The 144,179-nt window shown below is 32.8% G+C and overlaps 5 protein-coding genes and 1 pseudogene across 7 annotated transcripts; 2 read left to right on the top strand and 4 right to left on the bottom strand.

Annotated features, from left to right (window-relative positions):
* The first annotated feature begins 16,226 nt into the window (after positions 1–16,226).
* LOC143057347 (uncharacterized) lies at positions 16,227–19,387 on the top strand (annotated as a pseudogene).
* Positions 19,388–43,195: 23,808 nt separating this feature from the next.
* Positions 43,196–61,368, bottom strand: LOC143057875 (cathepsin L-like). The gene is made up of 11 exons (XM_076231328.1): positions 61,245–61,368; positions 54,173–54,217; positions 53,058–53,171; positions 50,971–51,078; positions 50,611–50,696; positions 49,736–49,763; positions 49,229–49,333; positions 48,131–48,197; positions 46,075–46,296; positions 45,223–45,355; positions 43,196–43,993 (listed from the first exon to the last, which is right to left on the bottom strand). The coding sequence occupies exons 1-11, from the start codon at positions 61,298–61,300 to the stop codon at positions 43,818–43,820; spliced, it is 1,140 nt and encodes a 379-aa protein (XP_076087443.1). The 5' UTR covers positions 61,301–61,368; the 3' UTR covers positions 43,196–43,817.
* Positions 61,369–62,147: 779 nt separating this feature from the next.
* Positions 62,148–73,065, bottom strand: LOC143056000 (cysteine proteinase 1-like). The gene is made up of 11 exons (XM_076229069.1): positions 72,939–73,065; positions 70,240–70,281; positions 69,117–69,230; positions 67,905–68,012; positions 67,134–67,219; positions 66,540–66,567; positions 65,594–65,698; positions 64,386–64,452; positions 63,793–64,017; positions 62,991–63,123; positions 62,148–62,464 (listed from the first exon to the last, which is right to left on the bottom strand). Exons 1-11 carry the CDS (start codon positions 72,989–72,991, stop codon positions 62,280–62,282), a joined length of 1,146 nt encoding a protein of 381 aa, XP_076085184.1. The 5' UTR covers positions 72,992–73,065; the 3' UTR covers positions 62,148–62,279.
* A 7,910-nt stretch (positions 73,066–80,975) lies between these two features.
* Positions 80,976–106,821, top strand: LOC143057138 (methyltransferase-like protein 27). Of its 2 annotated transcripts, none has more exons than XM_076230379.1 (8): positions 80,976–81,008; positions 96,416–96,502; positions 97,126–97,185; positions 98,580–98,644; positions 99,113–99,232; positions 100,126–100,261; positions 104,049–104,141; positions 106,483–106,821. In XM_076230379.1, the coding sequence occupies exons 2-8, from the start codon at positions 96,499–96,501 to the stop codon at positions 106,668–106,670; spliced, it is 666 nt and encodes a 221-aa protein (XP_076086494.1). In that variant the 5' UTR covers positions 80,976–81,008; positions 96,416–96,498; the 3' UTR covers positions 106,671–106,821. The 2 variants fall into 2 exon arrangements, with proteins under 2 accessions (XP_076086494.1, XP_076086495.1); XM_076230380.1 differs by lacking the exon at positions 80,976–81,008 and adding an exon at positions 91,392–91,460.
* A 1,050-nt stretch (positions 106,822–107,871) lies between these two features.
* On the bottom strand, positions 107,872–123,165 carry LOC143055911 (matrilin-3-like). 2 transcript variants are annotated; one of them, XM_076228962.1, is made up of 8 exons: positions 122,688–123,165; positions 121,504–121,786; positions 120,369–120,703; positions 119,806–119,928; positions 119,190–119,301; positions 111,339–111,512; positions 108,845–108,946; positions 107,872–108,021 (listed from the first exon to the last, which is right to left on the bottom strand). In XM_076228962.1, exons 1-8 carry the CDS (start codon positions 122,928–122,930, stop codon positions 107,966–107,968), a joined length of 1,428 nt encoding a protein of 475 aa, XP_076085077.1. In that variant the 5' UTR covers positions 122,931–123,165; the 3' UTR covers positions 107,872–107,965. The 2 variants fall into 2 exon arrangements, with proteins under 2 accessions (XP_076085077.1, XP_076085078.1); XM_076228963.1 differs by lacking the exons at positions 107,872–108,021; positions 108,845–108,946; positions 111,339–111,512 and adding an exon at positions 118,372–118,505.
* A 14,254-nt stretch (positions 123,166–137,419) lies between these two features.
* On the bottom strand, positions 137,420–141,398 carry LOC143057458 (uncharacterized). Its single transcript, XM_076230767.1, has 6 exons — positions 141,377–141,398; positions 140,585–140,593; positions 140,041–140,145; positions 139,335–139,490; positions 138,742–138,843; positions 137,420–137,587 (listed from the first exon to the last, which is right to left on the bottom strand). The coding sequence occupies exons 1-6, from the start codon at positions 141,396–141,398 to the stop codon at positions 137,499–137,501; spliced, it is 483 nt and encodes a 160-aa protein (XP_076086882.1). The 3' UTR covers positions 137,420–137,498.
* Between the last annotated feature and the right edge of the window lie 2,781 nt (positions 141,399–144,179).

Below are 144,179 nucleotides of genomic sequence, written 5' to 3'. Positions count from 1 at the left end.
TTATTATGTAAGTGTTGATTAATATTGTGTTGAAGTTATATATTATGATTCATTATTATGAAATTTTAATTTTTGTGAAATTTTAATTTCAATACTATATTGAATACATTTTTAAAATCAAGTTGTTGTTCAAATTTCATTTTTATTAGAAATATTTCCTAAATTGATAAAATTCAGTTGATAGATACAAAGAATAAGTCTAGGTTGGTTAAGACTTGGTCGAGTATGGTTCAGACTAGGTCGAGTATGGTTCAGACTAGGTCGAGTACGGTTCAGACTAGGTCGAGCATGGTTCAGACTCGTATAAAATGGTTAAGAACTGGTCAAGTACAAATTCAGACTACAGTCGAGTATTATCAAGTAAATTTCAGACCAATTCAGACTGGTCGAGTAAAAATCAGTACAGTCTAGTACAGATATAGGCCATTTCAGACTTTTACTGGTTTGTAGTGTTAGTATAATATGTATTTCAATAATTCAGACACCTTTATAGAAAAGTTACTTTTCTTCTACACGAGATCCTTCAACAACAAAAGTTAAATATGATTCATATGGTCATTTTAAGATAAAACGTGTTTTGAAAAAAATAACCTTAAACTATCGAAAACCATAGAAAGAGATTTGCCAGGTAATTGATAAGACTCATTCCTTCTTTTAAAAAGTAACATATAGATCTCATAATTGGTTCTTAGTCTTTTAAAACTAAGATGACTGCTGTACCCATATTTTGACAATTTTATTTATTGTGTCTGTTAAGGTAACGCATCTTTGTAAATATAACGGAATTTGATGAGACTGTCATCAAAGTGAGAGGGTTAGCGCTATAAAACCAGGTTTAATCCACCATTTTCTACATATGAAAATGCCTCTACCAAGTCAGGATAATGACAGTTCTTGTCCATTCGTTTTTGATGCGTTTTGTTATGTGATTATGGACTTTCCGAATTTATTTTCCTCTGAGTTCAGTATTTTTGTGATTTTCTTTTTAAATGTATGATATTCAACTAGGAAAGACAACGTAATATATGAAATATGTCAGATGATAGATAGTTTTTATTAGTTTGAAGAAAAAAACACGTAAAGGAACATAGTACCATGTTAACTATTACTTATTATTATCGAACATTAAATAAATGAGTGACCTTTTGATTGCTTAAGTGTCGTGACGTGATTACTACCTATAGATCTGTAGGTGGTGCTTAGGTTCCAGTGTTGTATCATGACGTCACATCATCCATTATTGTGAATGAACGTTGTTGTTTATTTGTACGAAAAAAAATGGTGACGTCCGGATACTCAAACCTAGTCTTTTTTTATTCCAATCCTTGGATTTCTAGCAATGTGTCATGAATTGTGACAGGCACGTATAAAATACGTTGCAGTTAAAGATCTCAAGTCTGCCCTTATTTTGAACTTTTAATTAAGAACAATTTGTTTTAAACATTTCTAAGGTCTATGAACTCTAACATGTCTAATGTACATTGCTAATAACAAGCTATATCAGTACTTCAATATTGATACTGAAGTAAATACAAAGGTATTATAACATTATGTTTCTTTTGATATGGAATATAACCGTTCAAGGCCTTTCATCTCTATCTTTATCTACTTAATCGTTTGAAAAATAAAATATGAAGCTTCGTGTATAGACATTAACGGTTATAAACGGCATTAAATTTGTGCATTGTTAATGACCGAATAGTTATCAAAGGTACCAGGATTATAATTTAGTACGCCAGACTCATCAGTGACGCTCATATCAAAATATTTATAAAGTCAAACAAGTACAAATTTGAAGAGCATTTATCCAAAATTCCAAAAAGTTATGCCAAATACGGCTAAGGTAATCTATGCCTGGGATAAGAAAATCCTTATTTTTTTGAAAAATTCAAAGTTTAGTAAACAAAAAATTTATAAAAATGACCACATTATTGATATTCATGTCAACACAGAAGTATTGACTACTGGGCTGGTGATACCCTCGGGGACGAAACGTCTACCAGCAGTGGCATCGACCCAGTGGTGTAAATTGTTATCAAAGGTACCAGGATTATAATTTAGTACGCCAGACGCGCGTTTCGTCTACACAAGACTCATCAGTGACGCTCATATCAAAATATTTATAAAGTCAAACAAGTACAAATTTGAAGAGCATTTATCCAAAATTCCAAAAAGTTATGCCAAATACGGCTAAGGTAATCTATGCCTGGGATAAGAAAATCCTTAGTTTTTCGAAAAATTCAAAATTTAGTAAACAGAAAATTTATAAAAATGACCACATTATTGATATTCATGTCAACACCGAAGTATTGACTACTGGGCTGGTGATACCCTCGGGGACGAAACGTCCACCAGCAGTGGCATCGACCCAGTGGTGTAAATAGTGACCCTTAGTTACTTCCAAGTAAAATTGTTTTATTGGCAATCTTTTCTTATTTCTATACGAACGGTTGTTTTATTTTTATTTTCTTTTACAATAATTAAGATATAAAAAAACCCAGCTGTAACATTAAAGTTCGACAAAATAATAAGATCACACAACATGGAAGGATTTCCCTGCGGGTGATGAGCACATACAAAACGTATGACAGGTACTCAGTCCAAGAGAAAGGAAATTGACAGCAAAGGAGAAATAACACGTAATGGCCAAAGAAATCAGACATTAAATAAAGGAAAATAAAAATCAACTAACTAAAACAGTCAGAAACGCTCAAAGTCGAATACTTGAAAGCTAATGATTTATAAGAACCCAAACCAATTGAAGGTCTGCGTGCTAGCATGCATTTATTCATGATTAAATAAATGATGATATGATTTTGTAATTAAAATTTTATTTCGTCTTTGAATTTACTTTTAAATAAAGATGGTTTCATTTCTAAGTAATATTTTTGAATTTGTTTTCAAATAAATTATTTAAAGATTTTTATTAATTATAAGTTGTACAATTTTTATTAAAGTTCTACCTTGATGGTTACTCACTTCTTCTATTTTGAAGGTTATCACGGTGTATCATCAGTACACCGGATATAGGTACTAACCAAGCGGGCATGATCGATTTTGACCTTACAAGGTAACGAAGATCTTTGTTTTGCTTTATCAATATTCAATGTACATTTCTCAACATTTGAAATTCCTGCTCCCAATTAATTTCTGCATCGATTTTTTCCGATTCATAAAACAACTTTGATATTCAAATAAGAACAATTAACTTGTTCATGCGCAAATAGTTGTGAAAGTCAACACCCACTTTCAATTTCGATACAGTTGTTGAGACATTTACATGTTTTATCTGAAAGAAACCTAATACAGGGCAACAGTAATAGTTACCAATCATAAACCCAACTGTGATTATTCATTCCTTGAAACTGTTTAGGTAATAAACGAGTATATAAATAAAGTTTTTGTGTACGGTGTACAACAACTTAACTATGCACCGTACATAAGAATTTATGTGGTCAGCTAAACACCGAACACAACGCTTCTTTAGGGATAAAATATCGCCGGAATAATGACATATGTATGAAAGATTTCAATGCCAATTTTTGAAACAGCTATACTTATTGCACACACACATTGACCTCCTTTTAGAAAAAGAGTTGCAATGAATATAGAATTATATCGGATGAGACGAGGGCCAACTTCTTTTACAAGTATTTGCACATGCTTTTAGTAATCCCTCTTGTTTTGGGGAAATAATGAGGCATCTCTTATCATCAACCTACGACCAAATTATTTCTTAAAACAGCAATTATGTTTAGATTGAAGTACACATTGATATTATGTGAACAAAACAAAGATTTTTCGTTATCGTGTAAGATCAAAATCGCTCACGTCCGCTTGGTAAGTACCTATACCCGCTGTACTATGATACACGGTGGTTATTTTCTTCTATTTAGAAGGTTATTTTCTTCTATTTTGAAAGTTATTTTCTTCTATTTTGAAGGTTATTTTCTTCTATTTTGAAGGTTAATGTTTTTACGCTAAATTTGACCGAAAACTTTCAAGTATTTCATTGGTCATACATTTTTTGGCGGTTTATTTCTATTGAAGTCTATTGTATATATTACTTTCGTCTTTATTTTCTGTTTCAGATTTCGTATTATTTGTATTGGAAATGTTCCACAATTATTTAAGGTCAGTTTGTCCACTTATATCTTCAGATTTTTTGACTATAATATCTTTATTTCAACTTATTACAGGATTAATCAGTAAGTTTTCATTTTTGCATAGTAAGAATGTTTATCATGTGTGTGGCCAATGAAAGTTGCTGGTTATTTAAAAGGTTTATGTTACTTTTGAAACAGACACGTTATTATCTTAAATTTGAGTTACATAGGTTAAGCCTGAAAATAAATAAGTGTAAAGATAAACGTTATGAATGGCGAATATTTGAGTTGGATGTGGTCGAGAGTAAAGGTGTTAAATGTTAATTTGATAAATTTCTTATCAGAGTCTTTATAACAGTTTTGTCGGGTTTTATGACAGAGTTATGATGTAGTTATACGTTGAGGTTTAACCTTTGTACTTCACACGAGATAAGAATGAGTGTTCATTTGTAGTTGCTTATTATCTTATTAGCTAAGTGATTTTGTTGTTTATTTTAAACTAGCTTGACATTATATTAATGTTATTGCTAAATGAGAAACTGTATTACTATTTTGGAATGTCACAGTAAACAATAGTTTGTTTGGATAAGGTTTAATTATACATTTTATTAGTTTCATAAATTGTGAAGTATTTTACAATTAATTGGTTAATTTTTGTAAGTAAACGCATGACTCAGATTGATCTAATACATGCTTGAACAAGTATTAGTTATATATGTTGTTATCAAATGTGAAACTACGTTACAGTGTTTCGTTTGATGCTTTATTACATAGTGAAACTATCCACAACCTACACGAGTCTACTATTCATTTACGCCACAGTTAATGCGACTACATTTTGGCGCCCACGCATGGACACGAACTTAAAGATAGACTGCAGTCGCACAATGAGGAATAATCAGTTGGATAGGTGAATCAGGATGATATATTCAAGTGGAGACAACACAGAATCATTTGCGTTCAAGCAAAATTCATGTTGTATTTCTTTAATTGAACTGTAGATCATATTGCACATGTTACGCTCATGACAGTACGCCTTGAAATGTAAGATTTATAAACCAGTAAAACTAGAAGCCCAGTTTTATATAATGATAAAGATACTTTATAATACATGTTTCTTGACCAGTTTAACGTTTTGAAAGAAGTATCTGAACGTAACATATAATATACATGCACTATAAGAGAATCTTTATGACATTCACAGAAGAGAACAATGTATGACCGGAGGGCATATATCCACTCTACAAATTTATATCGTCATCACCGGGATTTGAACCCCGGTCGCCTGCGTGACACTGAGTGTGTTAACCCACTGAGCCAAAGAATCGATTCACTAGCTCAGTTGATTAAGACTGGCTTAATATATATGTTCTACCTGTACTAAGGAGGGGAAGCAACCCCGCTACAAATGGACCACAGACTACACATTTTGAGAATTGACTTAAAAAATATATAAGAAAGACATGATTGTTTACTAAAACCTCAAATTTGTTGAAAGTAAAGCTATATTCTGTCGCTTTTGTAAAGAAAGATAAAAAAAATTTGGTAAGAAATGCAAAACGTGTCATTCGATGCAGAATTTTGCAATGACATGTAAATTTACAATTTGTATCAACATGCTTTAAACAGCATCATTAAATAATTGCATTTTGAATTAATTTAATAGCAGTTTGACAAATACTAATTTTGATCATTTAGAAGCTTAATATTTTGTCAAACGGCTATATAACCAAAAGCCTATAATCCATTGATCGTTAATTTACCGCTGTCTATATCAAAAAGGAGATGTGGTATGATTGCAATTCTTTTTTTCTGTGCAATAACATTTGCATTTAATAGCCTTTTCGCTTCTAGGAGCTACTGAACTGACTCTCTCTTGCCTAACTTTACTTCTACGTTCGCCCCTATCCATACTTCCCTACTCCGACGCATTATCTCCTATTCTTACTTCCACACACCCTTGATCAGAGATAAAAATCAGTGAAACAAGATTTGAAATAACTGCTGCACAGTGATTACTGAAGACCTCTTATACAGGCGGTTCCGGCGATTTGAAAAAAAGGAAGTAGTCCCAACTTAGAAAAAAGGAGTCAACTTATGTCCCTATTTTTATGCATTGATCCCGGGTACCCTCCCATCACGGAATCCGCCACGATCTTATAATGTGTAAAATAACAACTGGTAAATATTTTGTATTTTAAATGGCGCTATACATAAAAGATCCTGGTCTTGTGTCTCTTGTAACCTTATGTGAGGGAAAGATTCATATTGAATGCTGCGTCAAACTACATTTTACTGAACTGGTGCCCTTTAAATCTTAAAGTATGCGTTTCCTAAATCTCAAAGTAACGCATTGATTTTCAGAAAAACGGGGAATACACCTGATAAAATCATGTGTTGTCTTACACTTTGTATGAAAATGATATATATACCTTTTTTTTAAATACTTTGTGAGAAAGTTTGGAAAATGTTCAAGATATTTTTTATTTTGACAAGTTTGACAGTGCCTTCTTTCTTTTTCTTGCAAGAGAACGTAGTTGTGTTGTTAACAAAATCACTTTCGTTTATGTGATAATAAATCATGAATCTCGATACCTGGTTATTTCTTTTGTTCCGCCAAGCACAATTTCATTCACAAAAAAACCCGTATTGTATTGTTTATTTTAAGATTGAGGCAACCTACCTTTCAACTGTCTTTGGAATTTTCTTTTGGAATACTAGCATCGGAAAATACGCGTTTCCGGAATCTAAAAGCAAGCGTTACCGGCGATTGAATCTGAAAGCAAGCCTTCTGAATATACACCGTGCAATGAGACAACTCTTCACACGACCAAACGACACAGAAATGAACAACTATATCTCATATCACGGCCTACAGCAATGAGCAAAGCCCATACCGCATAGTCAGCTATAAAAGGCCCCAAAGTAACAAATATAAAACAATTCAAACGAGGAAACTAACGGCCTAATTTATGCACAAAATAATGAACGAAAAACAAATATGTAACCAACGAATAACACGCTCCTGGCTTTGGGCAGGCACATACAGAATGTGGCGGGGTTAAATATATTAGCGGGCACCAATCTGCCCCTAACCTGGGACAGTGGTGTACCGTAAATTGAATGTCGTATGGAAAACACTTAAAAAATGCTATCAAATTAGAAATCGCACGCGTGTACCCGTATGCTCACTCAATGATATTTTCATTTGTCGAGTAATTGTATTTTCCTACGAAATTACACATTCGTATAGATATTTTGTTACATATACAAAATACCACCAAGAGTGTTTCGACAATCATACAACGGATAATATAGATTGCTGTCTGCATGTTATGGTGGTAAATATGTTTGTAAACATTTTCCTTAGTTAAAATCATATCAAAGCATATTTTAATACATGTATGCAAAACTTATTGACAAATACAATATTATCGCAACGAAGCGTACAGTATAAAAAGGTGTTATGATAATGAAGCGTACACAACATGAAAATAAAGACACTTTACAACGTGTACTTTTTATTGTTTCTAGATACCACATAAACCTACGATCTTTATAAATTTGCTAATTTATGCTATGAAATTTTAAAAAGTGTTTGTTTTAAAAGTATGAGGCACGAGAAACATTAAGTTCTGAATATTTAAAATTACCAAGCATACTCTAGTCATCGATATTGTAGTGCGTTTTTTTTAATTTTTGTCTATAAAAATGTCACAAAGTAGAAACACCTTGTAGTAGATAATGAGTATTATGACAAAGAATATATTGGAGCAAAATATCCGAAGAATATATATTGGATTTTCTTTACAAGTATTTTAAAATTCTTCACTGTCTAAACTCAGTGAAACACGGTGTGTTTGATTCGAACGTCAACGGATTCATCTGTATCTGGGTTATACGGGGTGTATATACATCAAACATGTAAGTTGTGTTCACTCGTTGCACGACAGCTAGAAAGTAATACTATGTTTTATTACCAAAAAGTACACTCATTGGTCACTATTCGTGACCCTATTATATATTTATACGACCCGTCCAGTCAATACAATATTTCCCCGCTATACTTAAACGAAACGCGGTAAAATGTAAGCGTAATTTCATTCCACCCTTTTTTTATTCCGGGTACTAGTACATGTAACTGTTTTTCACTAGAGAATATTGTATGTAAATAGTGTGAAAGCGTTGATCTTGACATCATTGTTTTGTTTATATTAGACCAGTTTTTTGTTTACATAAATTAATAGGTTAAAATAAGAATAGTTGTCATGGAACCAGTTTGATTAATAAATATTGACATAGAACATACGATTTTATATCGAAGTCTACCAAAACGCAAATGCAAAGAAAAACTGCGGCAATCCAGTTTTATTTGAATAAGACAATTTAAAAGCATATGATTTGATGGATTTCTATTATCAAAATTAAATTCGTAAATAAAGCATTGTATATTTTGTGTTAGCATGTGTCTAAATTGAGTACTAACACACTTCATCAATGTATGCATCTTTAAAAATACTAGTGTTATAAATCCCGGTTCAAGGTAACCAGTGCAATCCTTCCAGGTACAAAATCACTAGTGTAATCATTCCTGGTTCAAAACATTTATGTGAAAATTCCGTGGATGAAAAACACTAGTTTACTTTGTCTATTTTTTACATAAATTATCTATGCAAGTTTTAGTTAATTAAATTGCTTAAATAACAAGCCCCATTTTTTTTTTTTTTTATATATTTCCCTTTAAAAAAACTCTCATAAGAATTTTTATCAAAAGTGGTGAATATTTTACACAAGGCCCGGATTAAAAACCCTAGTGATTTTTTGTGAATAAATGACACTAAGGATTTTTATCCTCCGGATAAAGTACACTGACTGTTACATAAATACAATTCTCTACAATTTCATAATACATCATTGCGGTTATAAAACTTTCCAGCACGATTTTTGTACTCAGACTCAAGAATCAACCAATCCAAATACTGGATTTTGTGTTTCGAACATGATTTGTGTGCTCCGAGCACTGACCATAGTTTTATGACTTCAACCCCGCATAATGCACCTTTGGGTTTTGTTTAGTTCCTTGCTTCGCTCTGGGTATATTTTATCATTCCATTAAAAATAAAAAGATGTATATAAATATGAAATAATTATTTAATTAATTAGAAAATATAATACATAATTTTAACGACCATAAAATAAATAAGAAGTCTTTAATAGTTCTTCTCCTTTTTTCTGTTTCCGGAAACAAGAAAACAGCGAATTGATGAAATCTCTGATGGTTGGTTTCTTAGCCTTTTTAAGTCCGTCTGAAAAGAAATACAATACACTAAACACATGTGTATAGCCAATACAACTGAATTGATTATCTGAATTCGTTACAGCTATTCTTTTTATTGTGAAATTTGTATCAACCCTGTCTTGTGTAGATGTAACAGTAAATTTGGTCCTGTAGTAAAATGTGTCCGCCATGCAGACATTTTTTCCTAGTTAATCAAGTCCATGTCCATGATTTTACTAGGAAAAGAAGTCCAAGGATAAATGTTCCTAATAAGTCCATAGCTAGTAAAATATGTCTGATACTCATTATCCTAGGAAAAATTGTCCAAAGACTTGTTTTTCTATTAGTTTTACTGTTTATAAAAATCATTCAAAATGGGGGAAAAAATCTTTGTTAACATTGGAAAGTGTCATTATGTTTCCTATTAAAATAAAGGACATGTACGTTATTACCTAGACATGTTAATGACATGGACATGATATCCTTCGAAAATTTATCTGGGACATACATTTAAGATAACTAAATTATTGATACACAACTGTAAAACAATATTTAACATAACAGTTTAATTTACCTTTTAAAATAAAGAGCATGGACATTTTTATGGAATATTAATGACATGGACATGATTTCCTAGGAAAAATAGTCTGCGGACAAAAATTCTATTCAATGTGAATGCACAACTCTTTACCAATATTAAAACATGAATAGTGAGTTTCCATTGTTTATAAAAATTTCCCTTTTAAAATAAAGGACATGGACATTTTTACCTAGGAATTTTGATAACATGGACATGATTTCCTAGGAAAATTTGTTTGGGGACATACATTTAATAAAAATAAACGGCCCTTAATATTTTCATTCCTCTTTTAAAATTAAGAGCAAGGACGTTTTTACCTAGGAATTTTATTGACATGGATTCGATTTCCTAGGAAAATTAGTCTGGAGACACTAAGGGTTTTGATTTTTAGGGGGGAGGGCTAGGATGAAATTTGAAAAAAATAGGCAGGACAGGAGTTTTGAGTTAAAAAAAAAGGCAGGATGAGACAATTGCCAAAAAAAAGTCAGGACGACAATTTAGGTAAAAAAAAGTCAGGACGACAATTTAGGTAAAAAAAGTCAGGATCAACTAAAAAAAAAACAAACAGGACCAAACAAAGTGAAAAATAAAAAGGCAGGACAGAGATTACAGCTAAAAAAAAAATGCAGGACAACATTTTTCATCCTAGCCCCCCCCCCCCCCCCCCCCCCCCCCCCCCAGGATATAAATATGCAACTCTTAAAACAACATTTAAACATAACATTTAAATTTCCATTGTTTATATGTAAATTGAATTTATTATAGAATTTTATAGGGCATGATTTCCTAGGAAAATTGGTCTGTGGACGTAGATTACTAACATAGGACTAAATATACTAGTAAATTCTGTAACCATGGACTTTTTATACTAGTAATATTTGTCCGCCCAGACATATTTTACCAGGACAAATTTATCACTTACATAGACACATGTGTCATGGTATTTACGAAAGATTAAGTTATTTAGTTTTCTATTTAGGAATTAGTTTCTATTCCCCTTAAGTTTTACAATATACCCTTTAACATAATTAGAGCAGAGTATATTTGTAATGTCAGGGGCGGATCCAGCCATTTTAAAAAGGGGGGTTCCTTACCCAGGACAAAAAGGGGGGGGTCCAACTACATGTCCCCATTCAAATGCATTGATCGTCCAAAAAAGGGGGGTTCCAACCCCCGGAACCCTCCCCCCCTTTGGATCCGCGCCTGAATGTAGTGGCGGGTTTTGCGTTTACATGTACATGTACGTACATATGCATGTTTAACACCACTTTGTGTCTATTACAAACTATATGAGCCTATGATCATACGTTACTGTCTGCTGTATATATATATATATAATTCCCTCTATCTATACTATTAAACGAGAAGACCTCATTTTGGGTGTCGCTTCTCCTCCTTCCACAATAAATTGATCATTGTGACTATATGTCCTATAGGTACCATGCATAGTTGCATTTGTCATCCATTCTTATGATTATTCAGTTTCGGTTATTTTGGGAGAAAAACGGAAAAAAAGAAGTCCGGATATGTGTCCGTCATCACTCCGGCTTTTATTCATAGACAACTTCCTCTTCCGTTTATATTTCCAGAAGTTTGGTAAATTTACATTACATACCCTATATTATCATGTTTTATTTAAGATTCATTTAAGAATGTTGTCCCAAGTGTAAGCAACGACCCAGACTGTGTGAAAATAAACACAATCATTTTTGTTATTCATTGTCCCAAGTGTAAGCAACGACCCAGGCTGTGTGAAAATTAACACAATCATTTTTGTCATTCACTTATCGTCACGTAAATAACGACACAGGCATAGCCTAAATTATCATGTTTTATTTGTCACGTAAATAACGACACAGGCATAGTCTATATTATCATGTTTTATTTAAGATTCATGCAAGCCATTTTCACACTTATCGTCTTGTAAATAACGACACAGACATAGCCTAAATTATCATGTTTTATTTGTCACGTAAATAACGACACAGGAATAGTCTATATTATCATGTTTTATTTAAGATTCATGCAAGCCATTTTCACATTGCCTGAATCGTTATATGTTGTCCCAAGTGCAAGCCATTTTCACACTTATCGTCACGTAAATAACGACACAGGCATAGCCTAAATTATCATGTTTTATTTGTCACGTAAATAACCACACAGGCATAGTCTATATTATCATGTTTTATTTAAGATTCATGCAAGCCATTTTCACATTGCCTGAATCGTTATATGTTGTCCCAAGTGTAAGCAACGACCCAGGCCGTGTGAAAATCGTCACGTAAAGAACGACACAGGCATAGCCCATATTATCATGTTTTATTGTCATTCACTTATCGTAACGTAAATAACGACACAGGCATAGCCTATATTATCATGTTTTATTGTCATTCAATCACTTATTGTCACGTAAATAACGACACAGACATAGCCTATATTATCATGTTTTATATATTAAAATAAGTAAAACATGCTCAACTTCATCTAAAACTACCTCGACCAAAAACTTTTACCTGAAGTGGGACAGACGGACGAGACGAACGGACGGACGACCGAACAAACGAACGCACGGATGCACAGACTAGAAAACATAATGCCCATAATTGGGGCATAAAAATTTATTGTTAAAAGGGAAAATAGTGATTTGGCAAAAATGAAAGTAAGGTAGAGATTAGAGGGAGGCAGGACCTTTTTCGGTGCGTCAGGATCGGGTGTTTTGAAGCTCGGGATTTGGGGATTGATCCTTACGGGATCCGGGAATATATTTTTCGATTTCGGGATATGAATTTCTTTAAATTCTGCATCTCAGTTTCATGGTTTTAAGCCCGGGATTTCGGGATCAGGACCCCTCCGATCGACAACCCCTCAAATTAGCCTTAGTCGGTATTAGTCATTTATACATGATTCAAATCCTACAATCGGCATGTTAATACTTGCTTGCTCTCAAAAAAAAGCATTGATGAATTGTCATAGAAGCATATTTTTTAGACTTATAATGGTCTATATATAAGCAGTTACATTTATTTCATGTTTGAAACGGTGCAAATTTTTAATTTGATTTGACTTTTACCAAAAGAAGCATTGTAACAAAGGAGAAGAATAATTGTGGTCGTAGGCCAGAAACACGAATATAATTGAATTTAACAGAAAGGAAACAAATATCGGACTTTGGAAAAAGGGAGGTATACCTTTTATGTAATTCTCCATACATAATATCTTTTACAAAAAATCATCCTGAAACAGTTCACAAGCAGTATATGCCCGCGATTTCGCGGGTGTGTTCTAGTCTTATTTAGTAGTATAAATCAGGTATTGTCTCACAAGGCCGTTTATAGTTTACTTTAGGTATATTAAGTTTTGTACATTGTTGAAGGATAAGCGATGACAAATTTATATTTGTGTTATACCGTTTCTTTGTTTCTTTTTAGATTAGTTATCTTCCTTCTGCATTCTTTTCTTATCAGCTTTACATAATTTGTTTGTTCTTTTTTCCTTCTTCTTTTCCTGCTTTTCCATAATTTTCCTCTCGTTTTTGTCGGGAATATCCAGTTCATTGTCGTTCTGTCAGGAAATTAATAAATGACATATTAATAATAAGAAAACTTCAGCAGACGGACATTTGTAATCTTGCCTATATATCACGAATTTTACCTTATATGCCTATATTAATTTATTTTTTTTAAATTCATTTTGTTTTGAATGTCCATCTGTTAAATTAAAATTCGTGTAAAGATATTTATGTATCTATTATATAACTATAAAAATGATATTTATATTTCATTTGCTTTATCTAAAATAATAGCCATAGTCTTTTAATTAGTTAATTTCTTGTTGTATGAGATTAGACGTCGTTGGTTAGTTTAAACATATTCATTTATAGTGGATTTGGAAACAAGTTTTGCAACTTATATTAAACCCTTTCCACTTTGCGGGTGCGAGTGCTGCCTTGTAAGGGCATTTGTAGCCTGCCCTTTTTCGAAATCTACAAGGGTGTTTTTAACGTGCAAGAGATATGGCTCTCTCTTACCCCGGGTCAGCCATTTATCGTCACCCTCCGACGGACTATTATCGTTGGTTGCTTCTAGTTATAATTGTTTTTCGTTATTATTGAGGTATAAAACATTGTGGTATTAAACAGTCGTCGGTTCCTCTTTTGGGTTGCTTCCCATTGACCATGCCGGCCTTTTTATTTATTTTATTAGCTTACTATACGGTATTTGCTTCTTTTCTTAATTGAAGACCGTACAATGACCTGTATTTATTTACATAATTATCTTTTGTCTCTAGTAGATCGTATTTTTCATTGCTATCATACCACACCTCCTTGTTTTTATTATGATAGGTATGAGTTTATGTGTTTTTCTCTTGCGCAAATGTGTTTTCCCTGTCTTCCGCAGTGTATAATATGTCTTTAGTTAAAATGTTACCTTCAAAGATATATCTGTCCATGTAGGAGCTTCCAGTTTATGGATGTGAGCTATAGAGGAAGGCCCTGCAAATAATTGGTTGTTTTATAGATAATAGTTATAATATTTTTTTCAAATTGCACGATCAAATTTTAGAGAAAAAAAATATATTTCAAAACTGCCCGCGATAACAACAGTAAAATCATGATGCATACCGATGCATATGGAAATAAAGGTATTAAATTATCCCTTAATTTCCTAATATTTTCCTATTTAGTTCTATTTATTAGAAAAAGACAAACGTTAACAGTAAACATGAACTTCAATGAACAATTTCAATAATCCTAACTTTAAAAGATAAACTAGAAATAAAGCTTTGCCAGCAATAATACGATAATTAACTCAAAAGATATTCTAAACAATTTTAAAGAACTTTCCTGAATTTACCAAAAGAATAAAATACTTTAAGCAATGATCAAAATTAATGGAGTCCGGCTCCAAAGAGTCCGCTAAAATGAAATATTCCTTTTTAACTTTGAAAACGCTGTCTTTACTATTTTCCTTTACAATTTAACCTTTAAAAAAATGAAGTTTCTAAGAAAAGTTAACCATTTTGACTAAAATAAATAACGAGCAAATAAAATACTAACTGTAATAACCAAAAGTTTTATCAGAACTGACGACCAATTAAGCGTCGAAATTACGTCAATGTTGGATTGTTGGCAAAGTTGAAAAATTGTCAGATTGTTGGATCGCGCGATTGCCCATTCGTCTCAACTCGGCCGATTCCGTACCCTCATCTAACAAAATAGAAGGAGAGTAGCGGATTCTACCGAGGATTGCTGATTGACGCTTGCCGTCCAACTAAATATTTGAATTCTCAAATAAATTACACAAATCACAATAGTGATCAATTTTAGTAACCTTTATAAAATAAACAAATTTTGCATGGTACTAAACAAATTTCTATAGTAGCTAAAAATACACCAATACAGCGCCACCGGAAGTCATAATACGTAAGCAACAGCAGCTGACTAAACAAGCGTTAGCCTTTCAAAAAGGGCTAGTCGACTCTTAGCTGATGAAAATGGAAAGTGCTCTCGCTTTCTAGATTAAATCATTTACTAGAATATCCACATGCATCAATCAACAAATTTTACCACACACGTGAGGTCACACGTTATGTAGTAGTATATATCGTTTAACGTTGTTGTTTACGAAACTCCAGAAGATTCGACTATTTATAGATAAAAGTTACCTGTGTACCAATATCATGAAAATGCATGATTAATGACCAGGCAAAATCTAATTGCTAAAATAGAGAGGACAAATCCGATACTCTACGGGATTGAAGGACATTTACTAGCATATCCAACTATAACAGTCATCACGTGAATTTGATGACGTCACACATCACCCGTATTAAGCCCAAGTTAACTGTATAGAAATGCACAGGGGCTTTCAAAAATCGATAAAATATTACTTTAAGTTCATGATACAAAAAGTGTGGAAATATATAGTATTTCCTCATATATTTAGAAATATATTTATGCCTTTTGAAAAAGTTTAAATTTTGGTCTTCTCCCTTCCAAATGCTTTTGAAAATTTGTCTTGTTGCCTCGATAAGTTCACACTGTTAATCATACAACTCCGATAAATATTGGATTTTCTGTCGTGTTAAACCTAAGATTACGATTTAAACAAAACAGATGGATAAATTGTGGGAATATGTGCTTATTACTATATTCATAAATATTTGAAATATCATATATGCAATAGTTTAATTTTTTATTATGTCTCTTCCAAATTGATTTGAAAATCAGTCATTTTCAGAAAATCTGGTATTATTTTTCAAGATGGCGACCTCATTGACAGCGTGGGACGACTTGGTAAAAATATATTTTGTAAGATGTGTTACATTGAAAATCAAAGAACCGTTGGATGCTCACGTTTTCAGTCATTGTCTTACCTTAAAGCAGCATAGAATCAAACATTGGTTCCTTTTGACAAATCTGTTACATGCTGTTTATTTTATAAAATTTTGAAAAAAAATGGCGACCAAATAATTTTCAAACGTGGACGATGTTCGACACTTATTTTGTACATGCACATAATTCAATTTAATTTCACTGTTTACATTGCAATTAAATATGACATGTTATGGTCACTATAATGATAGCCAAGGGCATAGCTAGATTAAAGAGATACTAATTAAGTCATTACATCAACGTGATCAAAGATTGAAAACAAACATGGCACCTAATCACGATAATACCAATGTAGATTAGTGTTGTCCGATTCTAAATGAAATTCATTACGATATTATTTTATATTTTTAAAAGAAGATTTCGAATGGATATTAATTAACCGAGGTGAAATAAATATATTGTCTAATTTTCTTTAAATCATTCATCGGGTAACCAGTAAATTTTACATAATCCTAATTAAACCAGTAACATACAGAGTTATCGAACGTAATTATGACTGGAATAGTTGCATATGGGTTTGGATTGTCCTAACCAATCAATAAACTTTGATTATTCACGTCTCGTAATATCTTCCAATCAGGTAGCAAGAAAAATTCACGCACTAACTGTCCATCGTTCAATTCTTAATCTGGACTCCTAGGAGTCTAGTCGATAACAACATTGCTAAAAGTTATGTGTGTCACCGGCGTCACCGCCACCGCCGCCGCCACCGCCGCCACCACAAAATGCGATGCAAGACTGCGTTATTATTTTTTCTATTTGCCCCGAACACGATACGATTAATCGGGGATTGATGTTCACATCATGAAGAGTTGCTTCCCTTTTTTGTATCAGAGTTCCTCGATACGATCAGGTGACCTTGCCTCGTTGAATTGTCACTCCACGAGAGATATATATACAGAGTTGCTTCCCTTGTTTTGTACCAGAGTTAACGTTCCTCGATACGATCACGTGACCTGCTGTCCATATATGGTCATATATGTTTATTTTGATTATTGAGTGAAAATAAAAGTTTTTTTCCAAATTTGGTCATCATTTCCATATATGATCATAGGGTATCTGGTCGGTTTCCATATATGGTCATGTATTTTATTTTGATTTTTCAACGGAAATAAGGTTTTTACCAAATTTGGTCATGATTTCCATATATGGTCATATGTTGTTTTGTCGATTTCCATATATGGTCATGTATGTTTATTTTGAGTGAAAATAAGGTTCTTACCAAATTTGGTCATAATTTCCATATATGGTCATAGGGTATTGTGGTCGCTTTCCATATATGGAATTCATCATATGGTGGTCCAAGAGTCATAATCCGACATCTGGTGCTTCCGTTTTGATACATAACCCTTCATACTAGAATTGGCAAAGATCTACGTGAGTCATACTGTTCATATGACGTCAGCGCCTTAGCGCCTTGCGTTTTTTTGTGGTTGCATAAAACATCATAACGAACAGAAAAAATACTTCTCGAATTTCCATACGTACATCATGGTATTGTCATGTAGTGAGTCATGCCCCGATCTTGCATCCTGATGATTCATGGTTGCGTCATGACCAAATATGACCGGCGTCCATCCGTCGTGACTCATCTTCCTTACTTCCGCTGACGTCATTAGGGCTAGTATATGCCTATATATCATATTGGGGGCGGGGCATGCGCATATGACGTCAGCGCCTTAACGCCTTGTGTTTTTGGGGTGGCTCAAACTCCTCACTCCCTACTACTACTATCGACAGTTTTCACACGAGATTACGCCAGCTAGCTGTAAACTGAATTTACTAAAACATCTAAAGAAGTGAAATCGCAAATAATCCAAGGTTGTCATTCAACTAGACTAAGATTAAAGGCTCTTCGGGAAGACGCGACCCTTGAAGGATTAATTTCATCAGCTAGAGCGTTAGAACTTTCCGAAAAACAGGCAACGGAAATTGAACAATCAGACAAACAATCCGCAAATGCTGTGATAAAAGGAGTTGTGAAACGTCGAAACGGACCACGATTTCTACAGACACAAACTGACCAAAACGAAAAGAAAAAGAATAATTGCAGAAACTGCGGAGGTGACTTTCCTCATGCAAACAAGTGTCCTGCATTAGGAAAAAGCTGTAACTCATGTAAAAAGTTGAATCATTTCGCTTCTGTATGTAGATCCAAACGTATGGATGGAACTAGCACTTTCAAACGAAAAGTAAACAAAGTTGACAATTACGAAAAAAAAATATTTTTTAATGGCAATTATGACGCCCAATAATTTGAGCAGTACAATTAAGTTCAATTTCATACAAGTGATTACATATTGATTACATTGATTATTTAACAATTAAACAAAGACAAGTCTTTTTCATGACGATGCTCATGACAGCAGTTCAGATGATGGTTACGTATTTGGATTGAGAGAAAATACTGTGAATAAAGTACAGAAAGGACAACCGAAAATAAACGTGAAAATTAATAATTCTAATGTGGATATCTTAATTGACACAGGATCAAGTATTAACGTTATTGATTAAAGCACATTCGAGAACATCAAGTGTAAACCCAAACTTTCTCACGCCGACACTAAACTCTTCGCATATGGTTCAGATAAAAACTTGAAATTAATGGGAAAATTTCACGCTACAATAGAGACTGACCATACAATAACAACCGCACCGGTGTATGTGATGAAAGAAGATACGGGAATTTATTGTGCTATGATACATCTGTTGACTTAAGCATAGTGCCAGTCATTTCGGCAGTAGCAGATAAACATGAAATATTATGCAATACATATAGCGATGTGTTCAATGGAATTGGAAAACCAAAAGATGAAAAAGTGAAAATTCATATTGATGGAAGTGTAAAACCAGTAATACAACCACATAGGCGTATTCCGTTTCACATTCGAAAGCAAGTAGAAACAGAACTCGAGAAACTCGAAAAGCAGGATATAATTGAAAAGGTGGATGGACCAACACCTTGGGTGTCCCCGATAGTTGTGGCCCCTAAACCGAAAAACAAGAAATTCGATTATGCGTTGATATGAGGGAACCGAACAAGGCTATTTTGCGTTCACGTCATATTACACCAACACTCGATGATATGATTTTGGATTTAAACGGATCCAAAGTACTATTCTCGAAAATGGACCTTCGAAGTGGATATCATCAATTGGAGTTAAACGAAGAATCCCGGAACATAACAACCTTCACGACACACGTAGGATTACGGAGATACAAACGACTCAGTTTTGGAGTATCGTCAGCCGCAGAGTTATTCCAAAACACACTGAGTAATGCACTGGAAGGATTAGATGGAGTCCGAAATATATCCGATGATATTATCGTATTTGGAAGGAACCAGGACGAACATGATAAACGATTGGAAAAACTATTTGCACGACTTAAAGAGAAGAACTTGACATTGAATAAGGCAACATGTGAATTTAAAGAACAAACTTGATTTCTATGGTCACATTCTTAGTGCAGATGGCATATCAGCAGATCCAAGAAAAATAAGCGCTATCAGGAACACGACAATACCAAAAGACCTAGGTGAAATTCGTAGTTTCCTAGCAATGACCAATTATGTAGGACGTTTCATTCCAAATTATTCAACTATTACTGAACCGCTCCGCAGATTAACAAAGCAGGATTCGAAGTGGGAATGGACATCTGAACAACAGGAATCATTTGACAAGCTTAAGAATGAACTTGTTGCTGACCGTGTAATGTCATACTTTGACCCTAACAAAGAAACAATGTTGATAGTAGATGCAAGTCCCGTTGGATTAGCTGGATTATTAACACAAAATGGCGAAATAATCGCATATGCAAGCCGATCATTGACAGACGTTGAAACACGCTATTCGCAAACAGAAAAGGAAGCATTAGCAATTGTATGGGCAATTGAACATTTTCACCTTTATTTGTACGGACAATCATTTACATTGGTATCCGATCACCAACCGCTTGAAACTATATTCAACAGTCCAAAGGCAAAAACACCAGCACGCATTGAAAGATGGAGATTAAGATTACAGGGATACAATTTTAAAATACAGTACAAGCCAGGAAAGGTGAACGCGGCCGATTATTTATCAAGACATCCGACCCCGAATACATCAGTCGCATGTAAACATTCTCAATTAGCTGAAGAATATGTCCGATACTTAACTGACAACGCTGTGACGAAGAAAATGACTCTGAATGAAATAGCCGACAGTACACAAAAAGATAAAGATATACAAACTGTTATTACTGCATTAAAATCAAACAGGTGGGACAAGCATGAGAGTAATACGCTTGATACATTCTCAAGATTACGATACGAATTAACAGTCGTTCCCGGTAATGATATGGAGATCATACTTCATGATAATAGAATTGTCATTCCGAAAGATTTACAGATGCGTGTAATTGACCTTGCACATGAAGGGCACCAGGGCATAGTACGTACAAAACAGTTGTTACGTGAAAAGGTATACTTCCCTGGAATAGACAAACTTGTAGAACAAACGTGTAAATCATGTATACCATGTTTAGCGTCAACCCCGAAAAATGTTTTCGAACCGTTACAAATGTCTGAGATACCGAATAATGTATGGGAGAATCTCAGCATGGACTTTTGTGGACCATTTCCGAATGGATATTACGTTATGGTTATAATTGATGAATACTCAAGGTATCCTGTAATAGAAACCTTAACCAGTTTAACCGCAAAATCCGTCATACCGCTATAAGACAAAACTTTCTCAATTTTTGGAATACCGAAAGAACTGAAAACAGATAACGGACCGCCGTTTAATTCGGGAGAGTTCCGAAATTTTGCAGATAACATGGGTTTTAAGCACCGCAAAATAACTCCGTTATGGCCTCGCGCTAACGCGGAAAGTGAAAGATTCATGAAAACTATAGGAAAAGCAATTCGTGCAGCTCAAACGTAACATCGTAGTTGGAAGCAAGAAATACACACATTTCTTCGCAATTATAGAGCAACACCACACTCAACAACTAACGTGTCCCCGGCAGAACTTTTATTTGGAAGGAAAATCAATACAAAAATGCCGAACATTTCAACAAATGACCAAGCCGACAGTGAAGTTCGAAAAGAAGACCACAAGAACAAAAGTAAAATGAAGTTATGCTTCCAGAAAAAAACAATTAGTAAAAGTACCTGATTTTACAGTAGGAGATACCGTTCTAGTTAAACAGGAAAAGAAAGATAACCTATCTACCCCGTACAATCCTCAACCATTAACAATCAAGAATAAAAAGGGTAGTATGATTACGGCAACGAACGAACAACAAAAAGATATAACTCGAAATTCGTCACACTTCAAAAAGGTTGGGAAATCTAAGATAATGACTGATGAGGAAATAGAAGAAATCATTGATGATGACATTATACAAAACACACCATTACAGAAGATCATCACGAGAAAAACAAACACCGACACATCTCGATGATTATGTGCGTTAAAGAGCTGTGTTACAGGCATAATAATCCTGTGTTCTTTCTGATGTAGCAGTTAGGTTTGATGTTGATTTATATGTTTGTGAATTTATGATACAAATCAATTTTGTGGAATTTACTATTCACACTCGTAATGATAGCCTTATCAGATTGATCAGACGATCCACTAATTATGTTGACATTACAGTACGCGTACCGAATAACTTACATCTATCACAGACTATAAAGTTCTAATTTTCTATTGATACAATTGTATGCATCTTATCACTTAATTTGTTTACACAGACAGTTAAAGATTTTATGACTAAACAGACAGTAATATAATTAATTAAAGTCGAACTTTAATCTGAGAAAAGAAGAGATGTAATATTGTAACTTAATTTCGTTCATTCATAAATATCTATACAGTTCAGAGTTCACGCACGTGTTGTGTTGATGGACATAGCAGATAAGGTCGCGTCGTATTGCTTTATGTATTTGTGTTGATTACTTAGCTCTAGCATTATCTTAAAGTATGTTAATCAGTACACATGGCTTGTCTTTTAGTTAATATATATAGGCTACCAACGTTACAACGACCAAAATGGTAAATATCAAGGATAGTGAGCATTAACATCTACAAAACATTGAAGAAGTTGACTACAAATGCTAAAAGGAATTACAAGAACTATGTGAAAACAGTTGCCAACACGTAAAAAAAGTGTTTTTATTGAACAATCGTCCCAAGTGACACGTGGGTTCTACTGCGCATGTCAATACATTTCATTCATAAAATTCAAGCACAGGTGCTAGGAATTTACTACGATTTACTACAGTTTCTACAATAATTATTGGATCTTCACAAAAAAACAAGACATACAGTCGGTTTATTCAGTGAATTATTATTATGAACTGGTAATTTTATAACATGAACTTCCAATTGTTTATCAAATATACAAATGACAGTAATTCAATATTTCTAGAAAACTCATAATATTTGTAATTGTTCTAACTTTACTTTATTAAATGTTAATTAACACTTATTTGCTTCAATTATCATATGTTCCAGACTACAATCATTACTATAGTATTAATGAATGGGTGTTTTTATAATGGCCCTGTTATATGTCCTAGGTCTGTAATAATGGTCGAGGAAGTCTGTAATGGACCGAGGCAACGCCGAGGGCCATTACAAACATCCGAGGCCGGATCGACGTGGGGCCGGATCGACCCGAAAGCTCCTTCTTTTTTAATGACAGTTTAGTTTGAAAAATAATAATTTGTACTCTACCATGATAAAACTTAAATATACCAAATATCCAATATATTAAGTTGAAAAACAGGATGAACAGGGATCCCTATATATAATGGTTCTTTAATGTTGGTTGCTGGTTACTAAATTAAATAAAATACAAAAAGGTATTATACTCTTTACAACTTAATTTTATTAACTTTATTAAAAACCCTAACTGGGCTTAATACAGACAAACTGGGCATTAATACAGGGCCATTACAGAAAAACCGGACCATTACAGAAAAAAACAGGGCCATTATAGAAAAACAGGGCCATTACAGAAAATATGTAATTTTTAACAAACGGTCTTTTTTGGCAATAATGTACTTAGTTGGTTAATAAAAAGTAGTATAATACAAGTTGTTTCACACAGTTACTGTTTCCTACATAATAACTTTCATAAAAAATACAGAATATTAAACAGTATGCTTTATTAATACCAATTTAAAACATACATCAAAAATATCTTACATGTCTATAACACGTCACAATAAAACACATGTACCCTAGTCTTCGTACTCTACACATGGAGTGGGAGGGCGGGTTTTCAATTTAGCGCTTACGAAATTTAAACAGCTTGCTTGCTGCGATGAAATTCTAAAAAAGACTAAATTACTTCACAGAATATAACGTCACTCATGTTGGGTAAATCTAAAACATAAAACACAATCCGTCAGTGGCCCCAGCGATAACTGAATTTAATTCTATTTACGCAAATTCCATTATCTCAGACATGTTAGATGGTGCCATTAAAACAAAATATATATATGGTTTGGCGATATCTGGCCACAGCTCTTATTCATAATATGATAGATTCATATGATATATAATATAGATAGATATAGATAGATAGACCATAGATGTATATATGTAGATAAATATATGGTCGGTTACCCGAAGATAATATGGCAACCAGATAGATAGATAGACAGATGTATATGAAAATGTAAATATGCACCGTGGGATACAATGATGCTTTAAATTTAGAAAACACCGTGGGATACACAAGTGTAGTCTGTATTATCCAAAAATCTAAAATTTCATAGTTAACATTAAAATTCTATGCAGCGAATTCTGCCAATTTGACGGAGGAAAGCAGAGACTCTGTCAACCGCCAAAAAAAGGGCGGTTCGCTGCAAAGCTGTGAACCAGATATGAGATAACTACAGATAGATAGATAGATATTTTTATTTAAAGTACAACTTGGTACATATATGTGTTAAATAATCTAGATAGATGGATAGATATTTTTATTTAAGGTAGCACAATACAAAGATTTTAAACCTCCAATTCCCCAGTTTTAAAATGCTGTAACTTTCGTTATAATGCTTGAAAATTTATAATAGTGGTATCCATGGATAGCTAACAGACTACTTTTTCAAATAAATGCAATGTTAGTATTATAAAACAATTATGTAATCAATTATAATGATAACTGTGTCAACAAAATTTTACAACAAATTTCCACTTTCAATTGAAATTAGCTTCTTCATGGATCCCCCTAGAGGGTTGATTTTATTATATGTTGTTCCTTGAGTCATTATCTACAAAAGGGTGTCTCAGATTTTGGAAAGAATGTATAGATCAAATTTTACACCTAATCATACATTATCTACTTTTATGTGGTAAGGATGTTTACACTAATTACAAATTAATGAGAGAATGGAATACGATAGCGATAATCTGAGACACCCTTTTGAAGCTCCTGCTTTGCTGATTAAGATAACGTTCAAATTTCTGGTGTAGCTATAGAGATGAAAGAGCTAAATTCATTCAAGTGAACTGACCAAGATTTTGTCACTAATTGCACAATAATTGATTACATAATGATTGCATAACAAAAATATTGCATTCATTTAAAAGATTATTCTTTTATCTATCTGCATATACCTCTTTTATTAATCTATATCGTCGCTGTTATGCAAAAACCTCGTATCTAAGGTTTTGATAATTTTACACCAGGCAGTAAAACTGAAATCTTTTTATCGATTTTTTAGAATTAAATATGTATTTTCCACTGTATGCGAAAATATCTGATCTTTTAACCAATCAATTACCAAAATGAGCAAAAATTTCTGTACCTATATTGTATTTTCATTTTTTTTTAGGTTATATATTTATACCTTTGAGAACCTAAAATTGATAAAACTGTACCTGTTATAATGTCAGCTGCCGTGCAAAGTGTTTTCTTTTGAGATACGATATTTTCGGACAACAAAATGTCTCACCAATCCGACTACACTTTTGCGTCACATGTCAGAATTTGGATTAATGATTGGTTAGAAGATCAGATATTTTCGCATACAGTGGAACATACATATTTAATCCTAAATAATCGATAAAAAGATTTCCGCAAAAAATTGAGATACGAGGTTTTTGCATAACAGCGACGATATGCAATTTTAAGAAAGTTGCAGCATTTTATAGGTTTGGGATTGGAAGTAAAACAATCTTTGTATTGTGCTACCTTAAAGTACAACTTGGTACATATATATGTTCAATAATCTAGATAGATAGATAGATAGATATTTTTATTTAAAGTACAACTTGGTACATATATATGTTAAATGATCTAGATGATGTTTTTTGAACAACTGTTCAAAAACATATTTACCTACACAGATAAAATTACTAACCAAAACTACACCAAAGTGACCAAACCATACGATAGTTGATTGTATCTGTATATCATAAAATATAGTATGTTATAGTATATCAACAAATAATATTCAAGATGTTTAACAATTCATTTCATAAGCATGTTAAGGGTGCACGTGACAAGTGAAAAAAATCCAGTTGAAAAATTTCTGGTCTGATCGAAAATCATAATATTTTATGTAGCAACCCTGACAGCTAGTTATAAAGGCAATAAATAGTTGTATATTCTATAGAAGCACCAGCCCATGTTTTGCATTGGTCAAATTTGAGACCATCCTTACTTAAGAATGATGAACCGCATAAATCCATCTGATCATGTTTTTCATCTCATTGTGCAAAAAACCCACTCTAGAACTACCTGTGTCATTACCTACCACATGTTTTATAAAAAAAAGGTGGATCCTTATAGTTTCATTGTTAGTAATGTCACAATTTTTGTTGAGAGAGATACAAAATGTACAAGTCAGCAATTATACCTTAACAATTCATAGAGAAATCCATTATTAAAACAACTAGAGATCCGAACTCATGAAAAAAAGAAAGACTGTCCTCCCTGATACATCTGTATGTACTAGGTGCTGTGGAATTTACAATTAAATGGTTACTAAAGGTCTGAAATAACAGTAATAAATTCCCTTGGGGTTATAGCAGAATAAACATCTGCAGTTGGGACCAAGCATCTGAAGCGATCCATCTAAAAACCAAAATGAAAAATTATGAATGTCATACTAAACTCTTAACTAAAATAAAAGTTCATACCAAGCTAACATAGGTCAGAGGCTCCAGACTTGGAACAGGTACTAAAATGCCGAGGGGTTAAACAAGTTTTTAAATCTCAACCAAATGAAGAAGAAACAAACGCACAGCAATACGCACAGTAAAAACCATACAGTTTAAAGAAGTCCGAATCCAATACCAGAATAGGTAACAAATCAAACAAAACAAAAATTGAAAATGACGATATTACATAAATCAACAACGGACAACTAACAGTTACGGACATGCCAGCTCCAGATCTCAATTTAAATGTTCGAAAGACTATGTCTTCATTATATGAAATATCTAGCACCATCCCTTCATGGGGGTTTAGTATCATATCATCATAAAATATATTAGAGGAACATAACCCTTATCAAACCCGCAACTGGTTTAAAAATAAAGGAGTTTAGTCCGATGCAAAGATGTGCAAGTGAATCAATATTGAAGCCAAAATAAGCTATATATATGCAGGCAACAGTATCCCTTCTTTATATAAGTTTGCTTTTATGTTTTGTTAGCTTTGTGGTAAAAGCTGACATTTGTCCGTTGTAAAGTATATTACCATAAAAGATTGGATGGTAATTACCTGAATGTGTAAGATATAAAAAAAAAAAGAAGATCTGGTATGATTGCCAATGAGTCAACTGTCTACAAGAGACCAAAATGACACAGACATTAACAACTATAGGTCACGGTACAGCCTTCAACATTGAGCAACGCCCATACCGCATAGTCAGCTATAAAAGGCCCGATAAGACAATGTAAAACAATTAAAACGAGAAAACTAACGGCTTTATTTATATATAAAAAAAAAAAATGAATGAAAAAACAAATATGTAAAGATGTCTATGTTGAAGTGAAATTCTTATAAAGTAAACTGCCCATAAATACAAGGCAAGATAAATGAATCAACTCAGGCAAATGCAAATTTAAAAGAATGACTATATATATATGAGGACCCTATACTAGAGTCTAAATCCATGTAAGAGGAAACAAACATTTAGTATAACAGCAGCAACTACTCTCTCTCAGGACTCATCACGCCACTAACTCAACTCCTTTGGTCACATACATTTGTACATTGGATCATCATCAGACGTTGTTTATGCAAACCCCTAGAGCTCTGCATTAGTATGTTCCAGTTGAGAATTTATCAGGTAATCGTCAGGTTTACTAATTAAAAGCAGTATATTACTTTTAAGTTAAACCCCTCGAGCTCATGTACATGTGATTATAACATATAACAAACATATGTATAAAGATTAAGACAACTTTTTTCTAATCTTATGGGTTAGATTTAAAAGATTTGTGTACTGTAATGTTTATATCTCAGTTTCTAAACTTAAAATCCACAAAATATTGCTGAATGTATTACTTTTACAAATTTATATGGGCATAAATGATGGGATGCCGCATCATGTGTTAGAAATAAAAAACAATTCGTAAATATGAGGTTACAATTATATAATTATTATGTAATATATTACATTTGAAACTTTTAAATGTTGTTTTGTATATTATCACATTTGGAATGGAGAACGCTATCGATTTATATAATTTATTTATTTTGTATTTTAATCTGAATATTAAAAATCAGATATACATGTACTGCATGAATACAGATGTTGCATTAAAGTACCACAATTCAATGGACAAAATTTATAGAAGTGTATATTTATTGATCACTATTTTAGGACAGACTACTATATTTCTGTTTGCCAAAACCCTACCAACCAGTCTCGGGTGTGTGGACATTTTGTTTTTATATATATTTAAGGGAAAATAGGGTCCAAAATGGTTTTATCTTGTAAAAATAATGAGACTATTACAAAGTTTTGTGTAATTTGTCAGTCGCAGTTAAACGGATATATACATGCTGTACATGTAATATTAGCAAAACTAGTACAAATTAAGTAATTATTTACAGCTTGTGTGGCAATAGCCAACCATCGATGAGTGTTACCCTTATAATCAAAAAATAAATGGCAATAAATGCTGTTTTATGTTTCACATTAAAATAAGAAATTTTACAAGGAAATATATATGTTTTGTAACATGCATAACATGTTTAACCCCGCCACATTATTTATGTATGTGCCTGTCCCAATGTATTTGCCTGTTATTCAGTGGTTGTCGTTTGTTTATGTGTTGCATATTTGTTTTTCGTTCATTTGTTTACATAAATATGGCCGTTAGTTTTCTCGTTTGAATTGTTTTACATTGTCTTATCGGGGCCTATTATAGCTGACTATGCGGTATGGGCTTTGCTCATTGTTGAAGGCCGTGTGTCATTTTGGTCTTTTGTGGATAGTTGTCTCATTGGCAATCATTCCACATCTTTTTATATAATCATTACGGCTTTTGCTTGGTTTTTCATGATTGTAAATGAGTTTTTGTGTTTTCGCTGAGAGACTGTGGACAGTTAGATCACCACGACCGTTGTAGATGTTTAATAGCGCTATTTTTATGTTATCAATGGGTCGGTACACGCTTGACATCAAGTTCCCGTCGGTAACATTAACACCGTAACCACTGCCTTGGTATTAAAATAATTAAAATGATAAAATGTCTGTTAATTTCTGTTTGTTAATTTCACTAAGGATATAACTTTCTAAAAAAAAAATAATCCCTATATTTTTAGGAACAAAAAATAATCTGAGACAAGTGCCTGTGGTATTGAAGCACGAAAATCGATATCATATGTTCAATTTGGTAGAAATTTTAAGAAGCTGGCTTGCACACTCTAACAATCACTCTGACTCTTCGGAGTTTTACTCTGTATTATACTTAACATCCAATTACATTTGAAAGTATAATCGTATACAAGTATTGACTGTGGATGTCAATCTTAATTGCAATGCTTGAGCAAACATTAAATTTTTATAAAACAAAGCAAGCAAGTGAACCAAACATTTTAAACATCAAGCATTAAAAAAATTCGCTCTAATCGGGAAATTTTTGATTTGATCCTGGGTCAATTTTAAAGTGACTTCTTCAAAATAATGCGTTTATAATGCGAATTCGATGCAGTCATCTTCTGTCAGCACTATACTTGTAAATTGGATTACGATATAAAGCTAAACTAGGCAATGTTCATCAACCTATATAAAGTAACGATGTAACTGCTAGTTCACTCCCCATTTCGACAAGTGTGTGAGCATCTATATATCCTACATAGCAAAACATTAGTTCCCTCAAACGGAGAAATTAGTTTATATATCTTATATATCACCAGATAGTATAAATACATTGTATTTTTGGCTTTCTCATTACTGAACCATGCTTTATTGAGAAATTGAACATAGGTATAACAATAGTAGAATTGAGAATAGAAATGGGGAATGTGTCAAAGAGACAATAACCCGACTATCAACACAATACTTCTTAAATCGAAGACTCTTCCAAGAACATGGGCTAGAAAAAACTTACAACTGATTGTAAAATTAAATTTCGTTTATTTCCATCAGAATATATTAGTACCTTTGAGATAGGGTTTGACAAAAAGTCAATATATACAGTGCAGTTCGTACACATACGAAGTGTCTAAACTTGCCATATATTATATATGTAAATGAATATACTGTCATATATAATAACTTTCAAATTTTTCATTTGCCAGCTGTATTTTGAGTGGATTCTTGTAATTACTTGTAAAACATATCTGTGAGTCTGTGAAAGCTTGTTCAGAAAATTATTCAGGTGAATATGTTTATATCTTCCAAATCACTTATTTCTGGATTAATGCCGAATGACAATGTAACTAGTTAATTATTGTATTATTATGATTGTATTAAGGAACCATGACATTACTGTGTAAATGTCATATAAAAGTATTTGAAATATTGCACATGTGACAAATGAGATTTATAATTTTATTCAAATGTACAAAAAATTACAGAATCAAGAGAACGTTTTACACACAAACAAACAAAACGTTTGAAAAGTACACTAACACATATATAAAATTGTACTTCAAATTTATTCCAGGAACCAGTTAAATCAAACATACCAGCACATGTTCCTTTATACATTGTTTATGGCGGTGTATTTCTTCATATCAAGTTATTATAAAATATCTTGAATCAATTTAGCTCTGACAATAGTTTGTTTCCCTGGTCGAACTCTAGTCACGTGATAACGTTAAGTTGTGATATATATTTGCCATTCGTCACAACTCGGCCGATTCCGTACCTCAAGGAGAGTAGCGGAGTGACCCGAGGATTGCCGATTGATATATATTTGCATGATAAATAATTTCATAATTTAAATATGCTAATGGATTTGTGATCGTCATTTATGATCATAAGTTCTTGCGTTGATTTGTTGTAATCTAAATCATACGGTTGTATAATTCCATCATCTTCTCGGAGTACAACATGATGGCTTTTGCCGTCTGGGCTAATTTTGACAACAGTGTTCGATTCGTATCCACATACATAAGCATTACCGATGCTGTCTACTGTTAAACCTTGTGCATTTCTTAAGTCAGAATGTTGGAATCTGTAAATAGTAGTTCCATCTAGGTCGTATGCCAACACATTGTCGCTTGTTTTACTAGTTTGAAATATGTTGCCTTGTGCATCACAGTCGAAATGTTCGGGTGGATCGGACACTGTTACTTTCTTGAACTGCAATATACCACAAGTTTCACTACAATCTAAAATGTGGATTGCCTTTTTACCGATGCGAACTGCTAATTTATCGCCATAAGAAGCTATATCTGATACCTTGTTGCGATCAAAATATTTACTGAAATGGTATCCATCCGTTCCACATTCCAACTGTAAAATACCTTTGTCTTTAATAGAAACAAATATAAAAGAATCCGATATTGACGACTTAGCCATGTCCTGTACTTTTATTGACTCGAAAGATTCGAACAGTTTGCCTGACTGATCACAAATGATGATTCTTTGATTTGTTGAATCTCCAAGCGCAATTTTGTCCTTTCCGAAAAAACAACATAGATCAGGAAAAACAAAATCTTCCTTAAACATTTGCTTGATTTGTAAACTTTGTTTTAAATGAATAAACTTCTTTCTTTTAGCGTAATGGTTGTCTACCATTTCGTTTTGATCTAAATGTGCACTATTTTCTAATTTATGCCCTTTTGGTACCCTTTTAGCGACAAACATATAACTTGGTACGGGTATATTGTTTGTATCTAGCGCGGAGTCTATTGATTCCTCTAAGTATGGAACAGTTGCGTTACCATCTGACATGCAATCAGTATCTAATCTTTCATTTAAAGCGTGCATACTTGTTACAACTGTCGTTTGACTATATGCAGTCTCTGTCACGAGTGTGTTCCTAGAGTCCTCTGGTATTATGTTTGTTGCCAAATTTTCTTCATTCTGCAGCCTATGATCTGCATTTGCAGCAAACCCAATACTACGAACTTTGTTTGAGGAAGAAGATGAAGAAACAGACGTTGACCATATGGTACCAAGGTCTGTAATCAAATCAAGTACGTTTGACTTTTGGAAACGAAGCTGAATTCTGTCCTCGTCGGTAGGTAGACGAGAAAGGGCAATCGTCTTTTTTTGCAATTCATGTTCCAACGCGACTAGAATTACAAAATGTTGTTTCTCTGTTAAATGATCTCTGACGTTTTTAATATCGTGGTCTATGGATTTCACACTTGATTGTATCTTCAGAAGTGTTTCAATATTTTCGTCTACTGTTTGTATTCTTTTTGAATGATGATGTGATAAATCTTCTACTAGCCCAATCTGTAATTCATCAATCTTGATTTTAATATCTTGACAGAAATGTCTTATCTCATCATGTATGCTATTATGTTCAGCTTGTATTAGGTTTTTGTTTTCAGTGCTTTCCTCAATACGTTTATAAAGACTTTTCATGACTTGTTCTGTTTTGCTCTTGAAGTGTCCAATAAAATTGTCACTATCTGCTTTATCTTTTATTTCCTCTAACTCCCTACATCGCTCGTGGTGTTCTTGTTTGCATAGATTGCAGACTAAAGATTTATGTTGAGGACAATAAAACAGTAGAGACTGATTTGAATGCTTTTTGCAAGTTACAGGAATATCTAGAATTTGTGAGCTGACGATGTTTTTGATATAAAGAGGAAGAACATAATGTTCACTTGTTATTTTCAATTTTTTATGGACAACTGCACATGGTGTGCACAAATTTTCTACGCATTCTCGACACCAAAATTCAGCACACACTGTACATTTATCTCTTACACAGGCATCACACAATGGCGTCTCTACCTTTACTGTAAAAAAAAAACAATATCATATTAAGTTTACTTTTTTTTTGTAGTTTAAGTGTAATATGTCCAAGGTATATTTTTCTTAATTGTACAAAAAATCTGATGGATTGTTTCTTTGATTTATGATAGTATGCACAGCAATTCCCCCTTTTTTGTAATTTGAAAAATAATTTATAAGCTGTCCACTATTTTGTTTCGTTACTGACGTCTTTACACTAAATCCATTGGGTGTTGGAGGTGTACGGATTTATAATGTAGGATTAGATACATAATTTATTTTATTTGTTGTTATTGGCTTTGAACTAACGGTCAGTAACTGCGCGAACTCTCATATCTGTTCTAAGTTCCTTCTTGTTGTTTGAATGTACAAGTGCGCGGTCACGTCAACTTTGTTTTTTATATGTATTTCTATTTGTATCCATCTGATGAGTAAAGCCGTTTTCGAATGATTTACATAGTTCGTTCTTATTTTGTACTGTTACACCACTGTCCCAGTTTATGGGAGGGTTTGGGATAATATAAACATGTTTAAGACCGCCACATTCAGTACGTATCTGCCTGTTGCATGTCAGGAGCCTGTAATTCAGTGGTTGTCGTATTTTGCTGTGTAACATATTTTCTTTTTGTTAATATTTTTGGTCATTGATTAAGCTGTTAGTTTTCTCGTTTAAATTGTTTTACATTCGTCATTTCGAGTCCTTTTATTGCTGACTAAGCGGTGTAGGCTTTGCTAATTGTTGAGGACCGTTTGTTAACCTATTGTTGTTAGTTTATGTTCCATTTGGTCTCTTGTTGAGAGTTGTCTCATTGGCAATCATACACACATCTTCCGTTTTATACCAACAGGAAAAAACTAGATATTGTTCAATGAACCAAAAATAGGTTCAAGATAAGATGAAACATGGAAAAGAGAAATGTACACCTTACAATCATTCCACACACCAAATACAGCTATTGCCTACTGGTATATTATCTGACCAAAATTGATCAATTAACCACGAAATTATGTCAAGTTCAGATAAACCCTACCAGTCGGACACGTACCACAATTATTCAACACATAATATAGTAAACTTGTGGCTAATAGTAGTGAAATAACATGTGAAAAGACCAAACTACAAAAACTCACCATTGACCAATTGTACTTTGCAAGTGTAATCAAAGTCAGATGAAAACAATTATGAATGACTTTTAGACCTTGCACGTGCCCCAAATACCAAACATAGTTATCCTATTCATCATAAGTGAGTATTCACATGACAAAAATGTGTAAATTTGTTCTTAAGCTATCGCTGAACAATGGAAATAAACTCATCAGAGATACCAGGATTAAAAGTTTCCCCAAATACAGCTACTGTAATCTATTCCTGAGGTAGAGTAGCCTTAGTATTTCAAAAATTCAAAAGTTTTGTAAACAGTAAATTTATAAATATGACCATATCAATGATAATTGATGTCAGCAGAGTGCTGACTACTAGGCTGGTGGTACCCTCGGGGAATTAAAACTCCACCAGAAGCGGCATCGACCCATTAACTCAATAAACTCATCATAGAAACCAGGATTAAATTTTATATTTACGCCAGACGCGCGTTTCGTCTACAAAAGACTTAACAGTCTCGAATCCAAAAAAGTGAAAATGAGATCAAGGACCAATGACAGACAGAAGCTCAGGACAGAAGCTTCGAAGCATAAGGCATCTGTATACAAGGTATGAACCATCTAGATTATGTACCTTCAAACATATGAGGCTTAATACAAAAAGTCGCCGTCGAACATTAATATCCATGTCCTGCATTAATCGAAATATAATTCGTAGGCGTTCACTATACATGTTTTGTTTTTTCACAATTACATAAGAATCTCCGGTTAAAGTAAATTTTGGATAAACAACTATTTTCTTATTAAATATTATGATAATATGAACCGAATTTATTTCGTTTTAGAATGAAGATAAGTGAGCAAATATGCGTCGCAAAATGGTGTTAGATTAAAATGTCCTAGATACGAATCTTTAACCAAATCACTTATCATAAAATAATGTTAAAGATAAAGCCACACGCTACACAATCTATTTAATACTGTTAGTAAATAAAGCTTAAATCTACAATACACGTATACTTTTATCCTTTATAGAGGGGGGGAGGCAAGGGGGGTCCCAATAACAGCAAAACAGCAAATTGATTTGGCTCATAACAGATAACAAGGCATTAAAATGGACAAAAACAGATTACAGTAAATGAAATATTAAAATAATTCGGTCTTTGACAAATCAGTATTTCTTATTACGGATATAATCCTTTGTAATGCATTCCATTTTTTATGACTATGTTTTTAGTATTAATTTATGTATCTAGAATGTGTTTAAATTACTACTCAATATATTATAATATTTTGATACGCTCGTTTACGGAACGTATTATGGTATAATGTTGTCCGTCTGTTGTCAACATGTCGGACATTAACTCAAAAACTCTTTAACCATTTACATTAAACTTTGGGAAATTGGTTATATCTATTTACGTGAGCTCCCTTTTTTTTTTTTTTTTTTTTTTATAAATTTTAGCTTTTAAGTTTCTGGGTAATGGGTTTTTATTCAATAAAATTGGTGTTTTTTTTTCAGTTTTCTGATAATATCTCAAAAATGCTTTCACAAAGCAAGGAATTTTGGTGAATTGTTTATATCTATTAACATGAGGTAACTTCCAATTTTTATAAATTTTAGATTTTACGTTTCCGAGTTAACAGGTTTTATTAATTAAAAAGGGGTGATTTTCCAGTTTTCAGACATTAACACAAAAATGTTTTCAGCAGTTCTCATGAAACGTTGGTGTATTGTTTATATATATTGACTGAAGCTCCCTTTGTTGCTAATCAAAAAAGTTACCTAAAAGAGTTTGAATATTCTGACTTTTTTCTAAAATGACCATTTAATGAGGTGTGTGAATTTTTCTTAATAAAACTTTGAGGCAAAGTGGTATATAGGGTAGAAAAATCAAAAGCACCAATTATAAGCATGCAATTTATCAAGTACTTCGAACGAATTTTGACACTCTAAAAGCAATTTATTCCACTATTTTCAAAGGCCTTATTTGAACAATTTTTTATCAGCTGAGGTTTTTGATTGTACCAAGTGTACTAGTAAGTAGAATACATAGTTTAGTAGGGAAACAATGGCTTGAAACGAAATAAATCTTTGTTTGTAATGAGTTATGTGCAGCTTCGGACCCAAGCACATGGTTGGAACTTTCATTGTACAATGCATTTGGTTCTGCTTTGAAAAGAATCACAGAGTTGAGTCTATGTACCCTATTATATAAAAGGTTAAGTGGTTGTTAGGACCTAGTCCTTAATTGAGATCCTTGTCAGATATTCCTGGACATATGTTTTCCTTTTTGTGCATATTAAGAATTGTTTTAATTTAATATGTTCGTACGGAAAACAAGGAACATTATTCTCATACAAAAAATTAAGATAATTCTAAATACATATTCATAAAAAAATGGAATTTATTACAAAGGATAATCATAAGATATACTTGAATTGTCCTGGACCTCACTTCTGTGATGGGTATATGTTAATGGAATCCTTCTCTGAATACGAGACAAACATATTAGTAGTGGTAGACCCCAATGGCCAATGATCTTCAATTTATACCGAATATCGACTGTCAAAAAAAAATGCTAACATTCCAATTTTCAATAACAGTTAACAGCAAATAGATCTACATTATCACAATAACAGATAACAAAAAAACTAAAAGCCCAATAACAGCTAACAAAGAATAAGACAATAACAGCTAACAGCAAATATATTTTCAAAATAACAGATAACAAAGAATTAAATTGCCCCATAACAGCATAACAGTTAAACCCCTTGCCCCCCCTTTATAAGATCAACCTCTTGACATTGTTTTGTATCGTAAAATGTAGTTGATTTTTCACACAGAAATTCTTCATTGTATGTAAACATCAATCAGGAAATGTAAAAATAATTGTCGCTTTCTGCAGTTCTTATAGATCATGAGACCAATTATACATCCATTAAGATAATGATCCGCCTACGACAGAGCAGGACGTATGTTTTCATTAAAACATTTTTTAAGACTTGACGTATACTTTCTTTTATTCAAACGATAAACTATATCACAAAACAAAACTCACCTAAACCTTCCGCCATGCCTTCTCTTGACTCATATATGAGTCATATATAACAGGATATTACCAAATTGTATTTTCCAAAAATTAAATGACCTATATATATCATGCAATAACAACATTCTCGAATCAATCTATCTATAGCAACAAATGTAAATACGAATACAAAGTGAATGGTATGTTAATCCCCGACGAAGACTTTAAATGCTTGTCCAAAGTCAAGTGCTTCTCATAATGTGGATGTATTTATGCTGGTTTAAGTCTGATTAATTTTTCAAATTCAAATTTTATCTATATTTAGATTCTTTAAATTTGAAATTTATTTAGTTTTAAAAATATCTTTAAACTAGGTTGAAATTTGAGAATTTATTTGCAATATTAAAGTAAGTTTGCATTCATATTTAATTAGAAATTTTCCAGTGAGGTAAATGCATGATATTTTGCGTAGGTCATGCTTGAACTTTAAACTATGAAATATAGTTCAATGTCATCAGCGTATGTAAAGTCTTAATACATTCCGAAGAAAAAAGAGGTACGGTTTTACAAATGAAATAAATTAATTTATACAAACATGTGTACATCCCATTTCAGCAAATACATGTGATAAAGGTATAATAAATTAATATAGTAGATCATAGTATTATCTTTAAGGAAATAATCTGTAACACGGATCAAAATAAATATTAAGATTTATATATCAATTATATTAACCCACTGCGAACCTTGCTGCTGTGTTTAAAAAACAAGAACCTCGTCAGCGTAATCTGATCTAATCTGTTAGATACTACACAAAAAGAGGGATTATTTCACAAATGAAATAAATTAATTTATAAAAACTTGTGTATGTCCCATTTCAGCAAATACATATGATATAGGTCGAGTATGCTATCTTTAGTGAAATAATCTGTAACACGGATCAAAATAAATATTAAGATTTATATCTGAGATTACTATAATTGTTATAGTAATCTCAATTTATATCGTTAGTATACTAACCCGCTACGAACCTCGCTGCTGTGTTTAAAAAACAAGAACCTCGTCGGCTTAATCTGCTGTTTAATCTGTTAATTGTTTCGTGGATACTGGCTTATATCTTGTGAATATTTGTTCATTACACAGAATGGCCATATCAGAGACTTGAAATGGGTATTTATTTCTTCTTTGAAGAGCACACCTCTTTTATGGGGAAGACCAATGGCTAATTTACTGAAAAACAAATGTTTTAGTTTGGTTAAATACCTTCATGTTGGGTGTTTTGTACTTTCGCCATCAATTTGAGACAGGCGCAACCTGAAATGCCAGCTAATCAAAAGTTGGGATTACGTAATTCATCACAAATTTTGTTCCATTTCGTCCCTTTTTTTACAGTGCCAGATAAAATGAGATCCAGAAGCCATGAACATAAACGAGATTATACCAGAGTGATGAAACTTTTCAGATGGGTCATGTAGAGAGAGTTATCGTTCTTTAATTTGATGGCTCTGCCATAAGTGCCTGCTTCGCTGGCATATGAACAAAAAGTCATAGTTTATACTTAAATATACATCAACTATTCACTGCCAATTAGCCATGTTCATACATCTTGAGATCAAGTTGATAAATCATGACACGTGAATCATGATTGCCCCTTTGACATTTATTGTATGGTTGGAACTTCATTATATTTCAAATAATATTGAACAAGCTTTAATCTTGAAAATCATAGTTGTTGTGGATTCTTGTGTCCAAAATTCTTATAATGTGTTTTCAATAGTTAGTATCAAAGATGGCTGTAACTCCAAGATCAACTATCCTTACAAGTGTTAAAAAAAACAGCATAAAGTACAGAACAAATCCCAAAACTAAGTTACTGAAGGAACATTCAAAACAATGCAATACATTTTGATTGAATTTTAAGAATATACACGATTCATCTTTCTGTTTTGTTCTAAAATCCAGAATTACTGAAATTTGACTGATAATAAGGTAATACTGAAGAGCAATCACAAGCTCTCTCCTGGTTTTCTCCATAAAGCAGCTTTATTAAGGCCTACGCATTGCTTTTTTTTTTAAACAAGCAACTTGTTTTGAAATTTGAAATTTAATATGCATTACATATGCATTAATTTGATATGAAATGCATCATGTCATGCAGTGTTGAAGTAATATTTATTTTATTCAAACAATAAACTATATATCACAAAACAAAACTCACCTAAACATTCTCTTGACTCGTATAACTGGGTATTATTAATATATTTTCAGAAAATAAAATGACCTATATATTTTATACAAGATTTCAATAACAACATTCTCGAATCAATCTATTTATACCAACACATGTAAATATGAATACAAAGTGAAAATGGTATGCTACCCTGACGAATACTTTAAGTGCTTGTCCAAAGCTTCTTGGTTTTATTTACGTTTGTTTAAGTCTGATTAATTTTTCGTAAATTCAATTATAAACTATAGGCCCGCCCGGTAGTTTATAAATTGTTTGTTTCAATTGGTCACATGTACTTGTCGGGACCTTTTTTAGACGACTATATATGTATAGAAATTATGCATATGGTATAGGTTTTTTTCATTGTGGCGGTATGATGACCTATAATTGTCTACTTCCACGACCTATGAAATCTGGTGATTTGTGAATAGTTGTCTCAACGGTCATCTTACATGTACATATACTAATTACGAATTTTGTATATAAAAATTCAAAAAAGAACGATGACATATAGTTGCTTTTATCCGATTCATTTTGACTATGTCTGACTCAGATATTTATTTCATTTGAGACAGTGTGATTATTAAAGCCCTTAAATAATTGATAATTTGATATGCAATCGTACAATGATACATTAAACTGTATTGCATATATCATGTATATAAAGTAATGTGATTTCGGTTATTCAATATGAAATTTTAAAGCTTTCAGTTTATTGTTTTCCTATGTAGATATTATATTTTTGAAAAATTTGTAAGGATTCCGAGGAACCCAGTGTCTCGCCTACTTTTGCTGTCAATCGCAGGTTTAACAAAAAATTTAAAACCTCAGAGTGAATGTATTGTTTCCTGGCAGGAAAAATAAGTTCATTTACAGATATATTACGGATAAAATGGATTTTTTTAACAAAATTTACTTCTGGTTACTATCTTATGATCATAAACAAACTTCTGTCCAAGTTTGGTACACATCCAGGATAGTTTAAGAAAGTAATTGAAATTTTTAAATTTTTAACCACAGAGTGAATGTAATGTTCAAAAAATCAAGGTAGTTTTAAATAGATGTTAGAAAATATGAAAGTGATGTGGTGGGTGGTTCAGGATGATATACTCAGTGTGGAGAAACTGGTTCATTCGCATCATCTAAAAAAGTCAGATACAAATTTATGTTTTATTTCAAGTTGAACTTTTGATCATTTTGTAGTTATAACGGTCATGACCGTATTCTTGGAAAGTTACAGATTTTAAAAACAAGAGAACAATGGACAGCATACTACCAAATAAATAAAGAGAAAATTCGGCAGTCAAAATATAAAGATTAGAATTAGAGGGAAACAGTGTTAAAAATTCAGGTAATGGCTTTTTAAAAATAAATTATCATAACAAGCGGTTAAAAAATTCAAATGTAACGTATGATAGTTGAATTCTAATTTTTTTTTCTTAATTATTTCAATGAAATCATGAGTGCAAGTGCAAATGCACTTTCTGCTAAACGAAACCAGTTTCTAAAGGCTTGAGCATGCAGTCTATTGCAAACTGTTGGACATCTATGATGTTCCAATACACCGTGCACGTGTAATCTATTTTCGTGGATTCCGGAAAACCTGCCTTTTCATGGGTGTGTGATTTCGTGGTTTTGCCAAAGTCTGCACACAACCTAATAGAAATTTTGTTAATTCGTTGAACATTTCAATTCGTGGTTCACATGTTTCACCGAAAACTTCGGAAATTCGTATCCATCGAATAATAATGAATCCATATTACTTGGTCTACAAATAAATCACGGACTTCTGGAGGAACGGTTTCCATGGAGATACATTGTATTTAGTCGATCTGCAAAGCTTTTTCTACTTACCTTTAATGTTACTAGATACTTAAATTCCGCCAGGCGAGAACAAACTATTGGCGATGTTATAACTACAGGATGGATGATACATCTGCAAATATTTGATACATGAGGAAATCACTGACGAGATATTGGGAGAAGTCATTGGTGACCATGAAGTCAACTAAAAAGTACCGACTGCTGGACGGATGGGGTCACTTGGGACTAAGTCTGTACACAGAATACTGGCAAGATGATGCAAATAGAGATTTGAAATCAATCAACGAATCATTAACTACTGGTCGGTTGAGGTTTAGTGACTATCGGCACATCAATGAATACTTCATCAGTGATTTGGACAATTTAAGTCCACCACAATATCACTGACTACTGAATGGTGGAAGCCTTTTGAGAATAAAATTCCACCTGCAAAGACTGCTGGACGAAAGACTTCTCTGGACATATTAATTACTCTCCTATTGATTGCACTGCCTATTGGACATTTGTTATCCTTAGAGACTACGTTCACATGGAAAAATAGAATTGAGAATGCAAAAGTGTAATGTGTCAAAGAGATATCAAGCCGACAAAAGCGCAGAAAACAGCCCAAGGCCACAAATTGGTCTACATTTTTTGTACAATGCATCGAAAAAAACTCCTCATCAGGAGGCGGGCTTCAGCTGGCACAGATATAATAATGAACATTTAGTGACACGGACGCTATACCTAACTCCGAAACATATAACTGAACTTAACTTATAAACACACAAGACTTACACAAGCTAGAGGTTTCTCACTTTGCACAGATGCAAAAATGCAGTTGGTTAAATATGTTTCGTGAGATCTCAACCCCCCCCTTTTTACCTTAAGCCAATGCGAAAAAAAGATGTATGATGCTGAATTTGCTTCACATTTTTATATTATATTTTCAATCTTGTTTCATTTTATTTCTTTGATTTTTATAAAAACAAAAAACATCTAAAAATATGATCCAGATATTTTATTACGAAAAAGGAACACATACACACACACACATACACACGTAGAAATAGTTACATAAAAGATCAAACAAAACAAATATGTTACATACAATGGAATTACCATTCAGATAGAAAATTGTAAACCGAATTTTTAATTTGTCACTTTTTTTATCTTTTCAAAGTTAATTATAGCCTTGACAATAATCAAAACCTACACAATTGTTATGATTTCTAGTAAAAAAGCAATTCATTACGACGAATATGTATATTGAAGGCATTGAAATTTTAAATTTCTTTCTACAAAATTCATATATACTAATTAGTTTTCATAATACTTAAGATTTTATTTTACTTTGACACCGAGACCCGAGATACTCTTTTATATATGTATGGGCGTTTTTCAATAAAAGCGTACATTTCAGACCTAAAAAAAATGGAAAATCAACTTGTCTAAAATTTAATTTCAAGAGTTATTTTGAATACCTCTATAATACACCTGTTTGTAAACAAAAAGTGCAATCTTAAATATTCTTTAAAATGATATTATTTTCATAATTTGTGTACTGTTTCGTAGGGGACTTTTGTCCCCTACGAAACTTCTTCTAAACACACATATGTTTTGCAATTTTAAATGTCTCCTATAGACATTCTAGTTTGTTTACTTTAAATACTAGAAAAAATATCAGTGGCTAGGACAAGAAAATACGTTTTTATTGAAAAACGCCCATATATATATATATATATAATATTTAAAACCATTTGTCAGTGAACCAAATACAAATCATGAGTCTGTCAACCAAAAGTCATTCTTGCTTTGAATTTAAATTCATGTGAAATATTTTAACGTCCATTTAATATTGCAACTAATTGTTTAGACATACATTTGTTGTAATTGTAAACCCTTTTGTCAGTTTAATATGTATGGGCGTTTTTCAATAAAAGCGTACATTTCAGACCTAAAAAAAATGGAAAATCAACTTGTCTAAAATTTAATTTCAAGAGTTATTTTGAATACCTCTATAATAGACCTGTTTGTAAACAAAAAGTGCAATCTTAAATATTCTTTAAAATGATATTATTTTCATAATTTGTGTACTGTTTCGTAGGGGACTTTTGTCCCCTACGAAACTTCTTCTAAACACACATATGTTTTGCAATTTTAAATGTCTCCTATAGACATTCTAGTTTGTTTACTTTAAATACTAGAAAAAATATCAGTGGCTAGGACAAGAAAATACGTTTTTATTGAAAAACGCCCATATATATATATATATATAATATTTAAAACCATTTGTCAGTGAACCAAATACAAATCATGAGTCTGTCAACCAAAAGTCATTCTTGCTTTGAATTTAAATTCATGTGAAATATTTTAACGTCCATTTAATATTGCAACTAATTGTTTAGACATACATTTGTTGTAATTGTAAACCCTTTTGTCAGTTTAAAAAGGTCGAATCGATACATAAAGGGCTACTTTACTATTTCTGCAAAATAATCTATGTGAAAAATTCATCCAGAAGGTGAAATTTATTAGTGTTAATGATATTTAACCTACCCCTCCCGTAAGTTAATTTACTAAACATATGCACTAGACTAAGAAAATAAAAGGCACAAGAAATGTAATTAAGTAGACACAACTTTAAGAATAGTTAACAAACATATTTACACATCTTACCTTTAACCTTATCAGTCATTCTCAAACCCTATTTTATATTTCTAAATCTCCTCTTAAAATAAGTTAACAAGGGTAATTTACCGTTTTTTCGGTCTGAAAATCAATTGATTATTCTTAACCCTTTATCATTCAACAAAATTATTGTATAAATACAAGTGATGGCCCTTATATCCATTACAAATGGCAGACCTTTCTATCATAATTCCAAATCAAAGAAAAAATCAATATCACTTCATCAGCAATGCAGTAGTGACCTGGGTGTTTATCCCACACGTGCCTGCATTTCGTTTAATCCTGAAATATCCTTTTTCGCCCCATGATGGTCCCCAAGAATTTTTTACTTTCCAATAAAGCTCTTCTCCAAATAGCGTCTTTTCCTTGCCAAAACCAACTAACAACACAGCTGAAAGTAAAAGTAACAATAATATGTTTTAATATCTATTATATAAGATCGGAAAAGCAATAATGGTTAAGGTGTGCAATATTTTGTTAAAATTCTACCCTTGTTTTAAAATTAAAATTAGTATAGACACTCTCTGACATTTTCAATTTGTTACTTTCAAATGATTTATACAGAGTGTTTAAAATATTTGTGTTTTCCAAATGTTATTTTAACCCAGGGCCATTTCCAAAATGTGTTTTAATATTTACTGAAATTTATAGTAAAACAGTTTTTTTTTCGTTCTTTCATGGTTCCTCGTGGTTATTTAAAAAAATAGGGTTATTACTTAAGAGATCACCAAATTGTAAACGGCTGAAGTAAGTCTGAAACAGCAATAAAATAGATTTTGGTACATGTTTAGTAGTGCTAAACCAATATTAATATATTATGAAGGAGACCAATATGTATAAGCAATATTTTATTTGAGATATAGTTTTATTTTATTGTATTTCGGATACAAATTAATTCAATCTGTTAGTTGTATTTCGGTACACAAATTATAAAATAAAACATGAAGTACTAAATTTGCATTTGAATAACTTGATTAGCAACATAAATCACTAAATTACTATTGTTGAGAAAATGTGTTAATCTATATAAAAAAAGTTTTTGATATAGACTCTCTTAAATTCTACTTCGAGTAGGATTATACATGTCAACGATTTTGACAATGTGACTGAAACACATACTGGGCAAATATGCCTTACTTCTTTGTCAGCTTAAGAATTAAGAAAAAGTTGCAAAAATATCAAATTCCAAGATAAAAAAAGAACAAATCTGACAACATCAAACAATGAAATACAACAGTCATAGTTCTGACTTGGTACAGGAATTATTTTGGGTTACACCTGATTTCATAGCAAGCCAAACCTCCAAAAGTAGTTATTCTCAGTTGTTCATAGTTCCGTTATATTGACAAAATTGAGTTAGCATCAAATTGAAAACAGACTATCAGCTGTTATATGTTCTTTGGTCAGGTTGTTGTTTCTTTGACACATTCCTCATTTCCCTTCTCAATTTAATAATTTGTTAATGACAATAACTAAGATCATGCAGCAAATACATCTGCAGGAACAAAAATCTACTTTTTAAAAATATATATTTCTGAAAGCAGTGGACCAAACTAACCTGTAAATCGTTTATTTTAGAAAACTTTTTCTGTTCATCATTTAAACAATAATCTAGCTTACCATGATTAATACTCTTTGGATTGCAGAAGTAAGGTGAAGATATTCCACTACGATAAAACATTAACCAATCAGCATTCATTGCAATGGATAGTGGTCCAATTTTCATTAACTGCTCAGCAATAATTGTCTCATTCTGAAAAATGTAAAACAAGGTAAATTTTTAATGTACCTTTTGATGTGTTTCCCTCAGCTTTGGTTTGTAACCCGGATTTAGTTTTTCTCAAACGATTTATGAATTTAGAACAGCAGTATACTACTTTATTTATTTATTAAATTCCAATTGTGTTGATCATGTTGATAGATGGAAACATACAGTTTTTTTTACAAAGCCTAAAAATTAATTCAATCAATGAAAATTATAATGAAATAAGTGTTTAAAAATACTATTATACAAATGGTATAAAGTTCACAACATAAATTTTTTTAATTTAATATGATACTTGCTTTTTGTTAGAATACTTATTTCTCTGATGAGTCTTTTGTAGGCCAAAATCATGTCTGGCACAAATTCAAAATTTCAATCCTGTTATTACCAATGTCATTTCAACTGATCGGGTGGAGCTTACGTTTGAATTTGCATAAGGACAGTCTATTTGAAGATGTGTGTGATAAGGATGATTGCCGTTATAATTATTACTGATTTCTAATCACCTATCAGTGCCATCAAAGGAATTAACAAAAGAATAACTGGACACTTCATTGATGAGTTTATCCTAAAACGCCTATCTATAGATGGAATGGTTTATTATGAACGAAACGGTTAAACTCCGCCCAGTCAAGTGAAATAAATTGAGTAATATCAATGATGAGTTTATTTATTACATTGTGAATGTTTAATTTCAAATAGAATACCTTATCAATGGCTTTCCAATCCGCTATTTTCAAACCCTTGACAAATTTTGTTTTATCAAGTTTCGCCACACAGCTTTGAGACATGTTACAATAAGGAACGGCTGGACCACACAGTGTACTATTAAAACCTGGTGGGGGACATGGCAAACAATTGTTTTCTTGGTGTTTTGTGTCTGTATCACCACTACAGTACCCATAGTCACGTGACGACTCTAAACCTCCCTACAAAAAAGAAATACAAATCTATTAAAGCCTGGTGGGGGACATGGTAAATAATTGTTTTCTTGGTGTTTTGTGTCTGTATCACCACTACAGTATCCATAGTCACGTGACGACTCTAAACCTCCCTACAAAAAACAAAAACAAATCTATTAAAGCCTGGTGGGGGACATGGCAAACATTTTTTTTCTTGGTGTTTTGTGTCTGTATCACCACTACAGTACCCATAGTCACGTGACGACTCTAAACCTCCCTACAAAAAAGAAATACAAATCTATTAAAGCCTGGTGGGGGACATGATAAACAATTGTTTTCTTGGTGTTTTGTGTCTGTATCACCACAACAGTATCCATAGTCACGTGACAACTCTATACCTCCCTACAAAAAACAAATACAAATCGTGTAAGACTTCCAATATTTGCCATATTACTAATACTGGTTATATGTTGTGCCAACAAAACAATAGTTTTATTAATAGCTGTATTACAAAATAGTTCATGAAAAATTCTACACTTGCAGTGCTTTATTGATCATACATGTTTTTCATAAACAATTGTTCTTTGTAAAAAGTTGACACTTCATGCATAGAAAGACAGCCTTATTTGTAAATTTATTGGGTTTTATAATTTAGGTAAACATTTGACATATGGACTAGAAGGTGTTAATTTGAATTCATGCATAAAGAAAGTGATGTGATTTGAAATAAATCTAAACTGTCCTGTTGTTTTTAAATGCTTGATTTTACAATTTACATCTATTGTACACACGTTTTTGTGTACATCTCAACTCGAAATGAAGAGCAAACAAAGTGGTATCTTTTTACTCATCTTGCAATTTGAAATGCAAAAAGTCACATTGCAATATTTTTAAAGCAGCATAGTCATGTTTTGTCAGTTTACGTCCCTTTAAACATTTTGTTTTGCTATTGTTTAGTTTTTTTTAATGCACATAGATAAAGGCAACAGTAGTATACCGCTGTTCAAAACTCATAAATCCATGGACAAAAAACAAAATCGGGGTAACAAACTAAAACTGAGGGAAACACATTAAATACAAGAGGAGAACAACGACACAACACCAAAACGCAACACACACACACACACACAGAGAGAGAGAAACGGAATAAGCATTAGACAAAATCCCATCAGAACAACAAATATAACATTAAAAACAAATACATGAATCTGGGATAGATAAGTACCGTGACACGTCTTATAGTAATGTGAATTCACACTCAAAAATAAGAGAAAAAAAACGACACAACGGAAACACAACGTCAAAATACATAGACAAATGCCTGTCATTGTGATATTATATAGATATAAAGATACCAGAATGACATTCAAACTCAAAAAGTTGAAAACATACTGACAACGCTAGGGCTAAAAGAGAAAAAGAGAAAAAGACAGACAATAGTACACAAAACTCAACATAGAAAATAAAAGACTGATCAACAAGAGCCAAACCAAAAACTGGGATGATCTCAGGTACTTCGGAAGGGTAAGCAGATCGTGATACACGTGTGGCATCCTTCGTGTTTCTCATGCTTTTAAAAAAAAGTGCAACATATAAAAGTCTGACTCTCAGTTGCAATACTAATTGTTTGTAAATTGAAAGATTATGGTAGCGATACTAACACATGATTTACTTGATGAAAGAAGACAAATGTAGTTGGTGCTTTCTTGAAATAAAAACAAGAATACACACTTTATGGTGTTCTCAATCGTGTACAAGACTAAAAAAGATTAGAAAACACATGACATAAATCTCTGTCATGTAATGAACAAGTATGAAATAATTCTATTGATAATGGTTAGATATTATATAAAATACATACTGTTTTCATTATATATTGGTAAGCAAGGTAAGGCCATCCACCAAACACTCCACAATCAGCATTCTTTCTACAACGCAACGAATTTAATAATTCATAAGGATACGGTTGTCATTTTGGTATAGGAATGTTGTTGACATTTTCTTATAAATCACTCAAACATAGTCAAATTATTATTACAGTCTTAGTAGCTGTGACAGTTTCATAACATTATAATATGCAAAATAGATCAATCCTCCATTTGTTTTCTTAAAATGTCCTGTACCAAGTCAGGAATATTTTAGTTGTTATCAAATTGAAATAGTCAGTAACTAAGTCTGTGTCTGTTTGATTTTGTAGTAGTACAGTGTTTATAAGTTTTGAACAGCAGTATACTACTGTTGCCTTTATTTCTATTGTTTCGTTGTTTTACTCTTACAGTTGATATGTTCTCCTCTGTTTTAGTTTGTAACCTGAATTTGTTTTCTCTCAATCGATTTATGACTTTGAACAGAGGTATACTAGATATGTTCTCCTCTGTTTTAGTATGTAACCTGAATTTGTTTTCTCTCAATCGATTTATGACTTTGAACAGAGTATGTATTGTGTCTTATTGTGGGTTTTATATGTTACAGGGTGTTTATTTGAGATTACTATAATAGACCAATAGAACCCAACTGAAGTGTTATTTACGCCCAACTTCTACAAATATTACATTTCACAAACATACATTATCTATGAAAAATTGTGGAAAAAAAATCTATCAACCTATATGATTTTATCAAGAAATACCTGTACTGTTATTTAAGATTGTAATACAACTATACATTCCGATTACTTGGCTAGTCATAAAACCAGGTTTAACCCCAAATATTGTTCTTAAAATGACTAAAACCATGTCAGGAATATGGCAGTTGTTATCTGTAATCTGTTTCTATGCATGTTCTGTTGTTGTATTGTTTTCCTCCCAAAATTGGTATGCTTCGGTCGGTTTTAGTTATAATTGTACCAGGGTTTGTTTTGCTTTATAGAATTATGTTTATTGAACAGTGGTATACTACAGTTGCATGTTTTACTAATAAAACAAACCAATGAATTGTATAAAAAAAAATCTTAATTTACCTGGTAACATCTTCAAATCCATCACAATCAACAACTTGCTCAACTGATAAATTTACTAGCGGCTGTCCTGACAAAGCCCACTGTCCCTCTATGTTTTCAATCGTGCTATAATTAAAGTTAAAGCAAATAAATACAATAAATACTGATAGTTGTGTTAAGTTTATACACTGTTCTTTATATGTGCCAAACTTTACAAATGTATATAATAGTATACATTTTATCTTGTGCACTTCTCATTTATCAAAATTCAAAAAAAATGTCATTGAATTTGATTAATTTATTTAAGGAATATGTCTCCATTATACAAGCTATGATTCTTTGTCCGACTTTGGCTTTATTTTTTTTTCCATTTCCATTGATAAAAAGCTCTTAATTTGTTAAGCTTTGGGTTTTCAAATATGTTGATTCGAGCATCACTGAAGCGACCATCTCATTTGGTGCAGTAAAACAGGTACCGCTTATGTTATTTGTGTAAATTTGGAACATAAAGTAACCATAAAAACATACCTAAATGCCCAGCAAGATCCAGCTGCCCCTAAAATACATCACGAAATTTTAGTTTTTTATTACAATTTTCTTCTGTATGAAATTTGTTTATAAAAATCCTTTTGTTTGTAATTTTGAAACTGTATTGGTAGGTGTAATACCACTAAATCATAGCACATCACATCCGGTTGTATATGAAAAAGGGTCGAAAATAATTGAATTTGACAGTTGTAGATAATTAATCCCAGTACATTTTATTGCAGTAAAATATTTCATAGTGATAAACATATATATTGGGTGTTGCAAGTAAACTCATCCTAGATACCAGGACTAAATTTAGTATATACGCTAGACACAAAGCATCATTAATTTTTTATTTGGTTGTTCTATCCAATATTTTGAATACTTGGGGTTGTATTGTTACTAAAAGCTTGTATACAGGATAAAAAAGGGAGACAATTTGATTAGTTAAATTCCATATGTGCAATGAACATTTGATAAAATTTTGAATATACATGTAGTACTGCACAGTGTAAAATTGTACCCATGCCAAGTATTTCTTTATTCCAAAGAGTGCAAATTTGACAGATAATAAGGGATACTCAATGGTGGTATTACATCTTGGACTGTGTACTGGTTTACACATGAGTGTTTTGTGAAATCGTTACTTGATTCGAGTTCAACTGATGATTCTTGTGTAGTCTTTGTGTAGACCAAGCGTGTATAGAAAAATGTAAATCCTCGTATCTATGACGAGTTTCACATCATTATTTTCAGGCAAGGAAACGAGGGATATCCATTTTAAATTCGTCGTAGTGGTTAACAAGCGCATGCACTTTTTACTTTATTATTTTTTGGATAGCAACATCTGATATAGCTTGTTAATATATTCTTACCCTGGTTCTTGACGGATGTCACCACATTCTTAGGAACCCAGTCAAATGAATCAGGCAGATAAAATCCCTTTTCACCTTTGATATATCTAAATTATAAAGCTTAATTATTATAATTATAGATGTTTAAAATATAGATCAAATAATTTTTAAATTAAATATGTTTCTGAAATGCGTTTACTTACCATTCTTTGAAAAAAGTTCGAACCAATTGTCTTTTCGTAGATTCATTTCAATTAATTATTAAAAATGCAGAAAAAGTTACATTTTATACTATTCTCGTTAAATATCAGTTAGTGCACCTAAAATCTAAGATCAGACAAATCTGCCTAATTATCTTTACGTGTTAACATGTACATGTACCTGTCGCTTTCAAACGTTGGAGGTTTACGGTCGGACATCAGGATTTTCCTGTGAAATTCGGATGGAGACATGTCAGCAAACTTATTCAAGGCAAAAGTTGTCTGTGGCCTACAAAAAAATGGTCAAATAGCTAAATTTAGCAATATAAAAATATATGCTATTTCAATATTCTACGAAAGAATCGATATAATAGTCTTTTACAGAATTCGATTCATTAAATTTAGTTAAAAAGATGGATATATTTTCAAAACATGTATGAATGGTTCATTCAACCTATGCTAACATTTTGAAATTTAGGTATAAAATTGTATGAAAGTATGTTGGCATAGGTTGAATAAAATATAACAGATTAAGTGTTATAAAAACAAAAAATAATTAGAAGCCAATCAATTTACAACCAGTTTAAAATTGGCGTTAAGTGTGCACAAGACTATTTGTGTTACTTGAACTAATAGTCAAAATAAAGGCAACGCTATATGTTGCTGATCTCTTATGTATTAGAAATTAACATAACAAAACAATTGATGATTGCCGGTTGCTTAATGACCAGTGGCAACTATTTCATGCATGTTCAGAATATACCATTATCATGTGAATGTAATACAATATATGATGAAAATATTTGATGATATTTTCTAAAAGTAGAATCACATCAAATGCATGGAATTAATGAATATAGATCTATTTAAAACCTGCTTCACATTGAAAAGTGTATTTTTTCACAGTTCAGTATTTATGAAATAATTGTATTTTGTATATTTTTATTTTACTTATTAGAAAAGTGCTTTATTCTACCTTTCCATTTATTCTATTCTACAAGTACACATATTTCGTAAATACTGATATCAGAATGAAATAAAAATTTAAATTTAGATATATATATATTTAAATTTAAGAATGTACTTTATAGGTGAAATTCAAAGAAAAATCAAGAATTTAAAATTTAAGTCAGAAGAGCATTGGCTAAGGGACGAAATAAGCTAAAAAATAGTGATAGGGTATGAAACTCCTTTTTGAAATATATCATTTTTTTTAAAGGGCAGAAAATGCTAATGCAGACATTTTTCTAATATTTGCATTGGTATTATATTGGTTTCAAATCAGAAAGAAAAAAATCTAGAATCTGCTTAAATCTTAGTAAATAACTTTTCATGAGCTATATACTGAAGACTTATATAAAAAGAAAATGGATGTTATCGAGTAAAATATTTTATCCTGTAACGTAGGGGAAAAGGCAAGGGAACGAATATCTGACAAAAATTCAAAAAGCTCACCTAGTGTAAGTACATCCTAAATACACTGTTTAGCTTGGTTACTCAGCAACAAGTAATAAACGGGCAAATCTTGTATATAAAAAAAAATCCTAAATAATAATTTCTCTAATCCAATTCTTTTTATTTTTTTTTATTTTTTATTCATTTACTCAAATATTTTTTTGAATTGCACGTCTAGAATAACAGAATGTTGAAAGTATTTTACCAAAATTGTGTTTTATTGTAATATTTTTTAAATTTTTTTTTTTTCATATATCATCATAATTTATAATCGGTACTGTACTTGACTGGTGTTGTTTTATTCAGAAGTAGTAAGATTCAATGCTTTAAAATACTGACTGTATTTAACAGGTAATCAATAATTCATTGTTATAACAACACCTATTGTATTTTGTTTGTAGGCATAGGTTGAATATATATTTTTCAAATGTTGGCATAGGTTGAAGACACCGTATGAATTTGCAACATTGTCTCAACAGCAATCCTTAAATATGTGGCACTGAAAGACTTTTTAATATTATGGGAATAGGTGAATACATTACAGCAGAATTCATTGAGTGTGTAGTTAAACGTCGAATCTTTGGTTAGCTTGCTTGTTAGCTGAACCGTGAAGTCATAACAGGTTACAATGTATGTATACTACCCTCCTTTCGAGTTGCGGACCATCAAAAAGCAACAAAGGTATGGGAAAAATCGTAAAATGCCCTGATGTTTTGACAAAGCGAGTTGTAATTGAAACAAATACAAATCGTTCAGCGCCTTTGTCTTCAGATATCTCAAGGCAAATAAGAAGCTAATTGTTAAAATACTTACTGGTACATTTTGTTATATTTATTGATGGTCTTTATGTTATCATAAAATACATCAAATCTCTTCTGCTCTTCGTTGACTCCATTATATTCTTTACCGTTCTCCAGTTTCCATGTCCTTAAAAATCATCATTATTATATTTATCTTCAAAAATTATTTTGAATCAAATATATTTTTTTTATGCAGTTTATATTCCCGTTTGAATGGTTTTACACTTGTATTTGTTGGGGCCCTTTATAGCTTGCTGTTTGGTGTGAGCCAAGACTCTGTGTTGAAGGCCGTACCTTGACCTATAATGATTTACTTTTTTAAATTGTTACTTGGATGTATGGAGAGTTGTCTCATTGGCACTCGCACCACATCTTCCTATATCTATCTACAATCGCTTATATGTAATTGAAGCGGATTTAGAGAAATGCGGCTAATGTAGCTCCATATATTATATGTAAGAAGATGTGGTATGAGTGTCAATGAGACAAGTTCAGACAAGTTCAAGCAACTCTCCATCCAAACCATAATGTTTACAAAGTTAACAAACTGGAGTTTGAAATCCATAGTAAATGTAAATAACTGATTCTATAAGAGTTCATGTGCAAGGATGCTAAGCTAAATAAACTCATAGGAAAAGAGAAGGCTTCATTCGCATCATTGAGGGTACTGTAAAGTGTCTTATTGGTAATCACAACATATTTCCTTATTTTACTGTGAGTATATGTATTACAAAAACTGTTTGAATTTGATTCTTTGAACACATTTGTGTAAATTGTTTGAACTACAGACTCGCTCCTAAGCCCCCACTCCAAAACAATAAGTTTGACGTTACCAATGGAGTATTATAATGGCATTGATGGTATTGGACACCTACGTGCCAAACATGTTTATGCAATTAGCATTTTAAGAATCTAGAGGACTATGGGGAATCTCATTGTTCGTACACCAAAATGGAAATAACGTTACGTCATTCAAGATTGAATTTGTACTGTTTATTACGTTTTAAACCAATCATAACGTTTTGGTGGGTACGCTTTTGAAAATATTACCCATAATGCTTTAGATTCTAAAACGGTGAAATGCAAAGCGGAATTTCGTCGCCAGTGTCACTAATGTATTCAACTTACTGAAATAATTGTTTTGCTAAATCTGCGTCTTCAGTGTAAAGAAAGCTGGAAAAAAATATAAATTGTGACTGAAGGGAAAACAAAATAATGTCTCCTTTTTCTACATGTATAAAAAAATATTCAAGAAGTTCATTTTCAATTTCATGCGTTTAATTATAACAATGTTGCTTTCAACACCGAGATAAATGATGCAATTCATGTCAATTTGGTTTTTTTTTCATTCCTTCATCAGATCACATGTTTTCAATATACATTACTGGTCGAGGACCAGTTACCGTCACTTTTTGTCAGTATATTTCATTTATCTTCTTAACGTGAAAACATTTAAATCTATCCTTTGACAAGGAAAGTGGTTACCAAAAATACTTTAATATTTTAATTGGTAAGTATTTAAAATTAACTAAATTTTTGAGAAATTTACTTTTTACGGCGTCCGATTTCGTACGAGATTTGAAGATGCCGAGGACCAGTTACCGTCAGCACCGAAATTGTTACAATTCTCTCTCAATGGTAAAACTATAATTACTCTGACTTAAAAGGCATCTAAAACCAACCGTCACCTTTAATCATATCTACATCTACATCTATATCGTTGAAATGCAAAGGGTCTAAGACCCATCACGCAAGTACTAATTTGGTCATTCAATATGGTGCTCATTAAAAACGTATTTACATGTGAAATTAAAATCAAATGTTTGTTGCGTGACTACTCTGTTAAATAAGATGTGAGGCTGTTCTTGAATGCCTCTGCATCTTCTATATTTAACAGTCTTATTGGTAGAGTATTCCAGTCTTTGATGGTACGTGGAAAGAAGCTGTATTTGTAGGTGTTTGTTGAAGTTTGAAGGTTTCTAAATTTGCTTCGGTGGTATTGCCGTGTTGTCCTGCCTTGTTGTTCTACATAATCTGGTATATTTATGGCTATCTTTTTATGTAAAGCTTTGTGAAACAAGCAAAGCCTTTTTATTTTCCGTCTTATTTCTAATGATGGTAGTTTTAGCTCCTTCAGTAGACTAGTAACTGACCCCGGTTCTCTGCTGTATTGATGTTTGATGAAACGTGCTGATCTTCTTTGCACCATTTCTATCTGTTTGATGTGGTTTTCTTGATATGGATCCCATGCACTGCTTGCGTATTCAACGTTTGGTCTGACAATGGCTTGATATGCTCTTTTCTTAATTTCTTCTGGGAATTTGCCGATGTTTCTCCTCAGAAAGCCTAATGATTTATTTGCCTTTGCCGTGATGTTATTGATGTGTATATCCCATTTCAGATTGTTGGTAAACTGAACTCCTAAATATGGGTTTTGGCTTACATTTTCTAAAACTTGGCCATGCATATGATAGTTATGTAATATAGGTTTTTTCTTGTTGGTTATTCTTAGAACATAACATTTTGAAGCATTAAATTTCATCTGCCATTTAGATGCCCAGTCAATCAATTTATCTAGATCTTTTTGTAGTTGGTTACAGTCATCTTTGCAGTCTATTGCTAGGTATAATAGGCTGTCATCTGCAAAGAGACGCAACTTTGACTTGATGTCATCCCCAATATCATTGATGTACAAAAGAAACATCAATGGACCTAAAACTGTACCTTGGGGTACTCCTGATTTTACAAAGGCATTTGTAGATGTTTCGCCTTCAACTGCTACACACTGCTGTCGTTGTGTGAGCCAGGCCTTTACCCACTCTATTATTTTGCTATTTATTCCATAGTGCTCTAGTTTCCGCAGAAGCCGTATGTGAGGCACTACATCAAATGCTTTGCTGAAATCTAATATTAGCATATCCACTTGCTCTTTTTTATCTAGATGTTTTGCGATATCTTCAATTGTTGTTACTAATTGAGATTCGCATGATCTTTTCTGTCTGAAGCCGTGTTGGTAATCGACTAATATGTCATATTTTTCAAGATGTTGCATAATGTGTTTGAAAATGATGTGTTCCATGATTTTGCATGTTACTGACGTCAATGAAACAGGTCTATAATTTACTGGCAAGCTTTTGTCTCCCTTTTTAAAAAGTGCTGTGATGATAGCTGTAATCCAATCGTTTGGGACAGCCCCTTCATCATATGTTTTCTTGAATAATGTTGTTATGTATGGGGATATACTTGTGGCACATTCCTTTAGGACTCTGTTCGGTATGTTATCTGGCCCATTTGCTTTTTTCGGATTGACATTACTAAGTAACTTTCTTACTCCTTCTACTGTTATCTCTAGATGGTCTATATCAGGCGATGGGCTGCCATTTAATTTTGGTTGACTTGATGTATTTTCATCAGTAAAAACAGATACAAATTGATGGTTAAGTGCTTCTGCTTTCCCTTTGCTGTCTTCCATAAGTTTTCCGTTTGAAATAAGTGGTGCTACTCCACATGAGTCTCTTTTCTTTGATTTAACATATTGCCAAAACTTTTTTCCAACAACAGGTGTTTTTCTCTCACCCTCTTCGTCTACTTCCAATAGTTTAGATATGTAGTTTTGATGTGCCTCTTCTAATTTAGTTTTTACTGTTTTTCTTAGGAGCTTAAATTCTTCCCAGTGTTTTTCATTATTGGTACGTTTTGCCTTGTTGTAAACCCTTTGTTTTTTTCTGATCATTGTTTTGATCTCTCGATTGATCCAAGGTACATTCCATCTGGTTGACAATATTTTAGTTGGGATGTTTGATATTATAGCCTGGGACAATATATCTTTAAAATCATTCCAGCATTCTTGTATGGTACTTGTATTTGCTTTTTGTATAAAATTATTCAGCTCTTTATCTAGTTGTTCATTTATTCCGTTCATGTTGCCCTTTTTGTAAATATATACTTTCCTTGGTACTTGCTTTTTTGTTTTTGCCTTTAAATTTATGTCAGTGATGACTATGCTATGGTCACTCATTCCATCTTGGACTGATATACTTTCAATGCTTGTTGGATTTGTTGTTAGTACAAGGTCTAATATGTTATCTTGACGTGTTGGTTCTTTTACTATTTGTGTTAGACAGTTTTCTTCAAGTGCTTCTATAAACTTGTTATTGGTTTCCATACTATAGTTGTGTGGTTTCTTTATTTGAAAGTTGTTATCTTCGTCTATTTCCCATTTTATGTCTGGCATGTTGAAATCACCAGTTAGTACTAGATTTGGTAGATTATTTGAATGTGTTAGCCTGGTTAACGATGTATTTAAGCTTTCAATGGATGCTATATTATTGTCTGGTGGTCGGTAATAGCAGCCTGTATAAAGTGGTTTACTTCCTTTTATCTCAATCTTATTCCAGCATATTTCACAATCGGTGTCTAGTGTGATTTCAGCTGTAGATAATAGATCTTTTCTTACCAAGTTTAATACCCCTCCACCTTCATGCCCTACTCCAAATATACGATCTTTTCTGTATACTTCATAAATATTTGTATCAATGAGTTCTGCATTTGAGATGGTTTTATCAAGGTGTGTTTCGGTTGCATGTATTATATGGGGTTCATGTGTATCTATAAGTGTGGTAAATTCGTTTCTTTTTTGCTGACTTCTCAAGCTTCTACAATTGACTGTCATGATTCGGATGTTATTTCTTCGCCTTGTTGATGAGTCATGTATTTCTGCTGAGTCAAGTGATGTTTCAATTTGACTTTGTATTTCTGATTCAGATATATTTCCCAATTCGTTAAAAGAATTTTGTTGGACAAGATCATCTTTTATTTGCCCTGATGTATCTGACAGGTTTATTGTGGAACAAGATGGACATTCCCATGAGAATACTTTTTTTTTTGTTCATGAATGAGTTATACATTTTCGGTGTGATACCGCCACATTTAATGTGTACCCAAAAGTTGCATTCATCACATTGTATTGATCTATGGTTTATGGCCACAGGTTTTTTACATATACCACACGGATTGCGTGTTGGACCTGGATTAGCATGTATGTCATTTGCAAGTATTAGCGTAAGCAGCAGGAATAACTTAGTTGGTTTAGTATACTTATTTAAGTATGTAATTTTTATTTTCTGCATACAGAGACCTAAACTTGGTGTTAAACTATTCCAAGATTTGATGTTAAGATAAAATGTATGCTTAAATTCTGAAGTCGTAAGCTGATCATGGTGAGCTATTCTCGGTGTAATAGTCGCTTTATTGAACCTCATGTACAAAGCAGCTACTAGTTCCACACTAGTGGTATTCACGTGTTAATAAAAACACAGTTAATGAATTAATCTGATAGTAACTCATATAACCATATATCTGTAAGCGTAAAGACAAATAACTACCAGCACTTATTATATCAGTGTGTTTGGTTAGATATCAAAACAATGCTAAACCTGAACAAGTCAATCATGTTTGTCATATATAAACACAAATCAAACCGTTTAAAACGGTGTTCTTGTGATTGGCAGCTGGGTTTCTACACACTACCTTGGTTGCTTTTACTGTAAATCGTGTGACGTGTTCGGCGTCGATGTCTAATTGTACTCATCATTGTGTGCCTAATCGTATGCAGAGGAAACTAAATATTGTAGCTGAAATACCGTTGAATTGAGCTCAAATTTTAATATACCATACTGACACCGAATTGCATAAGCGTTCTAAGCAAGTGATTTTGACTGCTAGTGAAAAATTCGTACCCGACAGTCATTCGTCTCAACTCGGCCGATTCCGTACCCTCATCTAACAAGAAGAGTAGCGGATTCTACCGAGGATTGCCGAATGACCCGACAGTATCACCATCCCAATATAGTCAGCATTTTTTGTTGACATGAAATATCATTTATATGATTATATTGTATCCGAACTCTAGACTAAACTAATTCCTACTTACATCGCAGGATCAGTATATTTTATAACAAGCATGAACAAAAAAGTGCGGAAAACTGATAATTTGAGTGAACTTTCCAAGGACTATACTAACTCTGCACAAACTCATTAGCCCGAACTTTGTAACTTGTCATGATGAAACAATATACCAAATATCAAATATCAAATCAATATCTTCAAGCACGAAGAAAAGTCAGACAGACAGACAGACAGACAGACGTAACGTAATTGGTAGTCTTACTACGCACATATTGGAATATTGTTTGGAGCCCTTACACACACACAAACACACACGTTTGGTATAGGTCAGACTTTTATGGTACAGTGGTACATATGTGTATTAGGGAGCTGCCATGTGATTGTTATCATGGTTAGGGGGGGGGGCTAGTTTTTTTAACGCAAAATTCCTGTACTGATTTTTTTTTTTCAAATTTCATCCGAACACCCCTAAAATCAAATGGTACATTGTAGCTCCCTTACCACGAGTCAATCATAACATGATATAATCTTTTTTTTTTAAACATTCTGTTGATGATTTTTTTTTCTTCCTTTTAATTCACACACAGGTTTGTCTACCCTATGCATACGTTGCAGCTGTATTTGACACACTTTTTCGGACGTTTTTTGCTTGTAATGCTCTTTAACTCTTTCATTAATTAGACTTCCAACTTTTTAGTCCATCTACACTGATAAGTCGTAGGTAGACAAAACGCGTGTCACCATGATCACACATGACAATATTTAAGCCTGGCGGTATCTTTCTTATTCCAGCTTTCCAATTGTGAACTTTCCATTTCTAAGTAGCAACATTCCAGCAGCACCTGCATACGGGGTATATATCTCCCAATTGATACGATATTCCCGTGCTTGTATTTCCTATCATGATTTTCTTGATAGAGGGTTGTTGCTCACAAGGAAGCTATTAAACCAACAGTTCCAAATGGTGAAGTTGAAATCATCCCTTCGTAAATTTTACGGACGCCATCACGAGTTGGTTGACCGTTATGGAATAACCGTTTCACAAATGATATCGGATATGTTCCTTACGTCGTAACTACGATCCCCTTCCCTTTCATGAATGTGACCTACCAAATTAGACTATTTACCGGATTTGTTATCACATAAGCAACACGACGGGTGCCACATGTGGAGCATGATCTGCTTACCCTTCCGGAGCACCTGAGATCCACCCTAGTTTTTGGTGGGGTTCGTGTTGCTTATTCTTTAGTTTTCTATGTTGTGCCATAAGATAAGATAAGATAATTTTTTATTAACCAATCATGGTGCCCGAAATTTGAGCTATACAATTGAATGAATTACAAAATAAAGCACAGAAAATGATTAGAATGATTAAAGTACAATTAAACAAAAAAAAACACATGAATACACATTCACACTAATTAACCTTATATAAACCAAGTTATTGACAAAACTTAGTTGCTATGAGTGCCACTGTGACCTGGAGAAATTACATGTGTGCTATTGTCATGATTGTTTGTCTGTTTGTCTTTTTCATTTTTAGCCATGGAGTTGTCGGTTTGTTTTCGATTTGTGAGTTTGACTGCATGTCCCTCTGGTATCTTTCGTCCCTCTCTTTGACGAGTCTCAAGTCATCTCTTGGAATCAATATATAAATTTCCGAATAACTACAAACATGTATAAAGTAAACCATAACCGATCATACATAAGGGTCAGGATAGGGGATCTTTAAATCTGCATTTACTAAATTTTTCTTTTTCTTTATGTTTTGCTCGCAACTCTCTATAAACTCCATTAATCTATTTTCTATGTTTATTTGGCCCATATTCTTTAGTGTTGGCCTATTATTCTTTATTCTGTAAACCCCTTTCAGACCCTCGTAAATGTATCACCAAAAAAGTAATACAAGTATATAATCATCGCCGGTTTATAATCAATTATCTTGAACATCCAAAATTGACTCTCTTTTCTGAATTAAATTGTGTATAATAATAATCATTTGAAAATTTGTTACTAAAGAACAACATGAAATAGATCTTAATATGTTCATTGTATGCAAATACATTTTTTCTTCATAAATCCAATTATTTTGCAGCTTTCATCTTTTACAGATCCCTAATTCGTGATACTCATGGCCTGCCATACATATCACCAGTTCTTTGTTGACAAAGTTCACAAATCAAAACAATGTAGATATTAACCCATAACGACTGAATTTTGAAAATATAACATGCACATTGAAAACAAGTGATAACAAAGGAATATTAATTGATAAACTTGATGAAAATCTCACCCTACAGTTATATTTACAAGCCATAGCAGAATGAATATCTCATGTGATCTCTCCATTTCAAAACAATGTCGATAAAAATAGATGTCATAAATATGGAGGCCTTCAGGTGACAGAACATGGAAATGATGAATGATTTACAAATGTATTTATTTGTAGGTGAATAGTAATGATAAGATGGTGCCACCGATTCAAATAAGATTTGCTACCAGTGGATTCATACATTTTAAAAACATAGAAGAAATTTAAAAAGTATTATAGAATTACCGAACTCAATCATGGTAAATGTGTATCCCTCTGTACATGTGTGTATTATAAAACATCATATTCCGCATAATTAACAACAACCAGTATATCATCCATGACTTTAACTATGCTATTACTATCTAGTACTGATTTACTCAAAATGTATAATACATGTACTGGTGTTAAAAAAGATGAGCGAAAGATCCCAGAGGGACATTAATTCAACCTCATAGATCGAAAATTAACTGACAGCGCCATGTCTAAAAAAGAAAAAGACAGACAAACAAACAATAGTACACAAGATGAACCATAGAAAACTTAAGACTTAGCAACTAGAACCCAACCAAACACTGGATGTGATCTCGGGTGCTCCGGAAGGGTAAGCAGATCCTGCACCACATGTGGCATACTTCGTGTTGCTCATGTTATTGAAAACCCGATAAATAGTCTAATTAGGTAGGCCACCTTTGTGGAAAGGGAACGGGATTATAGTTACGACACACGGAACAACATATCCGATAAAAAAAACTTCAATAATATTCTTTTCTTTTTTTATCATTCTTCGTTAATTAAATACACACAGAAAGGAGACAGTTTTTAAATTATGTACCACTATTAGAATAGTGTCACACACAAAAAATGGAAATTAAACCTTTAAAAAAACTTATATAAGTCTATTAAATATTTTTTTAAATTATGCATAATTTGAACATTTATTAGCAAAGAACAGTGTAAAATAGATTTAATATTCATTGTTCGCAATTTATATATCCCAATAACCAGAACATTGTATTATTTGTTGGGCTGACTAAGAACAGCGGTAGTAACTTGTGTGTTTATTCCACACATGCCAACATCTCTTTTTATCTGGAAATATCCATTTAGTCCCCATTTTGGTCCCCATGAATTCTTTACTTTCCAAAATGATTTCTCTCCAAACAAAGTTTTTTCTTTGCCAAAGCCAACCAATAAAACAGCTGAAAATAAATAAATATATATACATGTATAGACAGAACCATTATTTTTTTTCAATCGTAATTTTTTATTCTTAATAAGTTTATTTAATTTAAAAGTGTTTTTTTTTTTTTTACTTTTATGTCTAGTTGTTTCGTTCAAACATCAATGTCAATATAATGGAATTTTATGCGACTGTCACACAAGTGAGAGGTTTAGCTAGCTTTAAAACCAGGTTTAATCCACCATTTTCTACATAAGATTCAGGTCACTTTCGTATCAAAGAGAACATCCTTGATGTTATATTTGAGGGTTTGGTTTGGGTATACCGAAGAAAGAATCAATGGGCCAGTACTACGGAAAAAAACGACACAACAAAGAAGAAAGAATACTGATGTGCTCAAATATAATAGAAATGTAAAATACGCAAAACTTATAAAGAATAAAGAAAAATGGCGTAAAAAATTAAAGAATACAGAATTGAAGAACCCTCATCAAAACCCTCATATATTTGAAATTCTAAAATGTTTCAACAGTTTAATAAATTACCATGATCCAGATTCTTGGGATCACAATGGTGTGGTTCGAATACACCTTTGTGATATAACTGTAACAATTCTGCATTAATTGCAATAGACAGCGGTCCAATCTTCATTAACTGTTCTGCTACCACGGTCTCATTCTTAAAAGTATACACACAAATATGCGTTTTATGCCTTTGTATTATTTAACTGATATAGAAGTGTAAAACTGTAACAGTATCTTAATATTATATACAAAAATCCACAATCAGCAGAATATAACTTGACCTTAAATTTGTTAGTCTTCAAGTTGTGTTTCTTTTAATTTTGGTTTATTTATATGTCTTTGATAATATGACGTCCATTTTCACTGAACTAGTACGCAATTTTGTTTGAGGCTGGTTGAGTTCCACCTCCGGGTGCTCGATGTTATCTCTGCGCTGATGACCCATTGGTGGCCGTCTGCTGTTTTCTGCTCTGCTCTGCGGTCGGGTTGTTGTCACTTTGACATATTCCCCATTTCCATTCTCTATTTTATACATTAATTTATGATGAGTTTATTTAGAAAGTACGTGATCGACTGATCGTCAACTTTTTACATGTCGATTTCACTTATACATTTCAGACATTTAATGATTGTTGCATTGCGTGCTTTTTTTTCTAAACAAGGTACGTAGTAGTTCCTTTTTGTGGTATAAATATTTCAATGCGTAAGTATACCACTCTTATTATGATAAATTTCTAGCCCCTTAATTATTATAACCTGAAATGGATGAGATGTTATAGCATGTTAATTTTCATATCATTTTGATAATTTTATAACATCACACCTGATCAATAGCTTTCCAGGATGACAACTGTAGTCCATTCACAAATTTGTCTTTGTTGAGTTTAGCTACACAACTCTGTGACATGTTACAGTACGGTACAGGAGGCCCACATAACGAGGCGTTAAATCCCGGTGCAGGGCATGGCATACAGTTGTCTTCAGGGTGGTGTTTATCAGCTGTGTCACCACTGCAATATGGATAGTCGCTCCAGGTTGACAGACCACCCTTAAATAAGAAATTGTAAAATAAAGAGGAAATACACATGACTATTTAAATCAATGTCAATACCTCCAGCACATTTTGGCAGAATTAACAATCTAGCGGAAACAGTCGAGGTTTGCCGATTGAAGAAAATAAAGTAGCCCAGGTTGACGAACCACCCTTTGAAGATACATTGAGTAAATAAGGAAAACATTAAACATGACTGTAACAATGCAAAATTATAGAAGTTTATACTGACTTTTTTTTACATAAATTGTCGTCTAGCCTCTTTTTTTTTTTACACAAAACTACTGTACTGCCTTTTTCAAATTTCACCATAGACCCCCATCAAAATCAAGTGATAGCCCCTTAAAATGATTATAAATACTTACTGCCTTCGTGATATACTGATAGGCTAGATATGGCCAGCCTCCAAATACGCCACAATCTGCATTCTTTCTGAGGAAACGAATAAATTCAATTTGTTAAAAGCTGTATGTGAAAGAATATGTGGTATGAGTGTCAATAAGACAAGTTCTCCATCCAAGTCCCAAGTCACAGTTTGTTAAAGTAAACTATTTAAGGTCAAAGTACGGCCTTCGACATTTTCAATTTACACTGTTGACAAATACCGTCTTTTACTGCAGGGAGATGGGTTATTTTGCCTTTGCGCTGTGTTTTTTCATGTTCAAGTATTTAACATTTATATAATAGTTCTTGTAAAACTGGTCATTATCGTGATATATTGACTGCCCACAGGACGGTGGTATTGACTAAGATAGTGGTAATGACTGAGCCGAAGTTCATGTATCACAATAATGACTAGTTTTTCAAGAACTATTATGTTTACTTCATTGAGAAACCATGTTTTGGCAAATTCGCATAATTTCAAAACGCCTAAAGCAAACTCGATTAGTTGTATTTTTTTTATGGCAAAGAGTGAAGACCAGTCGTAGTAATACTGCCATTAATTTTATTTCAATTTTTCAGTATATATAAATACTTAATCAAGTTCTCTATAATTTTATAATTAACGAAAACATAATAATAAATTAAACTTAAATATAGTATTGAAAACAGGAAAATGTTTTATTAAAGTGACATCTCTCTTCTAAACAGAGAAACCACGCCCCACCGGTCATTAACAGAGAAACCACGCCCCGACGGTCATTATCAGACGGAAACCACGCCCCACCGGTCATTATCATGTAAAAGTTGATGAACGACCGGTTTTCTGGTCCGTTTTGTTCTGTTAATGACCGATTGAATTTATTACTGAAGAATAATGAATGTCATGTGGCCCCTTTTTATCCAATAATAAAAGCTTATTCTTAACCGATATGAAATAATAAAGGTTTATCTGTTATTTCATAAAAGATTGAAATATTGTCTAGAGATTTGTTGCCACTGACTTTTTGTCAACTTTCTTTTTTTCCGAGTTTATCAAAATAATCTTTTTTCAGATTTATGTTAAGATATTTTCAATATTATTTTTCGATACTTGTTGACTGATCTTAATCATTCTATCCCAAAATTGTCCCCTATATTATGATTGCGTTGACTAGTAGATTACTAGTACTGAGAATATTAATACACTTACCCCGGAATATCTTCCATTCCATCACAGTCTACGACTTGTTCAACAGACAGGTTTGTCAATGGTTTTCCCGCCATAGCCCACTGACCTTCTATATTCTCCACAGTACTAAAATATTATTATTGTACTCATTACAGCAGAATGCATTGAGTGTGTAAGTAAAGGTAAAATCTTTGGTTAGCTTGCATGTTAGCTGAATCGCGAAATCATTATTAGGTTAGGTATACTACCCTCCTTTCGGAGTAGTCCAGTCCTACAGACATATATTGGTTATCTATTGGCCTAGTATACTCTTAAAGGGGGGTATTTTACCTACATGTATTCTTAAAATGATTTCACGGTTCAGCTGCTTGCAACGATATTACCTTTAACCTTTACCTACACACTCAATGCATTCTGCTGTCAAAGATTTATATTTTCTACTGTAGCTGTGTGACTAATTACCTCACCATTCCAGGATATGTCACTTATATATGAATATATTTTAAAATGTGGTTATAAAAAGATAATATCACTTTTAAATATATTTTTTCAGCCTTGTGTGTGCGTATTTTTTTTATTTTTATTTTTTTTCATTTTGATTCATTTAGATGTTTCATGGTTTAGTATAGCGTCCATCTCGCCTAACTGGAATATAATATTGGTAATGAGCCACCTAAGGCCAACATCCGGGTGCGGGATTTTCTCACTGCGTTGACGGCCCATTGGTTGCCTTAAGATGTTTTCTGTTCTTTGATCGGGTTGATGTCTCTTTGGCGCATTTCCCATTTCTTTCCTAGGTCTTATTACAAAGATGATAACGTTGAAAGAGTTGAAAGGAAAGTAACTTGCCATTTGCATATACTTTTTCGTTCATTTGTCATTTTTAAAACCTCTTAGAATATCAAGTTTCTACAAAGCTTTCTTGCAATTATAGAGAGAGGAAATTAAATAAATTGTTACTGATTACCTGAATGCCCAACATGAACCGGCAGCTCCTGAAATATGATTTTTTTTTTTAAATCAGTTATTATCATATTAAAATTTAGCTTGATTTTATTTGAAAAACAAAATGGCAAACTTTGTTTTTTTTACTTTCAATTTCTTTGTTCGATGTTAGTATTGGCTTATTCGAATGAACATGTTCACATTTAGACTCTTAAGATAGTATGTAAATCTGTTGAAGTTGAAGTAAAGTGTCGATGAAGGTACCCATCAGTATTGTTATTGTTGTAGAAGTATCATTCGGCAATCCTCGGTAGAATCCGCTACTCTCGGAATCGGCCGAGTTGAAACGAATGGTAGAAGTATATGACAAAAAGAGCGAATAATTATCGAAGCAACAGAACTTTAAGCGTCAACGGATGTTACAACTCATGTGAAAACGAAAACGAGACGAAACGAAAGACAAAGAGACAAGTTACAACTCGAACAAAGCGCAGAAAACAGCCCAAGGTAACCAATGGGTCTTAAACACAGCGATAAAATCTCGCACCCGGAATCCGGCCTTTAAACAAAAATGTTTACATGTATCTTTCAAAGTAAAAGTTTGATGATAATATACCTTGGTCTTTAACAGATGTAACCATATTTTTGGGAACCCAGTCAAATGAATCTGGTAGTGGATCGTTGACTGTTGACTTTATATATCTGCAAATATAAAAAAAAAACGAATTTGTGAGAAGGTATTTAGTTTTAAAAAGCTTTAAGTAAGTAAGTAGAAGTAAGTAATTTTTTTTTATTTAGAATCGTACATGATATGTACAAATTAACATGAGCTCTGTTGAGATCTTAACAAACTGTATTACTGTACGATGTACTCCAAACTATTGGTACCTTAGTACATGTACACTCCCGCTCATTGTTGGTGGATATATTTTAAAGTTAGACTGGTTCCATGTCCTTTATATGTGCGGCTCAACAAGAATGTCACAGATACCGGTATGTTGTAAGGGAGAGAACCAGTCTATTTTAAAGATTACAACAGTAGCGGATTTAGGGGGTCCGGGGGTTGGAACCTCCCCCCTTTTTTGGACGATTAATGCATTTAAATGGGAGCATATAGTTGGAACCCCTTTTTGTGTTGTGATTGTTTCGATAAAACTTTGACGTATTATGTTTAAGCTCATCAATATAATCATGTTTTCATGTTAAGCGCATGGTTTTTAATTTTCTCTCTTATCAACATTTGATCACTGCAATTGTACTTCCATGTACTTTCAGCAATGGGATTTAACTTTCTATTGTTTGACTCCCCAACCAGATAAAAAAAAAGTAGAAATAACAGTGTACTAAACCAAAGATTTTCTACTTATAACAGCAAATGTTGTAATACCTAGATGATTCAAATGTTGGTGCTCTACGTTTTGGCATCAATATTTTGCTTTGAAATTCTTTTGGATCCATGTCGGCAAATTTGTTTGCAGCAAATGTCATCTTCCCTCTGAAAAAATAAATAAATGTTGTATTATTTAATGTCGTGAAATCAAGAACTATTTTCTTATAACTCTTTTTATTTTCTAGTTTCTTTCGTATTCTGGCACGTAATGCTTATTATCTTACCTCCTATACATTTCCAGGAATATGATTGGTTAAAAGCGTGCGCGTGCAAACCGTGTATATTTGATATTAGGTTAGTAGGGAGGCGGGGCTTATCTCATACACGGTTAGTAGTAGAGTTACGTCCCTTTATATTCCTTATTGGGTACATAATGCTTAGTATTCGATATGCAATGGGAATAAAAGGAAAGGCAGCAATCGAACATCACAACAAAGCATGACTATCGGTTTAATTGTCTTGTAATACTTCTTAAAATATTATGAAAACAAGCGAACAGAATAAATAGATATATGCAACATATACATGTACAGACAGTCCATGCAGTTAATGTTACTGACACATAATTTCAAAGCAGCACACACATCATACTCTCGAGTTGCCCGGAAAGGCCATAATGGAGCTTTATCATACCTACTCCGTAATTGAAACAATTACATTTAAAGGTTGTTCGTTGCTTGGCGTCCAGTGACGAACATTTCAAACATGTTCAGGACTAGAACAAATGATCAATAATTGGGAGAGGGTGTCACTTTTGTTGTTATAATATTTCAAAACTTGTGTTCAATCCCTTTTGCTTCTTTTGTGATTCAAATAATTTTAAACTAAATACAATATTAGATAGGTCTTGTAATAGAGGCCGTTCGAGGTAAAGGTCGGGGAAACTTAGACTGCCAGTTGAAAGGAGGGTATAATGGGTAAGGACAGAAATTTTGCCTTGCAAAATGCAACATCCAGACCCCTCTCTGACACTCTCTCTACAAGTGGCGTCAAATTGCATACTTCCAGCACAGCCAAATGGATACACGACTTTAGCAAGAGTTTTATTGTCGATTTGGGAGACCTGTAGAAACCATATTTCTATTCTCAACTCACCAAAAACAATAACAGCAGCAGTACATGCCGTAGCAAAATTGTCGTATGTAATTATAAAAATATCGTGGTCTTTGACATTGGGTTCTTCAATAAAAGGCGCATTTATTATCTTACTTGTACATTCCGTTTAATTTGTTGATAAGCTTTAAATTATCCTTGAATATCTGAAATCTTCCAAAGTCTTCACCCAACAATTTGTACTCTTTTCCGTGTTCCTGCTTCCAAGATCTAAATTGCGACATACATGTAATGTGTTATAATCACTAATAGTTACTATGTATTATGTAGAAATATATTTGGGATCATTAAATTTGCCATTTTGAATTTCATACATCATGCAATATTTTACAGAAGATTGATCACGAAAACGAAATGGACTCTGTGTACACATTTAAAGCGAGACGACAAGGGCGAGCTGAATGCTCGATATAATAAAGTCAGAACCAGGAAACAGATCAAGTGACATAATGTTTTTATAGAAAATTCGTCTATATATATTTTTTACTAGAATATTATACGAAGTAACATTAATAAGTTGATGAAATTTGTTTAAGCCTATACAATTCTACGATGGTTGGTCGGTTGTATGAATAAAGACACGTACATGTCATTGATAAATTGACACAGAAGGACTTGGAACTGTTATTACAGGACGCCATTGCATTGTATTTTCGAGTATCTTGATTGTCTTGTCCTTGAATTAAAAAATATCAAGAAATGAAATCAAAATAAAAAAATAATTATAAATAAATGGCAGATAAATGTATGCATATACTGGACTGAGTCATTTTTCGTACTGTTTAAAGTGATAATATCATTTTTTCTTCTAATTATTACATAGACTATAATTTGGACAGTACGCAAACACACTTTTTTAAGGTGGTACCTAACACTACAGGGAGATAACTCTGTAATGTCAGCTTAACGTTTTAATTACGTTGTGTTGTAAAGGGAATATTAAGCTTCTCAATGATCAAAATTGGTGTTTGTCAAACTACTATATAACCAGTGTAATTTTTCTGACAAAACGGTTAGTTCTAAATTTTAGAAATTTTTATATTTTTGTTAAAGGGTCAAAGTAAATACTTTGACAAAATTTTATGAAAATTAAACGAGCCAAATTAATTTTAGTGAAAGTGTTGGTTACCACCTTAAGACCTCTCCTTTTTCATCTGTGATCTGAAATACTTGAAATCTAAATACGTTACATATGAATTGAATTACTATTTTTACTTACTGGAAGAGATTGTTAGCTCCTTCTTCATCTTCTGGATATGAACTAAGAAAAATATGTACACATATTTTAAAATACATGCAAAAATCTACATTTTAATTTTTGACAATATTTATAAAAACACTTCAAGTCTACAATTTCAAAGGCATTTTAGCTGACTAGTGTTTTAAATGTTAACGTGCTTGTCAGGAACCGGTTGAAGATTTTCTTTGACCATAAATCGGGAATCTGATGGCCGAGTAGTCTAAGTAAGAACGTAGGAGTTCATTTAACCTGTCAAAACTGAAGTTGTGAGTTCGAACCCCGCTCGTGGCTGCAGGTGCGTTCGACACATACATGTATTTTAGTTAAATAGAATTTTCCGTTTTTCTATTGACTAACTGGTGGTGTTTAACGACCTTGACTAGCTGGTAAGCCCTCGCACGTCTGAAAAAAATCTGTGTTTTAACAGGAACTCCGGTGTCATCAACCAATAAAAACTGACCGCCTTGATATCTATACTATTAAACGAGAAGACCTCATTTTGTGTGTCGCTTCTCTTCTTTCCACAATACATTAATCAACACGCCTCTGTGTCCTATAGGTACAGTACATAGTCGCATTTGTCATCCATTCATATGATTATTCAGATTGAGTTATTTTGGGAGAAAAACGAGAAAAAAGGCATTCGGATATTGTTCCGTCATTTGACGAAATTTTAAATCAGATTAGACTTCCGGTTTACGTTTTTCTGTATACTGTTTGAACATACATATTCTACAAATAAAGTGTATTTTCAGAATTCTATCTGCTATCATTTTCAAGTTTACTATATCCACGGCGGTCACAGAGTTTATCAAATAGAGAGCGTATGTATACTATATCAATGACCACCATGGATCTAATAGTAAACTTAGAATTGAAAGTAAATACACTTTATTTATATACAGTGGAGATCAGTTGTAACCTCTCATAAATTCTGTCAGAATCTGTCAGGAGAACTGTTCTGGAACAGTGTGTAAAACTGTCAGCCTGACACCTTTTAGTCAGTTCTAGGTTAGAACTGTTCTAGCTAGAACTGATTTGGTCAGTTCTACCTAGAACTAATTTGGACAGTTGTAGCTAGAACTGAACCTGACAGTTCTACCCTAGAACAGTTTTAGACAGTTCTAGCTACTACTAGAACAGTTCTACGGGTAGAATTGTTTTTCAAATTCTACGGCTAGAACTGATTTATAAATTCTACGGCCAGAATTAATTTATAAATTCAACGGCTAAAATTGATTTATAAAGAATTCTATCTGCTATCATTTTCAAGTTTACTATATCCACGGCGGTCACAGAGTTTATTAAATAGAGAGGGTCTGTATACTATATCAATGACCACCATGGATCTATTAGTAAACTTAGAATTGAAAGTAAATACACTTTATATACATTGTAGTAATGAATTTTCATAATATACAGATAAGCGCTAAAATTAGTCAAGTGAACTTTTGATACCTTTTCTGAAATTTTCCAATCATTTAATTTTTTACAAAATTCACTGATTACAAAAAAAAGAAGATGTGGTATGATTGCCATGTTGAGACAATTCTCCACAAGAGACCAAAATGACACAGAAATTAACAACTATAGGTCACCGTACGGCCTTCAACAACGAGCAAAGCCCATACTGCATACTCAGCTTCAAAAGGCCCCAAAATGACAATGTAAAACAATGCAAACGAGAAAACTAGCGGCCTTATTTATGTACAAAAAACGAACGAAAAACAAGTATGTAACATGTGTAACACATCAACAAACGACAACCCTGAATTACAGGCTCCTTACTTAAATTGTCATAATAAATCATACTAAATGTATGTTCATATTGAAATTGATAGAAAACCGAAAATTCGGAATTTTGGAAATAAAGGAGGAGGGATAAAAAAAAAATTCCTGTCCCCAATAACCTATGACTTATGATACTTTTGCAGAAATTCTCCATTCATTCAATATTTTACAAAATTCTTCCAACAACACTTTACATACTTAAAACTACACTCTGAATGCCCGCGATTTCGCGGGTGTGTTCTAGTATATTTTAAAGCTTAATGTTATTATAAATTTATATTTCCAGTAATTTCTTTATAGCACCAAGAATCTCTCACCATTCTCGTACATATAAAAAGAACATGTGATATGATTGCCAAATAAACAACTCTCCACAAGAGACCAATATGATACAGGTATTAACAACTATAGGTCACCGTACCGCTTTCAACAATGAGCAAATGACAATGTAAAACAATTCAACTGAGAAAACTAACGGCCTCATTTGTGTACAAACAATGATATAGCCGAGAAAGTCGAAAATTGTATTGAACGCCTACAATCAATCAATCTTAATATTTTGGAAATTTTGCTTTATTGAGTGTATTTTATATTTTCCTATATTTGGAGGCGATATAGGTCTTAATATATAGTATGGACATACATGTACATGTACATTTTAAGTCGTATGTTCAAAATATCTAGTTGACCTCAAATGTCTTTTTTTATATGTGTCACTGAATTGCTGTCTCTTTAATGTCAAGTTATCCCACATCTATTTTTATTCATATACATAAAGTATTAAAAACAGATACAATATCTATTTTTTATTTATTTTTTACAGCAGACATCACTAGAAAAACATAAATATGTTAAGTTTATACTTATTTCAATTTTCAAAAACTTACCTTAGTACAGAATTTACCAATACAAGGACCAAAATTCCGCGCAACGACACCATGGTGGCTATAACAGTATCACTACCGTAAATATTCTATGTCGTATTATCTATGATATCATACATTATTGTAATCAAATAGTGTGGACTTTGTTTAACTTAAGGTGTTATCAAATCACTTTTAGCGTTAAAACTAATGAAACTTTTAATATATTATAGCATATATAAGCCTTAATAACACTACACAAACATGATGTGTGTGATATATAGGTAATTTGTGCAACAACAAAAAAAAAAACATTGCAGTTTAGTAACATTTATTGCATTCGAATCAATTAAGAAAATGATGATAAAAATGCGACCAAAGAAGGGGAACAAAACGCTCTTATGAAGTTCTATATCAATGTCAAGGAAATTCAAGATTACAGATCAGGGCTCTCGGTCATAAAACTTTACCCAGTACTCAGATTTATTTCACTCTAAATAGCATTAGTTTGTTTAGTTGATTTCTGAGCCTTAAGTACGATAATCGAGCTCGAAATGTTTATGACCACATGGCCAGGTGATGTCACTTTTTTGTTGAGGTTAATGCCCATTTTTAAATTTCCTGTGTAGGGTTTTGGCACATTGACTTGTCAGTCTCTTTTCGACTTATCATGATCATGTTTCATTGTGTGCTAATATTTTCTTACTTTATAAGGACCACAGTGGCCGAGAGGTTGAAATAGTTTTCTACTGTATCACTAGCCTAAGGATGTCAGTTCGAACACTACACGTGGCACTGCGCTCGGCTCCTCTCAAATTGACTAGGGTTCTACTGTGATTCTCTATTGGCACTCAAACTTCTTGTGCCGATACAAACAGTTCTTCAAAACAAAGAAAAATGGGTATCCATGATCCATGACACACAATTAATTAATAAACAGCAATAACACACAAAATCAAAAGAACATCACTTATATTGGGGTGTTGCTAAACGGCGGAAACGGAAAACGGAACGGAAACGGAAACGGAAAGAAAATTTTTTTTTTGACGGAATTTAAGGGGGTAACTGGAAAGAAATACGAGAAACAGTAACGAAATTACGCAACAATTATGTTGACATAAGAATAGGAGCTAGGTATCAAAGAAAAAAGCAAACAGTTTTGAAAATACATAACAGCTTTTAAAAAAAAGCAAGAGGCTCTAAAGAGCACGTGCAGTTCATCTTGGTCTATATGCATATGCATCTTAAACAATGGGAACCGTCTCCAACATTATAGGCTTGAATAGTTCATGACAAAACTTTCTCTACCTTCTTTATAGTTTTTACCGAAACTACTAGAGGGGAAAAAAGTCGTCATTTATAAGGGCAATCATTGAATAATTTACTTTTAATGTGTACTTTTCAAGTCAGGAGCCTCTGGCCTTTGTTAGTCTAGTATGATTTTTAATTTTAGTTTCTTGTGTTTAATTCGGAGATTAGTATGACGTCCATTATCACTGAACTAGTATGCATATTTGTTTAGGGGCCAGTTGAAGACCGCCTACGGATGCGGGAGTTTCTCGCTACATTGAAGACCCATTGACTGTTGTCTGTTCTATGGTCGGGTTGTTGTCGCTTTGACACATTTCCCATTTCCATTCTCAATTTTATTACTATAACAGAAATTTCGACTTGTATGTAGATCTTATAAGAAATTGCTAAAATCATCAAAAGCGAGTCTCCAATAACGAGTCGACTAACGATTTTGCCAGGCATTTTGACCTCCTTGTAGATCGTGTCTTGATGGTAATTTTTGCTACCTATTTTTTGTTATATATATTTCAATACAATAGGCAAAAATGGAAAGTGGTACATTCGTCATATAAAGGTGTAAGTAACACCACTAATTCGGCCCGGCATACCAAAAAGTAGTAAATATCTAACACAATATAGTTCCTACGCCTGAGTGTAACTTTCAAATATGTAAAATATTTAGGTATTGTTGGTATCAAATAAAAGTTCAATGACTGGTAATCATTGTAGAACACTTTTTGACTTATAATTTTGAATATTAAAAAAAACTGCACCAAATTTTATGAAGAGGGTATATTTTGCCTGTTTGTCAGATCTGAATAACTGTTTTGGTACATTCTTCCAACTTCCAGAAACCTGTTCTTTCTTATATGTCATTAAAGGTGTGTTGATCTTTTCAGTGCAAGACACCATGAAGTGTTGCTTTGACATTCAATGATTGTCACTTTATTTGAACTTAAAACAAAAGGGTTGTGTCTGCTTGAAATTGAGGAATTTAACAAAGAAAGCAACGGGGCGATGAATTAGTGGTTTACTTTAAGTTTCCTAAAGGCGATAGCTCATATAAGAAATCACTTGATCTTTTTGACGTGAATGACATTAGGTAGAGCTCAACCTTCTAAACAAGTTTTTCACAAGAGAGCACTTGCATTTTATTCCTATGTTTTGATTTTATCCATGCCTGCTATCTTGGCTGGACGGAACCTGGTTATCCATGACACTTTTGATACACCAATGATAAATGTTGCAAAATTTAACCAAAACTGTTGAACGACTTCCTAAAATACATGTGTTCGGTAACATTTGACCCAGTAGTTTCAGAGAAGATATTTGGAAAACGGACGACAGACGCCAAAAGAAGAGAAAAACACGCTAAGTATCTCAGACATGCATTATCTGCAAGATACTCTAACATATAGTATGCACCAACATAGTGCGTAACCGGCTTGATTATTATGATATCATCAATGCTTTTCGTAAATATTGCAGTAGCAACTATGTACTATTATCAATGATTGCACCAAAAACATCGATAAGCATATATACCGGCATGTTATATTTTGAAAAAAGTCCCGTTTTCAGTTGTCTTGACATAGCATCAAAATCTTTAAAAAAAACTACCAATAAAAGTAACTTTCAAATTTCAACATAATTTCCTTTAGTTTGAATGTATATAAAATCATTACTATGATGACGGGTGTCACGTGTGAAGCTGGATCTGTTTACCCTCCCGGAGCAACTGAGATAACCCTAAGTTTTTGATGGGGCTCGTGTTTCTCAGCCTTTAGTTTATATGTTGTGTTTTGTGTACTAGTGTTTGTCCGTTTGTCTTTTGGTCTTTTTTAGTCATGGTCTTGTCAGTTTATTTCCGACTTTTGAGTTTGAATGTTCTTTTGCTATCTTTCGCCTATCTTTTAATGTTTTCTAAACTATATAGTAAAACAACATACTAAATGAGTGACACTATTTTCAATTGTAATATTATGAAATCAAATTCACCGCTACTTGAAAGAGAGAAGAATTATGCGGCATGATAATAAAAGCAGTGTGGACAATTTGATTTTGAAAACCTTAGGTCATGACTACGACTAACTTGGTAAGAGCACTGTGTAAAACTTATATCAATGTAGTCTACTAACTTGGCCCCACTAACTTCACGCCACTTGTTCCACATCAATTTGTATTTATTGATTTTAAATTCGAGGAAATGTATTTGCTTTTTTGAAGTTAATACCCGAAACTGCATACTTCAGTATTGTAATTGGGTGAGAAAGGCTATGTATAGTGAGTGATTTTGTCAATTTTTACATTAATATAAAGTGTATCCAAGTTTTTATTCTAGTTCCCGGGTTTCCTTATCGGTTGCTGTCCATACATTTTTGTCCCATTAGGATCATAAGGTTTCTTTTACGTTTTCTTTCCATTATATAAGAAAAGATACAACGAAAATCACCAATTCAGAAAAACGCAACAAGATACACCTCATCACTAATCTTGACTCGAGGCAAGTAAAAAACACAAAAAAATATTTATTACTTAACAACCTATGTATAGAATCGTGGCCAATGTCAATCTGTTAAGCCGTATGTAGAGTTTTTTGTGTTACATGTACTACAGTGGCGGATCCAAGGGGTGGGGGAAGGGTATTCCGGGGGGGGGGGGTGGACGATCAATGCATTTGAATGGGGACATATAGTTGTAATCCCCCTTTTAAAATGGCTCGATCAGCCCCTGGTTTCTACCTTATTGACATTTATCCAACATTTCTTTTTAAATTAGAAAAATCGAAGAGACTATTTTACTAAATCGCATGAACAACGTATTCATGAGTGCCATGACCTTATCAAGTATTTCAAAAACATAGTCTCATCATCCCCTGTTTATTCTTTCAATACTTTATGCTTTAAAATCTTGTATTTTGAATTTATTCTTCCGTTTTTTCTTTCTTGTTAACACGTGTTATACTATATAAAACAATCCCATGTAGATAAAATAACCACAATGAAAAGATGTCAATTCTTTCTGTTCCGTTTTTCGTTTCCGTTCCGTATTCCGTTTCCGCCGTTTAGCAACACTCCTTATATTGCTGGTTTTTTTTCATCTCAAATTCACAGTAAGGCCTTCAAAACGGAGCAAAACACTCTCAAATCATAGCAAGTTTATGACGGCCCAAGCACCGGCAAAAAAATAATTCGGATCGACTTTAAGACTTTAAGACATCACCAAACTTAGGCCCTGTGTGACATAGTGCATTAATTTTGTACGCAACAATCAACAATATAGGTAACTTGTAGGTAGCTTGTAGGTATAAATACGGTAAAGTTTAACATCGATTATTTGTTCAGGACATAGACCTTGATAACCACACATTTTATATTTAATTTAATGATAATGCACATGATCACCTTTATCCAAAAATATAAAGTGTAATGTTCGACACATATTTAGAATACAGATAATTAGTATATTAACAATATCCTAAATGTATATTCAATAGCATAACATTGGTTTGAAAACTCAAAAAGCGTGAATTTCTATTAAATTTATTATCTCTAGATACATAAATCACAAAATTAACAATACAGATAATAATGGTCGCATGTTTTATTTAGATCAGTCTGAGAACTTTACAAAAACCTTAAAAGATTTTTGAACATTCAATGTTTGAAGTTTGCATAATTTCATGTTGTGTTTATTTCCTAACACAGCTATATATTTTATGCAATGTCAATGTCATCATGGAACACTTTTCCTACATACAGAGGTTCATAAAGGGTTGATAATAAGTTTGAAATTGAATTAACAATTTAAATAGCTATCAATGTATCAATTTAAGTTGCAGTAAAAGCAAAATAGTTCAAATGTCAGAAAAATAATAACTTTTTTGTACTCGGCACAAAACTGGGGAAGTGCTCGGTAGAACCTCGCCCTTCCCCAGTTTCTCAGCCTCATACAAAAAAGTTTATATTTTTCTGACATTGACCTAATATTATTTATATTGTTAATCACTTCACGTGGTGGTATCATACGTTATTGGCGCTCAAATGAAATTGAGAATGGAAATGGGAAATGTGTCAAAGAGACAACAACCCGACTAAACAAAACAAAAAACAGCCGAAGACCTCCAATATAAGTCTTCAACACAGCGAGAAAATCCAGCACCCGGAGATTGGCATCAGCTTGCCCCATGAAAATGTATACCAGTTCAGTGAAAATGAACGTCATACTAAACTCCTTAACATAAAAAAATTTAAACCAAACAAAAAATATTCAAGACTAACAAAGGCCGGAAGCTCTGACTTCATCTTCGCTAGCCAAGGGTTACGATCCACTCCCGCTCTCTTCACCCTTGGCGGATTGAGATAATATTTCGGAGACACAAGGTAAGGATTTTTATTGGTTGCAGTAGAAACTCGCTGCATCCAATCAAAAAGCGCCTATAACATGATCACGTGTAAATGTAGAATGTGTTTGTAAACAATTGCCACGTGTTTATTGTGCAACAAGTCTTTACATCACTTAACATACGACTATATTTAGTGACAACTTGAATGTTTTTAATCAACTTGTAGAAGTTCCTGTGTATGTTTCATGCACAAATATATGAATGTTGACGTATATTTTCGTTTCCGGCTTTACCAAGTGGATAGAATCTAGACGCTACCGTGTTTTTATCTCCAAATTGAAGAGTTCAAGTGCTACCATTGGTCAAGAATAATGTACAGTATTCGAAATGGGCGTGACTTTAATCTTCCGATAGATGGTGCAACATTGATATCACAAATGTTGGCTCAATCTGCCAAGGGTGAAGAGAGCGGGAGTGGATCGTAACCCTTGGCTAGCGAAGATGCTCTGACTTGGGACAGTTTGTTCTTAAACCTGTTCATTTTTTAAAAGTATTATCTAGTTTAAGCTTTTGCTAATAAGTAGTATTCACAACTATTCTTTATAGATTCAGATTCAGATTAGATATTTTATTAAAATCTCACCACTTACATAACATTATAAATTCCAATACACATATATCATAGCTAGACTTGGGAGGATTAAACAATTTTATTGTTATGGCATGTCAATTGTAGAAGACCGTAGGTTTAACTCTAAAAGTGTTAGTTAACATTGTTTTGATTGTTGTTCGATTTGGTTGCTGTCTAAATCAATTCCCGATACTTCATATCTGCTTTCAAAATGTTCATAGAAATTAGGTGACCTATATTTTTCATTTTTTTTTTTTCTTCAAATTAGCTGTACTTAAACTAAACAAATGTAAAATTTAAGCGATTTCTGTAATTTAGTTATTTTCTTTACCTCTATGTCTCCTATTTGCTCTACCAAAAAAGTGCCTTAACACAAAGGGATGCGTCTTTTCAAGGTAGATCATGAGTTTAAATGAACGGTGACCCCATATTTGTATTCTTTTGTCTGTTAAGTATACATGTATGATAAAGTTCATTTATGAAAAAAAAAATGCGAAATCCTTTACTAGTATTTAAAAAAATGGATCTATACCCATTAAAAATTAATTCTTCGCTTTTGAAAAATATTTATTTTGTTTTCCAATTTTTCACCTCTTACAATTGTCTGCCTCTGGTTTTATTTTATACATTAATGTTTAAGTAACAGTAACTGTTCATTGCATTTTGTTTCATTCGTTTCTATTTCGTTTCGCACTTTATATAGGTAGCCCTCGTTTCCCCCTTTTCTTTTTTTATATCTTCATCAAAAATTTTGAAAATCAAAATTCCAAAAAGCGAAATAATAATAACTGCACGTTATGTCAAAGTTTGATCAAATATCCAAACTATCAAATCTAAAGACGATCTTTAGAATTTTAAAATTTTAAAATTTCAACACATTTTTTAAAAGTTCGGAATATTGGTATTTTAAAACTTTGACCAAAATTCCAAAAATCTAAAATTTCAAAACTTTTTAAACTTTTGAATTGATAAGTGTTACACGGTTTGCCAAATAAAAGTTTACAATAGGGCGCAACTTCACCTCGTTTAAGTCAAAGTTTTTTGGTCAACCTTCATAGGAGTTTTCTCCCCTTATGAATTTGAAATCAGTATTACTCTGCAATCATAAAAGTGAATTACCTGGTTGCCTTCGATTTGAGATCACTGACCGATGACATTAAAATTAAGGTCAGGTCAAAGGTCAATTTGACGTTCTAGAGTTTGACCTGTGAAAAAATTCATTACTTGTTCTTTATAAAACAATTAAGTCTTCTGCATTCGGTTGTAAACATTTCACAATTTATTAGGTCAACCGGAAATGACTGTATTTTACCGGAAGTAGTCTAATTCAGAAAAATCCTATGAAAAAGTATCTAGAATTCTCATTTTTTTTTTATATCAGTTTGAAATTACAAATTACATTAACCAAGAGTGAATGACATTTTCTAACACCGTTTGTCTAAATATATTCTTTATTATCGAGGTGAAAAGACCTTCAATTGTCCTCTGAAGAATTGGTCTTTAATCTTTTCATATATTCTATCCACAGCTACAGAAAAAGTAAGTAATAACATATTGAAATATATTATCCTTATTAAAAAAAAAGCCATTAAAACCACTAAAAAACCCAATGATTATAAAAAATGCAATACACTTCGTCAACCTCATTTGATGTAGTCATATTGATTTTAATCTTGGTGATAATTTCATTCAAGGGTGTCATTTACAGCATAGTCATATTTATCCAACCAGAAACATACATCATCGATGTATAATACATTGTATTATATGTCTCTGATCCAACTGAGAAGTGTTATATATAGTATAGGTGTGTAGCCTTAAAGAGGTAAGCTTGTCAAATGATAAATTTAATTTTAATTTAAAAAATTCCAAGTTAAGCTTTATGATTTTTTGTTTGAAAATCATAATTAATTGAAATGATCAGACTTTTATGATTTTTTATAAACAAAGTCTTTATCTTTTAGAGCTTATTTCCTAATGCCTGTAGAGTAAGACTTTGGTCGAATAGCTTACTTTGTTTGTATAAACGTTAGCTGAAGCATTGTACTAAAATGATTGACATCTGCAAACAATATCGACAATGTTACATGTTTGTATAGATATTTCATATCATTTAGATTGTTTTGCGGTGTTTCGTAAATTATACCATAGCTTTAGTTCACGTGCCACGATTGAAACTTGTCAACGCAGACTTAGACGACAAAAGACGATGTTGAGTTTGAAAAGCAGCTTTTGCTGAAAAGGCTCTTTTTAGGGCCAACAATATATTTAAAAGAATCTAAATTGTTGTGCCATCATAAATATTGTATGATTGTGGTCAAGGTCAAATATAAATAGCACTATTACTAAAAAATAAATCCGGCTATAACTAAATTATACCATAGTTTGCTATGGTATAATGTTCGGTTATTGCAAATTATACTTAAGTCTGCCTTCATATATTTGATAACTCGACCAGAAATTAAATGTAATTGAAATTAACATAACAAAAGACTTGATGTACGATAAAATTGAAACTGCTTAATAAATACAGGTAGTCTTTGTGAGAAATAAATAAAGATAAAGGAAACACATTCTATTGAAAAAATTATATATGGTGAGAGGTAAAGATATATAATAGATCGAGAATGATTGCAGGTACATGTACGATTGTACAAGGATAGATAATATTTATAAAGGTTGATGTTAATGATTCATAGTGGGAGTTTTTTTTTCTCATTTGCTTTTCCCCCGAAAAATGAGACTGTAAAAATTGGGGCCCCTTAGTTTCTCCCCTGGGAAACTGAGGGTTGATGTAACAGGTGATTGTTAATAAAATATGTTTAATATTATAAAAAAAAACAAAAAAAAAAACCCGAAATACTGTAAAAGTGTATTTAAAATAACCTGTAATAAGTCAGGAATACTAGGACAGTTGTTATTCATTTGTTTGAAGTGTTTGGTTTTTTTTTATTTTGCCTTTGGATTACAGACTTTTTGTTTTAAATTTACCTTGGAGTTCGGTATTTTTATGATTTTACTTTTTTTTTTATATGTTTTACATATATAGTTATTATTTAAGGTAGATTTAACTTATTCATACGTTAAAGAATAATCAAATTTTGGATGTAACGTGTCTTCTGATTGGCTGACTGTGTTGTGTTTACCATTTCATAGACATAATTGTGTCATCTGACCGTGACGTCATCTTCGTATTTTCATGATTTAGTCCGGCTTAAAATGGAATTTAGAATTAAATAATAAGGAATGACTGTAATATTTTTTCTGCCTATTCAAAACAACATCAAAAACTTTGTGCACACTTTAAAATATCCACTACGGAGGTTATTCAGTGTGCCAATCTCCTCACAGCGCTCGTTTCCTTTCCGACTTTCCGTATACCTAGTACACTACAATACAATGACATTTGAATAAAACTGCATGATATACTTCTTCGATGAAAATTTGAATAAGTAAGAATAAGATTCAATTCTTCAATCATTACTAGTATACTGCTACAAAGGGTATTTAAATTGGGAATTGTGTAATTAATTTTGTTTTTCCTTGAAAACGAAATGAGAAGTAAGGAGTGACCACATCATTTCTATTTTAATTTTTGCCATGGGAAGCTCTTTTTCCTCTCTTCGACCTCTTCCTTTTACATAGGTAAATCATATAACAGAGGATAATAACAAACATGGCGTCGTTTAGTCTAAAATGACAAAATGTTCTACGGATTTTTCCACACCAATAAATGAGGCGAGCGAGCGATTTGAAAATTTTAATAAAAATAAATTAATTTGCAAATTTTTGAAGCAAAGCTTGAAAAGTAGAGGCAAGCGATTATATTTGTTTTTTGTAAACATAAAATCATAGATTCTGACAATAATCATAGTTTATTTACAATATTTATCAAAACAAGATGAAACTTGATTTACCCCTTTTACTTTGCCATTTCTTTAATTTATCAACTGCTAAAGTGTTTTGTCACTGTTTACCAAGACATATATTGCCTATTTCTAATTTAGGCGTATTTATGACTTACTGTTACTCGGGTACTGTTACTTACTGAGAACACCAGATCTTGACCCAAATAATTGAAAAATTAATTCAACTGCCTTTAATGATCTCCATTGAATTGTCATATATGTGTTTCCTTCTTCACCGGACATGACTCAAAACTAGCAACACAGTATATATACGTACTAAGTGTCTTGCAAGAAGGAGGAACTACTAATGCTTTCGGAACACCTGAGTTAATCTCAGTTTTAAGGGGTTAGTGCTGTTCTTTGATTTGTATACTTTTCAGTTGTTTTATGTTATAAATATGATGGTCGCCTATAACATGTGACTCCGCATTCTTATTCAATATTTTAACGTTTTTATACTGATATTTTATTTTTTTATTTTTTTGAGCGCATGCTTTTTTCTTCATTTTGTGACGAATTGTCCTAGCCTTCCTTTTTTTTTTTTTTTTTTTTTTTTTTAAATATTTAAGAATTGAATGCTTCTTTTTGTAAATTTATTGGGGTGTAAAAGCGTTGACCGAAGTACATTTTGTATGAAGCGCGGAAGCGCTTCATTCTAAAAATGTACGCACGGTCAACGCTTTTACAACCCTATAAAGTTACAAAAAGAAGCATTCAATACTTATAATTACATTTTTTTTAGCTATGATCAAGAAAAAACGAATTTTATATTGTTTTTATTTAATTCACCTGTGCACTTTATTGTGGGACCACGTGTTATCATGAATGAAAAGTTTTATTGAGTGATACAATTGCTTACGGAATAACACGTGATGTGCTGTTAGCTAATCAGAATAAAGTATTATAATGAAACATACATCTAATGTAATTATTTATGTATAAAAATCGATGCGGAAAATAGACCCGGATATTTTTCCGAAGCGGGAACCGGGAATATCAAATTGGTGTCACCTAATTACCTAAAGTTCTAAGGTTCCAAGATGGAGGCCACCGGGGAATTCCCTCAAACTAAATATAGATGATTTATTAGAACTTTTAACGAAAAAGCGTTTTCCCAGAAAGATTGTATCAATGTCAAACACATTTTGTTTAATATCGTTCTACATACTGTCCAAAAAAATAATACTTTGTTCGATACGCCTGATTTACGAATTTGAAGGGATGTCTTTCAATTTTTCACATCACTGGTCGATACCTCTGCTGGTGGACTATCAGTCCCCGAGGGTATCATCAGCTCAGTAGTCAGTACTTCGGTACTGACATGATTTAACAAACCTTTCTAAAATGTCCGTTTATAAATTTTGAAATTATTAAGAAACTAAGGTTTCAACTCCCTCAGGCAAAGTTGACCTCAGATGAATTGGGCTATTTCTTTTAGATATTTTTGACATATTCGGTACTTATACATCCTCGGATTTCAAATGTTTGGCTTTGAGCGTTCATAATGAAGGGAAATAAAAAAAAGAGCTTTGGACGCATGAAATATGAAACGTGTTGTTTTCAACTTTTCAAGCAAGATTGATAACAATGATTGAAACGAAAGAAAGTGTTCTACTTCTACTTCTATGTGGTTAATCTGCAGTCGGTAATTCCATAACGCAGATATACTGTGCGCGTGTGTCAACCAGTACACGCCAAGTTAAAAATAACAAAAACTTTTGTGTATTTACAGGAACAAAAACAAATAAAATTATGTGATGTTTGCAACAACTGTAAAGGGTTAAAAACAGGTTTCAATAGTTACGCCAGGAACTGCCACACACAGACCCCAGGGCGCATGTTGTGGGGACTTGGATGGCACATTCAGGTAGTTGCATTGGTACCAGTCAACAATTGTTCTTGGGATGAAACTGTATAGGCATCCGTTGAAGTGCTGACTCTGGAAAACCTGTCTCTGTGGTATTGTCGGGTTGTTACAGTTGGTCTCCTGATGTAATCTGGAATAATGATGCTTCTCCATGTAGGATCTTATGAAGGAGTATGAGCCTGGTTCCTTGTCTGCGTGTTGCTAGTGTTGGCCAGCCAAGTGTCTGTAGGATGTTCGTTACAGTTCCTGGTTCCCGAGAATAGGTTGATGTTACAAATCGGGCAGCTTTTCATTGTACCATCTCGATTTGGTTAATATGGCACTTTTTATATGGGTCCCACACTGCAGATGCATACTTAAGGTGAGGTCGGTCTAATGTTTTGTATGCGCTTTCTTTTTATGTCTTGTGCGCACTTATTTAAGTTCCTTCTTAAAAATCCAAGTGTTCTGTTGGTTTTGATGTTGCTTTTGTTATATGGTGGTCCCAATTCATGTCCACTGATAGTTCTAAGCCGAGGTATAGGTAGTGCTGAACAGTTTCCAGGTAATGTACCATCATATGGTAGTTGTGAACAACAGGGTTGCGTTTTCTGGTTACCCTAAGGATGAAACATTTTGCGGGATGGAATGTCATCTGCCAGCGTCTTGCCCAATCTACCAGTTGCGTAAGGTCATGTTGTAGCTCCTGGCATGTATCCGAGCTGTGAACGCTTCTGTACAAAAGGGAGTCGTCAGCAAACAGTCATAGACTGGTACATGGCGATATAGAATCGCCTATGTCGTTGGTGTACAGCAGGAAACATAGGGTTCAAGGACCGTCCCCTGGGGTACACCGGAACGTACTGCTTTCATATCACTCATTTCACCATCTACACAAACTCGTTGATTTCGTTAAGTAAGCCATGCGCTTATCCAACCAAGAACATCTCCACGGATACCGTAGTAGCTCATTTTCTGCCATAGCCGCTGGTGTGGGACTGTGTCAAATGCCTTGGAAAAATCTAAGACAAGCATAACTATTTGTTCTCTTATGTCCAAAGATCTTGCTACTGGTTCGATGGTGTTCACCTGCTGAGTTTCACAGTAGCGATATTGTCTGAAACCGTGTTGGTAGTCCACTAAAATGTTGTGTTTTTCCAAGTGGTTCATTACATGGCGGTAGATGATATGTTCCATTGTTTTACAACATATAGAGGTAAGAGGGACGGGCCTGTAGTTGACTGCTTGTGTGCGATCACCTTTCTTGTAAATAGCTGTGATTTTTGCTAGCTTCCAGTCTGATGGTACTGTCCCAGATGTCAAATAAAGGCAACAGTAGTATACCGCTGTTCAAACTTATAAATCTGGACAAAAAACGAAATCGGGGTAACAAACTAAAACTGAGGAAGCGCATTAAATATAAGAGGAAAACAACAACACAACACTACAATGTAAAACACACAGAAACAGACCAAGCATCAGACAAAATCCCACGATAACAACTGTTCAGTGTTCTATTGTCAGTCTGGTTAAATGTGTATGTTAAAAATGGTGATATTTGGTCGGCTGCCTCTTTTAAGATTCTAGTTGGTATCATGTCTGGCCCTATGGCTTTTGATGTGTCCAGCTTTTTGAGAAGTTTGGTTACGCCATTTTCTGTTACTCTTAGTATTTCTATGTCGTCGATGTTGCTGTTTCCAAGAGATGGCATTGTATTCATATCTTCGTCTGTAAATACACTATCGTACTGTTCATTGAGTATAGCAGCTTTCCCTTTACTGTCTATTACGTTTGTTCCTGAACTGTTCTTCAAGGTTGACATGTTGACAGTGTCTTTTTTCCTGGACTTGATGTATTGCCAGAATTTCTTTCCCATGGTAGGCTTTTTCTGTTCTTCATTAGCACTTTCGTCGTTCAATATACCCCTGATGTATTTATCATGGGCTTCTGTCATGGTCTGCTTGACAATGTCTCTAGCTTTTCTGTTTTTTCCCAGTTTTCTGATGTATCGTAGTTTTTAGCTGTGTTGTATCTGCGTTGACGTTTTCTAATTAGTCGCGTGATGATATGGTTCATCCAGGGCACATCTTGTTTCCCACTGATGTTTTTTTGTGGGACATGCTTGTTTACACTGTTGACAATTGTGTCTTTGAAAAAGTTCCAGTTATCTTCGACGGAGTTTGTGAGATTATCTTTGTCCTTTAAATGATCTGTAAAGGCTTGGTCAATATCATTTTGCAGACTATTCATGTCGGCTTTTTTATTAATAAAGACGTTTCTTGGTTTTTTTTTCTCTGTGTTTTTGCTTTGATGTTGATATCTGTGATCACGATTTCATGGTCGCTCATTCCAGGCTGTGGTGTTCTTTCTATCAGTCCTGGGTTATTGGTAAATATCAGGTCAAGTATGTTTTCCCTCTGGTGGGTTCTTTTACCATCTGAATGAAGTCATTTTCTGTTACTATATCTCAACAAGTTTGGAGTTGATCTCCTGTCCATACTGTGGGTTGGTGTTCACTGTGGTATTGTCCCAGTTGATATCTGGAAGGTTAAAGTCACCTCCAAGTATAATATGTGGCATGTTCCTCTTTACCGTTGATGTTATTTGTTCGATTGACTTCTCCAGTTCCTCTATTATATCGGTTTTACTTGAAGGTCTTCTGTAGTAGGAATATATGTAAATTGGGTAGCTGCCTTGAACAGTAAGTGTTGCCCAGACTATCTCATAATCAGTTTTTATATTTATCTTTGTTGTTATGAGGTCGCTTTTAGTGTTTAATCATCTATTTCATTATAAAGCTGCTGCCATTTATAAAACGATAATAGACATTTGCGGAAACCAGGTCTATACCTACGATTACACTTAGACTTACGATAAAAATTGACGAAAAAACAAGGGGTCCTCTCAAAATAATAAACAAATTAACTCGAAATGAAATGCATAGAAAAATAAATGATATCATTTTATTATGTAAATAAGTCTTTTCGGATGACACACAACTGCAGAAAGTTATGGTCACCACAGCTGTGAATCGCCACAAAGTCCCCATAACTTTGTGTGCTTTTTTTAAAATTCTCCGATTGCGTGTTCAACCTTTACTCTATAGTGTGTCTATTTATTGTTTGCATACCCTCAGCATAATTATTGGGTTTGTCTCATGTAATGTGTCAATACTGCATATCAGTTCGGATATATTTTTCGCCTAGCAAAACAAGTCAACACACCTGTGATAAAACTGTACATCATTGCCAATAATATATTGTTAAATATTTGTTTGTCGGTGGTCAATCTATGACTACCAGGGTTAGAATTAGATCACGATGAATTGTATACCATAAAATCTGGTGGTGTCTACGTAAGGGCAGGTAATGTCATGTTTAATCCGTGATCTTCAACCATATAAACGGAAAAAAAATAAATAAATGCACGAAATACACTTATCATTTATTCATTTTTTTTTTATTAATAGTTCCAATACATTTACAACAGCGGGCGGTATTTAGTAACTGGGAATCGTACATCTTTTATACCATTACACTTTTGCATCTGCAACTTCTCCTTAACCGACTTAAATAGTGAGAATGTTTTTAACACAAACTTTTAAACCTTGCAAAAAAAGGTAAACGGTAACGGTAATTTTGTACTTTTTGGGAAGTTAACGATACATTACGCTATTTTTTAGATATCAGCTTATGATTGGTCCTAATGAAATATACAAATATTTCGTTACAATGATCTGTTACGTGTTTGATAAAGATTTCGATCCAATTGATATTCGTGTCTATTCAAATATCTTTACAAGCAAAGGGCATTCAGGTCTAGATTGATGTAGTATAATTTTTATTGATAACATATTGTGCGTTATTTCTAAAGAAATATAAAAAAGTGTTTTTTTTTTAAAGTGTATGACTTGAAATAAATCTAAAATTAGGTTCACATCCATCTGAGTACTTAAAAAGACAACTTGAGTGCTTTCAGAATATTTAAACGAAATGTGTAATGGTCTATACTTTGAAATGCTTGATTTAATTCAAAATGTAATGTATGTATATGTTTTGGGTTACTTATCTATCTATACTATTAAACGAGAAGACCTCATTTTGTGTGTCGCTTGTCTTCCTTCCACGATAAATTAATCATCATGCCTCTGTGTTCTATAGGTAACATGCATAGTCGCATTTGTAATCCATTCTTATGATCATTCAGATTGAGTTATTTTTGGAGAAAAACGACAAAAAAGGAGTCCGGATATTGATTCCGTCATTAGACTGAATTTTAGTCATAGATAAGACTTCCGGTTTGAAACATGCACAAGTACAACCAATCGTATGATAGATAACAAAAAATGAAAAATAAATAAGCCAATCAGAGCGTTCTCCATATCATGGTGTTTAGATGGCAAGGACCACAACTATTATACCTACTGAAAGAGGACAATTATTTTTCGCGTTTATCTACATGTAAACTACGATTATATAGAGACTCTCTGTATTCTGTCTACTGTTTTCTTTGAAATGTTTACTATTTAAGGGGTCATAACAGTTGCATATATATGCACAAGTACAACCAATCGTAAGATAGATAACAAAAATGAAAAATAAATAAGCCAATCAGAGTGTTCTTCATATCATGGTGTTTAGATCGCAAGAACCACAACTATTATACATGTACCTCCTTAGAGATGACAATTATTTTTCGCGTTTATCTACATGTAAACTACGATTATACTACTTTAATATATAGAGACTCTCTGTATTCTGTCTACTGTTTTCTTTGAAATGTTACTATTTAAGGGGTCATACCAGTTGCATATATATATTAAAATAAGCAAACCATGTTGAAACAAGAATGTGTCCATTGTACTCGGATGCCACATCGGCACTATATTTACTAAATTTCGAGTTGATTGGACTTCAACTTCATCAAAAACTACCTCGACCAAAAACTTTAACCTGAAGCGGGACAGACGAACGGACGAACGCACGGATGCACAGACTAGAAAACATAATGCTCATAAATGGGGCATAAACACTTATTGTTGAATGTAGGGTAGAGATTAGAGGGAGGCAGGACCTTTTTCGGGACGGCGGGATCGGGTGTTTTAAGTTCGGGATTTGGAGATTTCAATTGATCCTTACGGGATCCGGGAATATATTTTTCAATTTTCAGGATTTCGGGATATGAATTTCTTTAAATTCTGCATCTCGGGATTTCGTGTTTTTATGCCCGGGATTTCGGGATTAGGATCCCTACGACCACCCCTCAACTTAGCCTAAGTCGGTCTTAATCATTTATAAAAGATTCATATCCTACCATTGGCAGTTTTATAAGGTTCTCAAAAGAAAAAGCGCTGATTGATTGTCCTAGAAGCATATGTTATTAGACTAATAATCATGGTCTTTATATAAGCAGTTACATTTATTTCATGTTTGAAGCGGTGCAAATTTTTTATTTAATTTGACTTTTACCAAAAGATGCATTGTATGGCAAAGGAGGAGAATAATTGTTGTCTGAGGCCAGAAACACAAAAATAATTGTATTTAATAGAAAGGAAACAAATATCGGACTTTGGAAAAAGGGAGAGGGCTTTTGATACTTTTTATGAAATTCTCCATACATAATATCTTTTACAAAAAAATGATCCTACAACAGTTCACAAGCTGTATATGCCCGCGATTTCGCAGGTGTGTTCTTACTAGTATATATATATTTAAGGTGGTACCTAACACCTGAACTAAAATTAATTTGGCTCGTTCAATTTTCTTAAAATTTTGACAAAATATTTACTTTGACCCTTTGACAAAAATATAAAAATTTCAAAAAATTTGAACCAACCGTTTAATCAGAAAAATTACACTGGTTATATAGCATTTTGACAAACACCAATTTTGATCATTGAGAAGCTTAATATTCCTTTTACAACACAACGTAATTAAAACGTTAAGCTGACTTTACAGAGTTATATCTCCCTGTAGTGTTAGGTACCACCTTAAACGAAGAAACGATGCAAAGGGGCATTTAGAAACCATAAGTCGAAGAAAAAAGTCTCCACCATGGTAAAAAAAAACATAACGAAGGTCCAATAAAACTCCATAAAGAAACATTGAGTTCATTTCTCCATGACGATTAAAAAAAATGACTGATTTTGTCAAATCATTGTCTATGTTTTCCAATTATGACGGTAACATTTGAATAATTGAGACCTCAGACAAATGAAGATAATTTGATAACTACAATTGAATTAAGTAATTAGTTATTGACCAAGCAAGTCGGTATATAGGATTTAATCTGCACAGCTCAGGTGATCCTTATTAACCAGAACGACGTAGGAGTTCGGGTTAAAGGGTCACCCTGAGCTCGTGCAGATTAAATTCTATATACCGATTTGATTGGCCAATAACTGTTTTAACACATGACGTCATTAATTTACGTGAACGTTTTAGATGTGGACGATATTCCGCAATCCACGGAACCTGGGAAAGTTTATTGTAGGATAAAGAAAGGGGGAAATACGACTTCATTGGTAAGTTTTAAATTGATAACTTTTGTTTGGGTTTAGACTTATTGTAAAGTTGCAATTTAATAGTAGACTTTTTTTAATGTTTCTGTTAAATCTATTCCCATTTTTTATTTAATAAGTGACGATTAAGAATTTGACAAATAGAGTACTTTCAAATCGTTGTATGAAAAAAAAATATAACTGAAAGGGTTTTTGAGTTTGGATTAATTGCTTTTGAATTTCTTTCCATCAATGATATGCTTTAATAGAGAAAGAAAAGCCGAGGAAGATGTTATACTACCTAAATTTTAAATGTTGAATAAACAGAAAAAACGTTTCTCTTTCCAATCTTTTACTCCCCCTCCCCCAAATTTCTTTGTATCTACTGTATTAATTTTTAAGACACGTCCATCTAAATGAAGTCTGATTGATCTCCAGCTAATCTCCCTGTTTTAAAACAAAATTAAATATGACCCCTTTAAATTCGATCCAAAAATATGGGGAATAGCTATTCAAAAAGTCGTTATAAATTCCATTGAGTCTAAAACTAATCAAAGTAAGATTTCTTTTATTCGTGTCACCCGGAAGGAATTTTCAAACTGAGATAACCACAATTTTATTTGTGGAAGACTGAAAATACCATTCTTGTCAATGTCATATATATTCTCCAACACTATTTTCCTGATTAAAACAGAATAATGCAGTAATGTCTGGTTATATGAATCTGTAATACGCAAAATATAATAGTAAAACATTTTAAGCTGAGATGAAAAAAAAAGGAATAAGAAAGCTTTCTTTTTTCCTATTTTGAAACTACGATGTTTGTACAAAGTTCAATTTTGTCGTAATTTTAAGGCAGATGGCGGGTTCGGGGATGGGGACGAACATGTCGTTAACCCTAGGATTGGACAAAGTATCGTGTTTTGCCTTAAAGTCGTCAAATTGTTTTTAATTCAATTAAAATAAAAGTTAACAATTTGGCGTCTGGCAGTTAAATGCATTTCATCATCTTGAAAGACTTTATATGGGATAGCTTATTACAACACGGGCTCGTATAAGAATAAGAATAAGAATACTTTATTAATCCAATCATGGACCCTTGCGGGTTTTAATTCCATACAATGATTACAATGATTTGTGTTATAACAATGAAATAATAAAATGAAATACATGAGAGAACACTGAACAGTTACATGAGTTATTGCATGCACATGGAAGAGAAGTAACATGGGAGACAATCAATTTCTGTAAGGATTATTCCCCTTTAAACAGATATGGTGTTTTGAGCTGCATAAAAATGAAATGCAGCCCCAACTGATTAGATATAAGAGTATTTTTCTCCCATGTACACACAGCAACCAATTACTGGATATTTATGTATACAATTATATTTCTTTCACAATTGCAAGAATATGATAAGCACCTTAGAGATTTGACTGCAGTTTATTAATGCATATATAAGCATTTACATGTTAATAGATGAAATATGCATACACATAGATAGAGAAATGTGTATTTAAATTAATTTTTGAATTTAAAATATATATATGGATAAACTAAAAGAGATTTAGCCATTCACAGAATTTGTGGATCTAAATTCAAAACTCTGGATAAGAAAAATACTTAACTTTTTAAGTATATGTTTATCTTCAGTGGTCATTAACCATAAAAATTTTGATTTGCAGTCTAAGTTATTAAAATTTTGACAGTGCTCATGAACTTGTGCAAACAATGATTCCCGACATTTATTATACAATGGACAGTTTATTAAAAAATGAAACTCATCTTCAATATCTTTATGAAAACAAAAATTACAAGTCCTCTGTGACCTTTCTATAGGTTTGTTCTTATGTCGCTCTTTTTCAACTCTTAATTGGTGGGCACATATGCGAAATTTACATACAATTTGTCTTGATTGAAAACTTTGAATATCAAGATATTTTTCCATTTGGAAATTATTTTTATGAGAAAAATATATATCTAGCTTTCCATTAACATTATCTTTATCATTGAACCATGCTTTCAAAAATAATGTCTTTAACTTTTTCATAATAAGTTGTTTATTAATTGAATAATCAATACAATATGTTTCTTTCAATTCAAGCTTTTGTAAAATAAATTTTACAGAGGAATACCATGTCATAGTGTTATTTTCATGCATACTTTTGTTACATAAAAACGCTTCTTTCAATAAATTTGAGTTACAATGAGGTAATCTATGCAGATAACTTAACATAGATATACCAATATTAAAATATATAGGAAATCTACCTAATTCTGATTGTACAGCAACATTTGTACTTTTATCATTTAAGCCTAAAATATTGCTTACAGGACTTTAAGTTTATTTTATCACCAACATTATTCTGGTATATTTTTTCAAGTACATTTGTAGCATCTTTTTAACAAGAAGCAGAGTTGGTTTTAAACATTCCCCATATCTCTGAGCCATACAAAATAATACATGTAGGATTAATGGTATGGTCAAACAGATGTAAAATTGTTTTAATACTAGCATCTGAGCCAGATAAACATCTATTAAGTTTATATGAAGCTTTTAAAGATTTATTAAATAAGTCTTCTTATGCATAATTAAATAGGCCACTTGACTAGAATATAACTCCAAGGTATTTATATTTGAAAACAGTTTCAATTAATTAATTTTTAAAATAGAATGGTTCTTTTATGTGGCGTCCACTTTTATTAAAAATTAAAACTTTAGTTATGATTCCAATGCCTTCAAGCGCTTTTGAAGTCCATCAGTAGAATCAGAAAATACAATGACATCATCTGCAGACATAAGACAGTCTATGCGACTAGTGCTGAGTTTTACACTATCAGGACAATTTAGTAAACAGTTAGGTAGATCATTTATGAATAGATTAAAAAGGGCAGGGCTTCAAATATCCCCTAGTCTAACCCCAATATAAGAATTAAAACATGGACCTAGTTTGTTATCAACTTTTACTCTTAGATTATTAAGTGTATACATGTGTTTAATTAACTGGTAAAATTTTCCTCCAATATCTGACTTGAGCATTTTGATAAGGATACCTGCATGGGTGTGTCACAGTATCAAAAGCTCTTTTAAAGTCAATAAAACAAGCATAAAATTTACTTCCCTTACAATTAGTATATTTATCAATTAAGCATGTGAGGATAAACATGTGATCTTCTGTCCTTGATTTATTTCTGAAGCCAGCTTGGCAATCGTAATATATGTAAATACGAATATATCTCTGCTTTACAGTTTCATTGCATTCAAAGATATGTGTTGTTTCATTTTTCTAGTTGAGCTCGTTAGACAGTTATAAAACATTAAAGGGTAACATAACTTGTTTATATGCACCAAAATGACAAGTTGTGACAGCAAGCTAAGATGGTCAGTTAGGGAAAGCTTTGAAAAAAAAATCTAAAACAAATTAAAGCAAACAATCATATTAAACGTAAAAACCACGAAAAGCTACTAACCATTGATTCAAACTGGTCAGAGTTGTCTTTAAAAGTGATCCGAGTTGTCTTAATCGGAATTGCTTTTTATCGATATTTCCTTGAAATCTCTTTATTCAACTATTGAAACGGTCACAATACTTATTCTTTGTTTTGAACCGAGGGTTAATTTTTACACTTTGAAACGACCCAAGATTATCCCCTGTAGGTGTAATTGGATCCTAACCGTAGGTGTATGAACTTTTCCGCAAATGTCTAATATCGCAGTCCCACTAGGCCACAATCGCACTACGATGAAAATTTTGATCGTGCTGATCGCAGCAAGGTCGTAGTACGGTCGTTTGGTTATTTCATGTTCGTGATAAGCGTGGCTAACTTTGAACATGTTCAAAACAATCTTGGTGCGGTCATGGCAAAAAAAAAGTCATAGAAGAAGCGTAGTGAGAGCGCAGTAAGGTCGTGGTAAGATCGCAATGGTCGCTGTACCATCGTAGCAACAGCCTAGTGAAAGTGCGAAGCTAGTCGGGGATACTGATCGAGCTACGATTTCACAGCGACTTTACTACGACCTCACTACGACTACCACGTTCCTACAGCGACCAAAAAACACGTTTCCACTACGACTATACCACGTTTGTATTACGTTTATACCACGCTGTTCAAGACTATTATACAATTTTAACACCCCATGCCGTCCTCATCACGCTGTTCTTACGACCTGACCACGTTCATACTACGATCATCATCCTCATTGTCATTGTCATAATTTTTTTTATAAAAAGTCTCCAGCTTTTGTTTGTCTGTATGTAATTTGGACCTCTTTTCCTTATCTCCAACGGCACAATCATGCTTGACACACCTGTTTCTTCCCTACTATCGTTAACTAAAGCATCGTCATTTGATCTTGATGGACCAGCAATAAGTTGTGAATCAGGTTGGAGTGGTTGTTATTGTCAGATCTCTCTCTCTCTCTGTCTATACCTCTACCCTTACCCTTACGCATATTTTGTTTGCATGACTGCTTTGTTTCCGAGAAACTCTCCAATGTAAGAGCGTGCTGTAATCGCAGTAGAAGCGTGGTAAGATCGTGTTGCAATCGCATAAATCGTCGTATGGTCGTTGTGAGGACGCGATGAGCGTAGAAAGATCATGACAATCGTAATGAGATCGCCGATAAAGCGAGGTTAGAACGTGGTATAATCGTAGCGGGATCGTTGTAGAAGCGTAATGAGGACGTAGTTGCATCGTAAAAACAACGAAAATCTGCATTTTCATGTTGCTCAAACCGTGACCTCACTACGATTTGAATTTAATCTAGATCGTGATGAGCGTGGTGCGATCGTGGTCTAGTGGGACTGGGGCATAATATGACATTAATCCCTTGCCGAGGATTAAGTCGGTACCCCATGGGAAATTAAGTTGTCATATCAAACATTTGTCAAAGGAGAGTAAGTTGTCATATCAAGGAAGATTAAGTTGTCATATATGTATTTGATTAATGAAATTTGCTGATACACTTATTGTTTTAGGTACATCATAAGTATAATGTGCAGAAGAACAATTGGAAAATAAACTGATATCTAACACACATATTAAAACATCATAAGACCCGATGGGTAAGTCAAGAAATGATACGAAATAACTATACATCTTATCGCTTTTTTGAATTTCCCGACATTACTAGACATCACACAGGTTCCCGTAAAAAAATTTGACGTGATAATATAAAATATCTGACGCCACAATGGAAAAATGAATGCTGTATAACGGCAATGGTTCAAGCGGGACAGATTCTCGGGTCAGCCGGGAAAAGCGATAAGATGTATTTACACATCAAACATTTGTTCAGTTACTTGCCTTGCCTAAAGGGGGAAAGTTTGCGATTATAGTAAAACAGACAAGTAATACATGAAGTTCTAAGGGCGGTGCTTCATTTGTTTATTTATTTGTTTTTCTAGTAATAATATTCCCCACATATATGTTTTTAAAACCAAAATATTTAATTTGAAAATGTGAAAACAGAAGTTAACTTGATTTGAGGCACTTATTTCTGGCAAGTTGTGTTTACTTGTCCTGGAAATTCATGTGGTGACTATTCTTTGAATTATAAGCATCAATTTTTAAACAATGTTCATTCATTATAGATCTTTTGATTGTGTTGCTTCATTTCTTAAGCAATGAGATGTATTCATTATTTTAGTTCTCTATTTAGTTGTTTAGCAATCTTAATTTTTTACAGCTAACAACAGAAACTATGTATTTCATTGGACGAAAAAGGTTGACCGAAGAGAAATGTGGGGTATTTTTATAGATATTTTTAATTTTAAATTCTTTAATTTTTGTTTATCTCAAGTTTATTTTTGATACACAAGAATTACACGACCCAGCGAATTAGACTATTTACCAGATTTGTATAAACATAAGCAACACGACGCGTGCCACATGTGAATCTCCTCTTACACTTCCGGAGCACCTGAGATCATCCACAATTTGTGGTGGGGTTTGTGTTGCCTAGTCTTTAGTTTACTATGTTGTGTCTATTGTTTGTCTGTTTGTCTTTTTATTTTTAGTCATGGCGTTGTCAGTTTATTTTCGAATTATGAGTTGATTGTCCACACTGGTATCTTTCGTCCCTCTTTTACACACGATTTCTTTTGAAAAAATATAAATATGTTCAAATGAGCTATAAACCTCACTGACGAATCATTAGTCAAAGGCTGCTTAGAAAAAAATATATTAGTAACAAAAAAGAGATTTGGCATTATTGCAAATGAGACCAGTTTTGAACTATCAACCAAAATTCAAATAACGAGGATATATAAACAACCACATGGATTTGAAGATTGCCCTTTAATGTACAAAGGGTAATAAAGTTCAATGATTTATATGGTTAGGGGAGGGTGTAGTTGACGAAACGATTACAGGCGACCGTATAGCATTCAACAATAAGTTTACCCAATACTGCATAAAAGCGCCCGGCATGTGAAATTGCGTAATGTTCAAACGAAAAATAAAACGACTTCGTTTATATCTTAAAAATAAACGGAGAAGATATATTACTGACAGTAATCAACGATGACCAATTGGATTACAGGTTCCTGACTTAAACATGTACATATGGAATTTGGCAGTGTTAAACATACAAAAATGTAGTTGTGAGCTCTCAATCCTTGTCCTGGACAAAGTGATATAACAGTTAAATATTGGTAAAAGCCAAATGGAAATGACTTGACCTATCAGATCGACGCTTTAAATGAAGTGAAATCACACAATATAACGGGGTTTAAGAGAGTTGTAGGTTTCCCCATAGATATCGGAGAGTCGGTTTACCTTTAAACCAAGTTAACCATTTAACGTTCATTATTATGTCCTAAGTAGGGTTGTATTTTTGGAAGAGTAATATAAAGTAAGATAGAAAATAAAAGAGTCTCCAAATGACATATGTAGAATAACTTAAACGATAAGACGATCGGCTTCATTAATGCACAAAAAAAATTTAAAACAAATATAATATATAAAAAGATTGAAACAATAACATGATAAATTATATTTTTTTTTCTACGACAACTTGGCACTAGGAAATGTATCAGTTCTATTAAATGTTTAAGACAAGCTTCAGTTTTTAATGTAACTTAATTTGTATTATTATCTGACAAATTCACACTGATCTGTGTCCACACTTTTTATTTGAAGAAAAACTATCTCCACAGGAAGTTATTGGTTACTATGACGAATGGCCGAAACATGGGTTTGACGAGGTATATATTTGTAGATATTAAGGGATAACGTAATTTATTGGAAAAAATTAATGGGCATCGTCACATGGAAACCAAAGACGCACACTAACAACACATAATAAGCATAAAATCCTGAAAGAAAACAACAAAATGTTAGCTGCCTTATTGATGACTATCGAATAGACCAGAAATCTTTAAAAAAAAATAATACAAATTAAAACATAAGTTGTTATGAAATTTGGTTCACCGAAAGTTTCTTTTAAGTTCAATTTAAAATGATTTTTCTGTGACTTTGGATTTTTGACCTTTTTAATGATGACTACTTAAACGAAAATTTCACAACAAATCGCTAGAAAAAAAAACAACAGTTATGTATGAATCCAAATGAATCAAAATTTAGTAAACTTTAACAAAATATTCAATTTTCCAGTTTAAAACCTAGACATACCTTAAATTGTTGATGATAGTTTTTCATTCTAAATATTGTAGGCAAATGTACGTGGAGCAAAAATAGCTGCTGATACCGTAATGTCTCTATACGACTCATCTGATAGATCGAAAGTCAAAGTGTTGGATGTATGCGCTGGTACCGGTCTAGTTGGACATCATGTACGTAGGTTATCTAGGCTGGTTATCTCCCTCGTGACATACAGGTATCTGAGACAGCCTACTTGTCAAAAGAACAGGCAATCAGTCAACATTTTTTTGTATTCCTCAGGAAATGTTTACCGTTGGCTTATCTAAGATTGTTAACATTTACATTCATTGTGCATGGTCAAAATAAAACGCTTTCAGACTCCAAACACATAAATTATAGAACAGAAATAAATGCAAAGAGGCCTAAATGGAAACACAAAATGGACCTAAACGGAAAAGCGACAGGGGTCGAAACAGAAAAGCGATAAAGGCCTCAACAGAAATGCAAAAGTGTGTATAAAAAGATACAAAAAAATGTATTAAAATACCTTAACAGTTAACAAAAGCCTAAATAAACACAAAATCCAAAAAGGCCAAAAACAGAAAAGCAAAACAGATTAAAACAGAGAAGCAGAACGTCAAAAAAACAAAACAAAAAAACAGAAAAAAATGTTAAAACTGAAAACGAATTGGCGAAAACTGCATAGCAAAAAACAAAAACAGAAAAGCAAGAAAACATATTCAGAAAGGATTCGAGATTTTTATTCTTTATTTAATGCACTGTAAATGTAAAGAAAATATTAAAAATCTGACAGTGCCGAGTAAATTGTTGGCAGTAAAGTGATTTCTGTTTAAAGCACCAGACTTGAATTTATTAAAAAAAAAAAACGAGTCTTATGTAGACGAAACAGTCGTCTGGCGTACAGAATCAAAATCCTGTTGTATTTGATTATTTTTTTTTATTATTAAAAAAAAACTACAATGTACCTTCAGTACAAAATTACCAAACATTTAAGGTCATAGTTAATCATAATCTTGATACTTTAAATCGCGCACATTTTGCAATTTGGGCTTTTTTTTTACAGTTAAAACGAAATGGCTTTGTTGAAATGGACGCTCTGGATGCTTCAGAAGGAATGTTGAATGAAGCCAGAAAAAAGAAAATATATCGAAACTGTTTTCAAGAGTTTTTTACTGCGGATTCACTCATTCACAAAAACGGTAACGCTATTACATTTCAAACAAATTTAATTTAATAATTTTATTTTAGGACAACAATACATTTTTAAAGTTGAATATAAGCTTTCAAATATTAACATAATCAAAATAATATTCATTACACTGCTAAAAAACGACCAAGGTTTTTAGCAAAGGAGAGATAAAAAATAGCAACTGATAATTGAAAACATAAGTTTAAAACAAACAGTCAAGACCATGACAAACAGACAAGACCATGACAAAACCCAGAATGACGAAAAGACAAAAAGACAAAAAGCAGTAATCAAAACACAAAATAGAAAATGAAAAAACTGAGCAACACGAACCAGCCCCTATATTCACATGCAGAGACAATTCTTTTATCTATTATGTCTGTTTGTTTTGTTCACACATCGTTTTCAATATAATGGAATTAATGCAACTGTTGTCATACAAGTGAGAGGTTTAGCTAGCTATAAAATAGTTATCAAAGGTACCAGGATTATAATTTATTACGTCAGACTCGCGTTTCGTCTACATAAGACTCATCAGTGACGCTCATATCAAAATATTCATAAAGCCAAACAAGTACAAAGTTGAAGAGCAATGAGGATCCAAAATTCCAAAAAGTTGTGTTAAATACGGCTAAGGTAATCTATGCCTGGGGTAAGAAAATCCTTAGTTTTTCGAAAAATTCAAAGTCAGGAAATTTATAAAAATGACCGCAATATTGATATTCATGTCAACACCGAAATGTTGACTACTGGGCTGGTGATAACCTTTGGGGACGAAACGTCCACCAGCAGTGGCATCGACCCAGTGGTGTAAATAGTTATCAAAGGTACCAGGATTATAATTTAGTACGCCAGACGCGCGTTTCGTCTACATAAGACTAATCAGTGACGCTTATATCAACATATTCTTAAAGCCAAACCAGTACAAAGTTGAAGAGCAAAAAAAAAAACAAGTTCAATCATCCATTTTCTACTTTTTACTGTGTCATGTCAGGAATATGACAGTTATTGTTCATTTGATTGATGTGATTGAGTTTTTGATTTTGTCATTTGATTATGGACTTTCCATTTTGAATTTTCCTCGAAATTCATTTTTTTTTATGATTTTACCTTTAATTCATCAATTGGAAACACACAAACAAGACCATGAAAAAACCCATAACGACGAAAAAAAACAAAAAACAGTGCTACATAGAAACCTACAGGGTGAACAACACGAACATCTATTCACATACAGAGACGTGTCTTTTAGATAGTGACGAAGGCCCATTACGACAATACGCTTCGTTTAAATCTAAATCGAAGGTAACAACTCAATGACATTTTAAAATTTTACCTGCCAGTTTTCATACACAACATGGAAAAAATAACTGTACATTATATTACTATTTTTTCTATTAAAGCAGAACAACTTGTTTGTCCAAGAAAGATATAGCATACACCTAACAAAAGATAGTGGTTGGTGCCTTAGTCTAAATAGACATGTGCGGACACTAGATCTTTACCTTGGAGTACACTTAGACTTACGATTACAGTTGACGAAAAACAAGGGTTTCTCTCAAAATATAAAAAAAAATAATCATAATTAAGACGGTTATATATGTTTCTTGGAGTTGGTTAAAATGTATGTGTTCATCTTTGGTTGTTAAATAATAAAAGCAACAGTAGTATACCGCTCTTCGAAAGTCACAAATCGATTGAGAGAAACAAAAATCCTTGTTACAAACTAAAACCGAGGGAAATACATCAACAACCGTATTGCGGGTTATTTTCGCGGAGTGTAAATTTTCGCTTATTTTTCCGGATAGAACAAAATCCCTTATATAAATTCCGCCAATTTTAAAGTGTTTACGCAAAGGTATTGATAAAAGTTTTAAATCCGCCATATCACGAAATTAGCCAACTATACGGTATAAGAGGAAAACAACGAAACAACAGACACACTAAAAAGCAACAAAAAACCAAACGAAACAAAACAAAAACGAACTAAAAGATATCAATTGCTTTTTTTCTTGACTTGGTACAGGACATCTTAATAGAAATGGTGGGTTTAACCTGGTTTTGTGGCTGGCCAAGCCTCGCGTTAACACTTATATAACTATTTCAGATATCATATGATACAAACGGGTACGATTGTTACCAAAATATAATAGAAGACTTATATTTCCCCGAGGAAAGCAATGATCCCTACCGGTTCCCTGTCTGAACAGACTGTTTACCTCGGTTATCAAAATGTGTCTAAGATATTTCCCTGATTATGAATGATTGGTTTGTCGGAGGTCAAGCTATGACTACGAGGCTAAGAAAAAATTGACAAATGAACTATGTACAATGCATAAGAACTGCAGACTAATATCTGAAATAGTTATATAAGTGTTAAAATATTACCATGGTTAATCTGTGTTCTTCGTCCATAACGAGGGAAAGAAAACAAAAGCGGGCGGTACATAGTCGGATTCATACATTTTTATACGATTATACTGTTGTATCCACAACTGCTCCTTAACCAACATAAATATTGTGTGATCTTGTAACAATAACGTTGAAATCTTGACAAATAACGTAAATGGTATTTTTCTATGAGGTTAACGATACATGTAGTATACTTCGCGTTGGCATTTTTTTAAATATCAGTTTATAATTCATTTCTAATAAAATATAAAAATAATTCGTTTATTATGCATATGATGTGTCATGTATTTGATTTAGATCCCATTAACATTCGTGAGCAGTCAAATATCTAAACAAGCAACTTGCATTTTAATCTAAAATGATGTAATATCGTGTTTTTTATAACATATAACAACTTTATTTCTAAAGAAATATTAAGAAAAGGTCATCGTTTAACAAAATTGTGTGACTTGCATTAAATCTAAAATTAGGTTCACAGACACTAGTGTACCTTTAATAAGACAACCTGAATGTTTTAAGAAAATTTAAACACACATCTTGGGGTTATACATGCAAATGCTTGATTTAATTAAAATGTAAATTATTGCTTGTATATGTTGAATGCCACTTAAGTTACTTTTTTTAACGAGGATAAGAATGCAAAAGGGCATTTAACATCGAAAAGTCGGACTCTACTGTGTTAAAATTGAATAAAATTTTTAAAAAACCCAACTCCACAATGAAACATTGAGTTCATTTCGCCATGACGATTAGAAGATCAACTGATTTTGACGAATCACTGTATGTTTTTTCCTATTATAACGGTAACATTAAAATAATTGAGACCTCTGACAAATAAAGAAAATTTTACAAACCACAGTATAAAATAGAATCAATTTGACTTTAACGATGGTAGAAAATTACCATTTGGCGCATGACGGTTAAAACGTAAAAGCTAAAATGGTTAGTTGGGGGGCTCAGAACAAAATAATCTAGCCAAAAACATACAAAAATAATATTAACCGTAAAAACTACGAAAAAGTCACTGGTCTCTGACAAGCGAGTTGTATTCTAAACTGGTCCGAGCTGTCTATAACAGAGGCTTTAAATTGGTCTAAATTGTCGATGTGCGATTTGAATTTGGGCCGAGTTGTCCTGATCCCATCTCAAGCTGTCAAACTCTATTTTATTATCAATTTTTCTTTCAAATCCCTTTTGTTTAACTTTAGAAACTTCAAAATCGGAGTTAGTCTTTGTTTTGAACCTACGGTTTACACTTTGAAACGACCCAAGATTAAAATGCTACCTGTGAAAGTAATTGTAATCCTAATCGTAGGTTTATGACAGTTTCTACAAATGTCTAAAAATAATGAATAATTATCAGAATATATTTAATGCATTTACAGGATATTATGACTGTATTGTTGCTGCTGGAGCATTTCTTGCAGGTCACCTTGAACCGGAGAGTTTGTCCCATCTTATTCGATTAACAAAGAAAGGTATGATAAACTTTTGAATGTCAAAATTGATTAATTTATCCACGCGTGTATAGATATTCACTGTAAAATGCATCAATCCGAATTTGGCTTAGCAGCGGGTTTGGACTTTAATGCACAACACGACGAGTGCCATATTTGGAGCAGATCTGCATGCCATACCCTTCTGGTGATTATCGGTGAGGTACATTTTGCTCAGTCTAAATGTTGCTGTGTTGTGTTTTATGTACTGTTGTTTATCTTTAATTCGATGATATTGTCAGTATTTTTTTATTTGATGGGTTTGAATATCAATTTGTTTTAATTCATTTCTCTTTCTAATCCTTTTATCTTTATTTCATAATTATCTCGTTTATGTAAAAGAGAAGTGAAATAACCAAAGGGACATGTAATCTAATAAGTCATAGACTGACAACGCCACGGCCATAACAGAATAAGACATACAGACGACAAAACAGTACACAAAACACAACACAGAAAACTAAATATTGAGCAACACGAAAATATTGATTTTTCTATACCTAAACCCCTTTATTGCTAAACTATTGACCAGACTTGCTATTAACCCGAGAATGTCAAAAAGACAACAACTAGACAAAAGACTTCAATTCTAAATAACAACAGTAATTTGAGATAAATTTATAATTTATAATGTTAAATTTATATTCTTAGAAAATTTATATAAAAAGGGTACTTTTAGTGATATTCTCATCGCCTTGTAATACCATTGACATACTAAAAAGGTATATTTACACTTCACGAAAACCAAAAAAGAACCATATGAACCTAATCAGAAACAAAAATGTGTCCATAGCACACGGATGCACCACTCGCACTTTTTTTATGCCCCACCTACGATAGTAGAGGGGCATTATGTTTTCTGGTCTGTGCGTCCGTTCGTTCGTTCGTTCGTTCGTTCGTCCGTTCGTCCGTTCGTCCGTCTGTCCCGCTTCAGGTTAAAGTTTTTGGTCAAGGTAGTTTTTGATGAAGTTGAAGTCCAATTGACTTCAAACTTGGTACACATGTTCCCTATGATATGATCTTTCTAATTTTAATGCCAAATTAGAGATTTTACCCGAATTTCACGATCCATTGAACATAGAAAATGATAGTGCGAGTGGGGCATTTGTGTACTGAGGACACATTCTTGTTTTCTATGTTAAGTGGACCATGAAATTTGGGTAAAACTCTAATTTGGCATTAAAATTAGAAAGATCATATCATAGTAAACATGTGTACTAAGTTTCAAGTTAATTGGACTTCAACTTCATCAAAAACAATTACCTTGACCAAAAACTTTAACCTGAAGTGGGACGGACGGACAAACGAACGGCCGAACAAACGGACGGACGAATGGATGGAAGAACCGACGAACGAACCCACCGACCAGAAAGGATAATGTCCCACTACTATCGTAGGTGGGGCATAAAAAGAGGTAACCTATGTTATCATGTAGAAAGGTCAGTCTTATCTGCACAGTAGTTACATGCGTATTACTATAATAAAAGTGTCTTGATGGGTTTAAAGAATAGAGAATATGGGACAAAAAGTGCATAATAAAGGGTAATAAAATGAAGAATAGAGAAAAAAAGAAAAAAAAAGAATTTAAGGGTGTTCATTCATAAAAAAATAATAAAGAATAGAGAAAAGTAGTCTAAAATAATATTAAAGAATAAAGAAATGAATGACCCATTGACCATTATCGAAACCTTGATAAAGAAAAGACAGAACATACCAAACGGATGGTTAAACAGAAGATTTTAGCGTCTCAAATATATAGAGTCATTCATGACATGATAATTTTCCATCATACCTTTCAAATCATTTGTTCAAACGTCTTTTTCTGGTTATTTAAACAAAATGACTGTATTTTTAAATTTACTTTGACATTAAACACTCATGACTTAATAAGTATCAGGGGTTCAAATTAGAATTATGTACTGGAAGGTCACTCCAAACTGAAAAGTCCACAATCTAAATCCCAGGTCCCACTTTTTCATGAAATATTTCATAACTCATTAAGATACAAAATTGATTTGTTTTTTGGTGGTAGGTTTGCTTGTTTCATCATATTTAAACTGTTTGTAATGTTTTGTTAAGTTTACAAATATATTGCCCGGCAACCTTACCACTTTCATATATTAAATAGTAGCTGCAAACTTTCAGTGTTACAGTGTTATAACATGTATAGCATGTATAATAACATTGTATTGTTATTGTCCTGTATGTTATGTATTTCAATAATATATTTTTTTAGTACTGGGGAGCCTATGTGCACAATCAATTCAAAATATAGATTTTTCATTGTCTGCTCTCTATTATTTTATTTTTTTTATCGTTTTAGATGGTCATATCGTTATTGTTATGCGGGGACCATGTGCAGATGGGAACGGTTACGTAGATTCTGTTCTTCAAAACATGGACAAGTTGATAAAGGGAGGACAGTGGGAAAAGGTTTCACAGAGAGTGAGCAACGAGTTCAGCTTTATGAAAGATATCACTGGACTTGTGTTAATATTTAAAGTTCTATGAGCAATTATAATCAAAGTATAATACTAACATACTGATATGCATCATTGAAATATATCATTTTTGGTAAGAAAATGGTAAGATTTATTCTTCTATAGGCGATAGTACTAATGATTTCTAAATGTTTAACATTCTATAATAAAATCCTTGACAAATTAAAGACGTTATGTGTTATATTGGTGCTTTGTGATTCTGTTTAGAATTTGAAGTCAAATGGTATCATAACCATCTTCGAACGAAGCACGTTTCTGATATCCATGTCCAACTTTATCTTACGTCATATTTATAAAAACATTGGTAGCCTTTTCGAATTATTCTGAGGAAAATATTTCAATGTGTTTCAAAATTGATATTGTAATGTACACAGTGAATTTGTTCATAAATAAATTTGAAACATTATGTACACCCTTACATCCATTCACATTGCTCATAAGTTGATTTCTTCACACACAAAAGGTCAACCGAAAGCAAATTTGTTGGTCAAAATCCTTAATAAATCAGTTGCCGCAAACCCGGGACAATTTATAGCTCGACAACACGTCATTTTGTTTCTTGTAGATTTCATATTGATGTGTAGAAACCTGTCCAATTTCGAAGACTGCATGCATGCTACCCCTTAGAATGCCGTTGATGTTTTTTTGATTTTTTTTTTCGTGTCGTTGTTCAACCTTTGACGATTTTACTGTCTAGAATGCCTTTTATTCGTTTGTTTGTGTAATTGTGTTGTAGAAACTACTTCCTGTTCTAAATTTATTTTTTGAGATCCTCTGAAATCACAGACAAAGCATCTTCATACAAGTTATTCATGAAATTGCTCGAAGGTTTTTTTGTCTTCTTTTTATTTGAGGTATAATCAAGAATACAGTGTTTTAAGTTGTGGTATGCATCAATCTCCAACAGCATTGATCCTGCTACTTGTAAAACCATTTGTTACTTTAATATGGTGTATACAATTATGTCAAAACTCAAATGAGGCAGACATCCTGTTTTAATTTATCTGCATTACTCGATTTATGTAGACAAATACATGAAAGATGTGAAACACCCCCTAACACATACACACATACGCACAAATACAAAAACAGAACACCATAGCCACCACTTTATTTCAGAAATTTTAAATAAAGACTGAATTATATTATCTCACCATAATGATAGAATGGTGTGAAAATTAGCAAGAGTTGTCTTACATTAATCACAGAGAGGTGCTAGCACATATTTTAATTATATCTTAATCAACGTTAAGTTTTGAAGTTAATTTGAACTGCCAATATATGAAGCATTCCTTCATTGTATGATTATTTTTTCCCTACTACAGGGATCCATCCTGTTGACATTGGTGTTGCTGTTGGTCCTGTTAAGTGAAAGATTATTTCAGATTAGAGAAAAACACAATTCAGTCAGGCATAATAATTTGATCTTCATTCAATTGTTTTAAGTCAGTATAACACTTTCAGAGGCACTTATATAAATTTAAAGCATGAACTTTATACATAGCTAATATTGATCGACAGTGTCAGGCGACATATGCAAGACATAAGAAAGGTAATCGGCAGGGGTGATATCAAAATAATATTGACCTTAATAAATTTAGTCACATTTTATTTCTGTCCTGGGTATAAACCATTTTGTTTAAAAGATACTTACCGTATTTTTGAATACTATTACATACTGGTTGAAGTGAATAAAGTTCCTTAACTCTTCAATGCCATTCCAGAAATTAATTGAAAAAAATACTAAAAGGAGCTTATTATAATAGATTTAAAGCAATAACCAAGTTTTCATGAAAGTATTTTCCAGTTATTATTCAAAAACCGAAAATTCCCCCTTTTTATGAATTGATACCAATAACAGTTACTCGGTAAAATAAGACCTAAAATTTATAAAGATCAAAAGGGGGTCTACGTCAATAGATATAAACAATTTCACCAAGGATTTATGAAAATTGGTTCAAGTGTTTTCGAGTTATTGTCCCACATGTTCAAAATATAAATAATGAAAATTGGAGTTTAGTATTCGAATATCTAAATCTTGAATTATAAACTACTTGAATTTGGTTCACATATTTACAACATTTAACAGCCGTCTGATAAATAGAGTTTTCTATTCAAAACAATGCAAAAGCGTTCAATTGGGTTGATGTTTTGAAAGGGTTATACTATGTAATGTTTTCTCACCTGAACATATACCACATGTTGCTTTACAGTAATTCCTCAATGTGGTGTCATGGCAAACTGCTGTGTTTTTACAATCAACCATTTTGCTATCAAAACATGGTGCTACAAAGAAGAAGCATTTACTGATCTTAACGCGTTTTACGTCGTCAGCTTTCAATAAAAAACTGATGGTTTACCCAAAATATTTAATGTTTAACAGTTGCAAGACTTGTTATTCAGAGAATAAATGTTCATTGTTTCCTTCGACTGTGTCTATTTCACTCCACCTCGCAACTGGAAATAGGTGGTATCTCGTTGGACAGTAAATTTGCTAAGGTCTTCATAACCAGTAAACTAGTTTATATTGCGCAATCCCCAAGTACCTTTTTAAAAATACGTATTCGATTTGTTGTATTTAGCACAGCTGGTGCGTCAATATTCTTTCTCTATGTTTGATTTGCTGCAGTGTGTGTTATATGTCCACTTAGTGTTTCTGCTTTACAGTATTTTTTATAGTCTTTCATCTTATAACCTTTCGCCAGTATTGTCTGTAAGACGCAGGCTAGCTCCAATCAACTGTGTAATCACCATCGCTGTTTTTTTTTGTCTGCTGTGTTGTTCCCATAGAAATTTTATCGGCAATACCACCCACAGTTCATTCTTGCAGTCACGTTTAAGAATAGCATTTAGTTAAATTGAAGAAACTTGTTCCAAAGTTTTACAGATGCCACCTTAGATTGATTAACGGAACATTTAAAAATTCATGTTGGTAAATTTGTTAAAAAATAAAAAATAAATGCCGTTGACAAAGAAAAAACGTTATACATTTACGAGACAGTCTACTAAAGTACGCATACAAGTTAATATTGAGTGACAACAACTCTGTCAAAAGAGAAGACAACAGATGGCAGAGAAAATACATAGTCCTTTATTCATAAATGACATCCGCCATGTTACTCTTGACATGTTGAAATTCGATAATAGCTCGCAATCAGTTAAATTGAAGTAACACATTTCAACGTATTACAGATGACATTTTTGTTTCATTAATGGAACATCCTACATTTATGTTGGTAATATAAAAACATGAGAGGAAAATGCTTTAGACAAAGCGAAAAGCAACAGCAACCCACCATATCTTGATCTAATGAACATTTCTACCCCTGTCAGATTTGCTCAAACTAGTTAATTTTCAGAGATATAGGGCAAAAGAACTGCATTTTACCTCGTTTTTAATTTGTAGCCATAACAATGATGGCGGATACCTTAACTGATAGGCTGGGTCAACGGATACATTTTTGTATACTATATAACCTAAGGCTGATTTAAGCCAAGTTCTGTTTTATTTGGCATAGAAGATTCAGAGTAGAAGATTTTTGTAAAATTTAATGGACGACGACGGACGCCTATTGATGAGAAAAGAAATGTGATCTCTCGAGGAGATTTATCTCATTGGCAATCATACCACATTTTCTTTTTTATATCACTTGGCCCCTATGGGCTAGGTGAGCTAAAAAGGATGGAAAAACTAGTAGGTGAAGTGATATTTCATCAGTAAGTAATAATTGTCCACAATTAATTTCCGAAAGTAGAAAGTGCGCTTTATAGCTTGATATTACAGAATTTTAGAAATTTTAGACTGACATCGACATAACCAAAGTTTAATAATAATAATAATAATAATAATAATAATAATAATAATAATAATAATAATAATAATAATAATAATAATAATAATAAAAATAATATCTTTATTTAGAGAGAGCAACTCATTTAGATTACACCAATTTTCAATAAGGCTCTCTTAATACAATAATAATTACATTAAAAATAAACAATGCATCAATAATAATGATAAATAAAGACTATATACAATTTAAAATACAATAAACAATTATGATATGGCATTAAAGTACAAATATGATGGTAATGTTAAAAGTACATAGATTTGTATTTATGTTTAAATTCTGATACTGTATTTTATTTTTTGATTGAATTAGGAAGAGCATTCCACACTTTTGGTCCAGTGATACGAGAAACTAGACTTCTACAACTCTGTATTTGGTTTTGGACGACACGACATGTTGACCAAGGCTTAGCTTTTATTGCTGACTATGCGTTATGGGCACTGCTCAATGTTGAAGGCAGTACGATGACCTATAGTTCTATGTCATTTGGTCTCATTGGCAATCACACCACATCTTCTTTTTTATTTTAGATGTTTAGAAACAAATACAGTCTTCTGATCTGCTTTTCTACATGTTGTGTTATCTTTAGTGACGTTTTGACCCAGTGTGAATTCGCATGGAGTATGATTATTACAGTAGATGAGCGCCTTCCCAGTAAACCTGTGGTTTTGCTCCTTTTAAGGTTCGTGCCAATCTTTTAGTTTTTGTTTGTTAATTTTAATCAGTTTATGATTTTGCACATCAATATACTACTGTCGCCTTGACAAATTTTAAATTACTTCGTCAGTGTTTAATTTGTTTTATTAAATAAATTAAATTTCACTTACTGCACAGTTTACATGTCAAAGGACAGTAAGGTTTTAAAGGAGCCTCATTACACAAAGATTGAGAACACAAAACACGGCGGTCATCCTTGCAGCTGAATAACGACGCCCTTGTTGGTTTTTCAGTGGATGTCATGATTAATGCTTCTGGAGTTGTTATCGATGGTGTAGTTTGGGCTGAAAGTCAAGGTAGCTAATTACTAGTAGTAATTTTTTGTATGTTTGAAATATAGAATATGTTTTTCTTTTTTCTCCAAGACGTTATTTAGAGTTACGTAAGTTGTAGTTATATAAAAAAAATACAAACGGCGACAAACACTTTTTCTCCCGCTTCCACATACATTATCTTAATTGCTCTCTCTCTCTCAAACTGTCTCTACACACTCTTTCTCGCGCACACTCTTTTCCTCTCTCTTTCACTCACTCTTTCTCGCACTGTTTCTCTAACATTCTCTTTCTCTCTCTTTCGCTCTCACTCTCTCTCTCTCTCTCTCATACTCAATTTCTCTCTCTCTCTCTCTCTCCCTCCCACTCTCTCTCTCTCTCTCTCTCTCTCTCTCTCTCTCTCTCTCTCTCTCTCTCTCACACACACACACTCTGTCTCGCTCTCATACTCTCTCTTGCCTTCACACTCTCTCTCACTCAAACTCTCTTTTGCTCTCACCCAAACTCTTTCTCTCTCACTCAAATCTCTTTCGCTCACACTCTCTCGCTCATATGCTCTCTCCCTCAAGTCTCTCTCATTCACTCACAGTTTTTCTCTCTCTCACACTCTCAGCAGCCCCCTTGCAAACTTTCTCGCTCAAAAAAAAACAACTGCAGAAACAAACACAATAAAAACATTAACCAAGAATATATATAGCCCTCCCTTATATTCAGCCATTAGAAGCAATCATGTGTATAACCCTTTTCGTTTTAGTCACACAAGGTGGGATCATACTGGAATTCAATGTCCCCCATCTAATACACCGTCTCGCTCATCTCGATCTTATTAACAAGGTTAACCATATATAAATGACTGTATGCAACTCATCTATATTTAATTTAACAAGTATGTATACAAGTTATTTTGTGTATTACACCTGGATTTAACAAATTGAGCAAAACATATATCAACAACAAGAATGTGTCCATAGTACACGGATGCCCCACCGGCACTATCATTTTCTATCTTCAGTGGACCATGAAATTGGAAAAATACTCTAATTTGGCTTTTAAATTAGAAAGGTCATATAATACGGGATATGTGTACTAAGTTTGAAGTTGATCAGACTTCAACTTCAACTTTATCAAAAACTACCTTGACCAAAAAAATTAAATTTGATGTGGGACAGACAGCCGAAAGAACGGACGCACAAACCAGAAAACATAATGCCCTAACACTTTCGTAGGTTGGGCATAAAAATGTCATTTGGGAGGTCAATTCTGTTGATGTATTAGTGATACATCTTATTGTGACATTATATTCGATTCAGAAGTGACATTAATGATAAAGCAATAACAAACACGTGATGTAATAATGAGTTCTGCATATTCATGACCTAAACTGATATTTATTGATAATAGAAAACTCTCTATACTTATGCGTTCGAATTAAAAGCTGACGACATCTATATCTCCATGCTCAGTCGCTCCGACATTCTCATAAGGGGAGTTTATCAGTTAGTGGTCTCAACCTTATGATCGTAAAGTTCTACACTTACGATCATCCCAATATGGGCCATTGGCAGACACAAAGTTAGGAAAATTTAAAAAGGCCGATTTCTCCACTTTAACAGCTTATTTTCAATTTTGTTATTGTTAAGACAAAAATCTTTATAAGCCGTGCCATTGAATGTTCTTTCCTAAATGATAGAAAAACAACCAGAAGAACGAAAATTGAGATAAAAAAAACCATCTTGTTGTAATTTGATCTATGAGTGAACGAAACTCCAAAGGAGTAGGTCCGGTAAGGACCGATTTCGGCCTCAAATTTCAGGTTCATCTGACGACAGATTTTGACCACTTTTTAAACACTTAAGTGTCTATTTTATTTGAAATAATTAGTATATGTGAAAGATTTTTACAGATTTAGTCATTAAAAACGATCTGATTCAAGCTCAAATATGAAAAATATACCTAATATGCCGGAAAATGTCACTTTTCAGATGGTTTTTGGTAAAAATGAAAGTGGCCGCATCCGTGTTCATCCTCAACCTTTATATATGTTATGTATTATCATAAAATACAACTAACATTTCAATATTAAGGATGAACACGAATGCAGCCACTTTCGTTTTAAACGAAAACCGTCTAAAATTTAACTAAAATGCTAGAATTATGAGGATTTCAGTAATTTAGCATGACTTAATGGTGCTAGTACCTGATATATGTGCATTGTATTGTCAAAAACAGCCCATATTTATGTAGCAGAGGCATTCTACTGTCCAATAAATAACTAAAGGTTTACATTTTAACAATTTTGTAAAACTGCTATATTTTGGGGCCAAAAAGGGGTCTTACTGAACCTACTCCTTTACGATGTGTTTTTTCCTTTAAATGAACATTCTTTTTAGCAGTCACGATATATTTGTATTACTGAACATACTTAGTATGATTCCAAAACTGAACAAAATGAGCGTAATGAAAACCACAAAGTATCAAAAATAAATGACACAAGGGGAAATTAGCAAGCATATATTCAAATGTCATCAATGTTTTTTACGTGTACACAGTGTGGAAACGGAACTGTACGGTGTCTACGAGGGCTTCGACATTAGAAAACAAACAGCAAGTTGCTGAATGTAAGTTTTGATTCACGTTGACACCAGTGAATTAAGATCTCATCACTTTATCATGGTTTTTTCTTAATTCTGAGATTTTAATCATACAATGACTCTTTTAAATTCATGCCATACTAACAGTAAATGGCTGCAACAGGGAAACGTTATATATACCAACAGTTCTTTTCTTGTGGACATTATAAAATACAAGAGTTAAGCAATTTAAAACGATTGCGATAGAGAAACGTATATATATTAAAGAAAATACAATAACCAAAAGGACATAGAAGAGAAAAGCCATACTATGTGTCTCTACAATGAGACGTTATCGCTGAAAAAAGAGGGGCGAAAGATACTAGAGGGATATTCAAACTTATAGATAGAAAATAAACTGACAACACCATTGCTGAAAAATAAGATATGTATAAACAGACAAATAATAGTATACAAGACACAACATAGAAAACGAAAAACTTAGCACAAAAACTGGGGGTGATCTCAGGTTTTTTGGAAGGATGAACAGATCCGGCTCATGTTATCAAAAACCCGATATCGATCCATAGTCTAATTAGGTAGGTCACATTCATAAAAAGGGAAAAGAATTGTAGTTATGACACACGGAACGTATCCGATACCATCAGATTGTTTGTACGTTATAGCAAATATTTTGGTTATTTGAAAATCTGTCCTTTATATGTGGAGACGAGTTTGTGATAATGCAGAGTTGACTAGCTTTCAGTAACTAAGAGTAGTACTACTAGTATGAAATTGTACTTTCGTGTAACGGGATCTGTTGACACAATTTGTTATACATTTCTGTAATTCAATGTTGACATTATTTTTTGTCTCGTTTCTCTATTTGTCAATTGTACCACCTTTGAACAGTATATAAATAACACATCGCTGAGAGAAGCCAAGGTTAATTATGCTTTTTCGAGGGGTACCAATCTAATCTATCACCCTCTGAGCTATGTACGTGTTATTTAATTTATTTTACTGAATGTCCTATCATTACTGTCCTTTACAGATTAATTTTATTTGAAGGTATTTTCTAGAGACGTTACGTACATATCAACATACGGGTACTAGAACAATCAACAGAAGGGAAGCAAGTAGATGAGAGATGTCTTTTTACACTACTCCTACACATTTCTATATTACTTCCTGTATCGTCTATCTTATATCTCTACAAGTGGAGCAGTATCTGCTTACCCTTCCGGGGAACCTTAGATCAATCCCAGATTTTAGTAGGGTTCGTGTTGCTTTGTCTTTAGTTTTCTATGTTGTGTCTTGTGTACTATTATTTGTCTGTTTATCTTTTTCGTGTTTAGCCATGGCGTTGTCAGTTTATTGTCGGTTTATGAGTCTGACTGTCCCTCTGGTATCTTTCACCACTCTTTTATATAGGCACCTACGTTTTAATAAAATATTCATGTTGTGTAAAGGATCAAACTTATTCGTTCAGTGTATGAAAATAAGGAGATGTGATATGATTGCCAATGAGACAATTATTCACCAAAGTTTATAAAAATGCAGTGAATGTAAGCAACTATTAGTAACCGTAAGAACTTCAACAATGAGTAAACCCCATACTGTTTGGTCGGCTTTAAAAGGCCCCAACATGATAACACATGACATAATAAGATTACTTGTATTTGTTTGATTGGCTTTTTGATCGTATAAAGCCATTTATACAAATATTTTGTAGTGTTTTTATGTTAAAACGGTACACTAATGTCGCAGGTAAGGGTAAAGGTTGTCGCATATTTTTAAACGTTTTAAACATGTTGCATTTTTATGTACATGTCCTTAGTCATGAGCCTCTTGCTCAGTGGTTGTCTTTTGTTGATGTGGTTCATCGGTGTTTCTCGACTCTCGTTTGTTTTATAGGATAGGCCTTTGGTTGTCCGGCTTTCCTGTTTGAATTTTTTTACACTAGTATTTGGTAACTTGCGGGTCCATATGAGGCAAGGCTTTATGTCGAAGGCCGCTCTATGACCTAGCTAGAAATGTTATATATTTTTTATACATTGTGACTTGGATGAAGTCGTCACATTGACATTCATACCACATGTTCTTATTTGTATTAAGCTGCAACATTTGTAATTCAAACAAATATTAATTAGACAATATAGCTATATATAGGTAGTGTCTTGAAATATGAAATTTATTTGTATGAGGCATAGAAACGGGGGAAAATTTTTCCCGTTTCGTGCCGAATACAAATAAGCGGGTTTCGTTAGATCTCCCACGCGACATATCAGAAGACGGGAGCGATGAGAGATCGGTTTTCAATTAGATTGAAGGAAATCATAATAGGATCTAGGTTTAAAATGTATCTATTAGTCTTAGGAGTTGTATACTGATAGACAATTGTGAGGCTAGCTATAAAACCAGGTTAAATCTCCAATTTTATACATAAGAAAAAGCCTGTTCCAAGTTAGGAATATGAAAAAGTAGAATCATTCACAATAAAAAAAAAAATCCGATGAAAATTCAAAACGGACAGTCCCTAATCAAATGGCAAAATCAAATGATAAAACAAATCGAACGAATGGACAACAACTGTCATATTACTGACTTGAAACAGGCATTTTCAAATGTAGACAAATTTTAAGTTTGCCAATTGATAAGGACCTTTTCCGTTTTGGTATATGCCATTTAAATTCGATGTTTTTTTTATTTTTTTTTTTTTAACATGATAGATATGTGCTGCTGAAATATAAATGGAAAATTCCTAATAGTGAATCTAAAATCATCTCTTTTGTAGTTTAATTTTTTTTTTCCAGTCGACTAATATAGTCCACATTCTACACAGCTACTTTAGTACAAGTAATCTTGATGTACATATCAAATGTACATCTGTAAAGCTATTTATAAACTGTACAGCTGTAAAGCTATTTATAAACTGTACAGCTGTAAAGCTATTTATAAACTTATTTGAAAATCCAACGCTTATTAAAAATATGATGAACTTATAAAAAAATGACAAATGATCTTTGCGTAATGGAGATTCAAAATAATGATAATTTTTAAGTTTTGTAATTCAACATATGTATTGCATTTTGAATTAAACACATAATAGTTTTGAAGAATTAGAACAATAAAAACAACTTTCATATTCGGTATCGAGTGAAGAAAGAAACAAAATTAACTATGAGTTATTTTTTTCAATAAAGTAATTATATTTAACTGATGATAGTCTATTTGTTTAGAACTAAACTATAATTCAAAGTTATGTTATACTTTCGATTAATAACTGCAAAAAATTAAAGCATTGTATTAAAAAAAAACTGCTCATTTAAATAAAACATTATGATAAAGAGTTACACTGACCAAAAAAGTAAAATCGTTGCATGGCACTTAAAGGGAATATAAATGAAGGCAATAGTAAGACAATAACAATCAAAAAACCAAAAGACATTTACATCAACAGTTATAAATAATAAATAAGAAACCGGGTGTGAAATCAGGTGCTACGGAAGGGTAAGCATTTCCTGCACCGTATACGAATATAAATCCGGGTAACGAACTAAAACTAATACCCATCCAAAGCACATTAAACAACGACATATTGAAATCTGTTAAAAAATAGGTTTTTTTTTTCACATAGTGCATGGTGGCCTTTTGTAGCTGACTATACGGAGGGTTGAAGGCTGTTCGGTTGCCTATATATGCTTTCTTACATCCACTGCATTTAAACTAAACAAAATTGGCAATCACAGCACATCTAACTTTATTTCAACTCCTATGTTGCGTTTTGTATACTGCAACATTGTTTATTTAGTACGCATATCCCGGAGCCCTCTTTTCGGGCTTCCGAGCAAATGCCCTTGTTCCGCGATAGAAAATTTAATTACGAACTCAAAAAGACATATGAAATAGCTAGAATTTCAACTCGAAATCTTAATTAATCTAAATGAGACTTAAATTTGAATCTTACTCAAACTCTGCCTCAAGAAGTGACTCAAATTCAAAGTTGTAACTAGAACTCTGCCTTTAAATGTGACTCAAACTCGAAGTCTAACTCGAAACTCAATGCTTACTAGAACTTTAATTCTAAGCATAACTTGAATTCGAACACTTACACGGTAGGTATAATGTCCGGCTAGGATCGTGGTTTTTCGAGTGATTTGATCGGGCTTTTTTGAGTGATTTGATCGGTCTTTTTCGAGTGTGACCACTTTTTGTCGAGTGAATATGATCACAAATGTAAACAAACAGACTTCTTTTCTAACAAGACGTGATATAGAAGCTTGAGTTTGATATACAAGGTTATACATGATATGTTAGTATTTGAGATATAAAGATAGTATCATTCTGACATTGCTTTTCGTTTGAATAATTTGAACAGCAACATCACTATTACATCCGTAAACGTATTTGTTTGGCGTCAATACATCTGGGGCTAAAAGAAAAAAAGGTTAATAGTATTCATCATCATGTATGATTCAGCTTTATATGTGAAGAAGATAAAACTTGAAAAGAATTTAGTTTTCTTTGCTGACAAACGAACTCCAAGGAAAATTCAAAACGGAAAGTCAAATGGCAAAATATAAAGCTCAAGCCAAAATGTCTACTCAAACACAATTAACAAATGGAAAACAAACGTTCATCTTTTGATAGTATTAATGTCGTCATATTGTACCACTATTGACCCCATCTCGTGTCCGTCAAGGTTAAATTCACTGGCTGATGTTCAATAGAAGTCAAATATAAATATGAAAAATATGAGAATTTGTATTGCTTGATTACTTCTATTAAAACTAGTGTAAGATTTGGCTGTTATATCAATACACTTTTGGGGATTCTTCTAAACATGTTCTATGTGTCTTCATTTTAAACAATAAGTAATGAATACGGGTTACAACTTATACAAAAAAACAATACCTAAAGATTTGTCTTTTTCGAGGGCTAGTTTGATATTCCTTATTGACTTAGTTGTCTGTTTGTTATAACGGTTATCATGATCTTTTAGATAACCTTACATCTATGTATGACCATTTGACATATTGTCTTATAGCAAACCTTGCTCAAACACTTATATACAAGTCAATAAAATTGAGAATGGAAATGAATAATGAAAAAATACCTTTGCATGAAACCTGTTCCATTTCTGCTTTCAAAGAATCTAAGTCGGCAAATGAATTCAGAATTTGGACATGTGTGCATGTAGGTTGACTAGCGACAGCATTCAATTCTCTCTGGAAATAGGACACTGTTATAACATTATTACTTTTTTTTATTAACTTTTAACTTTTGTATTACATACAAAAGGCAATACCCACGCGAGAACGATACATCGAGGCTCCAGTTTTGTAAGTCTTTAGAATGTTTGCCTATGAGTTTGACTATGATGCGCTTTTGTCGTCTGCTGCAAATATGAAATTATAATTAGTATGCCAAATACCAAAGCATTTGCATGAAAGCCGATGACGATATACGATATCTAGATATAACTGTAAAGCAAAAGTGTATTTAACAGATAACGACATATGACTATAGTTTTACATTGTTATGCCACACCAGACAGAAATATGTAAAAAGAAGATGTGATATAATTGCCAAATGAGACAACTCACCACAAGAAACCAAATGACACAGAAATAAAAAACTATAGGTCACCATACAGCCTTCATCAATGAGCAAAGCCCATACTGCATAATCGGCTTTAAAAGGCCCCGAAAAAGATGTGTTTTTGAACTTACCTCATCGACCTGTGCACTTACTCCAATGGCAAATATTGATATTCCCTTGGCTTTGGCAGCTGCTGCTTGTCTTAAAGTCTCATTTCTATTTTCAGAACGCCCATCAGTTACAAGAATCAAGATCTAATTGAAAAAAAATAACATAGTAAACTGAATCGGCAATTCAACTTATGAATAAAGACAACAAAAAATACGTTTTTTTTTTTTTTTTTTTTTTTTATTTCAAATTCTTTATTACCTTGAACTTTACAGTTCATCAGTGTCAATACAAATTTTCATAGTAAACAAGTAAACAGACAGACAATGGTCATGGATCTTCATGTAATATCGTATTTATCATGTCTCTGAAATTGACCTATGAAAGACAAACGAGTTGTTGTTCAATAGTATTTTTCAAAAAGTCAGAATTCGTAACTGATTATTTTATTACATAACATTAATTTATAAAATTCTTGAGAAAGAAAAAAGTCTTACATTATACCAAACCCATTACAATTACATGTATCAATATGAATTTTACCCAAATCACATAATTTTAAAAATGTGCAATTATTTTATATTACCTTTGATGATCCTAAACGGGCGCCATTAGTGGTTGTAAAACAATTGTTGATGGCGTACTCAATTGCTTCAGCAGTGTGTGTGCCACCCGATTTGTACTGTACTCCATCGATTGCCTTCTTTAACCCATCGGCAGAAGTGTGTGCGTTTAAATTAAACCCTCCATCAAGTGTTGTGCTGAATCTGATAACGCCGACCTGTGTTGTGTCGCTACTGATCTCAAATGAGTCAACAATATATTTGACAAACTGCTTTGCTGCATCAAATTCTTGAGGAGCTAAACTGGTGGAACTGTCAAGGGCAAATACCAAATCTAAGGTATTTGTTCTTTTACATCCTACAAAAAGAATTACAAATATATATATATTTAAACTTACAAAAAGAATTACAAATACAAATATATTGTATGATGACCTCCATCTTTAATTGTTTACTCTTGTTTTGTGTGTGCGTATTTAAGTTATTATCCATAGACAGCTAAGCCTTCATACAGTATGTCCAAAATTTGTTTATGTTCATTATTTTAAAACGACAATAAAGTAGAAATGCGTGTCAATTGTATTAACAAAAGTTGTTTTTTCTAGTCAAACGTTCTGTTGAGGTAGGCTATGCACCAAAAACCTATTTGAAACGGTAAACGAAAATAATTTTAGTTCATTTAAAGGTAAATTGGTCATAGCACTGTTACAGTCATAAAAGAGGGCAACTCATCCGTATTAAAAAAAAGTTTAAGCAAAGTGGTTGGTTAACTGTTTTGATATATCCTCCAAATGTAACCCTATCTACGGAAATCATATTAGAAAACTTTATAATGAATGTTGATAGTGCAGCTTTTAAAATAAGAAAGAAAGGAAAAGCAAAGAAAAGTTAAAACTACCTCAGTTCAACTTTTCTTGAGATAGTTGGGACTTTAATGATGTATAAATATCTTAGTTTATCAACGTACAATATTAGGAATGATGATACAAATAATGTTGGTGCTAAAACACTGCCTCCTTGGCTGGTGATATGCAGAGACTACCAGTCTATCAGCACACGTATTGACCAAGTTGTTTCGGTGTAGAAAATGAAAATAACGCTTAATAAATTTGGATAATTTAAAGTGTACTTGCATATATAAAATTTATAGAAATTTACCTGTTTCTAATTTGTTGGATTTTGTGAAAAACACATTTGCAAGATGACCTGGTCTGTAAGTGTTTACCCAAAAGTTGGCTTGATAATGGATACCACGTGGGATTCCATTTTTTCCTGCTTTGAGAAGAGTAAACAGAGCGGCGGCGAGTCCTGAGTATAATGGTTTTGCCAGATCTACCCACTGTACTTTTGACCAATCGATACCTATGCTCTGTTTAATCATCTTCTTAGCATCATCCAGAACTATAGCTGTTGCAATTTGTTGGAACATGTCCTGGTCTATCTACAAGTATTGATAAAACATGTTTTTTAATTTTTTAAGTGTAACTAATGTTCCCAGTTAACCTTTTGCAAAACAAAATACCAAAAAAAGAGCGTAGAAAAACTATGAAACAGACAGACGACAACGAGCTCGACAGTAGGGAGATGGCGAATTGATATTAATTATGAATTCAATAACGTAGTGTCGAACAGTTCAACTCAAAAGTTGCATAGTTTCACATGTTTCACTTAAAATTAAAAAAAAAATACGCTTCTTAGAGTTTGCATGTTGTATAGACATTATTTATTGTTAGAAACCGTCTGATAACTTCTAGATGTCTTTTGTGTAGTTTATGTCAATGGATTTCTGTCTTATTGACGTAAACCCATATCTATTACAGCTAAAACTAATTTTGCTAAAAAAAAGACTTCAAAATCATCGTGCAAAAAGCGATCTTGCAGAAATTGGATGAGCTATCTTTTATATTTCGTTTCAACATAAACATTAAACGCCATAGGATGTTTAAACAAAATATGCATTCAAAAGGGGAGTCTTAGTATTTAACTTGAAAAGATCCAAAAAAACATGTATCGTGTGGCATGCAGAAAAAAGTATATTATTGTTAAATATGTGATATTTAACATTTGTCTTTGGCTATTCCATAATTTTACTATAGCAAAAACAACATTTTAGATTAATAAAAAGAACAGCTGCAATGAAAATTGGGCTGCGATTTTGTAATATTCTTCATCCTTAATGATGCTTATAAATCTAATTTGTTTTTCATGTGCTTCTTTTCTTAGACGTAAATCTCAGTCAAATCAGTTATAAATGTACATTTATGTAAAACATACAAAAGTGTTAAGTTCGCGCGAAAGTTTGTACATTTCAATTTAAGCTTAAGAGGAAATGAGCTACTAACCTGCCAAATTCCTCCATAGTAATTTGGTCTGTATGTATTTGCTTCCAAACCATCCATGCTCTCAACATATGCAAGTCTTCTGAGGTACTTTTTATCATTTGGGAAGATACATGCCTCTCTGATCAAATTCACTACAGCTTCTACGACATCCGATCCAGATGCGTTTGGAGTTGTAGTTTTGTCGGTTAATTGTCCATTTACGAAACACACCACGAAAAAAGTCAATACACCTAATTTTAACATGTTTAAATTTTAAGTAGTTCAATGCTTTAAATAAATCTTTAAAAGACCTAGTTTCAATGACTTTCGGTCACAAGTCAAGAAAGTCAGACGTTTTCAAAGTTAAGCTGCCCTGTTCAAGTGTGGTGTTAAAGTGGCAAAGCTTGCTAAACGATACAATGGTTTGATATCTCCCGTTAAGGGTTGATTATCTAAGCAAATAGATAATGTCAATTACCTAAGCCTCCGCCTACAACGGACAAGTGACGGTAACGCTGGTATTTTCAGGACTATCGTTAAAAAGATATGTTTACTACAGATTTACGACATTGGGCGATAAGACGTATGTTACATTATTATTTATTTGTACTTTGGCTTATCCTACCCGATACATTTCTGTCTTGGTCCTCGATGCTAAGAAGCGGAAAGTAATGGATAGAATAAATATTTGCAGTGTCAGGAGTTTTCATACAAATTAGCATTGATAACTATAGTTAAGGGCAAAGGGTGTACTTCAATAAGTTGAACAGTTAATTAAAAGTATCACAGTTTAACATCTTTGCATTGAATAATGATTTGAACAGGACTTTACAATCTCTGAACAAGCGAACAATATCTGTTTGAATCTGAGTGTTTATAAACATAGTAAAATGCACAAATGAAACGATTTGTCAGTGAATAATGACTTTTTTGTTCATTTGTATCTCGATCCACAGGAAATTTGAATCTTGTCAATTTTAAAAAGAAAGCAACATTTGTTAGATATCTTTGCCCGATGTAGTTGATAATAACTAGGTGATATACAAGTTCGCAGTTGTAATGTACTGAATAGATGTAAAAGTAGTCCAGTCAAACTAATTGCAACAGAAAATGTTTTAGTTCTAATCTATAGCATTATGCCCTTTATATACACAGTAAAAAGTCCCATAAAACTTACTTGAGGCAAACTCAAAATCAGCATTTTTAATTTCCTATGGAAATTAACATTGGAAGGGGAGATAACTGTTGCAAAAATGAATCTTTTTTGGTCAGTTTTGTGTTGTTTTTCTTGAAATTTATGTAAAGTATGATACTTTGATAGGGTTATAAGTTTGTATCTGACTAAATTATATAATCTTCTGCTCATGAAATGTACTTAACTGAAGTGCTATGGGTAGTTTAAATTTTTCGTGCATTTTTCATTAAAGAAATTGCAAATTTGATGCTTTGTGACCATTTGAAAATTTAGTATTGTTTATATCTGAATAATATAGTTTTTCAGCAATTTACTTATCTAAAGAAACTTTAAACCACAATAAGAAGAATACATGCTTCATTATTTTGATCAAATTTGAGATTCTTTACCTTGACATGTTGAAAAATTCAATAAATAGTCAACTAATGAATTACGAAATCTAGATTATAGCTTGATAAAAGATATGAAAACATCTTTAGAGTTGTTTTTTATACTCTAAAGACCGCTAAAAAATCAAGAATCAATACATTTTGATGAATAGAAGCGGTACAGTTATAATTTTGTATCAATTTTTATTGATATTTCTGCCTTTTTTTGCAAGAGTTATCTCCCTTTTCAATGCAAATCTCCATAGGAATTTTAAATGGTGATTTTTTAAGTCTTCCTCAAGTTGAACTTTATGGGACTTTTTTCTGTGTATATTTGGGGTTTAATGCTAAAGATTAAAACTTTAAAATCTTCTGTTGCAATTACTTTTGGGTTAGGGTCAAATTTATGCTAGATTGACTAGACTAAAGTAGCATGATCTGGATTGAAAGATGGGTCGGGGTGTGTCTTCATCTCTGTATTCTTATTATTTTTCGCTATCTTTTAACTGTTCATTTTTTTCTATTCTTCATGTTTTGAAACCTCATCATTACCTTTTCTTATTTTTATCTATTCCCTATCACATGTTACCTGTAGTATTGGCCTATTATTCTCTATTCTGTAAACCCCAGTCATATTCTCTTGAACCATGAATGAAATGTAGCAAAGGATTCAACCAAAACACATCTTTTTAAATATTCAGTGAGGTAAGTTTTAGTCAATATTGAAAGTCTCAACATGACTAAGTTGAGGACTATATAGAGTCCGGAAAAATTCACAATAAGTTTTGTAAATTTACACTTGGAGTTGAGAAGTGTGCTAGTAACATTGCCTGAAGATCTGAATTGGGAAGATTCCCCCTTTTTTCTTTCATTGCCACACAGTCACTTTTATATGAAGACCGACTTTTGAGTGAAAACTCATCTGATTTTCTTAAAGAGTGTTACTCCATGATCAAGGTATATACTCATGGTTCCCATATGTAAATCATATTAGGTATGATAATAATATTAGCAAACCCAAAGATGTAACTAAAAACAAAAACGGAGAAAGTAAAAAATACTATAAAAATGTGAATTTCAACAAAGATATTAAGAAACATATGACAATAAAATATCATCTCTCGACCAAAATAGCAAACTTCCATTGGTTAAGAATATAAAAACTGAATATAAACAAGAATTTTATTGACATACCCTAATCTTGATACAAGAAAACTAATATGCAAATATAGAATAAGTGATCATTCCCTCGCTATTGAAACTCAAAGACTTTGTAATAAGTGCAAAGCTCCGGATGATGAATCCCATTTCTTTCTTATATGTAAACTAAATGATGATTTAAGACATGTCTGTTTTAATGATTTAAAAACTCAATACAAATGTTTTTCTGACAATAAAATGAAGTATATACTAAATCCAACCACTAGTCAGCAAGTGAAATCTTTAGGCTCCTTTATTAGTCTATGGAACTGAGGACAGAGGGCACTTGAGGTCATTTGTTGTGTTTAATGTTTTGGTTTCTTTTTATATCTTTTATGTAAATTTTAATGTCATCATTATATTGTTCTTATTACATGTAATTGTCATGCATTTGGCCCTCTTATGGGTGTAATTTGTGCTTTAATAAAGTTATTATAGTATATGAGTGTCGTTAATTTATTTTGCCTTAAGTTTTGTCAAGTGCGTGTAATTGTTTTGTGTTATGAGTTTAAACAAAAAAATAAAGCATATTTCTACTTCATATTATTTGTATATATATGTTCAATACTTAGCCTGCAATCGGTCATTTATCATTGTGCATACCATTGCTGTATTTTATACATTTTTCCAGATTCCGTTTTTATTGTCCAAATTCCTTGAAAAGGGTTACTCGAATCCCATTCACTGAAAGCGTCTTCAAACGTTGATTTTTATTTTATTTTTACCTGTTGTAAAATTAAATTCTTTCATTTTACAGCAATAAATCAAACTACCAAATAAGCTTGATTTTTGTAAAATCAATATTTAATTAAGTAAGATAGGCTGATTTACACCAGACAAAACTGAATTTGAAGGTCAAGAATAATCGAGACAGGTCCGTCGAGACTGGTTGAGACTGAGTCGAAACTAGTCGAGACAGGTCGAGACTATTTGAGACAGGTCGAGACTAATCAAAACAGGTCGAAACAAGTCGAGCCTTGGTCAAGACCACTTCAGACTACACAAAGATCATCAACTACTGAATCAGACTAATTAAGTAAAGTCGAGACCTAGTCGAGTACACTTAAGTACAGTTAAGTGCAGTCGAGACAATGTCGAGACTAGTCGAGTAAAATGTGTGCTCGATTATACTGGTCGAGCACAAAAACTGGTAAATTCAGACAGTTTGTAGTGAAACCTTGTCATAATGTATTTGTTGGTCTTTAAGTTCTCCTAAGCCTAGACCTTTATAAAACGTACTTCATGTAAGACGACTCTTTTCCATTAATCTAAACCATGCATCGCTCCTTTGTTTTGTAATCGTTGCATCGTGTTCATTCTCTTCAAGTGATACATCAGTAAGATTTCTTAAGCGAATATAATTATATTGCTGATCTAGGTGAATAGTTGTTTTGCTTCCAAGTGCATAGTTTTATTTTCGTTCCATTCAAACAAGCGACAGTGAAACCAATTTTATCTATGCAGTCCAATAACTCTTCAATTGCTACTTGTGATTGTATAATTTTGGTCTGAGAAAAACTAATTGCTGGTGCCACCTTACTTGTCTTCAAGTAACCTGCTTCATTAAGTTCAGAACAATTAGCTTCCGTTTAACTATAAGTTCTCGAAGTTCTTTCACCCTTCTACTCAAATTAGTTATCGACACTAACAAGGCGTTCTTTATTATAGTAATATTATCTACTGCATCGAAGTAGTCCATTCTACTTTTACCGTCGGAAGTAGCTTTCTTTACAATTCACCGTTTCAGAATCTATTGCATTCTGGGTAATATTTTCAAAAATGTACACCGAAACGTCGTGATTGGTTGAAAACGTCCAAAACAATGGAAATTCAACCAATGTCGTGACGTTATTTTCATTTTGGGGTACGAACAATGAAATTACCCATAGTCCTTTAGATTCTGAAACGGCCAATTTCCTTCTTTGTATCAAATTCCCTGCGTTCTGAATCTAGACGAACCTGACGTTCTTGTAATGTTGGTGCACTTTCATGCCCACCGAGATCCTCATCACCAAGCTTACCTAAGCCACTTGCTAGTTTTTTGCCATCTATTGTTAACTTTACATCTTTCCCTTTTAATTTTTCGGATACGATTTTAAAGATAAATCCAGTAAACCTGGTTTAGCAGCATCAAATGTGTACTGTGCAGAGTGCTTACATAAAACGGGATCTGACGGTACGGCGAAATCTTGCATTCTTCTTGCTTTATGGATTGTTCACTGCGGAGTCCTTGGCCTTTGTAGCCGCGGAAAAAAATTATACCCTTTCCTTTGAATAATTTTTGAATTGTTAGCCAAAATAGTATGGTCTCTTCACTATATCTAGTGTTGTGTATTGTGGACTGTGAAAAGAAATTGCCAACATCTAAGAGTAAATGGAAAACTATATTGTTGAACAGGTGTCCATTTACTAATGCAATTAATGTAGATTTAAAATCTTCAAGACGATTCATTGACTTCAGGGATTCAACAACATCGGGTATCAAAGCATAAATATCTTCTTCAGGGGTCTGGACAGATTCATCTTTGTATTTCGACTCAGGATTGACAACTGAACTTGTTCTCTTAAAGGTGATTTTCATATAATCACTATTTATGTTTGGTTTAAGACCTTTATTAATTTGTTCTGCAATTTGTGATATCTGTAGTGGGAAATGGTGGGATTTGTAAGCTGCCTGTCCTGATTTTTCGTCCAAAACTTGTTTTCTTATACTAAAGTTTGAAGACCTATTGTGTTGCTTGATAGAATGATGGAGTATAGCATGTATGTCACTAGACGACGTATAATGGCAGGGAGAATAATAGCACATGTAATCTGAAAAAAGAGTCGACTTAATTAGCTGGGTATAATACTAAAAAGCAAGATATCGCGGGTAGAAAGACGAAGGACTCCGTAGTGAACACTCTATTAAGCCCGAAGAATGTAAGATAAATTTCGCCGTACGTACCATTTTCTACATAAGAAAATGCCAATACCAAGTAAGGAATATGACAGTTGTTATCATTCGTTTGGTGTGTTAATTTGAACTTTTTGGCTTTGCCATTTGATAAAAAAAATGTTGCTAAGAGTTCGGTATTTATTGTTATTTATCATTTCTATTAAAAATCATTATACGAATATCGAAAGTTACGGACATCATGCTAAAGTTACGGACATCATGCTGAAGTTACGGACATCCCTATTTGTATAATGAAAAAAGTTACGGACAAGTTGTTTTAAAGTTACGGACATCATAAGTGTTTTTGCAAATCATGCTGTAATAGTTTATTTTGTAGTAATTAATCACGTTTTACATAGCGGAGTGTCCTTAAAAGATTGATATAACTTTTTAATTACTGAACATTTCTGTTGTATTCGTGGTTTTGTTTTTATAAAGGAGCAAACTTTCTTACCGCCGCCAGGCGACTCCGTGTTGGGCTGTGGGTAACTTACCCACAGCCGTTTAAGCACAGTGATAATGGTTTGTTGCGGAATGACGGAATTACAGAATTACGGAATTACGGAATTTCGGAAGGACGGACAAGGGTAAAACTATATGGCACCGACAACTTCGTTGCGGGGCCATAAAAATAAGCTGTTAAAGTGGAGAAATCGACCCTATAACATTTTCCGAAATTTGTTTCTACCATATTGAGATGATCGTAGTTGCAGCTGCTACGATCATCACGTTGACACCAGTGAATTAAGATCTCATCAGTTAATCACTTTATCATGGTTTTTTTTAATTCTGAGATTTTAATCATACAATGACTCTTTAAAATTCATGCCATACTTACAGTAAATGGCTGCAACAGGGAAACGTTATACATGTTATATATACCAACAGCTCTTTTCTTGTGGACATTGTAAAATACAAGAGTTAAGCAATTTAAAACCATTGTGATAGAGAAACGTATATATATTAAAGAAAATGCAATAACCAAACGGACTTAGTAGAGAAAAGCCAAACTATGTGTGTCTACAATGAGACGTTATCGCTGAAAAAGAGGGGCGAAAGATACTAGAGGGACATTCAAACTTATAGATAGAAAATAAACTGACAACACCATTGCTAAAAGAAAAGATAAGGATACACAGACAAATAGAAGTACACAAGACACAACATAGAAAACTAAAAACTAAGCACCAAAAACTGGGGGTGATCTCAGGTTTCTGGAAGGGTGAACAGATCCTGCTCATGTTATTAAAAACCCGATAAATAGTCTAATTCGGTAGGTCTCATTCATCATGTTCATGAGAAGGGAAAGGGATTGTAGTTATGACACAAGGAACGTATCCGATACCATCTGATTGTTTCTACGTTATAGCAAATATTTTGATTATTTGTAAATCTGTCCTATATATGTGGAGACGAGTTTGTGATAATCTAGAGTTGACTAGCTTTCAGTAACTAAGAGTAGTACTACTACTCTGAAATCGTACTTTCGTGTTAATGGGATCTGTTGACACAATTTGTTATACATTTCTGTAATTCAATGTTGACATTATTTTTTGTTTCGTTTCTCTATTTGTCATGTGTTCCACCTTTGAACAGTATATAAATAACACATCGCTGAGAGAAGCCAAGGTTGATAATGCTTTTTCGAGGGGTACCAATCTAATCTATGACCCTCTCAGCTATGTACGTGTTATTTAATTTAATATACTGAATGTCCTATCATTACTGTCCTTTACAGATTAATTTTATTTAAAGGTATTTTCTAGAGACGTTACGTACATAACAACATTACGGGTACTAGAACAATCAACAGAAGGGAAGCAAGTAGATGAGAGTTGTCTTTTTTACACTACTCCTACACATTTCTATATTACTTCCTGTATCGTCTATGTTATATCTCCACAAGTGGAGCAGTATCTGCTTACCCTTCCGGGGAACCTTAGATCAATCCCGGTTTTTGGTGGGGTTCGTGTTGCTTAGTCTTTAGTTTTCTATGTTGTGTCTTGTGTACTATTATTTGTCTGTTTATCTTTTTCGTTTTTAGTCATGGCGTTGTCAGTATATTGTAGATTTATGAGTTTGACTGTCCCTCTGGTATCGTTCGCCACTTTTTTATATAGGCACCTACGTTTTAATAAGATATTTATGTTGTGTAAAGGATCAAACTTATTCGTTCAGTGTATGAAAATAAGGAGATGTGATATGATTGTCAATGAGACAATTATTCATCAAAGTTTATAAAAAAATGCAGTGAATGTAAGCAACAATTAGCAACCGTAAGAACTTCAACAATGAGTAAAACCCATACCGTTTGGTCGGCTTTAAAAGGCCCCGACATGATAAAATATGAAATAATAGGATTAATTGTATTTGTTTGATTGGCTTTTTGATCGTGTTAAGCCATTTATATAAATATTTTATAGTGTTTTTTTTTATGTTGAAACGTTACACTACTGTCGCAGGTAAGGTTAAATGTTGACGCATATTTAGAATTTTAAACATGCTGCATTTTTATGTGCATGTCCTTTTTCAGGAAACTCTTGTTCAGTGGTTGTGGTTTGTTGATTTTGGTTCATCTGTTTTTCTTGATTCTCGTTTGTTTTATAGATAAGCCGTTGATTTTTCTGATTTCCTGTTTGAATTGTTTTACACTTTTGCGGTTCCGTGTGAGCCAAAGCTTCGTGTTGAAGGCCGCCCTATGCACTGATGAGTCATATGTAGACGAAATGCGCGTCTGGCGTATAAAGTTATAATCGTGGTACCTTTGATAATGGACGTGAAGTTAGCAGCTGGTTCGTTATTCGTTATTCGATAGCAATATCCAACCGGCTGCTGGCAGTCGGTTGAATATTCAAATTTATTTGAAAATCATTAAAAAATATAATGTCCTAAAATTTTGACATTTTTTAGCTAAAAAGTGACAATCTAAGTCCAACGTAGATATCGAAGATGACATTAATCTGGGAAATCCTTCTGAAACAACCTTTATATATACAGATTCTTTGATTAAGTTGAATTTTATGGACATTGAAAGACCAGGGGGGTCTCACCCTCATTTAAGCGGTCTCAGGTAGATTTTCGCTATAAATTTTGAATATCCAACTGGCACTTTGGGCGCTACGTATACATGGAAGACAGGAAGTGTACCCAAATTCTTTTTAGTCACGTTTGTATCTTTCTATTAACTAAATGTCTGCATAATATTAGAAAGATTGAGAAATCAGGGGCTCTCACCATTGCCCTGTGACCTTTGTCCTAAAATTTTGATAATTTTTAGTTGAAAAATGACGATATAAACCCTCCATAGATATCGAATATGACATTATTCTGGGAAATCCTTCTAATACAATCTTTATATATACAGAGTCTATGATTAAATTAAATTAAATGGACATTTGAAGACCAGGGGGAGTCTCACCCTCATTTAAGCGGTCTCAGGTAGGTTTTTGCTATATATTTCTTTTTTGGGTTTTCCATAAATATTTCTATCTATATTCCTAAATGTTTTCTAGAGTTATCGGGTTTTTTTGTTTTAATTATCATGTATAAAAGCATAACTTTGAAGTTCTTAAATTGACAGCAACCTATATTACATAAAGACAAATATGCAAGTTAGAAAACGGTTTATATTCGAGAACACTGAGAATTTACGACAGCTTGAAGAGGTAATGAAACAATTTCCTACGTATCTTATCAGTCCTCTTAACTATGAAAATCATGCTTTTATATGGCATGGTATTGGTTGCAAAAATTCGATATTTTTCATTTAAATGCAATATTTTATATTTAATTGGTATATTTCTTCATTTAAATGCAATATTTTTTCATTTGAACGGTATATTTTTTCATTTAGATGCAATATTTTTTTATTTAAATCGTATAATTTTTCATTTAAATGGTATATTTTTTCATTTAAATGCAATTTTATTTTATTCAAATGGTATAATTTTCCATTCAAATGGTATAATTTTTCATTCAAATGGTATCATTTTTCATTCAAATGGTATCATTTTTCATTCAAATGGTATAATTTTCATTCAAATGCAATATTTTTTATTCAATTGGTATAAAAAATCATTTGCATGCAATATTTTCTATTCAATTGGTATAATAGTTTTATATTTATATGCAATAATTGCATCATGGGAAATTCTTTGACGCCTTAAGGTCAAATTTGCAACAACGTGATTGGTCGGTATTTATTTGGATTTTCTCCCCTTTCTTTCTAAACTTGAGTGACCAATAATTAAAAAAAAACGCTTCAGAATATCGCCCCTCTAACTAAATCTGCCGTTCGTGCGAGTCCTGCACTGGCTGTTTTATCAAAATCTTGTGGTCCTGACTAGTGTTTCTATTGCAAAATTTCGATGGTCACAACGTTCGGGCCACTTTTCAAAAACTCCCATTGTATATAGATATATATGCAAGTACATTGTATACTTTTTTTTTAAATAGGTTAAGACTTGAAATGGTTTTACACTAGTCATTTTTGGGGTCCCTTTGTGGCTTTCTGTTCGGTTTGAGCCAAGGCTCCGTGTTGAACACCGTACTTTGACCTATAATGGTTTACATTTACAAATTTTAACTTGGATGAAGAGTTGTCTCACCGGCACTCATACCACATCTTCTTATATCTATATACAACGTAAACTAGACGTTTCTCAGACTGTTTTTTTTTTTAATCCTTTGCCGCGCGTTGTGTACTGGTTGATAACTCAATCAGGAAGAAAAAGATTTATTTCAGTTCTAGTTGTTACATGTATTAGCTTTGAGCAAATTTCCAGTAATTGCAAATACTCTTATGTCGGTGCTTTGTGTGTGTCTCGTTCCGATCTTTTGTGTTTATCTAATTGCAACTGATTTTACAGGTTGTTAAATAACTGTACTGTTGTACCACTGTCCCATATTCGGGATGGATTGAGTGCTCACAAACATGTTGTTGTACTGTTACACCGCTGTCCCAGATTAGGGGGTGGATTTGGGATCCCGCTAGCATGCATGTTTAACCCCGCCACATTCTGTATGTATGTGCTTGTCCCAAGTCAGGAGCCTGTAATTCAGTGGTTGCCGTTTGTTGCTGTGTTATACATATTTGTGTTCGTTCATTTGTTTGTACATTAATTCGGTGGCTAGTTTTCTCGATTGAATTGTTTTACATTTGTGATTTTGTTGCCTTTTATAGCTGACTATGCGATGTATGCTTAGCTTATTGTCGAAGGCCGTACGGTGACTTATAGCTGTTGATTTCCGTGTCATTTGGTCTATTGTGGAGAGTTGTCTCATTTGCAATCATACCACATCTTCGTTTCTATATCAACCCTGCCATATTCTTTATTTACCTGTCCAAGGTCAGGAGCCTGTTGTTTAGTGGTTGTCGTTGGTTCATGTCTCGACTCATATTTGATATTTTGTAAATTGTTTTGTTATGTATAATTAGGCTGTTAGTTTTTTACTTTGAATTGTTTACATTTTCAGGGGCGGATGCAGGAATTTTCGAAAGGGGGGGGGGGGGTGCTAACCCAGGGCAAAGGGGGGGGGGGTGCCGGGGGGGTGCAAAACATATGTCCCGATACAAATGCATTGATCGGCAAAAATAAAGGGGGGGTGCGCACCCCCGGAACCCCCCCCCCCTGGATCCGCCACTGCATTTTCATGTAGGGCCTTTTATAGACGACTTTACAGTATCAGGTTTTTGTCATTGTTGAAGGCCTTACGATTATCTATAATTGCTTACATCCCCTTCATATTTGAACTCCGGTGGATAGTTGCCTTATTTGCAATCACATTCCATCTCTTCGTTTTTATATTATATACCTGACTTCTAAACTCGTGTTTCATGAACAAGCATGAAATATTTGTCTCTGGGTGTTAAAATTAGCAGCATACAATCAATCAATTTAAACTTGTGTTAAATAAGAGCTATTTTATATTTATTTATTTGTTCGGGTGGGGGACAGAAGGATTTCATATATGAATATGGTTGCCTTGTAAGAGCTGAAAAATGTGCATGATTAGAGACAGATTGAAATGAGTAATAATGCTCTCCCTTCTCTTCCCTATCCTTCATTTATAAATTTAAACTGACCACCACGGAATAGCCCAATAGTGTTGACAGTAGCGTTAAACACTAATCATCAAAAAACCCTTCCCTAGAATATCAAATAATTGTCCCTTTAAAACAGTTATTGTCCGTGTAGTTTTTATATTTATCCAGCTTATCGTCCCACTGTCATACCATAAAAACGTTTATAAACAGCTCACATTCTTATATATCTGCATTCATAAATTAATAATTTCATTTAGACTAAACGACGCCATGTTTGTTATGTGCCTCTACCGTCTTAATAACCTATCAAAAAAGAAGAGGTAAATGAGAGCAAGAAGATCTTCCAAATGCCAAAACAAAAAAACAGAAATAGACTCTTCTGGCTCACTTCCGAAGAACAAACAAAAAAAAAAAAACAACGCGACCCATTAATATGTTTTTAAAAACGCTTTGCCCCTACCTTTTTTCCAAAAAAAAATGGCATTATCAAATATATAAACAAAAAAAATAGATAAGGGGCGGGACCAAACCTATAGATAACATAATAAAGAAATGATGAAATATACAGAATAAATTGATTGATTTTTGGTTGCCTTATGTCCAGTGGCAAATATGTCACACATGTTTAGGACAAATATAATAGCTAGAGATCAAAGGATAAAGAATAGAGTGAAATGGTACAAACTAAAAGATATAGAATTATAGAAACGATCTTTGATCAGAAACCCTCCCTACACACACACACAAACACACACCATAATCATTGCTGCCAATACTCGCATATATACATCTCTATACAAATATCTAAATTAGAACCTCCCCCCCCCCCTAAGACACCCGAGGTTTTCATCCGCCCCTGTTATGTCTGTCTTAATATATACATTTTGTACGGGTCTAGATAATAGCTAAACTTACAATCATATAATTTGTTGGATACCTATAATTATATTATATACTGTAACACAAAATAAACATGTATACCCCCCTTCCTTTCCTAATGCAGTATTGAGAAGTAAATCATTTAAAAGTCCTGAAGATAAAATATGTTTTGAAATATGCTCTGCATACTTATTTAAGCAATGACATATAGTAATTATTGAACTACTGTGGGGCTTGAAAAAAGTCTATTTAAGGGATTCGGAGATGAGAACAGTAAAAAAAAGCTCAGCAATGCATCCTAAATGTAAGATGATTTGCGGCATAATACATGAGAGCACATATTATAGATAGTATTAAATATGAAGTTCACGCCTCATACAGTGAAGTCCTATGATATAGGACTATTGTTGTAACATGGGTTAGCAACTGGTTCCAATTTATCCTGAATTGTCTTTATTAAAGAACAAGTTCCGGAGTATAACAGCTTATGTCTCTCCTTTTTTATTCTTTTTCATGTTTGTCCACCTACAACGTCTCTGAGAATCAAGAAAAGTAAAAAAAAGAAAAAAATAAATACACATGTAGCACAAAAGAACGTCATGATAACATGTATCTGGACTAGCTATGTATATATATTTTTTTTATTACCAATGTGAAGACTGTAGGGGAGTTTCTTCAGAAAGGGTTTTTATCGGGGAGATGTTTTTGCAACGCACGCAGGCATCTGTTTCTATCCATGAACAAGTTGTTTGTCAAATTAATTATTATCACTTGTCACTCGCATTTTTCTCTCTGCCTGGCCATTATTGGCATTAATTGCCAGTGCACGAACTCGCACTAACGCCAAATTTTAGTTAGATGGGCGATATTCTGAGGCTGACGCGTTTTTCAATTCTTGGTCTTGGTTTAGAAAGAAAGGGGAGAAAATCCAAATAAATACCAACCAATCACAAACGTTGTTGCAAATTTGACCTTTAGGCGTCAAAGAATTTCCCATGATGCAATTATTGCATATAAATAAAAAAAAAACTATTATACCAATAGAATAAAAAATATTGCATGCAAATGATTTTTTATACCAATTGAATAAAAAATATTTCATTTGAATGAAAATTATACCATTTGAATGAAAAATCATACCATTTGAATGAAAAATTATACCATTCGAAAGGAAAATTATACCATTTGAATAAAAAATATTGCATCTAAATGAAAAAAATATACCATTTAAATGAAAAATTTTAGCATTTAAATGAAAAATTTTAGCATTTAAATAAAAAATATTGCATCTAAATGAAAAAATATACCATTCAAATGAAAAAAATATTGCATTTAAATGAAGAAATATACCAATTAAATATAAAATATTGCATTTAAATGAAAAATATCGAATTTTTGCAACCAATACCATGCCATACTTTTAATGGTATTAGGTATTTTTTTGGTGATTTTCAACTTATTTTGAATATCCAACCGACTGCTAGCAGCCGGTTGGATTTTGAATATCGAATATCGAATAACGAACCAGCTGCTAACTTCACATACATCGTGTACATCTTGTACACATCATATACATTATTTCATGTAAACTTGATTGGTAAGGTAAAAACAGAAATACTTTGAAATCCACAACACTATAAAACTACTTTCTTTAATGATTGTGTGAATCAGATATGGATACTAATTAATTCAAAATTCTGTAACTTTACAAATAATTAAAATCCATTGATACGCCCTAATAATGATATTAAGCATTTGACATCGCTATTCTTTTTACAGATTTTCGTCATTCTATACATCTTTTAATTTTTCGTACATGAATATCCTGTTATACCAGAGGACTTATATTCATGTAGTTGCTTAGAGAATTCCAAGATTTATATTGATCATTGCAATTCCTCTAACAAATTAAAAAAAAATGTATTAGCCACAACCTGCGAGTAATTAAAGAATGTGTGAGTTTGCAAATGATATCGTAAATATTGAAAGCATAGTGCTTGTCTTACCGACGTAGAGACGACGAGTTAAGCATCTGGTTTTTGTCTGGCAAAAGATCGGTACCCACGTACTCAATTGCTGGACATTCATTTTATAAATGCTGAGAAAGTATTTTAAGAATACAATAAATTTGTTATATATAATTTAATTTTAAATCTAATGAGGTAGATAAAATCCTTGTTTGACAGATTCCCTGGTATCCTATGTGTTATTTCCCTCCTACATGTAACCATCGTGTTGGTGTAGGGGTTGGTTTTATATGAATCCAAGATGTTGTTTTTGTTGAAGAATTTTGTCCTGTAAGGTAAACAATTTTTTGTATAATGAAGTGACACAATCATTTAATACTGCATTGGCTGACTTATGGTATTTTCACTGCATATGAAAACTTACATATGATATCTGTTAATTGATTTTAGTTTCTTAGTGGCTATCATATTCATAAAGCTATTCTACTCTTTGGTAACTTTCTAGCATTTTTCTAAGATTTTTTCGAAGCATCTAAATATGTTCACAGGGTTACAGTGTAATTGATTCTTTTGGCAATGTAATTGATTTCTTTTGGAAGGATAATGAAGGCCCGATTTCTATCAAGGTGTTTTCTTTTATTTACATCTGTACTTTGGTTTGAATGCTCGTGTCGTTAGGCATGTTACATTTCATTTTGAAATGAAGGTAAACTTCAAAGTAACGCCAGAACGTTGAAAGCCAATCCGGATAACGTATAATAATGAACAATAAATGTTATGTGGTAAATAGCTAACAAACATTCAATAAAACCTCCTATCACAGATATAGATTAATAGCGAAAACAATATTTTGGTTAATATCAACATATTGTCAATAAAAATATACATGATATATATAAACTTTATTGCTGGCCAGAAATGATAACTTGACGGTTGTTCTCAATTTACCTTTCATTAAAGTGTATTAAATAAATTAAACTTCATCATTTAAACCGCATATTCAATTATCAGAGCAGAAGCTTCGTATATTGACTTTTTTAGACAAAAACGTTTTTTCGACCATTGGTTTGACGAATCTAAATACTCTCTGACCTTTCATGAATACTAAACAACATTTAGAAGATAGACATTTGAGCACACGAAAAAACTTTTTGTCTACATACTGCGCCTGGCTGTTGATTGATTATGCTATTTTTTTTATGTTACGCGAATATGTATTAGTAGAGTTAGATGTTTTGGGGTTTTTTTAACTGCCAAATATTCTGAAGTAATGTGATACTCGATTTTAGTATGTTATAAGGGATTACTGTTATTTTTGTTGAGTTTTATTTGTTTTGTTGTACTAGTACTCGTTTTAAATTTGGGGATATCAACGTTAGATGTGGCACGTAATAACTTTATTTTAACTGTTACAAAGAGTATGCATTTGTTTTTGGGGGATATATTTGTAATAATGTAGGTAAATGGATAATGTTATCTTACTTGAACATAGACCACACGTTGCTTTACAATAGTTCTTCAACGTTGTGTCATTACAAACAGCTGTGATTTTACAATTTACTAGCTTACTATCAGAACATGGCGCTACAACAGAAAGAAAGATTAATCAACGTTGCAAATATCATTATATCGAACTATGATGATTCCGAGTACAAAATGACTGAACTGATTAAAATGTGATAAAATTTGACCGATTAAATTTTTAATCATAATAAATAATATTTATTTTAAATTTACCATTATTTTAATCTACATGAAAAGTCAACCTTGATGAGAGTTGTCTCATTTGCAATCATACCACATCTTCTTTTTTATACTTACATTATAGTATGGTAATTGCTTTTGACTGGTATAATCTTCATACATGTGTATTACTCTTATAATTTTATTATTTTCATTGTTCACCAAAATTGATATCAATATCACAGTATAGTACTTTTGATAAATATAAAAACGAAGTAGTTTTTTTTTCTAGTCTTTCATTTGTTCAAATATGTTTTTTTTTTTATTACGAACCTTTATTTTCATTGAAATATGCTTTTTGTTAGTAATATAGTTAATATGTTTTGACTTACTACACACTTTACATGTCATAGGACAGTAGGTTTTCAAAGCACCCACACTGCAAATAGAAGCAGAACACTTGACACGTGGGTCATCCATGCAGCTAGATGGCTGTGTCTGGCTTGGTGTGGCAGTTGTTGTTGTTGTTGTAGTTGTAGTAGTTATAACTGAAAATAACATAATAACATTAGGTTCTCTTGGTTTATGACAATATCTCTAATGGTATATCTTTAGTTTAAAATTTCGCGATTTTATTGAGGTGGTGTCTATCAAGTGAAAACCTATTAAATACACCCGACTTATAACATATCACAACAGACGAGCGATCTCGATAGTGGCGCTAGAATCAGAACAGTTGACATTTCAAATAAAATACGAAGTTGAGGATAACTGAACAATACCTAGAGCATATAGTGTTAATGCTAACACATTCATGTCTGAGTGTATAAAATTATACCTCTTTCGAATAATTCAACTGACTGATATTAAAAGTAAAATTAGAGAAAATGAACACATCAGACGAAACGTCCGCCAGCAGTAGCATTCTATCTGTGTTTGAACAATTCTCATCAAAGTAACCAGGCTGATAATTGAGTACGCAAGACTATAAATTAAAATATATCAAAATAAAAAAGAGCGTGATACTAAAGTAAACATCCAAATCTATTGCAGACATCATAAAAACATTTATAAAAGATACCAACATACAGTTCTTACCTGTTTGACATCTGGAACCCGTATATGCTGCATTACATGTACATGTGAAACCAGTCAGACTGTTATGACATATTCCACGTCCAGAACACGGATTTTGTGTACAATCTGTACTCAGAGTAAAAAAAGTAATATTTTAAAACAAAATTGATGAGGTAGTAAGAATAAAGTTACCATTGTTTTCCACAGATGCTCAATTCGACGATAGATGTCTCTTCAGTGAAGCTGGATGCCAAATTATTTGAAAATCCAACTCTTATTAAAAATATGATGAACTTATAAAACAAAGGCAAATGATATTTGTGTAATGGAGATTCAAAATAATGGTCATTAAAAAGTTTTGCAATTCAACATATTTTTGCATTTTGAATTAAACACATAATAGTTTTGAAAAATTAAAACAATAAAAAGAATCTTCATAATCGATATCGAGTGAATAAAAAAAAATAACTAAGAGTTATTTTTTTCAATACAGTAATAATATAATAACTGATAATAGTATATTTGATTAAAACTGAACTAAACTTCAAAGTTATGTTATACTTACGATTAATAACTGAAAAAATTAAAGTATTGTACTAAAAAAACTGCTCATTTTAATAGAATATTATGATGAAGAGTAACACAGACCAAAAGCGTAGAATCGTTGCATTTCACTTAAAGGGAATACAAATGAAGGCAATAGTAATAAATATAAATCTGGGTAACGAAGTAAAACTGAGGGTTTACAGACAATAACAATCAAAACTAAAGGAAATTTACATCAACAGTTATAAATAATAAAAAAGAAACAACACGAACTCCACTAAAAACAGAGAGTGAAATCAAGTGCTCCGGAAGGGTAAGCATTTCGAATGACAACTTTGCGCGATGTATCAGCAACATAATTTTTTATAAATTTCTTTTTTCAATAAATGATCTGTGATTCTTATGTTTGAACTTTTCTTGAAAATCTCTTATATAATACGCAAATAAATACCGTAATGGTTTTAAAGTAAGCAAGTAATTTCACATCTTTCTAGGATATAACCCTCACAATTTATTGACAGAAAACCAGTTTTTTATTTAACTATTAATGTACCTGTTTGACATTGTAAACCTCTATAACCCTGATTGCATTTACATGTATATCCCGTATTACTATTCTGACAAGCACCGTGTCCATTACAGGGATCTGGACTGCAGTCTGAGAATATATAAATAAAGTAATGGTAAGTTAAGGGTTTTCCAGCACTTGTAGTTATTTTTGGGTTTAACTACGGATATTTGTTCGAAATGAAATATAAGCAACGAAACTGATGCGGATACACTATGTAGATTTGGTAAAAAAAATATTTACTTTCAACAAAGACGTTATACATTTTGTGGAGTAAATCCGACACTCTCATGTTCATTTATGTTGTATTGTATGTTTTAAATTTATTTATGAGATTACAACATCGTTAACTTACACTGCTAATGTATATTTCAAAGTTTTGTCTTTATAGATATATCTGGGGCTTTCTATTTTTTTCTGTCAAACATTGAAGAACATCTTCAAAGATATCAGACTTATGATTTATGACGCCATACTCTTCTTCATTAAAAACAATCATAAACCCTTGATTCAAAACAATTTGGAGGCGAAATTCGTTTACGAATATAAGAAGTATTGTAAACCCTAGCCGTATTTGGCACAACCTTTTTCAACTTTTGATCCTCAGAGCTGTACAACTTTGTACCCTTTTTTGACTTTCGAACTTTTATATCTGGGCGTCACTGGTAAGTCTTGTGTGGAAGAGGCGCGTTTTTGACGTATTGAATTTTAAACCTGATGCCTTTTGTTATCTATTATTCATGTGTTTCTTTGCCTAATACGTTTTCCTATTTATTTGCATTGTAGTCCTGTATTATTATGTTGTCATTTTAATGTTATATTAAACAATGCCATCAAAGTGCGAGGTTTGGCATGCCACAAAACCAGGTTCAACCCACCATTTTTTTCTTTAAAAATGTCCTGTACCATGTCAGGAAAATGGCCATTGTTACATGTATATCATAGTTCGTTTCTGTGTGTGTAACATTTTTACGTTGTGTTTCCGTTGTGTCGTTTGTTTTCTCCTATATTTAAGTGTGAATTCACATTACTATAAGACGTGTCACTGTACTTTTCTATCCCAAATTCATGTATTTGGTTTTGATGTTATATTGGTTATTCTCATCGGATTTTGTCTAAACCTTAGTCCGTTGCTGTGTGTGTTACATTTGAATGTTGTGTCGTTGTTCTCCTCTAATATTTAATGCGTTTCCCTCAGTTTAAGTTTGTTACCCCGATTTTGTTTTTTGTCCATAGATTTATGAGTTTGGAACAGAAGTATACTACTGTTGCCTTTGTTGATTACCAAAATAAAAACTAGTTAAAGGAACATAATCTGCTTACCCTTGTGGGGCACCTGAGATAACCCCCAGTTTGTGGTGAGGTTGGTGTTGCTTAGTCTTTAGTTTTCTATGTTGTGTCTTGTGTATAACTGTTTTTCTGTGTTTCTGTTTGTCTTTGTCTTTTTTAGACATTGCGTTGTCAGTTTATTTTTTATCAATAAGTTCGAATGTCCATCTGGTATATTTCGCCCCTCTTTTAAAGGACGTCCTCCACATTCTTATAGTGTCAATCTGATAATGATACATCGATTTTTTTTTCAATCACTTAGATTAATATTGAAATGTATAAGAACTATATATCTCATACTTACGATTAATTGCTGCATAGAGAAATAAAATACAAAATATATGTTAAAAGTGCTAATATATGTGCTACTGCTGTCATACCAGTGAGAGGCTTATATCACTATAAAATCCACCATTTTCTTAATACAGAAATGGCTGTAGCAATTAATCAAGAATATGGCAGTTGTTTTCCATTTCATTGATGTTTTCGAGCTTTTGATTTTGCCATTTGATAAGGAACTTTTTGTTTTGATTTAATTTGGTATTTATGTTATTTCACCTTTTATATATAAGTTCTTATTTGTTAAAAGCGTTTCTACGTTGGGGAATATATGCTAAAAGATCCGTTTTATAGCAGTTTCAACAGACGATAACCAAGAGCAAAATAATGCATACTGGTATAAAGTCAACATAATGTTCACACATGAAATGCAAAAATAAATACACTTATAAGCATTAAACAAACTTTGTCAATATGATGAACTATTGTGCGACTGTCAAACAGGTGAGAGGTTTGGACAGTCATATGCCTGTACCAAGTCAGGAATATGACAGTTGTTATCCATTCGTTTGATGTGTTTGGACTTTTGATTTTGCCTTTTGATTTTGGATTTTCCTTTTTGAATTTTACTCGGAGTTCAGGATTTTTGTGTTTTTACTTTTTTTTATATAACCGGGTTTAATCAACTATTTACTAGATAAGAAAATGACTGTACCAAGTCAGGAATATAGCAGTTGTTGTCCATTAGTTTGATGTGTTCAAGCTTTTTGATGTTGTAATTTTATTAGGACTTTCCGTTTTGAGTTTTCCTCGAGTTTAGTATTTTGTGATTTTACTATTTTATAGCTGTTTCAACAAATATGAACACAAAAAGAGCAACTTAATGCAATTATTATAAAGTATATTTTATGTTTCCACATAAAATGACAAAATAAATACGCTTTTAAGTAGAACTCGAACTTTAAATCGTTGAAAATAGCAGTAAATTACATCCTCCCCGTACGTAAAGAAGCTTGCATAATATTTACCTGTCTGACATCTTGAACCTGTGTACCCTGTATAACATGCACACGTGAAACCAGTTAGACTATTTTTACATACGCCATTTCTACCGCAAGGATGCCGACTACAATCTAGAATGAAATAAAACATATTGTATCTTTTGAAATAGGAGTAAATCAAAATTTAAATTCAAGTCAAAATTATTATTGTTTATTACAATTAATGTTATTTGACCAAAAAAAAAAAGATTTATCTCGTTGAAATATTTATTTTCCATCAAACACTGTTGATCAATTTTCCAAAATATTTTCGAAACTTAATATACAGAACTATAGTCTTGTGTAGAAAAAATGCACATTTATAAAATTCACTTCTAAAACTTATATAAGCAAAACGACGGGTGCACGTGTAGAACAATATCTACTTATCCATTCGG

Source organism: Mytilus galloprovincialis, chromosome 13, assembly GCF_965363235.1.
Source record: "Mytilus galloprovincialis chromosome 13, xbMytGall1.hap1.1, whole genome shotgun sequence".
Taxonomy (NCBI): Eukaryota; Metazoa; Mollusca; class Bivalvia; order Mytilida; family Mytilidae; genus Mytilus; species Mytilus galloprovincialis.
The sequence above is the reverse complement of the archived record's forward strand: the minus strand, read 5'-3'. Positions and strand labels throughout refer to the sequence as shown.

Excerpts from the sequence above, each read along its gene's own strand:
- LOC143055911 (XM_076228962.1), bottom strand. The coding sequence starts at position 122,930 with ATGTTAAAATTAGGTGTATTGACTTTTTTCGTGGTGTGTTTCGTAAAT. Across the intron at positions 119,929-120,368 it reads CCCGTTTAGGATCATCAAAG|ATCTTGATTCTTGTAACTGA; the intron begins GTAATATAAAAT and ends TTTTTCAATTAG. Across the intron at positions 108,947-111,338 it reads TTTGACATGTAAACTGTGCA|CACCATGTTTTGATAGCAAA; the intron begins GTAAGTGAAATT and ends TCTTCTTTGTAG.
- LOC143057458 (XM_076230767.1), bottom strand. The coding sequence starts at position 141,398 with ATGTATAACGTCTTTGTTGAAA. Across the intron at positions 138,844-139,334 it reads TATGACATGTAAAGTGTGTA|CGCCATGTTCTGATAGTAAG; the intron begins GTAAGTCAAAAC and ends TTTCTGTTGTAG. Across the intron at positions 137,588-138,741 it reads AACGTGTGGTCTATGTTCAA|GACAAAATTCTTCAACAAAA; the intron begins GTAAGATAACAT and ends TTTACCTTACAG.
- LOC143056000 (XM_076229069.1), bottom strand. The coding sequence starts at position 72,991 with ATGGTGTCGTTGCGCGGAATTTTGGTCCTTGTATTGGTAAATTCTGTA. Across the intron at positions 66,568-67,133 it reads TACATCTGTTAAAGACCAAG|GAGCTGCCGGTTCATGTTGG; the intron begins GTATATTATCAT and ends ATCATATTTCAG. Across the intron at positions 64,018-64,385 it reads ATCAGTATATCACGAAGGCA|GGTGGTCTGTCAACCTGGAG; the intron begins GTAAGTATTTAT and ends TTCTTATTTAAG.
- LOC143057138 (XM_076230379.1), top strand. Across the intron at positions 98,645-99,112 it reads CGAAACATGGGTTTGACGAG|GCAAATGTACGTGGAGCAAA; the intron begins GTATATATTTGT and ends TAAATATTGTAG. Across the intron at positions 99,233-100,125 it reads CCGGTCTAGTTGGACATCAT|TTAAAACGAAATGGCTTTGT; the intron begins GTACGTAGGTTA and ends TTTTTTTTACAG.
- LOC143057875 (XM_076231328.1), bottom strand. The coding sequence starts at position 61,300 with ATGGAGAGATCACATGAGATATTCATTCTGCTATGGCTTGTAAATATA. Across the intron at positions 50,697-50,970 it reads CCAACGTTTGAAAGCGACAG|ATATATCAAAGGTGAAAAGG; the intron begins GTACATGTACAT and ends TTTATAATTTAG. Across the intron at positions 49,334-49,735 it reads GGATCTTGCTGGGCATTTAG|CACGATTGAAAACATAGAGG; the intron begins GTATGTTTTTAT and ends CTTTAATTATAG.